Source organism: Peromyscus californicus, unplaced genomic scaffold, assembly GCF_007827085.1.
Source record: "Peromyscus californicus insignis strain IS unplaced genomic scaffold, ASM782708v3 Scaffold_2__1_contigs__length_46816999, whole genome shotgun sequence".
NCBI classification, from domain to species: domain Eukaryota; kingdom Metazoa; phylum Chordata; class Mammalia; order Rodentia; family Cricetidae; genus Peromyscus; species Peromyscus californicus.
In genome coordinates this window covers 42386914-42520056 of record NW_026294540.1, presented here as the reverse complement: position 1 = coordinate 42520056, position 133143 = coordinate 42386914, and the positions used below count along the sequence as shown (strand labels likewise).

General features: G+C 48.1%; 2 protein-coding genes across 4 annotated transcripts; one reads left to right on the top strand and one right to left on the bottom strand.

Moving 5' to 3' along the window:
- Positions 1–27216: 27216 nt before the first annotated feature.
- On the top strand, positions 27217–46856 carry Hsph1 (heat shock protein family H (Hsp110) member 1). Of its 3 annotated transcripts, XM_052754580.1 has the most exons (18): positions 27218–27476; positions 29670–29727; positions 31334–31474; positions 32003–32125; positions 32788–32887; positions 33195–33328; positions 33686–33930; positions 34485–34713; positions 35978–36084; positions 36243–36376; positions 38624–38832; positions 40207–40338; positions 42877–43014; positions 43550–43675; positions 44603–44710; positions 44806–44925; positions 45096–45257; positions 46005–46856. In XM_052754580.1, the coding sequence occupies exons 1-18, from the start codon at positions 27370–27372 to the stop codon at positions 46206–46208; spliced, it is 2577 nt and encodes an 858-aa protein (XP_052610540.1). In that variant the 5' UTR covers positions 27218–27369; the 3' UTR covers positions 46209–46856. The 3 variants fall into 3 exon arrangements, with proteins under 3 accessions (XP_052610542.1, XP_052610540.1, XP_052610543.1); XM_052754582.1 differs by lacking the exon at positions 40207–40338 and having other exon boundaries at positions 27217–27476; XM_052754583.1 differs by lacking the exons at positions 27218–27476; positions 29670–29727 and adding an exon at positions 31101–31222.
- Positions 46291–103966, bottom strand: LOC128120497 (WD repeat-containing protein 49-like). Its single transcript, XM_052754584.1, has 19 exons — positions 96174–103966; positions 93576–93681; positions 87551–87736; positions 86225–86376; positions 80451–80553; positions 78388–78494; positions 78226–78305; positions 77480–77534; positions 76286–76331; positions 74856–74915; positions 71325–71475; positions 66635–66730; positions 65098–65156; positions 64775–64916; positions 63810–63849; positions 63104–63192; positions 61338–61531; positions 57583–57680; positions 46291–52602 (listed from the first exon to the last, which is right to left on the bottom strand). Exons 1-19 carry the CDS (start codon positions 96344–96346, stop codon positions 52365–52367), a joined length of 2175 nt encoding a protein of 724 aa, XP_052610544.1. The 5' UTR covers positions 96347–103966; the 3' UTR covers positions 46291–52364.
- Between the last annotated feature and the right edge of the window lie 29177 nt (positions 103967–133143).

The window sequence follows — 133143 nt, the reverse complement described above, 5'->3', positions numbered from 1 at the left end:
TTCAGATCCTGGCATCCAGTCAGGTGGCTCACGACTACCTGTAACTCCTGCTCCAGGGGATCTGCTGCCCCCTTCTGGCCTCTGCTGGTACCTGCATGCAAGCGGTGCACATGAACTAATACATACACATAAAAAAAATAAACAATTATTTTAAGGGGGGAGGTAGAGGAAGAGGAGTTAGGGAAAGACAGGATGCCAGATTAAAAAAAGAGTTGGAAGCATGTAGGGGGTGATGGGTTTTGTTTTGTTTTGTTTTGCTTTTCTCTTCACTACAAACATCATTTCTCCAAGTCTCTGGCATTAACTGGGTATTTAACTATTCAAAGTGATCCCGACATCAACTACCTGGAGTTTACAACAGAGCCCACAGATCCAATAGCTCAGCCCTACATGAATGTCATTCCTAAACCCAGGTCACCTGCAATTCTAACCATGGTTATAATTTGAGGGTTCCCATGGCCCTCTCCTCTGGTTTGATAATTTGCTAGAATGACTCAGGGGACCCAGGCAGGCACTTTGATTTATGCTTATTGTTTTACCATCAACCACCAGGGGAAGCAGTGCACGGAATGGGGTCCAGCAGAATCCCAAGCAGAGAAAACAATGTCCCCATGGAGGCAGCACGTGATGTCCTCCCAGCTGCCAATCAAGAAAACTACAAAGAAATTAGAACTGGAGCAAAATAAATCTAGATTTATTTATTAACAGTGGGAAGAACAGGGCCTTGCGACAAGAATATAGATGCTGTGGTGTATTCAAAGACGTGGAGACAAGGGGAGTCTTTAGAGAGAAAAATCAGGATGATACACGGCCTTGGAAGGTGGCTGGACCTGCCACCACACCACCAGCATCGCACCTATACGATGTGTTTTGAAGCAAGCTCCCGTCACAGTAGTTCGCACAGGACTGATGTCAGCCCCGGGTTGAACAGCACTCTCAGAGGTCTTTTGTGTACAAGGCTGCTGTGGCTTTTATGCACGGCGGTCCGTGTTGCTGGCGGGCTGTTGTGACAGTAACTATCAGGCATAAAAGGCCTCCTTTAAAAATTTATTGGCTTTATTTATTTAATAAATGTTGACACAGCAACTCCATCTCGAGCCAAGCAACTTCCACACAGCACGTGGATGTGTTTGCCAACTCGAGCACTCTCCAAATCCCGTCCTTCAATCACTCCTTAGGCAGAGCTGATTAAATAATTGGCCACTGATGGTTAACCGAATCTTTCCTCCTCTTCCCCTCATCAGAGAATGTAGGGACCAGGCTGCAAGGCCTGAGCTTTTCACCGAGCCTTGGTCTTTGTGGTTTATCGGCCCTCATCCTGAAGCTACTCAGGGGCCCACCAGGAGCGGCCTCGTCAGAACCAAACGGGCTCTCAAAACCAGTATCACTCCAGAATTACCGAGGATTTGGGGAGCGCTGTGCTAGGAAGGAGGAACACAGCCTGAACACCACTCTGTGGTGTCACAAAGTCCTGTTCTAGCAAGAAAAAGAAACCCGTGGCAAAGCAATCGGAGTGGCGGGGGGAGCCACGCCCCGCAGTATCGTGGAAACAGAGCGGGGTTGGCTCGGAGGGGTGATTTAGCTTTCTCCTTGGACATTGCAGTATCCGAGCCCCCTTCCTGGTTTAGAAAATTCCTCATGTTGTTAGCGGGGAGCCGAAGGCTTTCCTAGCCCCACATGCAGCCGAGAAGCAGGGGCAGAGCCTTGGCCAATCAGCACGGGTGCCCTGGTTCTGAGTCAGAAGCAAAGGACGGTGCAGGGTATACCCCACCCCCACCCCCACCCCCTTCACCCCCATCCTTCACCCCCACCCCGAGCGATGACAGGAGCAACAGGTGCTTCCAACCACGTATGCTCCAACCTGAAGGGCTGGCAGAAGATCCCCCGGATCCATCCCTACAGTAATTTGTAGTTTATTCTTAGCTTTCTGCGCTCCAGTCTTGATTGCTGGCCAAACCCCGGGTCTACTGCCCCAGATTTTCTGAACTGGGTAATAGCTTTCGTTTTCTTTTCTCCATAAAGCGGCTAGTGATTTCTATTGTTCACCACCTCTGTCCAGGACCGATCCAGAAAGGTCGTCAATCACGGGAAGTGCAATATTGTTCAATGGAGCATTTGATTTGACAGTTTGCTGAGTTGTTAGGCAGGTGTCTGGTAACTGGAGTAAAATCACCTGGAGTGGGAAGGGAAGCAAATGCTAAGCCTATCTAATAATATGTCTGAAATTAATGCTGTGCCAAGCAACAATAAAGATTTGATAGCAGATACGGGAAGACTATTTACAAACCATTTATTTCAAATTGTGAGGACTTGGGGCTGGAGAGATGGCTCAGTCAACAGTTAAGAGCACTGGCTGCTCCTGCAGAGGATCTGGGTTCAGTTCCCAGCACCCATGTGATGACTCAAAGCCATCTGTAACTACAGTTCCAGGGGATCTGATGCCCTCTTCTGGCCTCCTCAGGCACTGCATGTCCATGGTGCACAGGCAAAATACCCCATATGCATAAAATTTTAAAGTAGCCGGGCAGTGGTGGTGCACACCTTTAATCCCATCACTCTGGAGGCATAGGCAGATGGATCTCTGTGAGTTTGAGGCCACCCTGGCCTATAGTGCTAGTTCTATGATAGCCAAGGTGTAGCCAGAAGGTTTCTCTGGTCCTGCCCGGTCCCAAGGTCCCGCAGCCACTTACAAAATAATCATTCAGAGACTTGTATTCATTATCAATTATATGGCCTATGGCAGGCTTCTTGCTAGCTAGCTCTTATAACTTAACCCATTTCTATTCATCTATAAGTTGCCACATGGCCGTGGCATTACCAGTCACCTGGCATCTTGTTGTTCCTTTAGCGGCAACTGGCGTCTCTCCCTCCTCTCCTTTCTTCTCTCTGTATATCTGCTTGGACTTCTCACATGCCTCTAAGCTGCCTTGCCATAGGCCAATGCAGCTTTATTTATCAACCAATCAGAGCAACACATATTCACAGCACACAGAAAGACATCTCACAGCACCAAGGCTACACAGGGAAACACTGTCTCAAAAAAACAAAAACAACAACAAAAAAAAAACAAAAATCTTTTAAAAACATGAGGGCTGTCTTACTGTTAATTCTTTTCTTCTTGCTGTAACAGACAGAAGAATTCCTCTCACAAAGGGCAGTGGAGAGGTACAATAAGCCACAAACCCATCATGTTCTCCTGTGGTTCCCTTCTTCAGGGACATCCTGTGGGATAAAATGTGAGTGGCAATTCTTCACCCTGTTCCGCTCGGCCTCTTCCATCCCTCACATACCCCACCAGGGATTCAGGACTCTCTGGCCACACATGTGTCATTCTCTTTTACCCATGGGAGAAAACAGTGTTAGGGTTTTCATTTTTATTATTTCTATTTCCCTATTCTTGGTCTTGGCAAAATTCTGGGCTTCCCATGAGATCCAGATCCAACGTTGCTTATTCATAAAGTTGTTTAAGTTCTTTGCTGTGTCATCCTTTATCCATGGGGGACACAGTCCAAAGTCCCCTGCAAGAGGTACCTAAAACCCTGAGTAACACCAACCCCCATGAAGTATGTTTTTCATCTATTTTATTATATATGGGGACAATGTAATAAAGAGATTAACATAACTAACAACACAATAGAATGAGTATAGTGATATAATGTTAAAAATCACTAGTGTGCTGGGTATGGTTGCATATGCCTATGATCCCAGGACTTAAGGCTGAGGTAGGGAAAGCATAAGTCTGAGCATACGCCAAGTTCATGGCCAGTCTGGTCTATGTGGTAAGACACCATCTCAAGGAAAAGAGGCAGGGGGAAGAATAGGAAAAGAGAAAGAAAACTGTGAGCATCACTACCGTGGTGTGAGACTTTGGAGACATTTTACAGTGAAACATGTTTTACTTGGACATAAGCCCTGCAATGTCACTGAGATGGCTACTAACTGATTATCAGGTCAGTAGCCTGTATGGTGTGCACGTGTTGGACAAAGGGATGCTTCATGTCCAGGTGGGACAGAACACAATGGGACTTCATCATATACTCAGAATGATATGCAATGTAGCATTAATTGTTTTTTCTGGAATTTTCCCCTTAATATGTTGAACTGTTGAGCTCAGGTAATTGATATTCTCACCAGTAGGGGGAGCCACTATGTTGCTGTTTCTCATACCCTTCAGCAATACTCTCTAGATCAGTGGTTCTCAAAATGTGGGTTGCGATCCCTTTGGGGGTCAAATAACCCTTTCCCAGGGGTCGCCTAAAACCACTGGAAAACACGGATATTTACATTATGATTCATAACAGTAGCAAAATTACAGTTATGAAGTAGCAACAAAAATAATTTTTCAACACCACAACATAAGAAACTATATTTAAGGGTCACAGCATTAGGATGGCTGAGAACCACTGCTCTAGACTGTGGGATATGGACAATATCACTTACATCTAGCTATTCATCATGAGTATGTTGTATTAATTGTCTACATATGAAAGCACGCAGATAGGAAAAGAATGTGAGGCAAACAGTATAAAGAGTTCTGATATTTTTTTCTACCTGGTGCTGGGTGCACTCACTCTGCCTATATCTCTGCCATGTCTATGGCATATCTCTGCTGTGGGATAATCCTTCTGTACACTGTGAATATGTATTGCTCTCATTGGTTGATAATAAAGCTGTTTTGGCCTATGGCAAGGCAGGATCAGGTTAGGCAGAGCAATCCAACTGAAGACTCAGAGGAAGAGGAGCAGAATTGAGAGAGATGCAGTGAGCTATCCAAGAAACAAGATGCCAGAGAAACGGTAAAGCCGCGGACCGTGTGACAATACATAGATTAATAGAAATGGGTTCATTTATATGTTAGCTAGTTAATAATAAACCTGAGCCATCGGCCAAGCGTTCTGTAATTAATATAAGCTTCTGTGTATTTATTTGGGACCGGGCGCAGGACAAAAGGCTCTGCCTCTGTTTACATCTCTCACACACTGTTTTCAATACCCTAATTTGCCTTTGTATCTGACTGTATCTAACACACAATGCTTTTAAAGATATTTTTTATGTGTACTGGTATTTTGCCTGCATGCATGTATGTGCACCATGTGACTGCAGTGTTCAAGGAGGCCAGAAGAGGGCATCAGATCCCCTGAAACTGGACTTATAGATGGTTGTGAGCTGCCATGTGGGTGCTTGAAATCAAACCCAGGCCCTCTGGAAGAGCAGCCAGTGTGCTTAGCTACAGAACCATCTCTGCTGCTCCAGAACATGCTTTCACATACCTGTGAAACTGGCTTATACAACCTTAGAAATAGGGATTTCAAGCATATATATAGCTTCAAGGCCTATGATTTTCTTATTGGTGGAAAGTTTCTGTCCTGACTGCCAGTTCCCAAACAACTGACACGGATGCTTAATATTAATTACAAATGCTCAGCTGGTAGCTCAGGCTTATTACTAAATAGCTCTTATATTTTAAATTAACCCATATTTCTTATTTATGCTCTGCCACATGGCAGTACCTTTATTAGCATGGCATATTCATTTCCTGCTCCTTCTGCATCCGGCTGGCAACTCCTCTGACTCCGCCCTTCCTCTTCCCAGCATTCTCTCTGTGTCGGGCTGTCTTGCCCAATCTCTTCCTGCCCAGCTATCAGCCAGTCAGCTTTTTATTAACAATGAGAGCAACACATTTCACAGTGTTCAGGATTATTCCACAGCATTTTCTCAGTGGGGGACTCAGGAATTGGTTCTCTGGGCTGCCTCATTTGAGGAAATAAAGTTTCAAAGTCAAGTGAATGATATTAATCTCTCCTTTCTCACCAGTTAAGTGTTCTGTCTTTTAGTCTCAGTTTGACTCACAAGGGCACAAATGAATTACAACTCTGTCCACAAACTAAGGTTATAATAGAGGTTTAAATAGAGGTTCTAATAGAGAATCTAAGGTTCTAAGGTTAAAATAGAGAGATATAGTTTTTTAAATAACATATTTGAACATTACCATATCAGTTAGGACTGGGCCATTCATTTGTACACTTGAAAGTATTTCCCCAAACAAGCCAAGTTATATGTGTAGGTCAGGGCAGGGAGAACAATAGAAATATACTTTAAATGCTCACAATTTCCACTTCTGAAAATTCTATTCAGTTTGGGCATTCAAGGCTCAGTGGTTTTGCTTATGAGAATTATCCAGCTGTGAAATTCTACAGAAAATAGGATCTCTAAAAGTACTGTATGTTGTGGTCGTCTACACTGTTCCCCGTCCTTGCTGAAAGTTGCTTGGCTGGTGGCAGAACTGCGGGGGTGCAATGCATCATGTTAATAATTAGCTGGGCGCATGCTCCACTGTGGCCGTGTCTGCCCGCTCACAGTGTGTCGTGGCTGCTGATGGCGACGGGGGGCGGGGGGGGGGCACGGGACACGGGACGACAACTATGTGTTGACTCTGTGTGAGGCTTTGTAATTTCATTGTTTTTCATCTGTCTCATAGATTTCTCAAACGAAGCCTTTTTTTTAATTTAAAAAGAAAACCAGTTTGGATGAGATCTGCAAAGGGTCTTGACCTAGTGTTTAGTTCTTTGTGTTGTTTTCTGATTACTTCTTCCTGAGGACAACATTGAGTTTCTGCCAAGGCCGCGCTGCTGGAGAGGACATGGGTAGGGATAGGGGCTGCAGTCAGGACGCTGCTTTGCTTTGGGACACACTGAGGTGAAAGCTGATGGACAGATTAAATGCTGTTAGAATGCAGTGTCTCAGGAAGCAACACTCCGAAGAAGGAACGACGCGGACATCAAAGGCAGGGGCCTGGGAGGAGCAGACGCCGAGGAAGACTTCCCCTGGGTTCTCTTATCTGTCTAAAGACCAGAGACACTCAAGAGAGCCCGATTGCTGTTTCAATCTTCCAGCTGAAATTTCATTAATGGGGGAAGATTAAATTCATCTCACTGAAGAAGAGACTGAAAATCCAACATGACACCGGAGCCCGAGGGACTTTTCCCTCAGGCCATTGTATGGTCTCCAGGCTCATTCACCCTCAAATCATTTCCCATCTCTCTAGAGCAGTGCTTCTCCACCTTCCTAATGCTGTGACCCTTCAATACAGTCCCTCATGTTGTGGTGATCCCAACCATAACATTATTTTCCTTGCTACTTCAGAACTGTAATTCTGTTACTGCTATGAATTGTAATGTAATATATGATATGCAGGATATCTGTTATGTGACCCCAAAGGGGTTGCAACCCACAGATTGAGAACTGCTGCTCAAAGTCACCAGAAGGACCCACACTACTATGTCTCCAAGAAAGAGGGTATTTAGGCTTCCTCCATCTGGTCCCCCTTTTGAGTTTTGTGTTTTAAATGGTTCCTGTGTGTCCTGGGCAGGGTTTCTTTAGCTCTGATGAAACACCATGACTAAAAGCAAGTTGGGAAGGAAAGGGTTTATTCAGCTTGTTTATTTTTCAGTTTATTTATTATTACACTTCCACATCATAGTCCATCACTGTAAGAAGTCAGGCAACCAGAGGCAGGAGCTGATGCAGAGGTCACGGAGGGGTGCTGCTCACTGGCTTGCTCCTCATGGCTTGCTCAGCCTGCTTTTTTTATAGAACCCAGGACCACCAGCCCAGGGGTGGCACCACCACAATGGGCTGGGCCCTCCGCCATCAGTCACTAATTGAGAAAATGCCTTACAGCCCGGTCTTATGGAGTAATATTCTCAGTTGAGGCTCCCTCCTCTCTGATGACCCTAGCTCTTGTGAAGGTGGCAGAAAACCAGCCAGCACACTGTGCATGTACTAGTTTTCATTTCTCCTGTGAATCTGTCTAGTTAATTAATGGGAAAAAATAGAAACTTCAGAGGGGAAGTTTGAACTCTCCTATAGAGACAAGGCTTTGGGGGCTTTCGGAAAATGAAACCACTCGTCCCTCCTTCCCTACAGGGTTTATTCCTAACTGCCATGCGTCTATGGACTGTAGCCAATGTATCACTGACAGTTCACCCGCAATGCTGCCTCTAGGAAGCTGCAGGAGTACCGCTGGCACTTAAAGGCGTTCTCTTGCTTCCTGCTCCTTCCTTCCAGGCTTCCTGCTCCTTCCTTCCAGGCTTCCTGCTCCTTCCTTCCAGGCTTCCTGCTCCTTCCTTCCAGGCTTCCTGCTCCTCCCTCCCAGGTCTAAGCGTGCTGACTACAGGAAGCAGAGTCCAGGCACCTGCCTAGGAAATCAAACACTGAAGAGCGGCACACATCCTTAGCAGAGGATTGTGGGAAGCAAAAAGAGGACACGGCTCCTGTTAGTTCCAACCTCTAAGACAGGCAGCGAGGCGTGGATCCGCAGAGTTCTTGAGGCTAATCAGTCTTGATAAAAATGAATGAGCAAGAGACAGATGGGCTAACATATTCCATCCACTATAGGGAGAGGAGTCTAGATGATGCAAAGGTCTAAAGATGCGTTTTCTCCTTCAATAGTGGTATTTGCTTCTGGGGTTTATTTGGGCCTTTGAAATAATGTGGGCCTGGAGTTGTGTTATGTATCTGCCGGGGTGGGTTACACTATACCACAATGATAAACGATCCCTAAACGCTCGGGGACTTACATAACAAGAGCTTGTTTCTGTCTTCCACTGCGTAAGAATGTAGTTCTTGACTCTCGGACCCGCTAGGATTCCAGAGAAGCCTCTTCCTGGGACATCAAAACTTGCAGTGGAAAGGGAAGAAACCCAGCAAACTGCACACCCTTTTTGTAATATCTCACTGTTCAAATAACCTGCAATGAGATACTACTCTGCAGTTCGGCAGAAAGAGTGTTTCCGCCCATTGATGCAGTAGACAGCGGCCTCATGTGGAACCTATTTTTTTTTTTTTTAATCTAGATTCATTTCTTCTCGTTTCTGGAAGCTGGCGATCCAAGAGTGTCTTCCTGTTGCTTCATGATAACATGGCCGAGGGCATCGCATGGCAAGACAGAGTGATCTTGCTGCCTCAAGCCTCTCTTAAACTCACATTGTTACAGATTAAGAAGGTATCAGCAGCTTGGTTGGGAATCCCAGAAGACAGCCCCTTCAGGGCCTGCTCCCAGTGACCGGCTTCTGCTGCCACAATGCCACCCATAACCTCTCAAAATGCACCACTAGCTGGAGACTGAGTGTTCTCCGGAGGCCGCTTACATTCCAACTACAACAGGGACTTCGCTTCTCAGACGCGAACTTTTAGGGGGCACGTTCAAACCACCGCTGAGGGGGTGGGTGCTGCGTCTTTTCCTAGGTTGTAATAAACAGGACCCCTGCCATGAACGAACAATGTTACCATCTGATTCACGCAGTTCCGCCTTTATGTTTCAGTTTGACCTCCAAGAACTTAGAAAAACGAAACATGAGAGCTACCTGAAGAAATGTAGTACATGTTCCAGTAGGTAATGACCCTTTATAAGACAACCCTTAAAATGTTTAAAGAAAGGAGGGAGGGAGGGAGGGAGGGAGGGAAGGAGGGAGGGAGGGAAGGATGGGAGGGAGGGAGAGAGAGAAGAGAAAGAAAGGAAGGAAGGAAGGAAGGAGAAAGAAGAAAGAAAGAGAAAGAAGAAAGAAAGAAAGAAAGAAAGAAAGAAAGAAAGAAAGAAAGAAAGAAAGAAAGAAAGAAAGAAAGAAAGAAAGAAAGAAAGAAAGAAAGAAAGAAAGAAAGAAAGAAAGAAAGAAAGAAAGAAAGAAAGAAAGAAAGAAAGAAGAAGGAAGGAAGGATGGAAGAGAGGGAGGGAGGCAGGCAGGCAGGCAAGCCCATTTTGCTCCCTGTAATTGCCTTTTCAGGCCAGCAGGAGGCTCTGTTCCAGCGTCCTGCAGGCTCCTGCCTCTCCCATCAGTGGGGCCCACAGGGGATAGAGCACACAAGGCTGCGTTCACACTGTCTTCAAGACTTTTGCCATGGGGTGACACAGAACACTTCCACTCACGTTCAAGCGGATCACGGGGTAACAGACAAATCAAAAAGCAAATGCTCTATCCACCAATTTACGGGAGAGTTAACCAGGGTCCGCAGGTTTTCAGAGTTGCGTGAAGGGAAGGGGCGCCCTAAGGAATAAAGGATACAGAGTCCGCCCGGCACCCGACACCGCTCTGTCGGGTGCACACGAGAAGAAAAGGGAGCAAACCCGTGAAAGGACCACAGACTCTTACATATTAATGCACAGTAGTTACTTTCCTATCGCTGGGATAAAACGCCACGGCCAGGGAAGCACACGGAAGGAAGCGTTCTTTGGGTTTATGGTTTCCGAGGGAGAATCCGTAACGACTAGGGGCCACACAGCATCAGGCAGCTGGGAAAGGAACCTGAAAGATCACCTTCAGCTGCAGGCTCAAAGCCGAGAGCGAACCAGAAGTGGAGCGAGGCTATAAATACTCCCAGCCCACTGCCAGTGACACACTTCCTCTCCAGCATCACCAGCCGGGGACCTGAATCGTCATCCGAATACCTGAGTGTCTGGGGGACATTTCCCATTCCAACTACCACAGTTGCTAACCTCCAGAGAAACTTGCCAGACCCACTTAGTGGGGTTTTGAAGGACATTAGTGGCGACACAAAGCCTACTGTAGAGTATGACATTTAGTATTATAATGAATGTCCTTTCTTGGAGGCCTGTGGAGACACATCTAACATTCGTAAAGGCTTTGGGAGGCTCAGACAAGCATCTTACTGATTATTAAAGAGGGAGACCCAGAAAGGGTAGATAGAATAATCCCGTGATGGGGCAAGGACCTAATTCCCCATTAAACCCAACAGTGTTTAGGGCTCACAGTACTTTGTGGGGGCTTATGGCATTGTTTTGTAGTTCCTTAAAATCAGGGGGAAAACTTCATTGAAGAAAAAAAATTAAATATGCCATTACTGTATTCATCTTTTGGCCAACACAGTACATATGTGTGGGAGTATGTGTGTACATATTTATTTTTATTGCTGTTATTTGTGTAGTGGAAGGAAGGTTCTATGGGGGCAGAAGTATCTAAGGCCCGAACGTCCCACTGCATCCCTTTAAAGGGCACTCAGGATTCGTCTTTAGTTTTCTCTCTGGGAGGCAAAGGAAAGCTGATTGGCTCTTCCTACTCACCAGATACGTTGCACTACCAAACCCAGAACAGACAGAGAAAGCTCTGGCTCCCAGGAACAGACAGCGCTCCCTCAGGCCCCCACCCCAGGATGCCATGTGCAAGAGTGCTGATAAGGGTAGCCAAGTTTTGTGTAAGAATCTGGGGCAGAGAGGTGGAGGAGGCTTCTGGGTGCTCAGGTGGCCTCCTAATGCCTCAGGAACCTCCAGGGTTCTGGTCTAGTGTCCCAAATGTTGGGAGGCTTCTGGATGCTGGGGAAACCTTGAGGATGCTAGGGAAGGCTCCTGGATGCTGGAGAAACCTTGAGGATGCTAGAAAAGGCTCCTGGATGCTGGGGGAGCTTTCTGGGCACTGGGTGGGGATGTGATAAGGACCGTTTTAAGCACTATCAAAGCCAGCAAGAGATGTCCACCAGGATTATTTTCTTCCAAGTGGCTGTCCTGTGGAGCATGGAGTTGCTCTCTATTGAGGTTTCCATTCCTTCAGGAAGCTGAAGTGAGTGAGTCAGCAATTCAGTTCCACCCTGGCCATCAGCAGGCGCCATGCTTCCGGGTCAGCCCTCCCTACAATGCTTCTGCTCACAGACCAGCCTTGCCTTGTCATTCCAAATACCCCGAGATCATTCTCCCTGATGACCTCACTTCCACCCTTGCCCCCAGCGTGGGGACCTGTGCTGTGCATAAGCCACACGGAACACTGATGCTGTTCTGCAAGACAGAAACACCCAGGTTTCAAGAATGTCATGTCTTAAAAATGATACACAAACTCTTACTAGAATAACTTACATTGCTTTGAGCTGTTAACAACTTAGATGTATTAAGTTAGCTCAAATATACTTATCCTCATATTTCTTTTTCCTTTTAAAGTAACCAATAGAAAATGGAGTTTGCAGGGGGGTTGGTGTGGGGTTTTTGGTTTCTGTTTTTGTATGTTTGCTTTGTTTTTTGAGATAGGCTCTCACTACATACCCTTGGCTGGCCTGGAACTCACTCTGTAGACCAGGCTAGCCTGGCATTCAAAGATCTACTTGCCTCTGCCTCCCAAGTGCTGGGATTAAAAGCATGTGCCATCACACCCAGTTTTAGAAAAAAAATTAAATGACATATATGATTTACCTGTGTGGCTCATTTTCTCTCTCTCTCTCTCTCTCTCTCTCTCTCTCTCTCTGTGTGTGTGTGTGTGTGTGTGTTTAAGATGTATGTAGTGGTTTGAATGAGAATGGCCCCCACAGGCTCATATATTTGAATACTTGATCATCAGTTGGTGGAACCATTTGGGAAGGATTAGGAGGTGTGCCCTTGTTGGAGGAGGTGTGTAACTAAGGACAGGCTTAGGTTTCAAAAGCCCATTCTCATTCTCTCTCCCTCCCCATCTCTCAACCCACCCTGCTTCCTGCTGATGGATCAAGACGTAGGCTCTGAGCTACTGCACCAGCACCATGTCTGCCTGCCCGCCGCCATGCTCCCCCCCCCCCCCCCGCCATGACGGTCATGGTACCCTCTGAAACTGTAAGCCCCCAATAAACTCTTCTACAAGTTGCCTTGATCATGGTGTCTTAGCACAGCAAGAGAAAAGTATGGAGGCCAGAGGTAAACAGCAAATGTCTTCCTCCATTGCTCTCCACATTATCTTTTGAGACAAGGTCTCTCGCTGAACCTAAGCTCACTGATTTGGGTGGTCTTGGTCCTAGAAAGCCCCAGGGATCCTCCTGCCTCTACCTGCCTGGTGCTGGGATTGCAGACATATGCCACTACACCTGCCTGTCTTTTCAAATGGGTGCTGGGGATTTGAACTCAAGTCCTCATGCTTTGCAGCAAGCTCCTTACTGACTGAGCCCTCTCCCCAGCCCTCAAATGATGTTTCTGTCAGCTAGTACTCAAGACTTGGTGCAAGCCAGGCACACAGGTAGCACACACCTTTAACCCTAGTGCTGAGAGCCAGAGGCAGGTGACGCTCTTCAGGCCAGCCTGGTCTACAGAGTGAGTTCCAGGCCAGCCAGCTCCTCATAGAGAAACCCTGTCTCCAAAAACAAAACCAACCAAACCAACCAAAGACTTCATGCAGGACTAGGGCCTTAGAGAATCATGTCATGTCAAGCTTCTGCTCAAGGCCTTCCAATGGTGTTTTATTCACAGGCAAATAAACTACCTTACTGTGGGGTCCTTCAGGCCTCCAGTGGCCTTAGATGATCCTAAGGGCCTTTCTAACCCATCGTGTATCACTGTTGCAGCTGCCTGTCTATGCAGAGCAGACTGACCTTGCTGGTGGGGAAGCGTGTCATGGGGGCCTTTGCTTCCCTAATGCTAAGACTCTTCCTTTCTCTAGATATCAGAACATCATCCCCTCACTTCCTCGGTCTCTGCTCATTTGAAACCTCCTTATTTAAAGCAGGAGTGCACACAAGTGAACACACACACACACACACACACACACACACACACACACACACACAAAATCTCCCCCATTATTCCACTTCAGTCTCTTCACAGCACTTACCATAAGCTGTTCCTCCGTTTTTCTGTAATATTCACAAGGGCAAACATTTTGTCTGCACTGTTTACCACCAGAGAGCCAGTTCATAGAACAATGCCTGGCACTTAGCAGGCACTTGCTAGACACTCAATGGCTGTGGAAGGGCGACAGGAGAGTGATAAATGCTTGCGGATGCAAGGGCAAGGAGCCCCTGGGTCCGCTGCTCACCGAGGCAAGACCCCCTCGATGGCCATACAAGACATCTGCCCTGCAATCTGAAGTCACAGTCTCGCAGAATGGAGAACTATTGCGTGACTTTGCTCTCCATGGAAACTAACAGAGGTAGCAGTACCAGCCCAGACTAGGGGGTGCTCGGTGCCCGTGAAAAGCCATCGGCTCTACACAATTTGTAAAAGTCATTCAACTACCTTTTCTTTGTATTCTTTTTATGAAGGCTGGAGCCGTGTTTGATATTTCAAAAACTCTTAGGTAAAATCAAAAGACAGCCAAGGCATACAAATGGCATAAAAGCGATTACCATGGAGCCAGGCTATGGTCCTGCAAGAACGGGAGTCGAGCCGGAGATTGATTAAATTTTTACGAGTGAGGCCAGGGTTCCTCTGGCTGTAGCTTGCGTCTGTCCCCAGGTCGCCCAGGCTCACCGTTACCTCGTGTCCCACTGCACAGGTGCCCTGGAACATTCTCCCCGGTTCATGGAGAAACTGGGACAGCAGTTTTCTTGTTACGGTCTCTCGTGTCCCAGAGCCCTTCAGCTACAGCCTCTAATCAAACACTCAGAACAGTGAACACCTTCCTCCCAGCTAATCCGGCTCCTCCATCCCAGCTGCCTTCGAAGCCATCTGTGCTGGGTCCCTGTCCCCAGGGGACTCTGTGCAATCCCCGGCCAGGGTTAGTTAGTAGCTTGGTCTCACTGGCAGGGAGAGTGAGTAACCAGACTGAAGTCCCCAGTGGGTAACGAGCGACTGGGGTTGGACTTACCTTGTAATAGCTGCATCCAGCTCCTCTAGGGCTGTCTCTAGGATGAGTGTGTTCTGTGCGACACCCTACCCAGACTCAAAGCTTTGTCCCGTCTCAGCCCCACAGCTGCCCAGTGCCGGCCACTAGTCTCTGATGCTAATTCAAATCTAAATGCCACATCCTCTTGAATTGACCTGTCCAGAACCTGTGGCTTTAGTGTGCCCCAAGACAGGGTAACCATTCCTTGAAGGCACTTTCTCTCGTTTCCCACACCTGCGTGTCCTCAGTCTTCCTCCACTCTCTCTCCCGCCCCTTTGATCAAGCAAGGGCTTCAGAGCTCAAACTCGACTCTACTGCTGACCTGCATTTCTGAAGCTCTTGAATCCTGTAAAACAGGGTTGAGCATGGCAGGCATCTATCTATGAGGGCTCCTGGAAGGATATGTGAAAACACAGGCTTGGAACCCAGCAGTGGGCTGGGATGCTATCATTTCTCCCACCTCAGCCACCCTGGGCGTTATTCTTCATGTCTGTAGCAACACTCCTAACCATTCTGCAGGAGTCCTGGGGTCCTCTGGGGTTAACACTCCTGCACCTGCATAGGCCAGGTGCCCCTGCCTCTTGTGGGATATTTGTACATTGTGTGAAGATGCATTTGCTGCAGTTGGTGTAATAAAAAGCTGAGTGGCCAATAGCTAGGCAGGAAGAGGTTAGGCAGGACTTCCGGAGACAGAGAGGACTTTGGGAAGAAGAAAGGCAGAGACGCCAGGAGACATGGAGAGGAAACAGGAGGCGCAAGATGGAAGAGAACGCCACGTGATAGAACGTAGATTAATATAAATGCATTAATTTAAGATATAAGAGCTAGTTAAAAACAAGCCTAAGCTATAGGCCGAGCTTTTGTAATTAATAAGAAGTCTCCGGGTCATTATTTGGGAGTTGGTGGGACAGAGAAAGACTCGTTACACCTGCCCAGTGACGTGAAGGAAGCAGATGACACCTGCTTGGTCCTCTCTCCCAGGCCCAGAGTGTTACCCTGGAGCTCCTGGGAATGAAACCGGCAAAGCAGATCTCAGCCAAGAGATGGACACAGAGAGAGAGGAGCAAGCCCTGAGCCCCTGGATAGGCAAAGCTGAGGCTAAACCACAGACCCCTGCAACCTCCTGGCATGAATCGACGCCTTGCCTTTCCTTGTCGCTGATTTTGCGGTTGTTGTTATTGCTGTTGTTGCCTTTTGCTTTGTTCTGTTTCTCTGATTGCTTGGGTTTTTATGGCCTGTGACTGAGTCCAACGTGAAACGCTGCTTCTCCCCACCCGCCTCTTTGGCAGCTTGTGTATGATGTTCATGAGTCTCTGGCTCCCCTGAGTGGCAAAGAAAATAAATTCACATCTCCTGGATTCCTGCTCTCTGCATAAGGATACTCATTTCCACAATTTATTTCCTCCCCTGCTCTCCAGTCTCCAGCGGAACCGAGCCTACTCTGGGCCCGTAAGTGCTTTGACAGAAACTGGTCTGTCATGTCAGTGTGTTCTCAGCTGTGGCTTGGGGCCTTCAGCAGGCCAGCCACGGCTCATCCCTGTTCTTGCTTTGGGGTGGTCACTGGGTGTGGGCCAGAGGTGTGGTAAGTGGCTTGCAGTAGGGGACAGTGGGTCACCCTTCTCCAGAAACAGTTGGACAAAAAAAAAAAAAAAGCACCACGTTGGCATGACAACAAGGTTGGACCCGCCAGCTACAGACACCAACACAGACTCCAACATGTGAACTGGTTTCTTCCGGATTACTCTGTGGTGATATATTGTGTATCAAATAAAGCTTGCCTGAAGATCAGAGGACAGAGCCAGCCACAGAGTTAGCCATAGAGGTCAGGCAGTGGTGGCACACACCTTTAATCCTAGCACTCAGGGAGGCAGAGGCAGAGATCCATCTGGATTTCAGAGTTCAAGGCCACACAGGACTACATGAGATTAATCCAGTCTAAAAGAGAAACAGAGCTAGGCAGTGGTGGCACACACCTTTAATCCCAGCACTTGGAATCACACACCTTTAATCCCAGCACTTGGAATCACACACCTTTAATCCCAGCACTAGGAAGGTTGAGGCTGGGCAGAGAAAGGAATATAAGGCAGGAGGAGACAGGAACTGGCTCTTTCAGGCTGAGGAGCTGGTGAGGTCAGAGGTGGTGGCTGTGGCTGCTCTGCTTCTCTGATCTTTCAGCTTTCACCCTGATATCTGAACCCGGGTTTTTAAGACCAATTAGGATTCATGCAACATCACTGTGAGGAGGAACTGACTAATTTGAAGGAAAAAAAGAAACAGAAAGAAAGAGAGAAGGAAGGAAGGAAGGAAGGGAGGGAGGGAGGGAGGAAGGAAGGAAGGAAAGAAGGAAGGAAGGAAGGAAGGAAAGAAGGAAGGAAAGAAAGAGAGAGAGAGAGAGAAAGAAAGAAAGAAAGAAAGAAAGAAAGACTCACAAGCTGACAGAATTCTTCATTGTATAATTTTTCAAGGCTTGTCCACATTCATTGTGTCTTATTGGCTTTATGTCATCATGGTTATTTCCTGGGGATTTCCTGTCCATGCAAAAGAGGTCCTTGGAACCCCTTCACACCCTCAAATACTCAGGGACAATCTCCTGCCTAGAGGCCTTAGAGCGCTAGGGTAAGAATTTTTTTAAAACGAGCCTAAGTAAATGACAGTGATGTGTGCCCAGCACAAAGTGGGCATGTTTGCTGAGTGGACGAGGGAAGGCCACACTTCAGAGATGAAAATGATGGAGATGAGTCAGGACTCCGTCAGTGCTGACTGACCTCTCGGTCCCTAGGCCACCGGCTGCCCTGGCTTCTCCTTGTTATCTCCCTCATCTTACTATGCTGCCTTTTGTTGGTGCAGGGGAATCAAGCCGACAGCCTCAGGACATGCCGCACAAGTCCGCCAGCACCAAGTCACACCCCAGCCCTACACGATGTCTTTCTATCTCTCACCCCTGCAGACAGGCTATTTTTGTTGTTAGTGATGATGATTGCCTTTGAAACGGCTGTAACACTTTTTCATAATGGCTGTTCATGGGAGGAATTTCCCAGGCATTTGTTTCATGGATGCATGAATGAATAAGCTAAGGAAACGTCCAGGGCTGGGTGATCAGATGGGCAGTTGACTCATTCACGTATGATACCACAACATTCTTTTGGAAAAGTTTATGATGTCGGTGTAGCTATCCATCCACAGGGCACGTACATAAAGATGTTTTGTTTTGTTTTTATTTCCTCAAGACAGGGTTTCTCTGTATAGCTCTGGCTGTCCTGGAACTCGCTCTGTAGACCAGACTGGCCTCGAACTCAGATCTGCCTGCCTCTGCCTCCTGAGTGCTGGGATTAAAGGTGTGTACCACCATGCCCAGCTACATAATGCCTTTTAAGGTAACATTGAAAACAGGGCCATAAGGGCAATATCTTTGAAACAAAGGCAGACAGTGAAGTTAACCCTTTCCATGTCACAGTTAAAACCCGAGGTGTGCACAAGATTCTTGGTAATCTTGTGCAAAGAAAAGTATTTGCAATTATCTGCAAAGATGGTAAAACAGATACGCCTTTCAAAAAGATTTGTTTTATGTGTGTGTGTGTAGGCCTGAGTGCCCAGCGTGGACAGTGCCATTACTGGCCGGGTGACTGTGGGTATATAAGAAGTTAGCTGAGTGAGCCATGAGGAGCAAGTCGGTAGCAGTATTCCTGCATGGCCTCTGCTTCAGTTCCCACCTCCAGTCTCCCACCTCCAGTCTCCCACCTTGAGTTCCCGCCTCGACTTCCCTTTATGAGGGACTAGAAGCTGTAAGGTGAAATAAACCCTCTCATCCCCAAGCTGCATTTGGTCATGGTGTTCAACACACCAATAGAAAGTAAACCAGGGCAGCCCTTCATCATGTATTCCAGGCACAAGGTCTTGCCAGGGGTGGTGGCAGGCAGGAGGCTGAGGCAGGTGAGTAAGAGCAAGCTCAAGGCCAGCCTGGGCTACGGAGAGAGAGACTCTAACTCAAAAGAGTAAAATAAAACCAAAAAGGCAAAACAAAGCCAAGGTCAGCAAGTGCTTTTACCCACCCAGCCATCTCACAAGCCCACCTCTTTCCTTCTTTCTTCTTTCTTTCTTTCATACACACACACACACACACACACACACACACACACACACACACACACACACACACACACATATACATATGTATATATGTAGTCAGACTTTTCTTTGTGGGACCACCAGCCGGCAAACCATGACATGGGGACTTGTTGTTAATTATGAAAGCTCGGCCTTTAGCTTAGGCTTGTTTCCAACTAGCTCTTATAACTTAATTAACCAAGTTTTTTAATCTACATTCTGCCAAGTGGCTCTTTACCTTTCCTCAGCACGCACGTCCAAGTTGCTCCAAGTTTGCAGACGAAATCCACACGCCTAGATTCCTCTCCCTGAGTTCCTCTCTTTCCCCGGAAGTCCCACCTATTCTTTCCTGCCTCGCTATTGGCCACTCAACTCTTCATTAAACCAATCAGAAGGCACCTTAGGCAGAGACACATCTTCACAGTGTACAAAAAGATTATCCCATAACATATATATATATATGTGTGTGTGTGTGTGTGTGTGTGTGTGTGTGTGTGTGTGTGTGTGTGTCAGGTATTTTGATTACTAACAAAAAACAGACTAATACAGTTTGTTAGGGAAAAACACATTTAAAATTGAAGGTTAATAGGCAGTTTCATTATACAAGCTATAAAGAGGACCTGGAAGTCATAAATGTTTGGCTATATTGATTTTGTTATGATTAATTTCATGGAGACCTGCAGTGCTGTGGATTGAATATGAATGCTCTCCACAGGTGCTGATTGGGAAGGCTGTGGATCTTTAGGAGGTGGAGGCTCACTGGAGGAACTCAACCGCGGTGGGGCCTTGAGCCCTGCCCCTCTTCCAGACACTGTGCTTGCTTCCTGATTGCAGGTCGGTAACCATGGTGACCGTGTACTTGGGCTGAGGCTCCTGCTTGCCATTCCCTCCCCACCAAATGGACATCTCCAGTCCATCATAGTCCCGTCCTCACCATCCCTGATGCACCCCTCAGCCCCCTTCCCACAACAACATACTACTCTGCCCCTGGGAAGTTTTGAGTCTCTTTAAGAATAAATGTGGGTTCAGGAATGTAGCTCAGCTGGTACTCTGTTTGCCCAGCATGCAAGCAGTCCTGGGTGCTGGGAACCGAACCCAGGTCCTCTGAAAGAGCAGCAAGTGCTCAGTGGTTTACTGAGCCATCTCAGGGCCCCTCAAGTCTTCCTTTTTTTTTGTTTGTTTGTTTGTTTTTTTGAGACAGGGTTTCTCTGTGTAGCCCTGGCTGTCCTGGAACTCACTCTGTAGACCAGGTTGGCCTCGAACTCACAGAGATCTGCCTGGCTCTGCCTCCTGAGTGCTGAGATTAAAGGATGTGCCACCCCTGCCCCTGTCAATTCTTCATTCTTAAAAGCCACCTCATTATCATCACCACCATCACTCTGTGCATCGTATTCTTACATGTATCAAAACTCAAACTGAGCACTGTGCTCTGGGTTGCACGAAGAGGATGTCTTTTTGCACATAGCTTTATGTGTGTTTGAGACAGGACCTGACATAGCCTAGATTGGCTTAAAACATCTCTACGTCATTGTCACTGAGGATGACCTTGAACTTTTGGTTCTCCTGCTTCTACCATCCAAGTGTGGGGATTACAGGTGTGTGCCCCATGCCTGGCCTAAGGACTTTTTCCAGGTTGGAGATGTGCGTGTCCTGCAAGGCTTTATTCCTCTCAGCTGACTTCCTTCTATTTTCCTGATGCACAATGCAGCTGAAAAACACTCATACCTATCTTAGAGTGCCTCACCATTCTAGATTGGCAGGAAATTCCCTGTGTGCTGTTTCTCCTTTGGGTCACAGAATTAAATACAGAACTTTGATTTGTGTGGCTTGATGTAACTTCTCTTTCCCACCTTATTCTAGCCATGTTCCACTTGACAAGTAACGGTGATTGCATCCATCCTTGCCTGCCAAAACGTGACTCTCCCCTCAGGTAGTTAGGTCTCTGGTCTGGAAGGAAGAATTTCATTTCTCTTGGCACGAATAAGGTAAAAACAGCCTGACGTGCTTGATAAAAACAGATCTTGGATGTGAGGTAGCACCTGTCTGTCACCACTATCAGGGTGGACCTGGCTGGCTAGGAGGTGGCCCCTTCCTCCCTCAGCACTCACAAAGCTGCACACTGGCTCCAAGAGAATAGACAGAGCACTCCTCTTTGGTCCAGGATGTGTGAGTAGCTGCACTCCTGTGCCAGAAGCTCAAACAAGCCCCACTTGTAGGAGGCTGGAGACCCAAGCTTCAAGACCCCGGACACAACGGTGCCGGTGCTGCATGCATGGGACAGTCTGCTCTTCTCAGGAGGGTGGAGACCCAAGCTTCAAGACCCCGGACACACCGGTGCTGCATGCATGGGACAGTCTGCTCTTCTCAGGAGGCTGGAGACCCAAGCTTCAAGACCCCGGACACACCGGTGCTGGTGCTGCATGCATGGGACAGTCTGCTCTTCTCAGGAGGCTGGAGACCCAAGCTTCAAGACCCCGGACACACCGGTGCTGGTGCTGCATGCATGGGACAGTCTGCTCTTCTCAGGAGGGTGGAGACCCAAGCTTCAAGACCCCGGACACACCGGTGCCGGTGCTGCATGCATGAGACAGTCTGCTCTTCTCAGGAGGCTGGAGACCCAAGCTTCAAGACCCCGGACACACCGGTGCTGTATGCATGGGACAGTCTGCTCTTCTCAGGAGGGTGGAGACCCAAGCTTCAAGACCCCGGACACACCGGTGCTGGTGCTGTATGCATGGGACAGTCTGCTTTTCTCAGGAGGGTAGAGACCCAAGCTTCAAGACCCCGGACACACCTGTGCTGCATGCATGGGACAGTCTGCTTTTCTCAGGAGGGTGGAGACCCAAGCTTCAAGACCCCGGACACACCGGTGCTGCATGCATGGGACAGTCTGCTCTTCTCAGGAGGGTGGAGACCCAAGCTTCAAGACCCCGGACACACCGGTGCTGGTGCTGCATGCATGGGACAGTCTGCTCTTCTCAGGAGGCTGGAGACCCAAGCTTCAAGACCCCGGACACACCGGTGCTGCATGCATGGGACAGTCTGCTCTTCTCAGGAGGGTGGAGACCCAAGCTTCAAGACCCCGGACACACCGGTGCTGCATGCATGGGACAGTCTGCTCTTCTCAGGAGGCTGGAGACCCAAGCTTCAAGACCCCGGACACACCGGTGCTGTATGCATGGGACAGTCTGCTCTTCTCAGGAGGGTGGAGACCCAAGCTTCAAGACCCTGGACACACCGGTGCTGGTGCTGCATGCATGGGACAGTCTGCTCTTCTCAGGAGGCTGGAGACCCAAGCTTCAAGACCCCGGACACACCGGTGCTGCATGCATGGGACAGTCTGCTCTTCTCAGGAGGGTGGAGACCCAAGCTTCAAGACCCCAGACACACCGGTGCTGCATGCATGGGACAGTCTGCTCTTCTCAGGAGGCTGGAGACCCAAGCTTCAAGACCCCGGACACACCGGTGCTGGTGCTGCATGCATGGGACAGTCTGCTCTTCTCAGGAGGATGGAGACCCAAGCTTCAAGACCCCGGACACACCGGTGCTGGTGCTGTATGCATGGGACAGTCTGCTTTTCTCAGGAGGGTAGAGACCCAAGCTTCAAGACCCCGGACACACCTGTGCTGTATGCATGGGACAGTCTGCTTTTCTTTTGAAAAATAAAACCCCAAGGTGGGTTTTTTTTTTATTCTGACACTCCCACTTTCCTGTGTGAATCATTAATTCAGTCGGGAAGTGAACACACACTTGCTTCAGAGAACTCAACGTACCACCCCGACAAAGGTGTCTTGTACACGGCTGCTAACATCTGTAGTCCGCAGACAGATCCCATCCCAGACCCCAATCTATCATAACAAGTATGCCAAGACTCCAGAGTCTGTCTGTGTACAAGGATTTTGAATTTGCCCGTCTAGCTCAGAATAGAAAAGACCCGGGCCACCCGCTCTCCTTCCTGCTCCTTTTTTTCCCCACAGGCACTGACGGAAACAAGGCGAAGAAGAAAAGAGCCTCTATTTCTGGTACGTGAATTTAGTTCTCAGGGCGGAAGCCCAGAATGTTACATAAGGCCGACGTGATCCTGCCTCCCCCCGTAAGTTCTCTCTCTTCAAGTGAACGGCCAGTAGGACACTGGCGTTAAATTCTGCCCTTCGCTTCCTTCCTTATGAAACCACCATGCAGGCATTCAAATACTATTTCATAAGGACGGGAGTGGAGGGCACAATTCAACACCATTGCCTTGGAATGGGCTGCGGGCATCTTCACAACCGTGGGCATGTCCTGGGACCAAACGAGACACGGTGGGAGGTCCCTCGGGTGGTGTCTGTTCAGGCTGCCGCTGTCGGGCTTGGCACGTCCTCTCTCAGCCTCTGTGGTTCAGGAAGCAGGCCAGCCTCCTTTCTCTACACACGCATCCTAATGCCACGCCATTTTGTTAATCAGACAATCCAGCCTGAGGGAAGGAGCCTCAGCCAAAGCAAATGTGCCTTCAGGACATTTGACAACATCCGAGGACAGTTTGGTTTGTTGTGGTTCACGGTTCGGGGAGAAGACTGACTTCCTATGGGTCATGGCCTGGGATGAACTAAAACTTGTAACACACACACAAGGCATCGTCCAGCCAAAGATGTCCACAGGGCCAAGGCTGATAAACTTGGTTTAGAGCAGTGGTTCTCAGCCTTCCTAATGCTGTGACCCTTTAATACAGTTCCTCATGTTGTGGTGACCCTCCCAACCATAAAATTATTTTCTTTGTTACTTCATAACTGTAATTTTGCTATTGTTATGAATTGTAATGCAAATATCTGTGTTTGCCGATGGTCTTAGGTGACCCCTGAGAAAGGGTCTTTCAACCCTCAAAAGGGGTCATGATCCATAGGTTGAGAACCACTAGATTAGAGGACTGCTGATAAATACTCCTTCTCATAGGAAGTTTACGGTGGAGTTTCATCATCAATTATCCTGTTGATACTTACTGAGCTGCCCCACAGCACTGGAGAGAAGGGAAACATGCCGCTGACCTCCTGAGTCAGATCATCGGAGAGAAGTAAAGCATGCGTGCCCATGCACATACCCCAGGATGACTGCAGACTGTGGCACATATGTGCAGGGCAAGTAACACAGACTGTAACCAGGAAGTGCTGTGGATAAGACGTTCAAGGAAGGCTTTCCCAAGGAAACTTCCATTCAAGGCGGCTTGCAACTGACTTAAGCTCCTGGAACCAGCTCTGATTCCTTAGAGGGCAACTGTCGTTTTCCTTTCCAAAATGACAGTAAGGTCAAAGTAACGGTTGTCTATCACAAAACTTCCTAAACAGAAGGAGAGGGACTCAAAACTTCCTAAACAGAGACCAAGGGGGAGGGGGGGCACAAAGGAAAGGGAGAGGGAAGAGATAACTCAAATCCTAGCATGCTACAGCCACTCTGATTGGGCTGCCTGGATCACATGCCATCCATGAACCAATGGCCATGGCCAAGGAGGACGGGCTGGGTTGGTTGGCTCAGGCCAAAGTGACCACCCTTGGCACTGGGGCTGGCACCAGTCTCTCTCAAAGAGAAACAACAAAAGCTGAGGCACTCTGGGAAGTGTGATATACTTCCTGGGTGGGGCACAGGGGCCTCCTCCAAGGGAGATGAGATTCAAACCCAGTCTTGAAGGATGTGAGGGAGCAGGCCTACCCAAGAGACTAAGGAACAAAGCTTTCCACACAGGGAAAAGCACATGAATACAAGCAGCTTGATGCAGGAAGAAGCCAATGCACAGTGACACCATGTGCCGGTGTCAAAGTGGTAAAGAGAGACTGTAGGGCCAGGCGTGAGCAGTTGCCATATGACGAATTTTCTTTAGACATATTTGTTAAGAAAGATAGCAATCCTTTCATAAATTAGAAGGAAAAAAAAACACCTCTAAAAAACTTTTCCTATGTCCTCATTGCTAGAGTATGAGATAACATGTCTTAATTAAAAAAAAATTATAAGATTTTATGTATTTTTATGTGTTGAGTGTTTGCCTGCATGATTTATGTGCACCATATGTGTGCAGTACCTGTGGAGGCCAGAAGAGGGCATCAGATCCCCTGGAACTGCAGCTACAAATGGTTGTGGGCTGCCATGTGGGTGCTGGGAACTGAAACCAGAGTCCTCTATGAGAGTAACAAGTGCTCTTAACCACTGAAGCATCTCTCCAGCAGGGTTTGTCTTTATCTGATTTAAGTTTCAACCTAAAATTTCTAATGCCATGACAAGAATAGCACAGGAAATTACATAATAAAAATGAATGAACACTTAAGTAAAACAGAACAAGGCTAAGAGAAAGTGACAAGTGTTTAAATAAGAGGATTTCTGATGGCCTCTTGTGACTTGATCGTTCTGTACACACGCAGATAAGGGAGAGGACTAAACAAAGGGAAGACAGGATGATAGCACATCTCGGCCTCCACAAGCAATAGGAGTTGAGACTTCAGTTCTGGCATTGAAACTTGCTTGAACAATTTTTCTTACAATAACCTACTGAATGCTCATTAGCACACTAGATGTTTTATTTACATCCAATCCTTCCAAAATCCCAGCAAGAATGGGTGGTATTGGCATTTTACGGGTTTGCCAAGGATTACAGACATTAAGCACGATTACATGATAATTATATGGTTAGTGCTTTGTGTAAGTTTTGATCATGACAAAATCCTGCGAGAGAGTACACAGAAGGGCTGGTAATTACAAGTTCACACAGCTCACAAATTAATAAGGACAGCCAGAACACAAGCCCATGAAGTCCAAATCTGGGTGCTGTATTTTACATAATATGTATCAGCAGTGAGTGCTAAAAGTTGAACATGACCCGAATCTGTCCAGGCCCACATCTCTCTGCAGTTCCTCATATAAATTGTGGGAGGTAGATCAAATCATTTATAGGTCCTCTTTGTTAAAAATAGCTAAGATTCTATTGATTTTAATAAAAGTTTTCCTATTCTAAAAAAAAAAAATGTTGAGGTCGTGGAAGTTTCGGACACAGATGCATAACAAAAATAAATACATTAAACAGACTTCAAATTTAAAAATGCAGCCTCCCTGAGATAACTACTACTCTTTTCCCATTTTAAATACGATAGTTAAGCGGCAAGCTAACCAACCACCACGACCACATACAACTTACTCTGTAATGTGTACATAAGCCTCTGATTTAACCAACCGCACTTGTCTTGCTGGAGGAAGTTTTTTAACCTTGGGTCCCAACTCTGTTCAATTTCACACTTACTTAGCAGCACGCGTTTGTATTGTGCTTATTTCCATATCTTGGAGGTTCAAGTACACTTGGGGTTCTCAGCCAAACTTTTAAGTGTTTGAGTAAACGATACATAAGAATTGAAGGCCAGAGCAAGCAGCGCCTGCCTGGCCCTCCTCTGTCTCTGTATGGAACCAAAGTTCACTTTCCAAGGAAAGAAAACGAAAGCTTAGATTACACAAGTAATAAACCACACTGATTTAATGTATTAGTATATATATGATATATCATATATATTATATATGATATATGATATATAATGATATAATGGTTAGGAGTGGCAGGGTTAAACAAAGTCGGCGTAAACTAGTACCCCAAATAAGCTAAAAGCGACACCACCAGCAGCCTCCCAAACTGCAGAGCAACCAAAAGCTGCTTTCATTAAAAAAAAAAAAAAAAAAGAAGAAACCTCTGGTGTTTCATTCTGCAAGAATCTTGCCAGCAGATGAATGTCTGCAAATTACAAACCGTGCTGCTTATACGCGGCATAAAACTGACGTTCCTAAATCAGAATTCATCAGTTGTCGAAAGAACAGACAAGAACAGAACAGAGCACAAAGCCAACGCCAGAGAGAGCGCGCAAAGAGGAAGCAACCAGCTGGGCCTTCTTCTGAGCCCTCAAGACAAAGCCGGGTCCCAGCACGCACCGCGGCCCAGACTACATATCCCAGCGTGCAAAGCGCCCAGGCCTCCCCACTGGACTTCACTCCCCGGCATGCAAGGCGCTCCTGTCTCCCGGCCAAACTACGCTTCCCGGCATGCTCTCTTCCGACCGCAAGTCGGCGACCCGGAGAGGCCTGGGGTCTCGGAGCAGTGGCTTCTGTCTCCACCCGTTCAGTAGTCCTTCGGCGTCTGGGAGCCGGACACTGCCGCCCGGTGTCATTTCATGAGCGACAGGAGTTTCCGGCTCGCTATTCCTCGCGGGGTCAACTGGAGCACAAACTGCCCGGGGTGGGGAGGGCGGGATGGAGGCTGGGCAGGCTCGGTCGGCTCTAGCCAATGGCACCCGAGCGGCTGCCCCGTCACCATGGCAACGCAGGCCGCCGGCCGGGCGGCCAGCCGCCCATTGGGTAGAACCTTTCTCGAAGGCTCGAGAAGGAGGAAGCGGAAGTGGCACGTGGAGGGGCCGGTGGAGGCGCCGGTGAGTAAATGCCGCAGATTCTGGAAAGTTCTCCTCAGTAGGCTACATAAGGCTGAGCGATTGGGACCTCCCCTTTTGGATTGGTAGCTGAGCGGCGGCGGCGGCAGCAGCGGCGGCGGCGGCAGCTGCGTGCGAGCGGGCGGGCGGGCGAGCGAGCGGCGAGCAGCGAGCGGGGACCGAGCGCCGACTCGCGGGGGCGAGCCCGAGGCACCTTCCCGGACGGTCGGGAGCAGGAGGCGCACGCCGCGGACCCGAGGCGGAGGCTGACCGGGCCGGCCATGTCGGTGGTGGGACTGGACGTGGGCTCGCAGAGCTGCTACATCGCGGTGGCGCGGGCCGGGGGCATCGAGACCATCGCCAACGAGTTCAGCGACCGCTGCACCCCGTAAGTGGGGGTCGGGGGGGGCGGCCGGCCGCGGGGGTCGGGGCGGGGGGTGGGGGGCTCGAGCTCGCCGCCCCCCCCGGGGGAGGAGCGTCAGTGACGCCCGGCGGCTGCAGGCTGGCACCGGTGCCCGCCCCGGCGGAGCCCGGGCGGCGGAGCCCGTTCCTCCGCATGGTGAATCTCCCGGCGACCTGGAAGGTTCCAGAGCCCGTGCGCGGCCGCTCGCCCGGGCGGCGGGCGGACTGTTGTTGGCGACCGCAGACACACACACGCTCGGTGGTGGCGAGTCCACCGCCCCCGCCTCCCCCCCCTCTCCCTCTCGGTGTGCTAAGGTGGCCCCGGTGCCCCGCATCGCTTTTTTGGAAGAGTTCCCCCCCCCCTTTTTTTTTTTTTTTTTTTTTTTAAAGCTTACCGTGAAAGCCGTTCGTGAGAGACCGAGTGTTTGTTTGTTTTGGCACGGTTTTGGAATAAGCAGTACAAACGTTCCTAACACGTTGCTGTGCAAAAAAAAAAAACCTCGGTGGGAAAGATTTTTTTTTTTTTTTCTTTTCGGTCTCTGAATTAAATATTCTGCAGCACCGTGGGTGGGCAAACGGAAGCACGGTAAAAAGCAACTTTTTGAGGGGGTTAGTTTCCGAAGGTAACATAGGCGAGTAGACCTGCATGTGCAGTCCATGACAACGGCTGCTTGCTTTTATAGGCAATCGCTGTAGGCCTTTTTTTTTTTCCGTCATGTACAGAGTCCAAGATTGTTAACCGTCGAAACTGAAGGTAAAATCATTCCGACCTTGGGTTATTTGTGTGCAGAGGAACATTTATGTGTGTGAATAGGAAATGAGCCTTGCTGGTAACTTAGCTCTCTGAGCAACACAGTGGTGCTCAATCTACCTCTTTACACAGCCATGGTGGTTGGTTCTTTGGCGATTAGGAGGAAAGATGCCAGTCTTTCGTGCCTCTCCCCTATGGGCCGAGTGCGTCTGTGCTTCTTTATTCTCTGGTTTAAAAAGAAGGCGGCTCAGAGAAGCAGGGGAGATGCTTGACCAGTGTGTTGACCAGAATTTTCAACTGATGTATTATGTTACTATTAAACTACAGGGCTAACAATGGAATTGGCTACTGATCCCTATTACAGTTGGTTAATTGACTTGGAAAATGAGAAGATCAAGTCTCTAGTCTCTCAGAGCTCAGAATCACAGGATTTGTAGACTGCACCTTAAAAGATCCAGCCATTGCTTGCTTGAGAATCCCTGGCTTTCAGGGTGACATTTAGTACCTGCTTAGGCTGCTGGGTCCAAGATGTCTCTGTTACAGCAAACTTAAATGTTCTCAGGATAGTCCCATTTTACTCATTTTCCCACGTAGGAGTAGCTGAACCAAAATTAGATTAGGCTTGGATTAGTAATGCACAGTGGATTACTTGGCTAATCCAAAACCTTAATCACTCACTGCCTCCTCCACACAAGACCTCTCCATCTTGTCTCTGTTCTGTTACTACATTCCCTTCTGTTGCTGAGGAAGCTGTCCCAGTTACAGGTCACTCTTCATCTGGTCAGAGCAGACTTACCATGACTGATGGCCACTCCATCCCCTCAGCATTTATACTTCAGGCTGTAGGAACTTTGGTTCTTTTTCTTACTTGACTTTCTTAGGTAGAATCTTCCAGATGGGAGTCTCATCTGTATGCTTTAAACTCTACAGGCAATACCATAGACTTCTTAAAGTTACATAAACCCTTTTCAGTTCTAAAGCAGGTGGTAGATGGGGACAGAAATAAGTGACAGTGACATTTAGGATTGTATGAAGCTGGCGACAGAGGTAGTTACACTGTACTTCCTGTCGGTTGTGCATAATGCCAGGTTTAGTAATACCCTAAATTGAGAGCTTTCAGAATTAGTGTTCAGTTCCCTGTCCTTGTGACCTGGTGACACTGTAGTAGCACTCTCAAGGTATTGAGCTTCTAGAAGGCCCAAGCTGCAGGTAGACCAGCAGGCTTCTTTCTGGGGTGCGCAGGGCTAACCCTTGGGCTGCATTGTCAGAGCTGTGGTTTGCAGTTCTTCCTATCCCCAGACAGTCTGGAGGACCTGGTGAAAGTTGTGAGCTGCAGAATTGTGCTTTGTGTTGGAATCCCCTCGTGGTAGTTTAGAAATGGCCACGTGTGCTTTTCGACAAATGGGAAACATTTACTTTCTGTTCTAGGTCAGTCATATCGTTTGGACCAAAAAACAGAACAATCGGAGTTGCAGCCAAAAATCAGGTATGTTCTGGAAGAGAATGCCCATCTGGTTAAGGAAAATCCCGGCAGCACCCCAGAATGGTGTGCTGAAGTTTCAGAGTTTAGGTTTGGAGACTAAAACGCAGGGCTGGGGAGATGGCTCTGCCGTTAAGAAGAGCACTTGTTGCTCTTACAGGTTTGGTTCCCTGCGCCCACTTGGTGGCTCCTAACTGCCTGTAACTCTACTTTCTGCACTCTCTCTGGCCACCATGGGAACCAGGCACATGCTGCACACGTGTGCAGACACTCACACGTGCATGTTAACGATGAAAATGGTAACGCTAAGATGGGTGTCAGGTGTTCTTTTTGAGCCTTGGTGATTGCCTCGTCATCCCCACCCTTGCTCCTTCTCCCTTGTTCCCGTCCTTCATTGGGGAACTTCAGTGCTCACACACACACATACATACACACATATGGTGTCACTGTGTCACTCTGGCTGGCCTCTTAACTCACAGAGCTCTGCCACCTAAGTACTGGGGTTAAAGGGGCGTGGGCATGACAGCATGCTTGACTTTACAATTTTTTAAATTACAAACACTTGACTGTGTGTGTGTGTGTGTGTGTAGTTTCTCAAAGGCTAGTGAGGTTCCTCAGTGGGTGGAGCGCCTGCTGCCAAGCCTGACAACACGAGTTCTATCCCTGGGACCAACTCCTGCAGAGTATCTTCACAGTGGGGTCTGTGTGTGTGTGTCTGTGTGTCTGGTTTATGTCAGATTGACAAACTCAGTGTGTGAGCATACCTGGTGTGAGCCTCGGTGCTGCCCAGCTGTACGGGATGAAAGAAATAGTAGTCCCTTGGTACTGCCAAGGCTACACGACTTCAGAAGTTTAATGTGTTCATCTTCATTTTTAGTAGGAGCCTACCTTTGAATGAAGTGTCCTGAAGTGGGTTGACCCAAACACTAGATTACGAAAACACCGTCTCAGATCAAGTGGGCATATGTCTGTCCATCCAGTTTTTCTGAATTTCATGCCCCTTATTCCCATGTGTACCTAAGAACAAGACCACGTTCCAGGGTGGGAACAGGTTGCTGAAGTACACCCTTTTTTAACACGCACATCCAGCAGTGTGAGATGGGTGTAAGTTTGGCAATAAGATCTGTGCCACCCCCACCACTCCCCCTACCAAATAGTCATTTAGAAACTTGAAGTTACCCTCACCTCCTCTGCCTCTGGCATAGGCCAGTTTCTAGACAGAAATGCATAAGGCCCTTCCCCTGAGAGTGCTCCAAGTCCAACTGTCGTGGGACAGTGAGCGCGGGTTACTGGGGGAGAAGATGGGGTACAGCAATACAGTTGCCGAGGAGTTCTAGAGCCTTGGAGACAGTTGCGCCGTCTTTTCCTTTATCTTGCAGATTTTGAGATCTGCCCCAAAGTCTGATGACACCATTGCCTTTCCTTCTGGCATTTTCCATAGAAGAAAGTACAGTAGGAGCTATCCATTCATGGAAAATCGAGGACTCTGAGGGAAAGTTAGGTATACTCCCCCAGAGTTGGTCTGAGTTGCACAAATGACTGTCTGAAATTGCTGCAGGTTCTGCAGGTGATGAAATTAGAAAAAAGTTGAAATCTTCAATTTCTTTTGCAGCAAATCACTCATGCAAACAATACAGTGTCTAGCTTTAAGAGATTCCATGGCAGAGCATTCAGTGACCCCTTCATTCAGAAGGAGAAGGCCAGCCTGAGCTATGATTTGGTCCCGATGAAGAACGGTGGCGTTGGGATAAAGGTAATACAGCTGGTCCACCAGGCTCTAATCTGAGCATCTCTGGAGGGGGTGCTTGGCTTAATCCTTTAACCCAAGGTGACTGTACGCAGTGGGTCTTTCCCTCCTGTCTGGCTCCTTTGAAAGTGTAGGTAATAGAAACTGTCCCAAGAATTCCTTAACTGATGATGCATACCTACATAGATTATTTGCTGTTTCTTCTAACTTTCTAGTGATTTTTTTGATTGCTTTGGTATTTGAAAAAAAATCTCAAGTGACGATGGCTCAGATGTGGTGCGAGAGCCCTTTGGAGCACGTGGAGAGCGGGAGAGCGACCAGAAGTGCTGTCTGGGGTCAGCCCAGCCTTGCCCTCCTCCTCTCTAGGGAAGAGTTCTTCCTTCTTTTCCTCCCTTTGTTTTTTTGGTTCCTTTTTTTCTTCCCAAACCAATAAACTCTAATTTTGTAGAGCAGGACATGTGCTAACAGCTGGAAGTTCATGTTAGCATTTAGCCGAAGTGTTAGGGTATTTAAGCATTTCCCCCTGTATTGTAGGTCATGTACATGGATGAAGAGCATCTCTTTAGCGTGGAGCAGATAACAGCCATGCTGCTGACTAAGTTAAAGGAGACTGCAGAAAACAACCTCAAGAAGCCAGTAACAGATTGTGTCATCTCAGTAAGTAGACCCAGCCAGGCACCGTGTTTGCCTTCAGCTGCCGTTCTTTGGCTCCAGTATCTCATTCATATACATACATACATACATACATACACATATATGTATATGAATGAATGCTCTTTCTTACCAAGGTGTTTTTTTTTTTTTTCCCCCGGAGCTGAGGACCGAACCCAGGGCCTTGCACTTGCTAGGCAAGCACTCTGCCACTGAGCTAAATCTTCAACCCCCCAAAGTGTTCTTAATGGAATGAGTTGGAGCATTTCAAAGTTAACGTTAGCTAGCCGGACGCTGCAGGGTTCTTGACTACAGAGGCTCGCAGTGCAGTAGGGTCCCCCGTGGAGCTTTCTAAAAATACAGGTGGACCAGCTACGTCTGCACCTGGTTCTCTCCGGGGCATTTGGCTGCTGTAATACAGGGGTTGGGATTCTGAAGAGTTTTTCACAGAAAGAGTCTTCCCTTGGCTGAAAACCAGTGCTTTGGGAATTATTGTTATTATTATTTTTCTCTTTTTAAGGCAACTCTGAAAGTGAAGGAAATCACTAGAAATGAAGTTTAAATTTATGCTTGTGTTTTGGGGACTGGCCAGGCACTCCCTGTGACTATTGGGATGGCTTGTGGGGCAGTTAGAGTGCTGTGTCTGGAGCTACAGTTCTTCTTTGCAGGTCCCCTCCTTCTTCACAGACGCTGAGAGGAGGTCTGTCCTGGATGCTGCACAGATCGTGGGCTTGAACTGCTTACGACTCATGAATGATATGACAGCTGGTAAGAGAAGCACCTACTGGTGTCCCTAGAAATGCCTTTCTAAAGAGGGTTAGGATTCAGATCCGAATTTGTTGACTCCGAGTGCTTTTACCGGTAAAGAGAACCAAGTTTGTGGATGAGCCGTCTCCTGGCAAGTGTGGTGGTGGTGTATGGAGTCTGGCACTGTGACTTGGGGTGAAGAGCGATGGGCATTATCTAACAGTCCCAGTGACTGATCCCTTATAAGATGTGAAGGGTTTCCTGTGACAACAGATCCCTAAGAAAAGGGACTGGACGACTGGTGATCTGGCTTTTGTTTTCCTTGTAGTGGCTTTGAATTACGGAATTTATAAGCAGGACCTCCCAAACGCAGATGAGAAGCCTCGGGTAGTGGTGTTTGTGGACATGGGGCACTCCTCTTTCCAAGTGTCTGCCTGTGCTTTTAACAAAGGGAAACTCAAGGTAAAGTTGGAACTGCCATTCTGGGGAAGAGTTTTGTGAACCGTGAAGCTGGGAGCTTTAGACGGTTGGTGAAGATTGAGCTAGAAAAAATGGTGCATGAAGACTCTGGAGGGGTTGGGGGCCTTTATGTTGAAGTAAAAGAATGTTAAGGTTCTCTTCGGCATGGATAGTAAACATAGGAAATACCATAGGAGATTGAAAGAGATTGGCATTCACTGAGTTACATCCCTCCTGACTTGGGCTTAGTAGAGGTTGTGAGCCTGTCAGCCTGCTGTTGGAATGGGAATTTCGAAGATTCTAAGTAAAGTGAGATGGAAAGTAACCTGTTTGTCTCTCTCGTTTTTTAACCAACCTTAGGTTCTAGGCACAGCCTTTGACCCCTTCCTAGGAGGAAAGAACTTTGATGAGAAGCTGGTGGAGCATTTTTGTGCTGAGTTTAAAACCAAGTACAAGTTAGATGCAAAATCCAAAATCCGAGCACTCCTTCGTCTCCATCAGGAGTGTGAAAAGTTGAAAAAGCTCATGAGCTCCAACAGCACAGACCTGCCACTGAACATCGAGTGCTTCATGAACGACAAAGATGTCTCGGGAAAGATGAACAGGTGTGTGTACTGAGTTGGACGCGTGAAGTGGATCTTCTTTGTTACCCTTCCTGACTTAGGTTTCGGAGTGATGGCTGTTGGCTGCAGACACCATCTTTATCACTCAGAACCTAGGGACACGTCTGTGAAGAATGCTTTTTTTTTTAAGTATGTGTGTGTGTGTGTCCGTCCGTCTGTCCGTCCGTCCGTCCGTCCGTGACCCTGCCATGGTGCACATGTTGAACTCAGGACAACTCCGGACTCGGTTTTCTCCACCCAGGCTGTCGGGCTTGGCAGCCAGTGCTTTGCCTGCTGAGTCATCTCCCCAGCCTGCGAGGGTTTTTAGAAGGACCTTTCCTAAATGTGATTGGTTTCTTCCCTCGATTAGCCACAGAATTTTCTCCCCGTGCTCTTTATGCTGTGATGTGTATGTATATACACAGAATGTATGCGTTTTATATCAAGTTAATAACTTGACCCGTGTGGGATTTGGGGTACTGAGAGGGAAAGGCAAAGTGACCTGGGTTGGTAAGAACTCAATAATGGTTGACAGTGTGCTCCTTTCATTTACTAAGGTCACAGTTTGAAGAACTGTGTGCTGAACTCCTGCAAAAAATAGAAGGGCCCCTTCATTCCTTGATGGAGCAGACTCACCTCAAGGCCGAGGATGTGAGTGCCATTGAGATAGTTGGAGGGGCCACAAGAATCCCAGCTGTGAAGGAAAGAATTGCCAGATTCTTTGGAAAAGACGTCAGCACCACACTCAATGCCGACGAAGCGGTGGCCAGAGGCTGTGCCCTGCAGGTATGTGAGTCCCCAGTGCCCCTCAGCTGGTGCCCGGGCACGTGGAGCCTGGCCTGCTTCCATTCCCAAGGAGAGACTGTCTGGCTGCTGTTCCAAGAGGGGACTAGAGACGGGCCTGGTTCTGAGAGGACAGGAAACGGCTGTAGGGCGCTGGTGAGCTGTGTGGTGGCTTGACAACTGTTTCCCAGCACAGGAGGCATTAGAGCATTAGCCAATTGTAGTAAAGAATTCACTTGAGGAACATGTGTAGGGTTAGGAGTATTAGTTACCAAATGCTTCTAGAAAGTAGATTCTTTTCCCACTTGCAAATGGAGCTGAATCGTTACGTTAGATTGGAGAGGCAGATGCACCCAATCCAGATGTTGGGAGTGAACAGAAGATGCTTGAGTTATTTACGAGTAGATGAGATTCTGTGAACCAGGTCTTCCGAGAGCTTGCCTTGGGTGTGACAGCAGAAGAGTAGGGGCAGTCCTGCCATTGTCTTGTCACAGCCTAGCCCGGCTTCGGGGTGTTCTAATGTTTGTTGATTGTACAAAACAGCGTGTCTATAGGTACACTGAAAGTGTTTAAACTAACACCTCCCATGGTGGAGTGGGTGTCTGTTGGAAATTCCTAGTTTCTGAAAAGTGGAGCTAAGTTTTGGCCTCTGCTTTGAAGGATACCACTGATGAGATGAATTCTCCTTCATGGGTCTGGGTACTTTCTTCGTGTTTAGCTAGTTCTGTGTGTCCTGTGTAGACAGGAGCTTGTCTGTCCTGTCCCAATTTTGAATTTGCCACTGGTTTTCATTTACAAAGTTGACTGAAAATGTGAGCATTTGGAGTTCCATCCTTTTGGTTTCTTGGACATGTGAAAGCAGTAAGGCAGAGCTTCTCGTGGGAGTACATACACTTGAGAGAGTCAGCTTGTAATTGAAAATGCCACCAGCAAGGCGTTTCCGGGAAAACCTGTCTTTTCAGTCTGTGAAACTTGAAAGTAAGAATTGCTGGCCCAACCTGGGCGGTGGTGGCGCACACCTTTCATCCCAGCACTCGGGAGGCAGAGGCAGGTTGATCTCTATGAGTTCGAGGCCAGCCTGGTCTACAAAGCGAGATCCAGGACAGGCACCAAAACTACACAGAGAAACTCTGTCTCAAAAACACCAAAAACAAAAAAATTGCTGGCCCAAGATTGATGATTTATCTTGGTGGCCTAATGGTCAGCATAATGTTAAGATGGTACATGATGCGCTGCTATTCTAACGTTAAATCGTTTGTCTTTTCAGTGTGCCATTCTCTCTCCGGCATTTAAAGTCAGAGAGTTCTCTGTCACAGACGCCGTTCCTTTTCCCATTTCTCTGGTCTGGAACCACGACTCGGAAGAAACTGAAGGGTATGTAGCCGCAGACAGATAGCTCTCCTAGTTGAAGGACTAGGGGCCCAGACCTGTTCCCCTTCACGTGGTGGTCGGGAGTGACGGGCAGAATTGGGAAGGTTGGAGAGCAGCTCTGTCTGTCTTTCTGAGCCGTTGGTGTCTTTGCTTCCTCCTAGTGTTCACGAGGTGTTCAGTCGGAACCATGCTGCTCCTTTCTCCAAAGTTCTCACCTTCTTGAGAAGGGGGCCTTTTGAGCTGGAAGCATTCTATTCGGACCCTCAAGGAGTTCCATATCCAGAAGCAAAAATAGGTAAGTCAGCCAGTCATGGTGTGCACCTGCCCTTTGGTTGGAGGTGCAGCTCTTCATTGAGTGCAGAAACTTAGTTGTGAGGAGGATGCGCTGACCTGGAGGCTTGCTGGCCTGGCTGCTCACACTGACCTCCCTCCAAGATGGAGTGTTGTTGGCAGGGTGTTAACTTCAGATTGGAAGCTTGGCTCCCACAGCAGGGAGCCAAGGTCTGCGTGTGTACTCCACTCTCTGAAGGGGCGTCTCTTCAGATGCCCTTTTCACCGGGAGGGAGACTTGCCGATGTCCCTCTGCTTTTCGCTTTCGGAACTTCCTATTTTATATAGGAAAACCTGCTGATACTGCCAGGCCTCTCCGTTGCCCTCACCTCACTTACAGAGAAGGCATTTGAAGGACTCGAGTCTGGCCCATCACACACTGCTTTGAAAACATGGTTCACAGTGTCGCGGGAGGACAGCTGGACAAATCTTTGCTGGGGAGCTGAGGGTTTCTGGGTTGGGTGCTGCATTATCAACTACTGCACAGAGACGAGCTGTTGCCTAAGTGCTAGTGTTTCGCTCACTGGAGCTGTCCGTCATGAGCTGTCCATCCTGAGCAGTTTCACATTCCGTACTCATGAGTGTTGTACCCAGAAGTGTGTCTGTAAAGGACCATTGGCAGTTAGCTTGAGTTAGTGGTCTGTGCCAGCCAGCATCCTTGACTGGCCCAGTAATGAAATCTAGCTGCGTGCTGTGCAGACAGTACCTTAGTTAAACGGCTGTTCCGTTCCTTGGAACTCTTGACTATAACTGGTTCAGACACTTATTTTAGAGACCAGATCTGTCTATGCAGTCCTGGCTGTTCTCAAGCTTGCTGTGTATTCCTGCGTGCTGGTATTAAAGGCATGTGCCATCATGCCCGGAAAATGGGTATTTTTAGATTATTATTTGTGTGTGAGTGCACGTATGGAGGTCAGGAATTTAGGGGGTTGGCTCTCTTGTGCTGTGGGTTCTGGGTTTGAACTTGGGTCACCACACTTGCCCAGCAGGCACTTCCTCTGCTGTGCCACTTGAGCAGCCTTGAGGCTTGTGATTTAGTGGAGTAACTTTTGGCACTTGGTTCTATAGTAAGTGTTCATTAAAATAGTGACTCTAGAGAGGTAGTTCTCAACCTTCCTGACACTGTGACCTTTTAATACAGTTCTTCATCAAATTAGTACTTCATTTTACTATTGCTGTGAACCATAATGTAAGTGTGCGTGTTTCCCAGTAGTCTTAGGCAACCCCTGTGTGTAGTTGGAGTTTTCCTGCCTGGCCCACAGTCAGGACAAATCTCTGTCACCCGCCAGTCCCACAGCCACTCAGTCCCGACCAAGTAAACACAGAGACTTATACTGGTTACAAACTGTATGGCCGTGGCAGGCTTCTTGCTAACTGTTCTTACAGCTTAAATTAATCCATTTCCATTAATCTATACCTTGCCACATGGCTCGTGGCTTACCGGTATCTTCACATTCTGTTTCTCATCGTGGCGGCTGGCAGCGTCTCTCTGACTCAGCCTTCCACTTCCCAGCTTTATTCTCCTCCTTGTCCCGCCTACACTTCCTGCCTAGCCATTGGCCAATCAGTGTTTTATTTAATGACTAATCAGCAACACATTTGCCATACAGAACATTCCACAGCACCTGTGGAAGGGTTATTTGACCCCAGAAGTAGTTGAGCAGCCCCCAGGTTGAGAACCACCACTCTAGAAGACCAGGTCACAGCATCATTCAGACTGTGTTCTTCGTTGTTACTCTTCAGGGCTGAAGCACTACCCTAGCGATGGATGTAGGCTTTGATGGGTGGTTCAGCTCGTGTCCCCAAGATCAAACTTGACTCAAACAGTTTTGATCATTCAGTCAGAAGATTAGTATTCCCTAAAAGACTGAGAATTTAGCATGTGCTTGGTCTCCTGCCTTAGATTTGCTCGTAGATTCTCATGTCTGTGCTCATGCACGCGGAGATGAGGAGGAGCAGGAGCCCCTGCCCCTGGTGTCTGCCCAGTGGTGTTACTGCAAGAGAGTGCTTCCTTACAGAGGTTTAATGGCAGACTAGGAACAGCGGGCGGGGGGTTGTGAATGGACTCCTCAGTGCCTGCCGTGGGACTTGGAGTGGTTGGGGACAGGGAACAAACAGTTTTGGGGTGGCTGTAGTTTCTTAGCCTTGTGTTTTCTTGGCTGTCTTTATAGAATAAGTCCGTCTCTAAACTGGCAGTTCCTTTCTGCTCTAGGCCGTTTTGTTGTTCAGAATGTCTCTGCACAGAAAGATGGAGAGAAGTCTAGGGTGAAAGTCAAGGTGCGTGTGAACACACATGGCATTTTCACCATCTCCACGGCGTCCATGGTGGAGAAGGTCCCAACGGAGGAGGATGACGGGTCTTCGGTAGAGGCCGACATGGAATGTCCAAACCAGAAAGCAGCAGAAGGCTCGGATGTGGATGTAAGTGGCCGGAGTAGTTGTCACGTTGTAGAATTGACTTCTTCTAAGGTTTAGGAGGAGGGTAAAGGTTAAATATTTTTCAATTGCATAACATTGATCAGAAGTTTGTGTAATGATAATTGGTCTTGCCAATTAATGGCAGGATATGAGAATATTATGTATTGTGGCTGAGATGACTTCTTTTGAAGAAACTGGTATATGACAAGGAAAAGTTGCTTTTTCTTTTCTTGCTTTCTTAAGGGTATATATGTTAAGTCAGATGTTGACTGGTGAAAAACAACTATAAAACTGTAATGGAAAGGCAAGTTTTGTTTCATTTTCATTGTGTGGCAAAATTGGCCTTGGTATTCCAGGACTCGTTTTTATTAACCTGGCTTTCTGGGTTGAGGGAGTCAAGAAGAAAGAGCAATGTCACGATAATGGTGGCCTTGTGACTGCTTTTCTTAGCTTAGACTTGCAGTTGATTTCCAGGAGCAGTCAGAATGATTTACAAGGAGAGGCAGTCAGGCAGTGTGGCAGTGTTGGTGGAAGGCTTTGGTATCCCGTGGCCTCGAACACTGGAGGATCATCAGCATCATATGAACCTTAGCTTAGTTGTCATCTGGACACCATTCACAGAGGGAGTGGCTAGTGCTGTGTCCTCTCGGGGTCCTAGTGCCTGGCCTCAGTGCCTGCCTCAGGTTCTAGAAGCTGTGGGTGGATAACTTGGAAGACTTGAGGGGGTGGGCAGGGAATAGTTGAAGTAGTTCAGCCTTCCTTCTCTAGCAATGGCAAGAGGTCGTAATAGCACAGACTTGCCGGGCACTGGGGCTAATAAAGAGCTTTTGGGGTAATTTCTTTCCCTTTGGTCTTTAAGATCTTTTTAGCAGGGTTGTTGGCATGTCCTATTTGTTTGTTCTCGGTCCTGAGATCTTTGGAGGTAAGATAGCTCAGTCCTGAAGCTGGGGATGGTGAGCCCTGGAATAACCAATAGTTGGTCCTTTTCTGTAACTCTGGGGTGACTGAGGGCATGCTGCCACTCGAGTTTGGACACTTGGTTTTGGAAAGAGCCTGGCCTGGTAGCCCGTTTCCTGTGCTTATGAGAGCCCTAGCTGTGAAAGGTTAGGTGAAAGGCTTTGCAAAGGGAGCTCTGGATTGTCACCCAGCAGTCAGAGCCCTCCTGGATGATGTAACTGTAACACTGTCATTCATAAAATTTCTTACAGGTTTGAAATGTCTAAAGTTTCATAGACTTCCTTTGTTTGTATCTAGTGCCTTTTTGGCCCACCTACTAAGATTTCAGAAATTGAGAGTACTGTCTTTGGTGCCCTATAACTTTAAATTCATAAAGTACACCTGCTTTCTACATCCTTTGTGCCTGGGCTTTCATTTCAGAAAAATATCCAGCCAGACAACAGTGAAGCTGGAACACAGCCCCAGGTACAAACTGATGGTCAACAAACCTCACAGTCTCCCCCTTCACCTGAACTTCCCTCAGAAGAAAACAAAATCCCCGATGCTGACAAAGTGAGTGACTCTTCCAGTTCGTTCCTTAGACGATGTGGCAGCATGTGATGGTTAATGCTCTAAGCCTGTGCTTTCCAGAGGAACCCAGGTGACTGGATGGGCTGTAGGGCTTTTCTGTTCATTCTCTACATGTTACTTGGCTAAACACCAGCTAGAAGGCATACTCAGACTTAAGCAGATTGCAAACTTCTGGTAACGCCCCTTCAAGACAGCCTAAAGCAAGGTCTGCTGTTTGCTGGAGGGCAGAAGCAGAAAGATGCATTTCAGTGCTGCGAGGTCACTTCAAGAGTTGATTGATTAATTAGTTCATACATGGGTTTCAGAAAGATGCATCCCAGGGCTGCGAGGTCAGTTCAAGAGTTGATTGATTAATTAGTTCATACACCGGTTTCAGAAAGATGCATCCCAGGACTGCGAGGTCAGTTCAAGAGTTGATTGATTAATTAGTTCATACACGGGTTTCAGGAGTCTAGTTCAACTCTTCCTCCTTTCAAGTTACTGTCAATTTTGAATTAATTATGATGGTCTGGTAATAGCCGGCTATATTTCCAATTGATTACGCCTTTACCTTGTTTCCACTATTGGAAGCCAAAATAAAAAAAAAAAAAAAAACCAAAACCTATTGTGTTGTGTCCCTTGAAAAATGGCCAATTGTAACCAGATCTTTGAAACTAGCAGTCATGTTAATAGTGAGAAGCCCCCATTGTTTCAGCTCAGGCTGTACTTCTGAGTTCCCATTTCTGCAGGCTTTGTGTAAATGATGAACTGTCTGGCTTCCTAGAATTCTGGGGCTCCCTTCCCCTCACTCAGGCAAGTTACAGAAGAGGAAGGATTGGTGGAGGTCCGAATAGATTTTGTGCCAGTTTCTTATTGGCTTCTGTCCTGATTAGTCTTGGGGCCCTTAACGTGAACTCTGGATCCTGACTGATTTTGAAAGCTGTTTTTATTGTTTCCCTGTTAGAAAAGAGTTAAGGTGGTGACATTTATTTAGGAAAATGGGTCCTCACATTTCAGTATCATTCTCCCTTCCGTGATTTAGAGTTAAATTTCAGCAGACTTACTGCAGAGTCTCAGTACCTTTCTAGACAATGATATGGGCTTGGCTCTCGGCCCTTGAACACTTCTCGTGGGTTTCTCGAAGTCTGTGTCGGAGTGCCATTTTGTGGCTGTGTCAGGTGGTCAGGGGTTGATTGAAGTTTGTGCTCCTTTTGTTTCTATTAGCTGCCGTATATATGACAGTTTCATTTTGTTCCTGGAGTATCAGTTGTACTCCTGTGTCTTCCTAGCTGTAGGCAGTGGGTTTATTTTTCTCTGTTGGGGTTCAGGGCGTGATGCCTTGGCACTGCAGGCTGACTGCGTGGTCCACCACACTTAGAGGTGCAGACTCTAGGGAGCATGCGCTCTGTGTTCTTAGTGCAGCCATTGAACAAGCCCTGAAGCTTATAGTTCAGTGCCCAGGGACAGTGATGCAGTGGGATTGGTCTTCCATCTTGACATATCAGCCTGGGCAATCCTGCTAGGTTATGCTGCACACCTTGCTTCTCAAATCCACCGTGCACCTGAGTCTCCTCAGCAATGCGTCAGGTGGGGCAGGAAGCGGGGTAAGAATCTGAAGAAAGGGAAATGGACAATGTTTGGAAAATAAAAAGCCACCTCTAGCATTGCATTTCTATCATCTGAATAATCTATATAGTAAAATACACTGAGTAGCCTTTGCTGATAATGTCTTGAGTGTCTCGATTTTTCTTTTTTGATAGTTACATACAAATGGTGTTGTAGCTTAGGGTTAGGGTGTGAAACACTGTTTCCTGTAGTCCTTGTGGAGTCTGAAGCCGCTTTCTACAGTGTTTGTTGTGTTGTAGTGTGGCTCTGACCTGTCACATGCAGTCAGCAGTGGAGTTGTCTACATGGGGCAGGTGCCTCCTGCCTTCACATTCAGATTTAGGAGCTTCTTGGATTGGGATACCCAGTCATTTGCCACATCGTCCCGTCGCTACTGTAAGACCCTTTCATCTTGTTAAGTGGCCCAAGCTGGCCTCAGACACATAGCTACAGCTCCTGAGTGCTGAGGTGATAGGTATGACCACAGTGCCTGGCTGTCTTCAGAGTTCCAGATGAGAAGTGATACGGCTGAAAGGCAGGTGGTACCTCTGCACATGATCCACCCGTGATCCACAGACTTGGAGGCACTCTCAGGGCGCTAGTTCTGATTGGAACAGGTACTGTGCTGGGCTAGAGGACTAAGATAGTCCGTTCAGCCACTGACTAAAGACCCACGCCTCTGCCGTTATGGGTCTACGCTTATGTGACCTGACAGATGGAAAAGACTTAGTAAAGATGAGTGTGAATGGAGAAGGTAGTGTGAGTTGCTGCAGTTGATGCACGTAGTTACTGCCATAGTCCCAGGTGGGTGGTGGGCGGACATGCCCTCAGATAGTTTCAGCCTGAGAATTGGAGATCTGTGCATAAAGCATCAGTAAATATGGTAGGCTTTTGTTTCCCAGGGATTAAGAATTGTTCTTTTTCTTAACCCTCAAGGCAAATGAAAAGAAAGTTGATCAGCCTCCAGAAGCCAAAAAACCTAAAATCAAAGTGGTGAATGTTGAGCTGCCTGTAGAAGCCAACTTGGTCTGGCAGTTAGGGAGAGACCTTCTTAACATGTACATTGAGACAGAGGTGAGTGCTGCTTTCCATAGGTGTCTCTGGCTGCTGGGTTCTGCATACGTACTGCAGGGGCTAAGGGACCCATTCTTTACCAGAGATGGCATGGAGGCACAAGGAATAGGCCTTCCCATTTGTTCCTAGGGAGTTTGGGTGTGAGTACTGGAGGTCTGTGCTTCCTTCCAGGAGTTGTGCTTGCTTGAGAATTGCTTTGTTCCTTTGAAGTAATTGCTTGAGAATCTGAGCACAGGCACGGGAGGAAGCAGGCCGTCGAATGACCGACTCTCTTAAAACACCTGTGGCCTCAACTGAGCCTTCCTAGTTTCAGAGTCAAGAAACTGACAGTGACTGCGGTCCACTGCACTGGATTTAGAAACTTAGTAGAAATTGCCTATTTCTAATGTATGAGTAATGAAAAGTGGGGTGGCTAACGTCACATCAGAAAACAGCTTCTCCATGTGTACTTATAAATTGGAGGGCCGGGACATTTTGTAGAAAAGGCTTTGTGGTCATCGTCCTGACGTGTTGCCTAACCTCTGCCTCCTGACAGGGGAAGATGATAATGCAGGACAAACTGGAGAAGGAGAGGAACGATGCTAAAAACGCAGTGGAGGAGTGTGTATATGAGTTCAGAGACAAGCTGTGCGGACCTTATGAGAGATTCATATGCGAGCAGGTACGCTTCAGGGCCCTGGTCTAGATAGTCCAGAGTGGTTGAGAGTCGGGTTTAACACTGACTCCTCTGTGTTGTGGTCACTCGAGTGTTCCGAGAACTAACAGTTGGAGAGCAGAAGCTGAGCCGGGCCTGGAGAGAGGCCCACCTGCCGTGAGTGTTGCAGGTCACACTAGTAGTCTGCACTGTCCAGACATCTGCTCCTGAGTCTGGCATGTGACCTGGGCCTGGAAAGAGAGATAAGAGCCCTTCCCTTCTGTGATGGTGTTCTTGGGGCAGCCGTCTGTTGCTGTCCCCCTGTGAGGCATGGCCCATCACCACACTGTTAGTGAGCATCTCGGTCCTCTTCGCCCCTTCTTTGCCTAAGTGAAGCTCTGGGTCAGTCCAGGAGCACAGCTGTGTGACAGATGGGACTTGGAAAAAGACTGACCAGACAACCACTTAGTATGGTTTGGGGATGAACACCTGGTATGGTGTGGGGATGCTTTATACTGGGGTTAGGACCACCCCCACCACCAACACCATCACCACCACCCCCGTCCCCGACCCTGGAGCTGCTTTATACTGGGGTTAGGACCCCACCACCCCCGACCCTGGAGCTGCTTTATACTGGGGTCCCCTGACCCTGGAGCTGCCCTGCGGTGTACTTTAGTTTGTACCTGTGCCGGACATAATCGCTCCTCCATGACCCAAGCCTGACCTGGAGCTGAGTTTCTCGAGTATAGCATTATGAGTTAAAAGCAGTGCTAAAATTATGTAAGGCAAAAGCCCAGTGCCTGCCGCACGTGACGCCATAGGACTCTAGTTAATGTGAAGGACTCAGTGTCCGGTTCCTCCCCAGGTGAGCTGCCTGGGGGCACTGCTAAGATGCCTGCTTGGGTGAAGAACCTCTGGGGTGAGGTGCCACTAATGTTTGACTTTCCTATAAAGGAACATGAGAAGTTCCTAAGGCTTCTCACAGAGACGGAAGACTGGCTGTATGAGGAAGGAGAGGACCAAGCTAAGCAAGCGTACATTGACAAGTTGGAAGAGTTGATGGTAAGCTCTTTCCTCCCTGAAAGGCTCAACAATAAGCCGTAGACGGTTATTGAAGGTAGGTTTGGCAACTGTTAACGCCGTGTGTTACATTTTAGAAAATGGGCACTCCTGTTAAAGTCCGATTTCAAGAAGCCGAGGAGCGCCCGAAAGTGCTGGAGGAGCTGGGGCAGCGGCTGCAGCACTATGCCAAGATTGCAGCGGACTTCAGAAGCAAGGTGGGTGCTGGTCTCTCGCCCCAGGACTGACTGCCACTGAGCCAGCACCTGGCCTCAGAGTCTCTCTCCTAATAGATGGGAGGGGTGTTGGTGTTTTGGATCAGCGTGGATTTGAACTTGGGGAAAGTGTCTGCTCAGTCCTCTATAGTATCTGTGTATTTTCTGTCCAGGATGAGAAATACAACCACATTGATGAATCTGAAATGAAGAAGGTTGAGAAGTCTGTTAATGAGGTGATGGAGTGGATGAACAATGTTATGAACGCTCAGGCTAAAAGGAGTCTGGACCAGGACCCTGTTGTGCGCACTCAGGAAATAAGGGCGAAGGTCAAGGTGAGTGTGTCAGCTTTGGACTGGACTCTGTCATTCAGCTTGACGCGTGGCATTTTCCCTCTAAATCTTTGACCTCCTCTGTACCAGTACTGGCTTCCCTGATTCATTATTGCCATTGCAAACATTGATCCTGGTCGGCTGCAGGGTGCCAGCAGTTGCTGTCTGTCTGTCTGTCTCGAGGAAACAGACACTGAGTGCTGCACAGCCAGTCCTGCCCCTGTGGGAAGGCGACCAGCAACAGAGTCAGGTGCTGGTGCTGGTCCTGTGGGGAAAGTAAAGGGGGGGAGTTTGTCAGGATGCTGAGGGGAGCAGCTGGCTTGGGCATTTGACCAGGGACAGTCTCTCACTGTGCTAGAGTCCTGAGAAGAAAATGAAGTGCTTGTCTGGTAACACACGAGAGGAAGACCAGGGGAGAGTGGGCCTTTTTGGCCACTTTTAAGTTCAACCTATAAACCTCATCTTGAAGTGACTTTTTTACCTCGAGTCATTGTCCTGTCCGTATTGTGGCGTTCATTCATAATTCCTACATTTTATGTTGCAGCGATAAGGTAGCATCCATAGCCATCTAGCAAGTCCCCAAGAAACCCTAGGAGGTAGTCACTTTGATTGGGGTTGTCACTATGGTTTGTACAGATATGCTGAGAAAATGGAATTGGGTCAGAACATACTCGATCAGAAGTTATGAGGAAGTAGATGAATGAACTGGGTGGATCAGCGTTTACATAATGACTAATTTTGTCGTCTTAGGAACTGAACAATGTTTGTGAGCCTGTTGTAACGCAACCCAAACCAAAAATTGAATCCCCTAAACTGGAGAGAACTCCAAATGGCCCAAATCTTGACAAGAAAGAAGATGTAGAAGGCAAAGATAATTTTGGTGCTGAAGCTCCGCATCAGAACGGTGAATGCCATCCTAACGAAAAGGACTCTGTCAGCATGGACCTAGACTAGGCGCTGCGCCAGCCTCCTCCCCACTTCATGAAATATGTCTGTCTGCCATAGTATGTGATTCTGTACAACAGACTGAGTCTATTTATATTTTCTTTGTTTTAAGACTGTCTAGAAATATTGTGTATTATATGGGGAAAAGGAAAAGCTGGAGTCTGTAGTCTTTGCCCCTAAGGGAGAATGGCCTTGGTGACAGTCGTGTGGGGGTGTGACCCACGCGGAGCGCTGTGCAGCATTGCCGCTGGGACCGCCGAGGAGTGGAGTGTTTGCCGAGGAGACGGACTCCACTTGCTTGTCCAGCGCTCCGTGATGAGCATCTGGGAGCGGTTCTCACCAAGGTTGGGTTCTTTTGCATTTTGCTGTCCATTTCCGCATGTGTGTGGCCGTGGTGTTTATAAATGAGATGAAGTCTGATTGGCACAAGGGCTTTCCAGAACTAAGTCTGTCCCGTAGAGTGATTTTGCTTTCATTATTACAAACCCAACGAGCACAGCGCAGCTAGTGAGCTGTAGCAGCATGCGAAGCAAGGCTGTAACTCCCCACACAGTGCACTGTCCCGTGGAGTGTGACACGGGAGCTGTCCGATCATGTGATCATTGTGAACGCCTCATGAGCTTTCAATAAAGTTCACCCTGTGGTGTCATTTCTAAACCGCTGGCTTCGTCGCTGACTCAGAACGGCACAGTGTCTGCAGAGAGTAGCTTCAGATCCCCCCTGGCAGACCCTGCTGGCACCCTTGACCAGCCTGGCCCTTGTCCTCTCGTGGCTGACCAACTGTGTGGGCAGGTGTGCTGATGAGGACCCGCCCAAGGTTTTTCTACAACTGTAAGCCCAGAAGTTCTCAAGTGTTGCCCAGTATTACGAGTTCACAACGTGGGTGAATTCTGTCTGAAGCCGAATCCCACCATGGTTGGGCTCGATTGTTCTTCAGTAGTTCAGTTGGCCTTAAAGGTTTTGCTATATAGAGTAGCATTTGGCTCCCTAGCATAGGGAACCATGGTTGTCAGCAAGTGGCAGAGGAAATTTCTTCACCTCATGTCAGCCAGGAAGCCCAGAAAAAGCAGATTTGGTCAGTATCGTCTTCAAAGGCATGCCTGCTAGCAAGGTTCTATCCAGATTCTCCTTAGCCAGTGTGCCACAGCTAGAGACCTCTCAAACGTAAGGCTGTGTGTTTGTTTTTGTGTCTGAAAACTTCAGTTTGGGCATTGGGAAGCTTATACCTAATGTGCACAGACACCACCCTGGAGATTTCCTGCTGTATTGGTTGATATTTTGGTAGTCTCGGGTGGGCACATTATAAAAAGATAGATCCATTTTGGAAGCTGAAATGCAATTGGCACAGCACTAGCTCTGGAAAATTCCCTGACTGCATCACAGAACGGTGGATGCCCTCAAGGATGGAGTGCTTGAGAGATGATTGCTGTGTGAGGGAGCCAAAGAGACTGGGAGCTGCCAGTCCTGCTCTGCTCTAAGCAGAGATAAGCATGGTCCCCTAAGTTACCTACCAACTCCTGAGGGCAGCATCTCCAACATACAAACTCCAGCAAGTCTTATCCAAGCAAACCAATTCCAATTCCAATGTGCTTGGAGTTGCATTTATGATGAACAAAATATAGAAAAGTACAGAGATGGGCCCGGCTGAGGGGAGGGAAGAAGGTCTGGACAAGATTACCAAGTGCTTGATAACTCATTTAGATCCTGGTGGTTTTCCAAGGTCCACATGACCTTGGCGTCGCCCTCAGCTACTTAATTCCCTCTGTAGAAGGAGCTCGTGCCTCCACGATGGTGGTTAAAGGTTATTGAAGCAACTAGAGCAGTGTCTTAGGATCTTGCACAGTGAGCATCCACTGTGGGTTTGATGACAGTAGGTGAGCTGTCTGCTGACCCGTCCCTGAGTCTGCAGTACCCCAGCACACGGCACGCACAAGCATGGTCCCCCTTTGGTGCTGTCTGAAAGTGTTCTATATCCATGCTGCCATGCATCGGGAGCATGCCTTGCTTCCTGATTGGTGAACCACACACCGCTGCTGTGTGTTTAGTGGAACCCCAGTCTGTTTGTTACTGGTGGGTGCCCAGGGCTCCCTCTAGGTTCCGGGGCATCTGTGAGCCAGAAGGTGCCAATGATGTCTAGAGAACTATAATTTGCAGCCCAGAAGCATCAGACGGTTCTTTGTGGTCCCAAAAGCGTGCTGACCGATGAGGGACTTCTGAGTTGCCATTTGCCCAAGTCAGTTGAGCACATTCTCAAAGAGTAGTGGTGGGAAGTGTGGGCGCACTCGAAGGGAGGGAGGTTTCAAAGGCAAAATGAGAAATACACAGCATACTTGAACCCAGACTCCTTGGGCTCATGACTGACGGTTGTGGGCATCTAGAGACAAGAGTAAGGCAGGCAAGGATTGACAGAGTCAGGATGGATGACCTGAGTGAGGCTGGGCACGGGGTTGGCTTTTACGGGAGGATGCTCTGGATGGGCACAGTTGCCTTCACTGAAGGCTGGGGTGTGGGTGGTCCTTGTGGTTTTAGCAAAGTTTGAAGGTCCCTCCGGGTTTTACTATTTTTTGCTTGCGGCTTGACACAATTCCTTCTGGATTCTGACTGTTTTCACACATCAACAAACCCTTAACCACCAAGTCAACACTTATTGTTAGTACTGTAATGCTCTCATTTCTCATCTTTATGGGCAGAAAACGGTGCGAACACAGGGCCAGTCTCTCTCAGGCTCAGCACACATCTTCCCATGCACTTCTCACAGGGGCCTTCTGTCCTGACACTGGCTCCCGCTGTGCCCAAGAAAACACTCCTGATACAGCTGTAGCATCAGGTCCCATCACTCTCTCACAAAACGTCATTTACAACTCTTGGATCTGAGATACAATCAAAGATCACTGACTGGAATTACCCCGATCCACACAACAGTTCAGGATCTTAAGTTTTGCTTGAGAATTTTGGATGCTTCCCACCTACCAGACCAAAGCTTTTAACCTGGGCGGGGCCTTTGGCCACCTGACAGGTAAAGCTGCCGGGGCAACCTGATTAAAGTCCTGTTTATCCTTATTGGATGGTATATAGCTAAGATCAAATGAATCCTGGGCTTAGCAGCCATGAGGATAAAACCTATGGTGTTACCTCTCAGGGCACATGTATAGACGGCAAAATGTCCATTCTGCACTCTTGGGCTGATGCATTTCCCACACCAGCTGTGTGTTCTGGCTGTTTGGATTGTTGTGTGTTCTGTGTAGGTTTGAGCCCTTGTCCTCAGGGAGGAGGCAGCCTACTCTGTGCTAGACAGGCCACTGGCTGGTCAATGAAAGAACCCAGCTGAAAGCACATGGTCCAAAGAGTGGGCCACAGGAAGAATGGTGGCTGTTCAGTTCAATACAGCAGGGCTCTGGGTGTGAAACTCAGAAGGCCAAGCTGAAACAGACCGAGCAGGCAGTGGTCCAGGCAGCAAGTGTGGATGCTCAGATGTGTTCCACCAAGAGGAACTTGAGTTCCACGAACTCACTGTCTCGAGCGGAGGTGTGTGACCCAGCCACTATTGTTGAGTGACTAATAGGCTCCACATGAAAAACCTTCAGAAGGCTAGTATTGAGGGTGTCAGAAGAAACCAAAGGATTGGCCAGAAAACTAGACGGGAGACCAGGCCTATGAGGATGCACAGGACAGGAGAGCCACAAAATGTGCTCTGGTGATTTCTACAAATGGTTGCCGTAGAAGGGACCACTCACTGCTGCGTTCCAAAAGCATACTGGACAGGCAGAATTAGGAAATCGAATGGTCACCTGGAGGCAGTAAATGACTTCGAGAGTCCATATGTATCCCGGGGAACCAGGGCTGGGGGTGGAAGGTCCACACTAGGTCTGAAGAACACAGACTTCTTAGCTCAATTTATCAAGGGATTACTGTACTTGCCTTTTGCCCATTGAATCAAGACCTGGAAATCAGAGACTAACCCTGCAAACTCAAGGGACCCTTGAGTGTCCTGTGTCTATCTGTCCATCTGGCTTCCCCAGGTCTTGCCCTCAGCCTCATACCTGTTTCCTGCCTGGGACCTTCTGGAAGGATCTGTGTCAGCCAATAGCTAACTTCATCCTTGATGCACTTACAATACAGTTGTCTCGTCACAAAGCATTTCTAACTCCATTCCTCAGAGAAATAATAAAATTGTGTGATTAAGACCTAATGGCTTGGCCTGGGGAGATGGCTCAGTGGTTAAGGGCACTGGCTGCTCTTCCAGAGGTCTTGAGTTCAATTCCCAGCAACCACATGGTGGCTCACAACCATCTGTAAGGGGATCTGATGCCCTCTTCTGTCTGATACCCACTTCCATCATGCAGGCATTCAAGCAAATAGAGCACTCATAGACAGGAAATAAATATTTTAAAAAAGATTGCATCAGCCCAGTCACCAGTGTGGTAGATGGCATTTTGGTCGCTTCCAGGACACAGGGAGGGCACAGTCAGGACTGGGGCCACCTCTGGTGCAGGAGAGCAGACCTGTGGGCCTAGGCCTGTGGGGTAACAGAAGCGCAACTCTGGCCAGCGTCTTGTGGAATCACATTCTTCCTATGGCACCATTTTCTCCCTGAGTTAGTATGCCCCCTCTCCCGCCCCGTCCCCCCTACTCCCCCTCCACTCCTCCCACTGCCCTGGTTTAAGAGCAGTGGCTGGGTGCTATTGTCCTACAATTGGTATGGAAACCTGGGCTGGCTGAAGAGGGTCCTGAAAATGAGAAGAGGAAGAGAGGTGTTAAGGCAGGCCTGGGGCTTTGGTGAGAAGGACCATAGTTCACCCCAAATTCTATTTCCTTGGCATGGTAGCCCTGCCTGTCCACACACACACACTAGTTCATAGATACAGAGCTCCACACAGGATTGGCCCAGGAGTGATCTGCATTATGGGAGGACATCCTTTACCTGTTCCTCAAACCCCTGCTCAGGAACCCCTTCCCCAGGGACCGTCCCCAATCTCCTGAGCCCCGCCCCCTCTCCTTCACAGTGCTACTTCATAGTGATATACATCTCTGTGCCACCAGGCTGCATGCTCTTTGGAAAAAAAGCAGATTCCTAGTTCCGTTTGTGTCCCCAGAGTGTACCAGGAGCCTGACACGCATGAAATGTGAACTGCATGAGGAAGTGAAACTGCAGTTCAGCTCTGGCGGGGCTCCACGTGCCTCAGGGGACTCTGCCGCCTGCTAGAAAGCATGGGGTCTGTGTTAGCTTTCTGGGCCTGCCACTGGCACACAGTAACCATAGGCTGCCTTCAAACACACGTTTATTGTGAACCAAGGTGTGGGCAGAACGTGCTCTGGGGGTGTCTCAGTGCGTCCTGTCTGCCTCTTCCAGGCTCTGGGGGCCACCCTGCCTTCCCCCCTCTCCTCCTCCTTCTCTTCCCCCGCTTTCCCATGTGTCTCTTATAAGGAAACCAGAAAAATCCAGTGATCTATCTCAATACCCAGAACATCATTCAGTCTGCAGATCTTTCACTGGCAGCCCCGGTGTGGTCAGGGTTAAAAGGGGACAGAACGGCCACCAGCTCCTTTGATCTGGCACCTATACTGGCCACAGAGGGACTGATCCCCATCCCTGCCACCCCCCAGCTCCTAGGAGCCACATCTAGCCTCTCCTGAGTATTGGGGTGGAGGAAAAGCCAAGTCCCTCTTGATAAATCTCTATCTCTTAGAGCAGTTGCCTTCTGGAAGTCTCCATTTCCTCACTGGTAAGATAGCTGCTAACAGTGTCTATACCCAGGGTATTGTTAGGAATTGATGGGAGACCACATCTGTCTGAAAGCAGGCCTCCCTGGCAAAAAAGCACACTAGCAAAATGTCATCTGTGTTTCCCAGCAGCCTCCCTGCTCGGCCCTGCCCTCAGCCTCCCCAGAGGCAGATGCCCTAAGTGGTAGGTGGAATGTGGAGGAGCTGGCTGTGGCCACCTGCTCTGGATTTCCCACACACAGTCAAACATTGACTCTCCAGAATGAACACTGTGAATCCAACTTGTTCTCTGAAATTTCAGCTCTAATTGCTGCGGGATGAGCCCACCTGGGCTGAGACCATTTTTCTTTTTGTTCTCCTTTGCTCCCACAGGGCAAAGCTCAATCTCAGTTAGACCTTTCCATTACACAGGAAAGAACTAGCCAAGCACGGAAGCGGAGGCCCTTAGCACTCGGGCAAGAAACTGCTCCAGGGTGAGAGTTCCTTCCTTCCCAGCAGCTCTGCCTCTCTTTCCTGGCTGTGGAAACTGATGGTGAACGCGTCCGCACCAATGATGGACAGATCTGGCTTCTCCCCAGGAGCAGACACACAGGCGACCTCATGGCACCGGAGGCCCTGGTAAATGCTGGGCCATTTGAGCTCGGGCATCTTCCAGTGAGGCCTTCTTCTTGCTGGCAGCAGTCTGGGGGAAGAGAGTAAGTGTGAGGATTTTGGGGGGGTGTCTGGAGACAGGCAGCTACAAGAGCCCCCAACTGAGCATCCCAGCATGCCTTCCAAATGCACGTGTCTGTGTGGTCCCTTCCCCTTGGCTGTACGTCACCAACTCTTTCTGGCCATTTCTAGGGACTTCAGAAAGCCAACTGCTCCTACCTGTTACAATTCTTTTCTTGTTCCAATTGCTTTCCCACCCCAACACCATTTCAATTACATTGAACAACTCAGGTCCAGAACTTGTCCCTCTTCTCTCTTCCTTTAGGGCGTTGTCCTTTCATATTCTTACATCTTCTCTTTTTATTTTTTTTTTGAAAAATATTTTTGTTTTATGTGTATGAGTGTTTTGCCTGCATGTGTGTCTGTGTGCTGTGTATGTGCAGTGCCTGTGGAGGCCAGAAGAGGGCATCATATCCCCGGAACTGGAGTTACAGATGGTTTGTGAACTGCTGTGTGGGTGCTGGGAACTGAACCCGGGGCCTCTGGAAGAGCAACAAGTGCTTTTAACAAGGGTCATCTTTCCAGTCCCCTCACTTCTTTATTTTTAATTGTGGTATAAAATACGTCGTATAAGTTGACCACCTGAACCAAATACGTATTTAGTACCTTCACACTGCTGTACGACCACCATCACCATCCGTTTCCAGAACTTACTTTCTTTTGTAGTTTCCTTAGACAGGGTCCCATACAGCCTAGGGCTGGTCTCTGGCCTTTTAAACTCCCTTTACAGCTGAGGGTGACCTGGAACTCCTGATTTTCCTGCCTTCCCAAGTGCCAGGACTGTATCCACATTCCACCATGTTCAGCTCCCAAACCTTACAACACTGAACACATGGGCATTAAACAACATCTCTCCATTCTCATCTCCCCTAACAGCAGCCATTCTGCTTTGACTCTGATGAGTCTGATTGTTCTGGGTACCTTGTGCCTTGGAATCAGGCAGTTTTTGTCATTTTGTGACTGGTTTGTTTCCTTTAGCACAATATCCTTAGGTTCATCCATGTGGTAACACCTCTGTCTCCTTTTAAACCCCTTTTAAAGTGGCCACATCCTAGTGTTTACACTAATATCTTTCAGGTATCAACATGAATTCCCTCTCTCCAAACACCTTCTCCCCCAACATCCCCTGGACCAGTGTTCCCATAGTGCTCCATGCTCCTCCTGTTGGGGAATATTATTTTAAGATGTGTTACTTTTGTTTATGTTGCATTTGTTTAACTCTGTGAAGCTGTGTTACTTTACCTGTCTAAAACACCTTGTTGGGCCCCATAAGGCCTGGGTGCGAGGCCCAGTGTAACTTCCCGAGCCTAGCTCGAGTTTGGCGACCTGTCCTCAGACATGACTTCCACAGACGAGAGACTCAGCACTACCGACCTAGAATCGCCTCTGCCTAGTAACTGCTGAGATGGCATCATTTCATTGGCCCACTATCCTCACCCCATCTCCCCATCACCCCAACCTATATAAGTCCACTCGTGATGCAATAAAGCGAATTCCTGCTTTGACAAGACTCCCAGCCCAGTGTGTTTCTCTCTGGTGGAATGGGGGGGTCTGGGCCATTGACACTCATTATTCCACTAGCCCAGGGAAAGATTGACTGGACCGGTCCTGCCTCTGCCTGTCTGTCAGTCAGACTGACACACCTGATGGTATAGTAAAGAACTGAATGGCCAATAGTGAGGCAGGAGAAAGGATAGGTGGGGCTGGCAGGCAAAAAGAATTAAAAGAAGGAGAAATGTGGGAGGAGAAGCAGCCAGAGAAAGAGGAGGACATCAGAGGCCAGCCACCCAGCTACACAGCAAGCCACAGAGTAAGAGTAAGATTTACAGAAGTAAGAGAATGGGAAAAGCCCAGAGGCAAAAGAGACAGGTTAAGTTAAGGAAAGCTGACTAGCAACAAGCCAAGCTAAGGCCAAGCATTTATAATTAAGAATAAGCCTCCATGTGTGATTTATTTGGCAGCTGGGTGACTGGCCCCCCAAAAGAGCAAAAACAAACAACTATACCTCCCATCATGCAAGAGCCAAGCGATGAAGTGATGGAGGCTGGAGACCTGTCTTTCCCTCTTCAGGACAGACTCCTCTCTGTTTGTGGATGTGTCCCCATGTTGGATTACAGTACAGTGTAGGCACAGAGCAATGCCCAACAAATACTGTGAAGTAATGTCTAATAGGCTTCCCCCAAAGGCACTCAGAATGATTTTCAAAACAAACAAACAAACCAACAAACAAATCTGAATGTTCAGGGGAATGAGGGGTACTAACCAGCTTCCTGCAACATGGTTTGTCTCTGAGTTCTGCTGCCATCTTGGTCCCTTGTTCTCCGGCCTGTCCTGTAGTCCCTGCCAAAAGCTAGTCTATTCCCTGCTTTACTCCATGCACGTCCTCCAGGCCATCTATTCCTGGTACCATTTCTTTGGAAAGGATTCCCAGTCATCTTCCCATGCCTTGACTCCCACTGCTGAGCCCGGAAGGCACCTTCTCCCAGATGTCTTCCCACCATTCTGTTTCAACTTTAAAAGGACCCCAGGCAACAGGCGTATCAGTGAGTTGCCTGAGTGCCAACCTTGGGGCTGTGTTCTGCAGGCTATGGAAGCTTGGTTCACAGTCATCCGCCACTTGCCCAAGGCATCCCCATGTTTAGAGCAGGTGCGTCTCTGTCTTTTCTTTGTATGTTCACATAAAGGCCCAAGGCTTGTTCTCAGAGGAGAGCTGTGGGAGAGCTAAAGAGCAGTGAGGCCATACCTGTGCCTGGCCACCTCCTAGTGATTTAACTTCAGGTGAGCAGTGCAGTCTCCCAAAGCCTCACTTTCCTCCTCTGTGGAGATCACCAATGGGGTGTTCTCCAGGGATATAATGAGGAATGAGCAAAGTCCTTGTTGTGGAATATTCCTACACACTGTGTGAATATATGTCACTGTGATTGGTTTAATAAAAAGCTAACTGGGGGCTGGAGAGATGGCTCAGCGGTTAAGAGCACTGGCTGCTCTTCCAGAGGTCCTGAATTCAATTCCCAGCACCCACATGGTGGCTCACAGCCATCTGTAATGAGATCTGGCGCCCTCTTCTGGCCGGCAGGGATTCATGCAAGCAGAACACTGTATACATAATAAATAAATCTTTAAAAAAAAAAAAAAGCTAAATGGCCAATAGCTAGGTAGGATTTTCAGGGCAGAGAGAATGCTGGGAAGAAAGGCAGAGATGCCAGGAGTCTAGAGCCAGACTCAGAGGAAGCATGGTATGTAGGAGACGCCAGGGATGCAGAGCAAGCAGCATGGGCCTTACAAAGTAAAGGTAACCAAGCCACATAAAAGAATGTCGATCAAAAGACATGGCTTAAGTTATAACAGCTAGTTAAAAACAAGCCTAAGCAATTGGCTGAGCTCTCATAATTAATAAGTCTCTGTGTTGTTGTTGTTTTTTGTGAACTAGTGGCCTAAAGAAAAATCCATCTACAAGTCCTATTGAATTTAATGTCTCGGATGGCCTTGGGTGGGAGACCTTCCACACGTGGGCCTCATTAAGACAGTGGAAAGAAGAGCACCTTGTCCAAGAGCTGTCAATGAAGTCCTCCCTCCCCCGACCTGTGACCTTTCTGGCTTTCTATGTATAGCCAAGCTACCCAGGGAAAACTTGACTTGACTTCCAGGGAATCCGTTGCATGGAGGATCCCTGCAGTAGATGCTTTCTGAAAGGAACTGGTGGTCTGAGCGACTCCACCTCTACCCACCCTGCAAATAAATGCTCACAGCCCTGTGAGTGCTCTCATGTCATAGACAGCAACTGTAACCTTCTGCCCGAATGGGGAGAGCTGCGTGCTTACCCAGAATCAGCTGTCTGTCTTCAAACCTGCCTACGCCTCTTGTATACTTGGTCAGGATTATGAATTTATTCGAACAAAGTGAAAATTATATGAATGGGAAATAATGAGAAAAACAAGACTTTGTGAAGGCTGAAGACAGGGCTTTGAAATGAGGAGCTGACGGATGATAGAGAATCGAGGGTAAACAACTGTTAGAGTTTGAGGGAATTCTAGAAACTGGGAAGGGCATTGCACTTCCATGCTTTGCAAACGTGCTCATCTTCCAGTTTTGCTGTGGCCGTGTGACTGAGGGCTGCCCCTTAAGATGCGAACAGAAGTAAGTAGAAACTCCTATAATGTTTCATAAAGGATGCTGATCCAGCTGGAAAGTGGATGCCCTGGGCCCCCACTCCCTATGCCTCTGTTTGCACTTTTGGGGTGTGGGTGGAAGGCGAGGGTCCCTGAAGCTGTCTTTACTGTTAGAGAATTGTGGAGATGGAAACAGTCTCCACAGGGAAGGAGCTTGAGCTCGTGATGAGCATGACACATGGTGAGGATGTGGCTGTCCCTCACCCAGGCTCTAAACCTAGAGTCTACGGTGAGAGAGGCCTCAGAGGACACTGGAGGGGCTGTTTCCTTGGGTCTGTAGGTGACCAGGACTTAGAGAAGAACATCTCGGGGATCTGGAGAGGAATATTCATTCTGCTTCTCTAGAACCTGCACCATGTTTCAGTGCACGGGGACCTGGACTACATACAGGGCTTTGAGGTAGCCTGGGATTTGCAACTTCGGGAGCCCTGGGGCCTTCCTCCTCACTCCCTGTCCTCAGGAAGCCAGAAGGGCTACACAGGGCACCTGTGTGAGGGACGGTGAGGCCACACTGCCTCTTGTGCTGCTGAGGCCAGGAACACCAGCTACAGAGCTGACGGCAAAGACGGTTGTACCGGCCTTGGTCATGTGCGGTAGCCAGATAAAACATTGGGGGGGGGGGTTAAATCACATAGATAAGACACAATGGGTGACACTTGGGTAGTGACCTCAGTTATACTCTCAGGCTGGGGGCGCTGAGGGACAAGTAACGCATGTAGGAATCAGAGAGGGCTGCAGGCCTCAGCCAGGAACGGCTGCGGCTGCATTCTTTCCAGACTGACCTGCTGCGGCAAAACGCAGACCATGGGCTTTTGTCTTCTTTCACCTCCGCTTCAACAAGGGGACCTTCTAGGGAGGGGAGGGGAGGGGTCTTTTCAGTCTGGAGGAAGAAGACAGAGATGTAAGAGCAGGAACCGTGACCCCTCTGGTACCTGGGGCCAAGTGCCACCTGTGGGGCGCATGGCTTTTCTGTGTGAGAACCAGACTCAGGCTGGCTGACCTGGCCAGAGGGCAAGAGCACGTCCCCTGGGGCTTTAGTGCTGTTCGGTCTCAGCACCAGCTAGCCTGCAGCATTGTCCCGTGAGCGCTCCTCAACCTCTAGTCAGTTTACTTTGACTATGGCTGTCTGCTACCTCTTGGCGGCTTGGAAGAGGCAACACCAACATTCAGAGTCCAAGGAATCCATTAGGCTTTTCTTGAACAGGGATTTAGACAAGCACACACTTTTTAAGGCTGGGAAGAAACGTCTAGATCATCTCAACCCACCCTCCATTCTATAACTCAGCAGAAGGGACTGCTGGAGATCACATGACTAGTGCATTGACTTGAGCGTGGAAGCCAGGGATCCCTCTCTCAGGAACAACCATGAAACACCTTATTCTGCAATTTTGCCCTTTGGATTCCTGGTCCAAATGCACTGTATAAGGGCTCAGGGGGTTGTTTTCTGTCCTTTTTAATCTAAGAAGTAACTTTGTGGTGTTTTGAACGAGAAGTCCCCTAGTCTTGGGCGTTTGAATACTTGGTCCCTGTCTTATTTATAGTTTCTGTTGCTGCAATGAAACACCATGACCAAAGCCAGTCAGGGAGGAGAGGGCTTATTGGACTTACACTTCAGCATTGCTGCTCATCACCGAAGGAGTCAGGACAGGAACTCAAACAGGGCAGGAACCTGGAGGCAGGAGCTGATGCAGAGGCCACGGAGGGGTGCTGCTTACTGGCTTGCTCCTCATGGCTTGCTCAGCCTGCTTTCTTGTAGAACCCAGGACTACCAGGTGGGGGATGGAACCACTCACAATGAGCTGAGCCCTCCCCCATTGATCACTAATTAAGAAAATGCCCAACAGGATTGCCTACGGCCAGATCTTATGAAGGCATTTTCTCCCTCCTTTCAGATGACTGACTCTAGCTTGTGTCAAGTTGACATAAAACTAGCCAGGACAATTGACCTGGTGGTAGTTTGAATGTAATCGGCCCCCAAAAGCTCATAGGGAGTAACATTATTAGGAGGCGTGGCCTTGTTGAAGGAAGTGTGTCACTGTGGAGGCAGGCTTTGAGGTTTCCTATGCTCAACGCACACTCAGTGTCTCAGACCACGCCCTGTTGCCTACAATGGTAGGACTCTCAGATACTTCTCCAGCACTGTGTCTGCCTGCAGGCCGCCATGCTGTCAGCCACCATGATGACAATGGACTAAACCTCTGCAAATGTAAGCCACCCCAGTTAAATGTTTTCCCTTCGTAGGAGTCATGGTGTCTCTTTACAGCAATCCATACCCTAACTAAGGCAGACCCCTTGTCACCTTGACACACCAACATACCACTGTTAAAAGCCATCATCTTCCCTTTCTTGTTCATCCCCAACGTCACACATTAACATCAAAGTCACAGGATAAACCATTTTAACATCTTTAAAAGTTCCATAGTCTTTACAGAGTCAAACACTTTAAAATACAGTCTCCTTAAAAAAAAAAAAATCCCAAGTCTCTTTTAAAACCTAAAATCGCTTTTAAAATTCTGTCTCCCAACTGTGGGCTCCTGTAAAATTAAAAATAAATTATTTTCTTACTTCAAGATGGAAGAACCCGTCACAATCAAACACAAGCAAAACCAAACTCTGACAGTACAAATAACTCAATGGCCAATGTCTGGGCTTCACTCAGCTCTTCCAGCCTCCTCCAGGGAACTTTGGTCACTTCTTTGGCTCAGCTCTCTACAGTACACACAACTTCTTGTCTAGGCTCAGGCCAGCTCCACTCCACACCTGCTGCTGTTCTTGGAGGCCATCCCATCATACCAGCATCTCCAAAATTGCTGGGCCCCTGGCTGCAACTGGGTTGCACTTTCACCAATAGCTTCTCCTGGGCTCTCTTCAGGGACTTCAGCCCTGCCACACAGTGCCAAGCGTAGGGTGCTCTCCATGACCCCTTCGTGCCTTTAAAACCAGAACCACCTGGGTGACTCTCACACTACCAAGTTCAACGGCCAGCACGAGGTACAAACTTGGCTTCTTCGGAAACACAGTTTGTGTGTGCTGACTGTGAGGACATGCTTCTCAGATGATTTCACCTCAATGATGCTGGCCTCTTCTTAATCACTGCTGGTTCCTCAGCCCCAGCTGACCAGCATCCATTGTCCCAGCAAAGGAAAGGTTTTGCTTTAGTGGTTCTTGTTAAAAATGATAAGTGGTGCTGGTTACTGGGTTGGAAAGGTCATGAGTCATGAGCCACGACAAAACCCAGTATCGGAGCTTTATTAGGAGAAGGGGGTAGACACAAGACCCAGGCCTGGGGAAAAAGCATGTGCAGAGAGAGAGAACAGAGAAGAGATAGTGGGAGGAAGAGGGAACAGAGAGGAAGGGAGGAGTCTGTGTCCGGCTTTTTAAAGGATTCCTGTGAACATGGGCAGGTGGGCTTATGAAGCTACGCCATGCATGCGCTGATTTCATGACCACACTGTGTGCATGTCATCACTAGCGCGTGAGTCACGGCACCAATGTTAAAAATGATTTCTGTCTAGGTCTGCCTCCGAACACAGGAACTGGCTGGGGCTTTGTCTTTTGTGTAGTTTTTTTTTTTTTTTTCTGTTTCTCCTTTCTCTCTTCCCACCTCCGCCTGAGCTTTTGTTTTCTAAATTGCCGGCCTATCAGAATTAATGAACACATTAGCATTCTCCATATTGAATGCTAGCTGAAATGACTGTTTCTAAATAAGTCAACAGTGCCAGCCACATTCTGAGTCTCCCCAGACCTCTGCCGCTGCGAGGTATCCCTTGGTAGCCTTGAGAACAAGATCCAGAAAGGTGCTTCAGGTGAGGCAGAGGCTGTTCCTTGTGTGTGCTGGCCTGGGTCCTTTGTTTCTATTTTGAATACCTCTGGGGCTCTAAGCGGGAGTCCGTGGCTGGGTTATACTGGGGAATCTGTATTCTGTGAGGCTGCCGAGGACAAACGGAAGATGCGATTCTGCTGGCAGAGCAGGTGTCCGGCTTTGAGTTGTGACGTAGCTGGCAAGCCGTAGCTCATGAAATGACCTTCTTTTCAATTTATGAAAGGGCAAGCATTTCTTGGAAAGCCACATATTTCATGGGAGCTCTAAATCAAGGCTGCATCGACCAGGGCCCTCTCCAAATCTCTCGCTCCGAAGTTAACGCTCATAGAGTTGAGCGTTAAGCTGAGCACAGCTTCCTCTCGGTGATTAGGAGTCCCTGCTTTGAAATGCATGCAGAATAAAGCATGGGCTGGCTGTGCAGGGTCCACCCTTCTCAGATGTGACACTAGGTTGAGCATGCTGCTCCAGGGACAGCTGCCTTTCTATAGGCAAAAGGAGGAAAGGGCTGGGAGATCCTCTCCTTCATCCCACAGATGGATCGCCTGTCCCCTGGTCCCTAGCAGTGCCATTGCCCAGGATGGGGGAGACGTGCTCTCCTTCCCTGCTGCCTTGGGTCACCAGATCTATGCTTTGATTCTCTTAGCCTGTGTGTGCACCCTGCTGTTCGGCAGAGAACCCACGAAGGAAACACAAATGGTTGGTTCAGGCACCAACCTCAAACAGGACCTTCTCCTCCATCACACCGCCCTGCTCCTGCCGTCCTCCTGAGCACCCAGCAGCAACATCTGTTTCCAGTACTAGGTGGGTGGGCATGCTCTGAGGGTCTGTCAGAACCTCAAAGGGGACTCTTGGGTGACTCCAGGAGGCAGGGGTGAAAACATCCCAGGGGTGATTCTGCCCAAAGGTCCCTGGAGGAATAAAGATAAATGAATAAATAGCATGCAAATGACAATGGGTAGCCTGTCTTCTAACCAGAGCGGAGCTTACTACTAATGTGGGTAGATCTCCTCAAGACTGGCAAGGCCACGTCAGTCCAGCTAAGCTATACCCTGGTAGTTCCACAGGAAACAAATATAGGACAACTAACCCTTGAAAGAGAATCCTAGAAAGACTCCTACAATATAGGTGTGCAGGCTGCTCAACAATGTACTAAGAACTTGGAAGATAAATTCAGTCAATCACAAACCTATTTCAAGAAACACAAGATATGGGTCAAGACAGAGTACTCAGATAGGCTACAGTTTCTCTAAGCAGTGGATTGGGCTATTCTTGGTACCATGGTCAATATATACCAGGCCCTTGTCTACCCTATAGCTGAATGTCCCTGCCTAGATATGATCCTTTATGATAAAGACAGTTCCTTCCCAAAGTGACTACCTTTAGCCCACTGATTTCAATGAGCTCAAAGGTCTTTGATTTTTATTTTTCTAATTTTGGAGACAGGAAGCTGATGTTATGGTATAGACCAAATCACATCACCCAAAAATGTAGACGTTGAAGCCCTAACCCTCAAGGTGACTGCATTTGGAGACAGGGACCCTGGTGAGGTAATTAACTTTAAATGAGGTCATAAGACCTAATAACATTAGTATTCTTGTCGGAGACAATAGAGAGCTGTCTCCATCATGAGTGGATCAAGAGGCCAGTGCTCTGAAACCCAAGAAGATTCCTCACCAGAACCTGGCCATGTGGAGACCACCATCCTGGACTTCTAAGGTCCAGAACTGAGAAGAAATAATGAGCTATGATACTCTGTTTACAGCAGCCTGAACATACTAACATACTTTAACACAGAGGACCTGTGATTCTGTGGAGCCACGGCACCTTTAGCCCTGAACCGAGGGCACTTATCTATGTAGGGATATGTCTTACAGAGGCAGACCCTTACCTATGTAGGGGTATGTCTTACAGAGGTGGGCCCTTATCTATGTAGGGGTATGTCTTACAGAGGAGAACCCTTACCTATGTAGGGGTATGTCTTACAGAGGCGGGCCCTTACCTGTGTAGGGGTATGTCTTACAGAGGAGAACCCTTACCTATGTAGGGGTATGTCTTACAGAGGCGGGCCCTTACCTGTGTAGGGGTATGTCTTACAGAGGAGAACCCTTACCTATGTAGGGGTATGTCTTACAGAGGCGGGCCCTTACCTGTGTAGGGGTATGTCTTACAGAGGAGAACCCTTACCTATGTAGGGGTATGTCTTACAGAGGCGGGCCCTTACCTGTGTAGGGGTATGTCTTACAGAGGCGGACCCTTACCTGTGTAGGGGTATGTCTTACAGAGGCGGACCCTTATCTATGTAGGGGTATGTCTTACAGAGGAGAACCCTTACCTATGTAGGGGTATGTCTTACAGAGGCGGACCCTTACCTGTGTAGGGGTATGTCTTACAGAGGAGAACCCTTACCTATGTAGGGGTATGTCTTACAGAGGCGGACCCTCACCTATGTAGGGGTATGTCTTACAGAGGCGGACCCTTACCTATGTAGGCGCCATCTTTGCTCCAGAGGCGCACAGTGCTGTCCAGGGAGGATGACAATAAGATGTTATCTCCTTCAATCAGCTCCAGACTAGCAAAATCAAAGTGGGGAAGAGCTTTGTCAAGGCTGCTCCACAAGAAAGGGAGGGACACTGGATCCAATGGAACGGACTAGAGAAGCCAGATTCATTTTTAAAAGCCATTCTCCCCCCCCCCCCACCTCCTCTCACACCTCACAGCCTCCAAAATCCCAAGTCCACTCCCAAGACATCAAGTGGGATGTACGTATGGGAAACCACCTTGCAGGTGATAGGGTGAGTGGAAGAGCAAGTGGTCAAAAAGATCTAGCAAGTTCGATCTCTCTCTCTCTCTCTCTCTCTCTCTCTCTCTCTCTCTCTCTCTCTCTCTCTCTCAGCACTGACTCCTTTTAAGCCTCGTATAAATCCAAAGCTCATAAACTTGCAGTAGAGTACCAGGTCAATACAGGGAGAGCTACCCATGAACAAGAAAAACAATGACTTGGAATCTCTCCCTTTGACCGACCCCACATGAACCACATTCATCTTGCTTCATCGGGGGCAGAATGGAAATGCAATTTTCCTCCTTGACAATCTCGAGGGGGTTTTGAGGGGACTGATTTGATCAAAACTTGAACAATTATTTCCCTTCCTTTATGTATCCTGAGCCCTTCAAAGGGATGGTACTCACGATGTCACCATGCTGACATGAGCCCTCCAGGATGTCACTGCTAAGAAAAAATAAAGAAGACATCTGAGTAGGATCCTGCAGGAAGGAGTCCAGTGAGGATGTGTGCCCAGTTGGAAGAGGCACTGATGTGTTGTTGTTGGGTCTTTCTATTTCAATTCCCTAAGTGAGCACCAAGCACCTACTGTGTGCAAGACCTCCCCCCATACCATCTCTGAAAGTGTATGAAATAGGACCAGTGTAACATACTTGCACAATGATTTTCCTCAGTGATTTTTATTTTGTGTGTGTAAGTACATGGTGTGCTTGAATGTTTGCAAGTGTGTGGGTACAGATGTGTGTGTGCACACCTGTATACAGATGTAAAGACCCTAGGTGGATGTTGGCTGTCTAGCTCCGTTGCTCTTTACTTTATTTACCAAGGTGGGGTTCACTGATGAGTCTAATCTAGCTAGCCAGCTTGCCCTGGGGTCCTCAGTCTCTGACTCCTGAGTGCTGGGATTACAGGTGGGCTGTGATGCCCACCATCCTCTCTTAGGAGAGAGGGGATGTGTGGGTGTGTGCACCTGGCTTTTGAGAGAGTGTTGGAAATACAGACCCGGTCCTTGTATAAGCATTCTCTCTCTCTCTCATAAATAATGTGTTGTTGTACAATCTTGCAAGTAAACCTCTGTGCACATTTGTCCTTTCCTCACCAAATCCTTAGAAGTAGAACTGCCATTGGCAGCACCAGACACAGGTTGTCCAAGTGCCCCTCGACGGGCACTCACCCTCTGTCCCATGTTAGCTGATGCCCCCTGTCCTGCACCCTTGCTGACATCAAATGTTTGTGGGAAACTGTTGGCTGCTTTCCAAGAACTTTAACAGTAATCCTCCGCACTGGGACAATTTAACTTTCCCACGAGACCATCACACTAAACCCAAAGCGATCTTATCTATGGCTTGACATGAAGAACTTCACTGCGTACTCTTGGGAGCCTGCAGCTCTGGTCCCTGGAGGCCGTACTCCTGGATGTCACAGACATGCACAAAGCCTTGCTGGTCAGCCAGGTAGGCAAGGGTGTCTCCTGCTGTCACCGTAATGCTGCTCACTGGGGCTTTCCCTCTGGACTGAGACACGTGGAGGGCAAGGGTAACAAGAAGGGAGAAATGTCAGGAAGATATCAAAGTGAAGAATTGGAACCCGGCTGACAATCCCAATGTGGAGGCTAGTGTCAGGGAACAAACAAGCAATGATAACAACAACACAAACCCACAGCCAGAAAGTGACCCAGTTCTTCCCCCGACTTACCGGAGTGAAGTTCGCAAGGAGGCCAGCCCCACTGAAGAGCTTCCAGAAAGCGATGGACCCTAAGTAGGAGGGAAGCAGTCAGAGGTGGGCTGCCCAGCCAACCAAGGGTTCTAAGAGTGGACTGGGCGGACCCCGTTGGTGTGGAATACTTGTTTAACCAGGCAAAGACGTGTTGCATTTGTTCATGCTGCAGTAGTTAGCTATGTAAAGATGTGTTGCCTTTGCGCTGACAAATTAACCTGGACTCACAGAGGCAGGGTTAGCAAACTGGTTGACAGGAAGTAGCGGGGGAGCTTAGCGTGGTTTTTGTTGTTGTTGTTGTTGGGGCAGTGTGGAAGGTTCCTGGACGCCAGCAAAGAGAGAAAGCTAGCCAGTTCCTAGTCTAAGTCTCGGGGCTTGCAGGGTTTCACCCTGGCCTTGGAATCTCAAGTTTTATTAGAACGGTAACGGAGGTAAAAACGGCACCCCGTGGTCTCACACTGGCGGCACATCTCTCTTCCTTACTTGCTTCATTTTCTTCCGTTAGAACTGTAAGAGCACATTGGTGGCGGTGGGGGGGGGGGTTGACACTGATGACTCAGTGGGCTCCCCTCCACTAATCAGGGTGGCCTTCTCGGCAGAAGAGGGTTCCATCTTTGGCTGTTAAGGACAGTATGTGCCGTGCTGGGAATCAACGTCTTCCAGCTGGGTGAGCGTGTGGGCGTGTGCACTGTTTTAATGAAGTGCTTGTCAGAATGTACCTGGCCTAGTGACCTCAGTTCTCGCCTGTGGTTTACCTGCGGGTTCAGGTTAGACAGGCTTTGTGAAGGCGGTGAGCATGCAGATCATCTCCTCTTGGGGTAGCTGTAGAACCCCTGCTCTCCTCTTAGGAGAGAGGGGGCTGCACTCCCACCAGGCGAAGCAAAACAGGATCAGGATGATTCAAGAAGGAAGCAAAGACAGCTGACCCCCCCCCCCCCGCCCCCCGCAACAGCACCTGATGCCGAAGAGAACCGCAGTGTGGGGCTGAGACAAGGAGGCAGAGGTGGCCTCTCGCTGGTGACAGCCAAACGCCCCGGGGACCTCATATGTACAGCCTAGCCCTCTCCATCTCCCAGCCACAGCCTTTACCTTGTAATTTTACTAAAAATCCTAGCGCGTTTGGGGGCTGGTTTGGGCACACTTGTTACAGATGAAGCCTGAAGGGCCGGTCCCTGGGTTAATGTCACCAGCTAGCTGACGGCCCCTGCTGAGTCCTCACTTGCTTCTCCAGAGACTGTGCCAGCTCCACCGCGGACCCCAACATCCTGCCAGCTCTTCCCTCCGTGACCTTTGGCCTTTCTCTTAGTTTCCTCTGGGGGGGGGAGGTTGGACGGGACTACCTGTGGCTGCCTACACCAGCCAGCTTCCTTTGCATTGTGCTGGGGTGTTAGCCTGGGATCTGTTAGTAAAACCAGTGACAAAGTAGCAGAGGAAGCCTGAGGAGGATGGTGCCACTCGGGCCTGGCTCACCCGACCTGGACCAGGGATGGCCTTGTCTTGGAAGTGAGAGGCTCACCTCCGGGTCCATTGCTGATGAGGGAGGCGGCTGCTGAGTCCAGCTTTGTCGCCCGAGTCTTTAGGAAGGCGAGTCGGGAAACACTTCTGTCTGGGCCTGGAAATGAAAGCAGCTCGCTCTTTGGCTTGTTTTCACAATCTCCCTGCCTTAACCCTCCCACCCCCCACCCCCCCCACCCCCCACCCCCCACCCCCCGCCGCTGCCAACTCCATCACAGGACCCCTCACCAAGTGCGTGAGTGTATATGTGTCTGTCTGTCTGTCTGTGTCTCCCCCTCCCCTCATCTCTCTCTCTCTCTCTCTCTCTCTCTCTCTCTCTCTCTCTCTCTCTGTCTTTCGCTCACTTGCTTGCTCTTGCTTTCTCTCTCTGATACATATATTCGACTCTCTTGCACATGGTTGCCCCAGCAGCATTTGGAAAGCAAACAGAGAAAGGGGCCCTCCTTGGCTAAAAACCCAGACAGGGGCAGAAGGATAATGGCTCCAGCAGCCTGCGGGCACTCCAACCCTCCCTCCCCCAACCCTAGGACTTCTAGAGAAAGAGAAAGGGAATGTGGCCTGAGTTACAAGGCCAGCCTGAGAGATCTGAGAAGCCTAGGCAGCATAAACAGCCAAGCACCCTGGGGTGACGGTGGGCATTGACCCAGGGTGCTCAGACACTTCCCCAAAGCATCCCTGACGGGAACAACTTTGAGGACACCAAGCACAGACCTTCACCGCACAGTGGCCGGCTGCTGTCAGAAGGGAGATTCACAGGTAAGCAAATGGGAAGAAGATCTGTCCCTGACCTTAGGATCCCTATCCCTTCCTGCTTATTTTTCACCTACTTCTGAGCATGTCTTATAGATACAGCCTTATACTGAGTGTGGGACGGGACAAGCAGCAGAGACCCAGACGAAACTAACCCCCCCCCCCCCGAAATGGACACTGTTGGACAGGAGCGGACAGAATTCGGGAAGGTGTCTCCAGCGGGCTGTGTTGGCTCTGACTGTTGGAAGATGGCCTAGGCAGACAAGACACCTTGGAGGAGACAAGTGCCACACCAGAACTCAAAGGACACCACCAATTCCCAAATACCTCAGCCCAGGTCTACATCCCCAGAGCTCCCTCATCTGCCGAGGTCTGGAGCTTTTGATTGCAAGTCCTCTGGTGACCCTTAGTATGTGAAACTCAGATATTTGCCATCGAATACCAATCTTATGAACCTACCCGAGCCCCTGCCTCCAAGAGACACAAAGAATATTGTGGAAAGGAAGCCTGGGCAAAGCACAATCCTCCCATGACCTTCCCTGAGGCAGGAGGGGATAGGGGGCTCCAGAGAAGAAATGGGAAGCTACATATAAATAAGGGGCAATATAAGGGTATTAGGAAGTGAGTGTTCTGGTGGGTGCTCCACCTCAATCCCCCTCCCCCATTCTCTCCCCAAACTGCCTCATCTCAGAAAGCCCGCCAAACAGGGCTCCTCCTCAAGAGATGCTCAAGACCCCTCCCACAGGGTATTTAAACTGCTCCCCGGAAAACAGACGTGGTTTTTCAGTCTTTCTTCCCTATCTCCTCTCTTGGGGGAGGGGGGATGTGGAAAATCATCCAGGAGCTTTTTATCCATTAAATCTGAGCTCTTTCTAATTCGGTTTGATTTGGATTGCTGCGTCAGTGGAGAGGCTTATTGGGGTGCAGAAGCCTTTCAGGGTGTCCTTGGGAAGTCATGAAGGTGAAGTCCATCCTGCCCACATCCATCCCAGGGATGGTGGCAGAAGTACAGAGCATGGTTTGGAACACCCACCTCTTTCTTACCCATGTGAAGTCTGGGAAAGTGTCCCCCCACCCCCACCCCCCCGACACTCCCCCCCAGTCCTCCCGCACCTCAGCTATCCATCTGTCACATGGAGATGACCGTCTCCTTCATAGGGTAGACCACACAAGTCCCTTATATGACCTTGCTTGAAGGCTGCAGGGTTAATGACCCCCAAAGTGCCGCTCTCAAAGCTACTCAACCCATGGTAACTGTTAACCAGAATTACCATCGGTTTAACTCTCAAGTGTCAGGCTCCCCGTTAAGGAAAGCAGGTAGACAGCGCCTGTCTCTCAGGGTCAGTGCGAGCAGCAGATAAAATAAGCTTGTGGGAAATTGGCTGATGACAGAGCTAACCGATAAGTATTGATCGCTTCCCTACATAAAACTCCTTCATCTCAGATGGTAACAACTTTCCTAAACTTCGGCCTGGTTGGAATCCCCTGGTCTCTCTCACAATCAAATGCTTTTTGATGTGGAAGAGGAATTAACAATCCCCATTATGCAGCTAAAACATTAGTGTGTTAGCCGAATAACAACTTTATCTAGTCTAGCTTTGCCTTGATAACATAGCAAGCCTCTTCCCTGAGAACTGTAGCTTTCCATACAAGATGGCATCCTCTTCACCAATCCCAGGTGAGAAAGCACTTTGGTGTGACTGTGAAGAAGCCACCAGGCTACTCCTGAACGGAAGGGTATGCCACTGTGTGTGTGTGTGTGTGTGTGTGTGTGTGTGTGTGTGTGTGTGTGTGAGAGAGAGAGAGAGAGAGAGAGAGAGAGAGAGAGAGAGAGAGAGAGAGAATGAGTGTGTGTGAGAGAGAATGAGTATGTGTGTGTGTGTGTGTGTATGTGTGTGTGTGTGTGTCAGAGTGTGAGTGTGTGAAAGAGTATGTGTATGTGTGAAAATTTTGCCTTGTGGAAGGAAGTGTGGCTATGGCTGGCTTTGTATTTCTGTAACAGAAGGAGTTCTCAGAAAGAGACTGCTCACAGCTGACAGTCTTCACGGTAACTTGGAGCAGTAATGGTTACTGCGGACAGGCTGTTGCAGCAGAATTGCTTCCTGAATCACCAGCGTCACATCCTTGGCCAGTGACTTTAACTTCATTTTAATGGCAAAGAAAATTAACTTCTGGAATGCAATGAATGCCATCTCTTTCCTCCCAAATGATTTAAAAAAAAAAAAAAAAACCCTCAGAAAGAACTGGTTAGATGGTCTCATGCATCACCACCACCCAGCTGAGAATAATCTTTTTTTTTTTTTTTTGGTTTTTCAAGACAGGGTTTCTCTGTGTAGCTTTGCGCCTTTCCTGGAACTCACTTGGTAGCCCAGGCTAGCCTCGAACTCACAGAGATCCGCCTGGCTCTGCCTCCCGAGTGCTGGGATTAAAGGCGTGCGCCACCACCGCCCGGCGAGAATAATCTTTTTAAACATGTGGAGAAATGGGAATTAGGAGCTGACTTGGTGATGGGGTTGCAGGTAAGAATTCCCTTATGATGTCTAGGTTGCAGGAGGCTTCAGCATCTCTAGGTGGCGCTCAAGCCGACTATGTGACTTTATTTATTTATTTGTTTGTTTGTTTGTTATTTTTAAACTCACTGTGTACCCACAGTTTGTCTCTGCATTTGGAGCAGGAGCTCCCTGTAGATCCTATACCTCTGACTTCACTTCACTTCTCAGAGCGTTATGCCTCTGGGAGCAGCTCATAAGTATTTTCTGACTGATGACTCAAAGATTTTTTTTTTAATTGCTACTGAGTTATCAGATGCTTAAAGCAGGGATCTAATATTTGCTCGTGGTTCTCTAAGGATTTGTGGGTTGGATGTCAGGAAATGAAAGCCTTTCCTAATTCTATGCCCAAACAACTAACTTCCCGCATCTCCTCCTTTCCCGTGGCTCCGTAGCAGACACCCGCTGCTTGGGAAGGACCAGCTGGGCTGTTAGGTGGAGAGGGTCAGGGAGGAAGCCTGTTTGGCTCTGTACTATAGCCAGTCTCCCAGCCCTGCACACACCCAGCAGGAAAGCCGGTAGACACCCCAACGTGTGCCTTGTTCAGCATGCATGGTTGTTAAGAGGTTCAGGACTCAGGAGAGGGCTGTAACTGGGCTCAATCCCCCATACTGAGTGCTGGACCAGGCACATGGCAGGCGCTCCTCATCATTGCTTTGATGACTACAGAAATGAGTGAAGCCATGATCATTAGCAGACAGAGAGGACCCTGAAGAAATGGAACCAGGCTAAAAATGGTGGTGGCACATATGTTTAATCTGAGGCCAGCCTGGTCTACAGAGGGAGTTCCAGCCAGGGCTACACAGAGAAACGCTGAAGAGAGAGAGAGAGAGAGAGAGAGAGAGAGAGAGAGAGAGAGAGAGAGAAGGGGGAGGGGAGGGGGGGGGAGGGGGGAGGGGAGGGGAGGGGAGGGGAGAGGAGAGGAGAAATGGAGAAATGAAGAAATGGCAGACAAATCCAGTGAGCGGGGGGGGGTGAAGTTTTGCAATCGAATACTCAAGCCATAAGGTCAGATTGAGGACTGAGGTAGACCTGTTGTGGGCGGAGTGTGAGGACAGCATGTGTCAGGTAGATGGTAATAGAGGAAGAGGAGGAAGTATGGTCACAGCAAAGCTGGAGGGCTCAGGGGAACATCCTTCCTGTTGGGAGCAGATAAACGAAGACCTCCAAGAGACTATGAGATAGACTTTGATGGACAGGCGTCCAGAGATGCGGGCTGGACTTCTGAACCCTTACGCTTTCTCCCTGCCTTGGGAGGGAAACAGGACACAAGACCAATCCCTCCCAAGCAGGAAGTGGCCCAGAATGGAGACTCCTTCAGTTTGCCAAGTTCAAGCTGATGGGAAGTGGTCTGTGTGCAGAGGCTCCTGAGCCTGCCTGCCCCTTACCTACCTTCATCCACGGGGCTGGGAGGGTTCAGCTTGCAGTACATGTGGCCCGAGATGACATTCCAAACTATTATCTCTCCATCATAACTGGAGGTCGCCAGAAGAAAAGGCGGGCACTGAGCCACGCAGAGGATGTCCTCTTTGTGCCCATGGTTCTAAGAAAGAAAGACAGAGCTGAGAAATCAGATCCCCAGTCACATATGGCAACTTTAGGAGTAATTTGATCCCTAAAATCAGAGGCACAGGAGTTCTCTGGGACCTCTACCTCATCGTGTGAGACTCTCTTGTAGCATGAATCTTAAAAGGTCTTATTAATAAAAACAAGCCTGTAGCTGGGTATTGGGGTGAATGCTGAAAGATCAGAGAAGCAGAACAAGCCACAGCTACCTCACCTTGCCAATTCCTCAGCTGATCCTGTTTCCTCAGACTGGAAACTTCTGAGTCCTCATCCAAATGGATCTCAGCTGAACTGCTGCTCAAAAGCCTAAAAGCTTAACCAGCTCTAGTTCCTGGTCCTCACGCCGTATACACCTTTCTGCTTCCTGCCATCACTTCCTGGGATTAAAGGCATGTGTCACCATGCCTGGCTGTTTCCAGTGTGAACTCACAGAGATCCAGATGGATCTCTGCCTTCGGAATGTTAGGATTAAAGTTGTGTGTGCCATCATTTTCTGGCCTCTGTGTCTATCTAGTGGCTGTTCTGTTCTCTGACTCCAGGTAAGTTTATTAGGGTGCACAATATTTTGGGGAACACAATAGCACCACACTCTCTCTGTATGCCAGTCACTGTGTTTCCCTGTTTGGCCCTCACCTCTAGGGCCCCAACTTTCTTATATTTTTGGTTGTGAGCCTAGCCTTTAACGGCTGAGCCATCTCTCCAGCCCGGGCCCCAACTTTCTAAGGGAAGCAGTATGTCCTTACTTCATCCTCTACCAGCAGGTTGACAAGGTATCCTCAGTGGGCCAAGAGAACCAAGCCGCAGGCTAGGGAGGTCTGCTTTCCCACCAGCCAGAAACTCACACGCCAGAGTAGAGTGGCCCCCAGGGCTCCCACCTGCGCTCCGCTGAGGTGTAACTGTCAACGGGAATTGAAGCTGTGTGCTTCTCTCGAAAGAAGGCGGTTGGCACAGGTGCCTCTGCCGAAGGTGAGAACCCCAAACTGGTGTGTGGAGACCAGTGCCGCAGAGCTCAAGGGCCCCTGGCCACGAGCGGTTCGCATTCTCACTGTGAGCTCTTACTGTGTGATGGCAATTGGTGTCACTCAGCTGTATTAAAATATCCTTCTACCCTTGTCCTCACGAACTTGCCACAGGGTGTCCCTTGAGGACTTGGCTTGATTGCCGAGGAGGCTCTGTCTGCTTGAACATGGATTATAATGTGAGGGTCTTGGGAAAGAGAAGCCTGATGGCTCTCCCATGATCCTCTACTGCCAGATTCCCACCCCAACCCCACTATTCCACAATGTGTGTTGAGCACTTGGGTCTGGGCTTTTCTCTGTCCTATCTTAACTGTAGAACAAAGTTTTCTCTTCTATTCTTAGGCTGAGTGTTTGTGTCAAAACCCTAACCCGAGGTGACGGTATTTAGAGAGGTTATTGGCATCAAATGAGCTCATGAGGATGTGGTCCCCGTGTTGGGATGAGTGTCCACATAAGAAGTGGAAGGGGCACACAGCTCTCTCTGTTGGGTGAGGGCATAGCGAAGAGGTGCCGACAGCTGTCTATCCATAAGCCAGAAAGGGAGCCCTCACCAGAACCTGACCATGCTGGCGCCCCGCCCGACCTCAGGACCGGACCCAGGGAAATCGCTTTCTGCTCTTTAATCTTTGTATTGTGCACACTCTGTTCAGGCAGCTCATTGGCACAGTCCGATGCTCCACAGTCCTTCCCGACAACACGCTTCTATGCTTCCACGCCATGCTCAAGCGTCTCCTCTTGGTCCTCATGAAGATGATCTTTCCGTTCTGAAAAAACCCTCATAATATTCCAGCCTCCCAGATACAGCTACAGCAAAGCCAGGGGCTCTCGAATCGTGCTCATTTATTACGTATCATCGTTTCATTTCTGAGGTCCCATGCTTCCTAGCTCCTCCGTGGCTCGCCTGTCTGGGAGCGACTCAAGAATCCTATTTGTCTTTTCTCTGCCTACTAAGTGCATGAGTAGGCCAGTGCTCGATAAATGTGTGTGTGCATGATGGAGGGCTAAATGCATACGCACTTCACTGAGCCAGGTGTGATATCCAAAGGCCGTGGCTCCCCCGGGACCCTTGCATGTCACTTTATGACTTCCTTTGATGCTCACTGAACTGCAGGCTCTGAAGACAAGGCTGTGACAGGGCTTGTTCACCATTGCGACTCCCACAAACAACACGGGTCCCCAAGAGGCACTCAGTGGATGCTGAGTGAATGAAAACATGGTCACCGGGCAGTTATTATAAACTGGACACTGGATAAGGTCTGAACAGATGAGGACTGGCTTAGTTACGTGGATGTGCTGGTTAGTTTTATGTCAGTTTGACACAAGCTAGAGCCACGAGAGGAGGAAGCTTCAGCTGAAAAAATAAATGCCTCTACAAGTTCGGGCTGTTGACAAGCTTGTGGGACATTTTCTTCATTAGTGATATATGGAGGAGGGCCCCGCCCATTGTGGGTGGTGCCATCCCTGGGCTGATGGTCCTGGTTCTATAAGAAAGCAGGCTGAGCAAGCCATGGGGAGCAAACCAGTAAGCAGCCCCCTTCCATGGCCTCTGCATCAGCTCCTGCCTCCAGGTTCCTGCCCTGTGTGAGTTCCTGTCCTGACTTTGTTCAGTGATAAACAGTGATGTGGAAGCATAAGACAAATAAACCCTTTCCCCCACCCCTCCAAGTTTCTTTGGTCATAGTATTTCATCACAGCAGTAGTAACCCTAACTGAGACAATGGAGTCTGTATTCTAGTGATATATGCCCTCTGGAATATTTGTAGGTCACATAAGGTAGGTGGGGCAGTGGCAGACAGTTGGGCAGGGTGGCCTTGTTTTCTGTATGTCTGTCTTATTGCTTTGGCACCCAGACAGTTTTGAAGGAAGTCATTCATCCCTGGGAAGCTGGAGAGAGCTGGGAACATTCTGATCCCTAGCAAGCATTGCAAGCTGTTCCCAGCTCTGGGCCTCTAACCAGCCAGAGAGTCAGGAATGCCATGACACCATGAGTACCGTTTGGCTTACCAAGAAGCAGCAGGAAATGAACGCCCACACCTCCCCACCTGAGCTTCCCGCACATGGGGACTCCCAGCCTCTTGGGGAGCAGCTTGGAACCTTGTCTTCTGGCCTTGCCCCACAACTTGAAAACTGGGGCCATCACCTTTCCCAGAGCGGAAGCCGTGCACCTTCGTGCACCTTGTCCTACACGGGCGGGAATCTTGCCGTACATAGCAGAGGCTTCTGGGAAACTGAGCATTTGTGGCAGGCTCAGAAAATGCAGGCTAGCCCCTTGAGTGAAGGAGATCTTCACGGTGTGCTACTGTGTGCCCTGAGGACCAGGTAGTGGACTGGGGCTCACCAGGTCATCCTGCCAGCGGGGTTGAGGCTTCCAGAAATGATGAAAATCACCAGGTATGTCCTGTATCCAAAGCCAAACAGGACACATTGTGTGAGCCCTACAATGAGCTGCCAACATACTCACAACTTCAGAGAGAAGGTGTTGGCACATTTTATAACCCTACCCCTCACCCTGCCACAGATGCAAATTTTTGAAATGTCAAAGCAAATTCCCCAAGTGCCAGTGGGAAGAAAAAGCAATCCACTCCTGACGTCTGGGTGATTGCATTTCAGCAAATCATATGTCAACTGACGAGCTCTTCTTGGATCCACTGCATAGCTTTGCCTTCATAATAAGACCCAGAGCCGTTTCATGGGCTAAACCCAAAGCCATCAGCCTCGAAAGCTGTAATACCAAAGGACAAATTCAGTGCTGAAACTTCCCAGGTATTCATTTCTCAAATCACTCTCAGGATGCAAGACTTAGGCTGTGAAATATAGTGAACTTTCAAATAAATAAGGAGACCGGACAGAGTTTAAATGCATTCGGAAATCCAGGACCGCCTAGCATAGCAAGCAGGCTAATAAAATGTCACAGGTAGATTTAAAACTTAGTTTTGGGCAGTACTTTAAACTTCGGTCTCTTAAGCCTCTCCATAAAAAGGGATTTTGTGTTTGTAGAGATGCCTATGGGGGAACTTTCATTTCCTCTTCTTGGTTGGAGAGGCTCTAGGATGCATTAAAAACAGGCCCGGAGGAAGGAAGAAGTAAAAACCAGCCTTCCCCTAAGACCCCTGTCTTTGCAAGCAGGCTGGGAAACCCCTCGGGCTGGGGAGGAGGAGCTGAGGAGGAGATGTGGGTGGGGAAGCAGGAGAAAGTGTGAGTCATCGGTGGAACTCAAGACCTATGCAGGTACCCAGGACAGCTTTCTAGCTAGCACATCCCCTCAGGGAGAACACTGGGAAGATACTGGGGGTGGGGGAGGGGGAGGGGTGGGGGAGGGGGAGGGGTGGGGGAGGGATTTAGGAGGGGTGGGGGAGGGGATCTTTCAAAAGAAATGAAGGGAGGAAAGGATAAGGAGAAATAAAGAGGGAATCCTGTGTGTGTCACAGAAGCGTGCTCAAATCGAGTCTTAAAGGAGAGGCAGGGCGCTGGAGAGATGGCTCAGAGGTTATGAGTGTTAAGAGCACTCACTGGCTGCTCTTCCAGAGGGCCTGAGGTCGGTTCTCAGCACCCAAGCCAGGCAACTCCCAACTGTTTCTAACTCCAGCTCTCGGGAGCCAGTGCCTCTGGCCTCTGTGGACACCTGCACTCACATGCATATATCCACATACGGACACACCCACACATAATTAAAAATAATAAAAACACACTAAGAAATGAGAGGGAGGGAGGAGGGTCAACCCGAGAGGAGGGCTTTTGAAATGTCTTCATTTGTTGCATTTTACTTACAAAATATACATTTATTCTTCTGTCCCATCCAACAGCTATGATACACCTAAGACAAGAGCAAAATGTTACATTTTTACACTTCAACTTCCTTTTGTTTACTTTTATATATAGAATTAACTTTGTGGTTTAACTCTGCCCTATCCACACGATCAATGAAAAGATAGGAGCTTTTTCCAATGCTTATGGAGAACAATGGGAAATGTAATTTGGTAAATCAGGGTCGGTTGCTCAGCATCAGGACCCAGAAGCAGGCCATCCTGTCATTTCTGAGTCTACAGACTCCCTGTGAGCAGCTGAGTTTCTGGGAATGACTTGATCTTTAGAGCATGTCTGACATGACCCCTGACCCCAGGCAAGGCTAGTCACAGAAATGGCCCAAGGATTGTTTCACTGTCTTAGTGTTCAGGAAGGAATTACTGTGTTTTTATCCTTTGATTTATGGTGGTTGAAGTTATTTGTTCCACTCTCTGATTTGTTACTTTGAATTTTAAAAAATTTCATTACTTCTATTATTACTTATCTTAGGACTATGGGGTGTTATGCCTGCATCTATGTATGTACACCACATGTATCTCTGGTACCCATGGAGCCCAGAACTGGGTCCTCTGCAAGAACAGTCTGTGCTCTTGACTGCTGAGCCTCTGGGCTCACACAGTGGCCATCACACAGTGAAGAGCACTGACCGTCCTTGCAGAGGACCCAGTTTTGGTTCCCAGCACCCCTATCAGGTGGGTCCCAACTGTCTACAACTCCAGTTCCAGGGCATCTATCTTATGCCCTCTGACTTCCACGGACACCTGCACACACGAGGTACATATAAACTCATGCAGGCATGCATACTTCTGCATAATAAATAAGTCTTTAAAAAGAAAAAAGAGGTGGGTCTTCGGTGGAGGAAGTGGGCCGCTGGGGTTTGCCTTGTGTCTGTCTCCCTTCTCTTCCGAGTTGTCTTGATGTGAGCATCTCTCCTCTCTCGTTGCCTGTCTTCCGTGATGTTTCCCCCTTGCCACAGACCTCAGCCGATGATGGACTGAGACTCCAGAAACTATGGGACAAAACCCCCTCCTCTTATCACAGGTATTTTTTTCACAGTGATGAAAAGCTAACTAATACAACTAATATTTTCTTCCCAACTAGGATAGGGAAAAAAAAATTTCCAATTAAATATAACTCAATGTTATATATGAAACTCACCTGTTTTGATTCACCTCCATGTAGGTACAATCACAGACCTCACTTCGGTTTTCATCTAGAAATACATTATCATCTCGTGTCAAACATTTTTCTGGATTAACTCTTGCTTGATTCAGCTCTCGTACACTGTCCTCCTCTGCCCGATGATCAGAAGAGACTCTTTGTCATCTACTTTCTGGTTTTCAGCACAGGGTCAAGTGTCTCCTGGTCATTAGAGCGCCATTCACTTGTGGCCACCCTCCCTGTCTGATTCGGCCCCTGATCGCCTACAGAACAGGTTCTCCTGATCCGACCCAATTGCATCCGCCACTAGGTGAGTGAGTAGGCAGATGGTCATGTGGAGGTCAAAGCAGATTCAGGAATGAGGCTTGTGAATTCAGCTTCATGTGTCTTTCACCTTGACTTCATTTATTCCTCTCTAATACTTGAAGAACGTGCATCTTATTTGCTCTGTTAGCATTTTACAGGCCAGAATCAGAGATTTTTTTTTTTTTTAAAACCAAGGATAACATATGAATGAATGAGTAGCCTTGGGGTGGTTTAGGAGATATATAAGAGACTGGCGTTTGGTTTCTGTGATTGTGTCCCCATGAAATGCAAGCTCAGAAACAGTAAAGAACGTGGAATAGAGAGAAGGGGATGTGGAGATGTCCCCCACGTCGTAGGCTCTGTCTCCCTGGGTCAACGCCCAGTCATGCATCAGTGTGTTATAGGGAGCATTGCTGGAGTAGCCCAGCCTCACTTGCCGTGCCGAAGCGTGTGGAGACAGTGTCCGCTGTTGTAGCTCCACATCTTCAGACAGCCGTCTCTGCCCCCAGTCACGAGCCTAGGAAACAGATTGTCCCGCTAGGGTGACATGACCCAGGTCACCCTGCTGAAAGGTTCATGACACTAGAGGAAGGGTGTACCTTCTTCCGCTGGAGTCAAAGGTCAGACAGGTGACACCGGCATTGCCATGAGTCCCAATAAATTCAGACACCTGTCTTCCTGTCTCAAAGTCCCACACTTTCACTACCTGTATACAAAGTTGAAAGAAAGATGACTTAGAGATAATGGCTATCAAATCAAAGGAAATTTGCATTTAGAGGTCTGGGGACATAAATATTAAAGAGGAGCTGGAGAGATGGCTCAGAGGGTGAGGGATTCAGCTCCCAGCACCCACATGGTAGCTCACGACCATCTCTAACTCCAGTTCCAGGGGATCCAGCGCCCTCTTCTGGCCTCTGCAGACAGTACACACATGGTACACAGACACACATGCAGGCAAAACACCCAAACAAAACAAATAAAAATAAATAAATGTTTACCTAGAACGTGTCTGTACTTCCACACAAGTTGGCTTACTTGAGTGTATTCATTTGCTAGCACAGCCATAGTAAACTGCCATGACTATATCACTTCAACAATGGCAATGCTTGGTTTCACAGTCTGGAGAGTCAATGTCCAGAGTCAAGGTGTTGGTGGGTGTTATAGAGTTAACTGTCAACTTGACACAATCTGGACTCACCAGGGAAGGGAGTCTCAGTGAGGGACTGTCTAGATTAGGCTGGCCCTTAAGCTTGGGTTAACTGAGGTAGGAATGCCTGTCCTGAATGTGAGAGGCACAGTTTTTTGCATTGGTCCTGAACTGAGTGAAGAGCTAGACTCATGCTTCTGAACTGTGGATGTGATGTAACCTAGGCTCACACTTCTGGACTGTGGATATAATGTGACCTAGGCTCACACTTCTGGACTGTGGGGTGATGTGACCTAGGCTCACACTTCTGGATTGTGGGTGTGATATGACCTAGGCTCACACTTCTGGACTGTGGATGTGATATGACCTAGGCTCACACTTCTGGACTGTGGATGTGATGTGACCTAGGCTCACACTTCTGGACTGTGGATGTGATGTGACCTAGGCTCATACTTCTGGACTGTGAATGCAGTGTGACCTAAGCTCATACTTCTGGATTGTGGATGCAGTGTGATCTGAGTTCACACTTCTGGACTGTGGATGTGATGTGACCTAGGCTCACACTTCTGGACAGTGGATGTGATGTGACCTAAGCTCACACTTCTGGACAGTGGTTGTGATGTGACCTAGGCTCACACTTCTGGGCAGTGGATGTGATGTGACCTAAGCTCACACTTCTGGACTGTGAATACAGTGTGAACTAAGCTTACACTTCTGGATTGTGGATGCAGTGTGATCTGAGTTCACACTTCCGGACTGTGGATGCAGTGTGATCTGAGTTCACACTTCCGGACTGTGGATGCAGTGTGACCGGCTGTCTGCAGCTTCTGCTGCAATGACTTCCTGGCAGCAACGGGCTGTAACTTGAAATGTTAACTTAAAATAAACCCCCTGTCCCTGAAGTTGCATTTGTCAGGGTATTTTATTTAAGCCGCTGGAAAAGAAACTGTGACTGTGGGATTCATTTCCTGGACCTTCTAAACTTCCAGTCTTAAGACCTTCAGCACAATTGTTCTTGCAATTAGTCTCTCTCAGGCCCGTCCCTTGAGCAGGCTTTGAATGAGAGCCCTCCTCCCGGGAGTCCAATGTCCTCTCTCCTGATGGCTGAAGTCAGTCCCCACCACAGGGGGGGTTCATTTGAGGTAGGCTTAGAGCCAGCTCTCCAAGTCCTCTGAGCAGACAGTGGATTAGAGTTTCAACCAATTCTTGAGAAGTATTTGCTTTACAACATACAAGATAATCACAAGGATATAGTACTCTCAGGACGGATGTTCCTTCCTAATAACTCACGCTGGGAGCCACTGGGGAGACAGCAGGCTCTTCCACTTGATTCTAAGCAAAGACTGTCCAAACAATACCGGATCATTAACAGAGCAGAACTGAATGTTCATCCCTCTGTTGACTTCTAGGAACAGAATGTCAGCAGAACACACAGCTCAGCTTTAATGGGAAGATGGAGGGGCCAGGCTACCTCACAAACATGTCGTTGCTAAGATATCAGGAATGGGTACTTACGGATGCTTCGCAGCAGCTGACCACATGCCTGAAGGCTGGGTTGTACCTGCAGCAGACCACAGGCTCTTGGTGGGAACGTACTAGGTGGGGTTCTGGGTCAGATCTTGTTCATGAAAAACAGAGACAATGAACAGCTGAGGTGATGACAGGCCAGGGATACCTGGAGGGGACTTATCTGTTGCTTCATTACACAGTGGCCAGCAGGAGAGGCTCGGGGCTCAAATGATGGATCTAGAAACCTGGGGAAACTGCCTAACTGCTCAAAATTCCACTCTCTAACCTGCAATATAGGGGTAGTAACACCTGCTCTAAAGCACGTTGCAGGGTGTGCTGGCTGATTTTTTATGTCAAGGAGACACAGGCTAGAGTCATCTGAGAGGAGGGAGCCTCCACTGAGAAGTTTCCCCCATAAGATCTGGCTGTCGGCAAGCCTGTTGGGCATTTTCTTAATTAGTGATTGATGGCGGAGGGTCCAGCCCATTGTGGGTGGTGCCGTCTCTGGGCAAGTGGTCCTGGGTTCTACAAGAAAGCAGGTTGAGCAAGTTGTGAGGCGCAAGCCAGTAAGCAGCACCCCTCCATGGCCTCTGCATCAGCTCCTGCCTGCACGTTCCTACCCTGCTTGAGTTCTGGTCCTGACTTTTTTCAATGATGAGCAACGATGTGGAAGCATAAGACAAATAAACCCTTTGCTCCCCAGACTGCTTTGGTCATGGTATTTCATCACAGCAACAATGACCCTGACTAGGACACAGGGACTAAATAGGAAGAGATACGGGCATCTTCTTAGAACAGCACACGTATGATAAGGCGCACTCAGAACACATGTGATTGACACATGATGAGTTATAATGACTGCGAAAGAAGAAAACGGAGAACATGCACTTCCGACTGATTGATTGATTGATTGATTGATTGATTGATCGAGACTGGTTCTCCTGTAGCGCAGGCTGTCCTCAAACTCAAGATCCCTCTGATTCTGTCTATTGAGCCATAACAGGATCATAGGTGTGTGCCACCACAAGGGGCTATGCAGGAGGAGTGGGATTTGATGACTTTCAGAATCATCTAGAGTGCTGAGAATTTAGATTTTCTCCCAAACAAAAAACAAATTAGCACACTATGAATCCTTGTGCCCGGAAAGTGACACTTCTCAACTGCCACAGGGACGAGGCCAAGCAGGTCCGGCACGCCCAGTGCCACTGTGACTCCATGGGTACCCAGGTGTGAAGGGCACAGCAGAGCAAACAGAGCCTGGTTCCATCCGCTGCCTCTGGGAGGCCAGCACTCCCCAGCAGCTCAAGCCCCGTGGCCGGATGTCCTCGTCTGCAAAACACAATCTCTTGTGGAAGTGTGAGGAATAATTATGAGGAAATGGAGATACATGTTGGCATGCAGTGGCTGTAACACCGAACGCTAATCCCATGTGCAGTCTCCCAGCCACGTCCCTCTTCATGGCTCTTCCCTAGCGTTGCTGCAGGAGAAAGGCAGAGCCTCCCACTGATCTGAAACCTCAGGTGTGATGTTCAGACTCCTCTCCAAGAGACAGCAGCCTGTCCTGGGGCTTTAGGATGTGTGTGTGTGTGAGGGGGGAGGTGGGGGAGACTGGCCCAGGCAGAAGGAGCCAGGAAGTCTACAGAAACTCTGGGTCTGGTGGCTGGTCTGACCCCTTTCGCAGGTGCGGGGGCGGGGGGGGGGGGGGGGGGCGGAACTTATGCAAATGAGGATTAGGTAACTCTGGGTTGCACAGCTCCTGAGTGACAAAAGGGATGGGGTGGGCTGGGAAAGGGGACACCACCTGGCAGCTCAGTGTTAGCACCGGAGACTGAGATTGTGTTGGCCGTGAAGCACAATCCCCACCATTGCATTGCATTCCAAAAGAAATCAGTCAAGTGGGCTGTTTGTTCTCCACGATTCTGCCACGCAGAACGAACAGCAGTTTGATTGGCAGAGGCTTCCTCTTTGAGCAGGCTGTTTTGGCTGTGCCAATCATTTAGCAGGGGCTCTATTTGAGTTTTCTGAGCCATTCTCCCAGGCCGCACGGCTTCACCGAGGTTAGAAAGGGAGCGGATGGCCAAGACCAAGATGGCCGCATGAGATGCCTTAAAATGTGCTTGCTTTTCCATGAAGTTAACTTAAAAACTATTTGTAATTATGTGTACGTGTGTATCTGTGTGTGGACTTATGCACATGAGTACAGATGCCTGTCGGGGCCAGAGGTGTCAAGTCCTCTAGGACTAGAGTGACAAGCAGTTGTGAACCACCGGATGTGGGTACTAGAAACTGAGCTTGAGTCCTTTGCATCAAAGCAATGCATCTTCTTGGCCACTGGGCCGTCTCCAACCCCTTGAAATTTACTCTTTTGTTGTTGTTGTTTTTGTTTGTTTGTTTTGTTTTTGTTTGAGACAGGGTTTCTCTGTGTAGTTTTGGTGCCTGTCCTGGATCTCACATTATAGACCAGGCTGGCCACGAGCTCACAGAGATCTGCCTGGCTCTGCCTCCCGAGTGCTGGGACTAAAGGCGTGTGCCACCACTGCCTGGCCTTTGAAATTAGCTCTTAACATGCAGTTTGATCTTTGAGTACAACAAATGGATTAAGAGCCCCAACTCCCAACTCCCCCAACTCCCATGCCTATGTTCACAAATCAAGAGGAAACATGGGGAGGGTAAAGGTCTTGATTTGGGGCACAGGAAGCCAGTCACCATTGTGAGACAGTTTCTGAAACACACAGGCTATGGCAGTCACTGTACGGATTTTCTGCATCCTTGTCTGGTGCTTTGGATTCTCAGAACTGCTGAACGCTGGTCAAAACAAAACAGAACTGTGGTGGGGAGGAGGGATGCATGTTGTGAAGCCAGGAGGAGTAACAGGGGATTAAGTGGGCCATGTGGGGCTGGAGAGATGGCTGGGAGGTTCAAAGCACTGGCTGTCCTTCCAGAGGACCTGGGTTTGATTCCCAGTATCCACATAAAAAATAACAAATAGACGAAGAGCGGGCCACACTTACACTAGGCTGGCTGTCATGAGGTCCATGCTTTTGGGTTACCGAGAGCCTTGCAGCTCTCAAAGCATATGCCAAGCACCCCACTACTCATGGTGGCACCCCACCACTCTTGCTGGCAGGGCAGGGGGCAACTCTTTTCCCACAGAAGGGCATGGCCTGTGGGCCTCTTAGGGCATGGAGGATGCTTCCTTGCAGGCTGTGGGAATGGGTATCAGGAAGTACATTTCCTTTTGTCTGAGGCTTTGTTTTAAATCAATTAACTATTAATTAATTAAGTGTGTATGAGTGTTTGTATGTATACCACACAGGTGCCTCATGTCTGCAGAAGTCAGAAGAGGATCCTCTGGAACTGGAGTTACAGATGGTTGTGAGTCACCATGTGGGTGCTGGAAACTTAACCCCGGTCCTCTGCAAGAGCAGCCAGTGCTCCTAACTCTTGAACCATCTCTCCAGGCCCTTGTCCTTTTTGTTTGTTTGATTTTTTTTTTATACAACATATTTTGGTTCCCCCTGCCCCAGCGCACCCCCCCAGCTCTTCCCCACGATCTCCCACCTCCTCCTCCCCATCTCCTCTCCACCTCTTCCCGCCTCCTCCCAGCTCCTCCCTCCCTCCCCACCCACCCAAATCCACCTCCTTTCCAGCTCTCTCATTAGAAAACAGACAGGCACCTAAAAGAATAGGCAAACAAATCTGAATGGGACAAAACTCAAAACAAACTTGAGCAGGACAAAGCAAGCAAAAACAAACAAACAGACAGAAGAGCAGAAAAACAGAGAGCCAAAGACAAAGCACAAGAAACACAGGCAGACGTAGAGACACACAGAGATCCCCTAAAGACACAAAACATTCCGTGAGATGGAACCCATCTCCGACACTGCTCGGTGGCCAAGAAACTGAGACTAGGGACCTGGGGGGAAATTACCACTGTCCTGCTAAAGGACCATAGCAACAGAATGTCTCCTAAATAATCCTGCACTGCTCGTAGATCGGAAGCTTGTTCCTGCAGCAGATGGGAATCAATGCAGGGGCCACAGCTGGACCGTGCGCAGAGAGTGAGAGGCCTCGGAGCACCCCTAAATGGGATGTCTCCATCAAATCCCTCCCCTCACAGCTCAAGGAACCCCGTGGAAGAGGAGGCAGAAAGAGCCAGAGAGGATGGAGGACACCCAGGAAACACGGCCTTCTAAGCACATCAGGACTGACGCACACGTGAATTCACAGAGACTGTGGCAGCATGCACAGGACCTGCATGGGTCTGGGCCTGACGGGATCCCAGTGCTGAGGGCGGAGGGCAAGCCCACATCCCTAACCCAGAAGCTCTCTCCTACTGACAACCAAATGAAAACTTAGTTTTCTCTAAGGGAGTTTCACTTGGTATATGAACCACTCTTAAGGCCGGGGGGGGGGGGGGGGGGGCACCCACGGCCAGCAGAAGATGGCCAACACAAAACACACTCATCCACGGCCAGCAGAAGATGGCCAACACAAAACACACTCACCCACGGCCAGCAGAAGATGGCCAACACAAAACACACTCATCCACGGCCAGCAGAAGATGTCCAACACAAAACACACTCACCCACGGCCAGCAGAAGATGGCCAACACAAAACACACTCAATGGCGTCTTCGGAGGGTCTTTGTCTCATAATGCTTTGTCTAGACATTTTTCTTTTCTTTCTTCTTTCCCTACAGGCCTTTTGCTTATATTTTATAGTTTCCATTTTTTTTTGTTTGTTTGTTTCTAGGGGATTTCTGTGTGAGTCAATTTGTGTGTCTCTATGTCTATATGTGTTTCCCGTGCTTTTTTCTTGTTTTATTTTTTAACGTACAGCTCCCTCTCCCCTTCGATTCATTTCAGCAGGGGGTGGGTGCCAAGAGAAGCCAGAAGACTGCCCTCTCCCAGAGGCAGGATGTCTCTTTTTTGCTCCTGGCTCCCATGCACCCTGGCAATCCCTTCCCAGCTCCTGGCTCCCTAATTATTCATCTACAAAGGTTTGGACTAGATGACCCCTGTACACCGGATGCTACTGTGAGAGCAGAAAGGCTTAGTTCGGGTAGGGCAGAGGCAGACAAGGACCTGGAGCCAACTGATGTCAGTGTGCGGTGTCCTCTCCGAGTGTGTAAGACCAGACAGGGACAACCCAGGCAGGGCAGAGGTGGAAGAGAAGGCAAAGGGCCACAGATTCTTTGTCAAGGAGGCAATGGTGCCGTAGCTGGGGGCTGGAGTAGGGTGTGAGGGTCTCAAGGAATCTAGAACACATGTGGGATTGAGGAGACTCCACTCTCAAGGCATTACAGGCCCAGGCACTGGGGAAGAGAATCCTCGGAGGTCCCCATTCCAGCTCTGTCTTGTCATTGGGCATGTGCTCCATGTACGGCTAGCTTGTTTTATGGATAGGGGTTCTAAGACATGGGGCAGGGCAGAAGCGATGGCCCTGTGGGAATGCCAGACCCCCAGATCTCTGCTCAGCTTCTGTCTTTGGATCTGGCTTCTGCTCCCATATAATGAATCTATGTACCACAGGCTTACGGCCAGTGGATGGGACAGGCCCAAGGTGAAGTCAATTCTGGACAGTGCAGGTTACTCCAGTGTTGCTAGAGGGAATGTTAAAAGGTCCTCATCAAATAAAAGCGGAAGGCCCAGGGCTGCAGTTTCAGAGAGTGGGACATGAATGGTAGAGCACTGGGTAGAACATTGACCATGCCACTGGAATTCTCTAGCACCCTCTAGAACATTCTGCACACAAAACTCAGACAGATGGTCCCGTACCCTACTTTCAGGTGAAGAAAAGCCAGGGCATCTGTGGCCACACACAGGGCTCTAGGTCCAGAGAGGTAGAGGCAGGCTGCCAGTTCACCCTTGATGCCACTGGCTTTGGAAGAGGCTGTGAAGCAGCAGCCATGGGTCTCCAGATCCCAGATCTGTGGAGGAAATGGGGGGAAGTAATAGGTTTTGTTTTTTCTTCTTCTTTTCCCTTTAGATAGACTCCCTACGTAGCCCAGGCTGGTCTCCGACTCTAAAGCCTGTGTGGGCCACACACGCAGCTAGTTACACGTTTTGTCCATTTGTTCTTCCACAGCGGTTGCCTGTTGTGGGGTCCGGCTTGACTTGACCAAGTCTAAACTCTATGTCCGCCCCTGTCAGAAGTCGAAATGCTGAAAGCAGTCCTCCTCTGTCGTTTTTGTGAAGAAGACAGCAAGGCCTGGTCCCCTCAATCATGGGAGTGTGAAAGGTGACCAGAGAGAAGGGACAATTATGATCACGAGTCACTAGGCTCTATTCTTCCCACAAGGAAATGACCAGTCGCCCCCTCCTCCCTGGACACAGCTCTCATGGGGAGCTGATTTGCGGTACCTTTTTTTTTTTTTTAATGTGCATTGGTGTTTTGCCTGCACGAAGATGTCAGGCACCCTGGACTTGGAGTTACAGGCAGCTGTGAGCTGCTATGTAGGTGCTGGGAACTGAACCCAGGTCCGCTGGAAAAGCAGCCAGTGCTCTTAACCACTGAGCCATCTCTCCAGCGCCCTGTTCTCAGTTCTTAATACAAGAATACACCACCAACCAAGTCATTGGGCAGATATTTGGAGGACACGGGGAACGGACTCCTGTGTGGCTGTTGTTGGAGGACATAACAACCCAGTGTCCATCTCCCTGTGGTTTCCACCTAACACCTGGGCAGCCTCACACAATGTCCTCCCAGCTCTTCCCCTCAGTGCTGTCCGCAAAACAGAGAGACAATACTGCCTACTTTATAGTGTTGCTTAGAGAAATTAGAAAACTGATTAAAGAGCAGAGTGCTTAGAGAAGTGGGTAAAACACAGTAACGGTACAACATGATTAGAATAACCCGGCTGTCAATCACTGTTAGGCTTGTAAGTCATGCCGTGGCTCTGGCGTTCTATGAGCAGACTGTGAGCTGGTGAGGGCTGCAGTGGCCAAGCCCCAGACTGGGGAGACCATGACCGTCACGGGCACTGGCTGCCCCGTGAGCTGACATGCACCCACTGTGTGTCAACTGCTTTGAGTCCTGGTCTCTTTCACTTTGTGTTATGGTGAACTGCTACCCTCCCTTCAAACGGCGAATAACCCCAGTACCTCAGGACGGGGAATCCATTTGGAAATGGGGTTGTTGAGATAGAAGTAGTGAGTGAAGATGAGGCCATCCTGGAGCAGGCTAGACTCCGGCACGATGGGTGAGTTTGCAGGAAGAGGAGAGTTAGGGAGAGATGCACAGCGGGAAGACAGTACATGAAGATGATGGCAGAGATCAGGGCAGTGTATCTGCAACCAAAGAATACCATGATTGCCAGAAGACTATGAGGAGGTAGGCAGGGGCCTGGGTCCAGCCCGCCTTCACAGCCCTCCAAAGGACCCAACCCACCCAACACCTTGGTCTTGGGCTCTCAGCCTCTGAACTGTAAGCCAGAACATTTCTGTTATTTATCCCACTCTGTCTCTGGTACATTGTTATGGCTACCCATGTGAGTCGGCTTTCTATCACCATTGTGAATGCCTTCAAAACTAAATTTAGAGAGAGGAAGGTCTCTTTTGACTCATAGCTCCAGAGGATACAATCCACAGTCTTGGTGGCCTTGCTGCTTTTAGGCCTGTGGCAAAGCAGCGCCTCATTGGCAGGGGCACAGGAGAGGGGGGATGGCACACAGAACTGCTCACCCTATGGCCAGGTAGCAAGAGAACAAGTAGGGGACAGGGTCTCCCCATCCCCTTCCAGACCTTGCTCCCAACAACCTGAAGAGCTCCCACTAGGCCCCTTAGAGGTTCCACTACCTCCCAATAGTTCTGTGCTGGCGACTAAACCTCTAATACTCAGGTCATTGAACCAAACTATTGTACAGCCTCTCAAACTAGTGCTCTTGATCTCTCTTTATTGATTATTTACATGGACAAGTGTTAAGTCTGTGTATGTGCATGTAACTGAAGTTAGAGGCATCCAAGCTGCCTAATGTGGGTGCTGGGAATTGAACTCAGGTCCTCTGTGTGAAGACCACATGTTCTTAACCACTGTGCCATCTCTCCAGCCCCGAACTAGTGCTCTCTTACATACTTTGGGAGGCAGAGGTTATCTGTTGACTCCAAGAGATACAGGCTAAGAAGTAGCCAAGACAGGAAACTCTAGCAAGAGTGAGCTCATGAGCCTGGGCAGAGCAATGTCTTCTCCTTGGCTCAGCTGCCAGACACCAGCCATCTGAAGTCCTTGTCTCTTAAGCTGCACTCCAACCCTTCGAATTTACACTCTGCTTACTTTCCATTCGTTCTCTGAGCTGTGAGCAAACTGGCCATCCCTGGATCCAGCCCATCCCTGATCCAGCCTGTCCCTGGATGCCTGTGCCTGCCGCTGTGCCTCCTGTGAAGCCAGCGTGGGGCCCCAGTATTGACTCCCTGTGGAAAGGGCAGCCCCAAGAGTGGCTTGCTTGAGGGACAGCCCCTCCCCTCTCTCTGCTGTCAATCCGTTGGAGCACACTCATTTGGCTGGGTGGAAGGTTGACGCGCAGCAGTCATTATCAGCTCCCCTGCTGTGGGAAGACTTTACTCCCGGATTTCTTCTTGCTCCCTGCAATGAGGTGCCATGATTTGAACATGCTTCCGAAAGTCTCTATTGCAAGCTCAGCCCCTAAGTTTATATGTTAGTGATATCTAAAGGTAGGCAATTGGGGTTTGGTGAGGTCACGAGGATAGGGCTCCCATGATGGAGTTAGTGGCTCCATAAGGAGAGAAAGAGAGAGGTAGGGGTAGCTTGGTGGTGCCTGCCTGGAATGTGTGAGACCATGGGCTCCCTGCCGGGCACCTAAAATGTATTGAAAATCCAAGAAGAGAGACCTAAGCTAGCACATTTGCCTTGCCTGACCATGCGATGCCTCTCGCTATACTGACCCAGCAAGAAGACCCCAATTAGATGCCAGTGTCATGCTCTTGGATTTCCTAGCCTTAGAACTGTGAACCAAATGAACCGGGGCTCCTTTGTAAATTGATTCGTCTCAGGTATTTTGTTACAGCACCAGGAAATGGACTAATAAGACATAAGGTTCCCGAGAGGAACACAGGAAATTCTGGAATCTGGGAAGTCATCTCAGGTAGGATGAGTTGGTGCCTGAGACCCATGAAGGAAAGGAGGGGAGACACTTGTTACACAGATGTTCAGACTGAGTCATCAAATTGGCATCGAATCCCTGTCACACACACAGGCGACATGAAGGAGAACAGCTTTCTACAGTAGGGTCTCAGGCGGAGGTCAACATCTATTGAGAAGCAGAAGTGAGAGGCTTGGGCAGAGGCCCATTTTTGAAGCCAGATGCTCACCAGTTCACCCAGTGACTTCCTTTCTGTGGCCAAGAAGCCCTCCATGGCACTCACCCTACTGGATTTCACCCATGTCTCTTGGGCTGAAATCAGCCTCACTTAGTAAAAATCACCATGCAATTAGCCCAGTAGATCCACTGCCTCTAACAAGGTCACTTACTCTGCAAGGTGGGTCTTTCTCCCATCTTGGGAAGGAATAAAACACTACAGAACTAAGTCGATTTAGAAGGATTGGGTGATCACCAAAGTCATCTGGCTTGTGTGGTTTCTGGGTTTAAACTCAGGATTGTGTGTCTCCAAAGCTTTCTGTCACCCTCTCCTGAATCCACATCTTCTCATCCATTTGCAGAATTGTTGCTGGGAAGAGGGCCACCAATTAAGGTATGTGCCACTTCCCATTCACCTATCATGGCCGTGAACTTGGCACGGACTGTAAGAAGAGGTGGCCAGAGTTGGAAGGGGCAGCAATGTCCTCTTTACCTGCCTCTTGGCCTTGGATGAAGAGGGTGGGGCCTCTGGCTGGAGAGACACCAGCCCTTGGATGGGAGCACTCACTCACAGAGGTGCTGGGTTAACATGGACAGAAATAAAACTACTGTCTTAACCTAGAGAAAACCCGGCATGTGCTTAAGAGAGGTTCCCATGTTATGCTAGCTAACACGCCACACTGCCTTCCTTAGAAAAAATAACTTTCCCCAAATTCTAATGCCGGTTGATAAAAGACAGCCCTGTTTGTGGCTTGTGGCGTCACATTTATAGACTACCAAGTGAAAAAGGCAATCCAAATCTGTCACCGTATTCCCCGTTAGAGAATGCCAGAAGCCAGCAGCCTCCTGAAATGTTTGTATGTCCCCATGATTTGGAGGAGTAAAATATTTGGGCTGAAAAATAATTCAAAGACTGAAGACTCTCTGCTCAGGCACGCTAGGCATCGAGCGGTTTGTCTCCTAGTTGATTAGCTGTTATTCGATAGGAATAGTGCCGTCTGAAATAACTTACACACCATATTTCCAAGATGGGATTTCAATATATTTTAAACACACATTGGGAAGCTATTCAATATGCCTGACTCATCGCGGGCAAGATGCTAATCTTGTAATCACGAGTTGAGATTGGAAGAAAATGGAGAGGCTATGGGAGAAGAAAATAGGATGGAAGACATGTCCCCACATACAAAATTATGATTATCCGAGAGGCGCAAGATTCAAGGGGGGGGAAGCTCATTAAAAACTTGGAGTCCTCCACACGGTGACTTTGGATAAAGCCTTTAGATGAATTCGATTTTCAAAATAAATCAAACAGTGGAGTTCATAAATCTCATCATTTTATTCAAGTTTGCTCAGAGGATGGAATGGCTTGCGGTTGGGCCCCAGCTACAGCGCTGGCTGCACTCTGCACACCTGGTTGTATAGAACTGCTTTCAACCTCACCGCAGGGTGGACCACGCTCACTGCCTGGGAGCCATGTTGGACCCACACGGAGAAGTCTTAGCACATCACAGGCGCGGCACACAGTCTTTGGCGGACTTTTTCCCTCCCCTGCTCACTCTTACTCTTTCTGTCATCTTTCCCAGCCCGGAGTTGAAGATTCTATCTCAACGCTAATCATGCCTGATTTTGTACCACCAGCCCCACCACACCCGTTAAGCTCAGGTTGGCCCTGCCCAACGCATCCAAAGCCTCGCTCCTGGTCTTAACGTTCCTCATTTGCCATGTTCCCTGCCTCAGATTTCAGCTTAGATTCCAAATCTTGGTGGCCCTCTTGAGTCTTCTCTGGCCTCACTCCCTTAAATACTTTTTTATTGAAATATAACTCACATATCACAAAACTCACATTTCTAATGTTCAGTTGGTGTGGGGGCGGGGCTTCAGCATGGCCACAGAGCTACATAGCCGTGACCACGACCTAACACCGGGGCATCCCATCAGCCCGTTCAGGAGCTGCATCCCCATTGTCAGCCCATCCATACTCTGTCCACACTTCAGTCCCTGGTTTCTTCTGGATGCTTCATACAAACGGAGGAAGCAAGACAATACGTGGCTTTCTGTGACTTTTATCCAACACCAGGCCGCTAAGGTTCACCCATGTTATAATGTAGACGGGGGATTCATTCTTTTGCTCACACACACTGCTTTTATTTTATTTTTACCACTTACTAGTTGCTGGGCACTTGAGTCGCGTCCGCCCTTTAACCATGATAAATCATGCTGTTCTGTGCATCGATAAGTACCTTTTTGAGGACTGCATGCTTTGAGGTTCTCTTGGGCATATCCCTGGGGGTGCAAGCTGAGTCACATGTTAACTATTTACCACTCAAGAACTGATAAGATGATTTTTTTTTAAATGGCACTTTTTGAAACCAATATGTAGAGGTCTCAATGTCTTCTCATCCCATCAGCATATTATATCAGCCTCTGGTATTTTTTGTTGTTGTTGTTTTACTTTTAGCCATCCTTGTGGGTGTGAAGTAGTATCTTATTGTGGTTTTGGTTTTCATTTCCCTGTGACTAGGATGTTGAGCACGATATGCCGTGATTGGCCACTTTTGAAGACGTGTCTACTCAAATCTTTTGCTCATATTTCAATTGGCTATCAGAATTTTTTATTACTAAGCACTGAAAGTTCTTTATATTCTCGGTGCAAGTTCCTTATCAGACATATGGTTTGCAATATCCCTTCTCTTATGTAAGTTATCTATTTCTCGTATTAATGATGCCCTATGAAGCACAGATGATTCTAATTTTGATAAAGCCTGATTTATTTTCTTTTGTTTCTTGAACTTTTGATGGCATTTCTTAGAAACTAATGCCTAACCCAAGGTCATGAAGTTCTCTCTCTCTCTCTCTCTCTCTCTCTCTCTCTCTCTCTCTCTCTCTGGATAGGATCTCCCACCTCCTACTAATTTAGTCCAAATTCCCACCCTGTGGCCATCAATAGCGCAGTAAAGTAGGCTGATGGATTGGGAAGCCTGGCCACACCCTCTTAAGAAGCAAGAGTGAGGATGGAAGGGAGCCAGTCAGACTGTTTTTGCATAAAAACAAACAAACAAACAAAACCCAGCACACTACAGAGGTCACGGGACAATCGTAGACAGGATGTTCAGTATACAAAGGCAAACAAAGCAAAACCATGACACCACTGCCTCCATCTACATCGGAAATGTTTAAGTTCTGAGGTTCATGGGTATCAGTTCAGGAAGGTATGTGCCCAGTGTGTATTGCAAAATAAGAGCCAGTCACTGATGGCAAGGGGCAGAATTCTCAGCTCTGCTTCTCTATCTTCCAGACATATGAGGAAATGATAGGGACAAGGACCATCTGGACTATGTGCAGGCAGGGTTCTACATGCTGGAAGGGCTACACACCACCTCAAGCACCAGCATGGAGAGTTCTATAGCAATCAACTGCTTGTGCACAGACACAGACTCAGACACACACCCACAAACACACAAACACACACACATTTACATGCATATATACATACACATACACATATACACAGAGACAGGCAGACACTTATGTAGACACACACATGCATACACATATACACACCCTTCCTAAAGCAAATGCACACATCTGGACCCTGCATGAGCCTTTGTCAAGGCAGAGACCCTCACATCGCCAAAGATGGAGATGGGCAAATTGCTTGGGAGGCTGAGGCAGGAGGATTGTGTGGGAGTTCCAGGCCATTCTGGGCTGCAGTGGGAGACCATATTTCAGAAATAAATAAATAAATACACAAACAAACTAATGGATAAAATCTGCCTAAAAGGTGCACGCATGAAAACAGGAGAGAGACTGACCTTGACAGAGTTGTCGGCAGACATGGAAAATACTTTGTTTTCTTCAGAAGACACGTGTACATAGACCACAGGAGCCATGTGGCCTCTCAGCACACCCGTGGGTTTTCTAGAAAGAAAAGAACAAATGAACACAAAGCCGTTCTATCTGCTGTTTCTATTTTTTTTTTTTTTTTAATGTAAAACTCAGCTTGGCCTGGATCTGGCAGCTCTATTCAGCCCGGAGGAGGCTTCTGCTTCCCTCTGATATTACACAAGTATATATTTCGTGTAATAAAAGGACTGAGGCAAAATAATAAGCAGTTTCGGCAACAGAACTTGGGGTGAGAGGAAGCCTGGGGCTCTGCTTCTCCAGCTGTTAACAATAGTCGTATAAAAGGAATAAGCAAGGAAGAGCCTGAGGTGGGGCTGCCGTGGACACACGGGCACTCTCTCTAGGCCTGAGTGAACAGAGTTAAAATCCGGGCTTTGCAATACAAAGCTATGTTAAAGTGCCCTTGCAGGACATGGTACTCTGGGAGGGTTGAGAGAGAAAAGAAGCCTGGCTGAGGCCAAGGGGGAGAGCAACATGCCTGCTTTTAACCACAACAGGAACAGGCAGAAAACTGCCTCTCATTTTTATTATGTCTCTTGCATTGCTCTGAGTCTTTTTATTGTTGGTGTTTTTTTTTAATCTTCATTATCACCCTAGAGAGTGAGAATCTTGTCACCATTATACATGGGAAAATTGAGTCTGTTGCAGGTGGTTAGGAGAACCTCCCGGCCGGGAAATCATAGAGACATAATCAGATTCAATACCCACTGTCCCTCACAGTCCTGGCTATTACCTGCGCCATGGACGGACACAGGGTCACCTTGTGGGTCCCCACAAATGCCAAAGAGAGTGACCCAGATGGGTCACCTGGGCATAGCCTATGTGATTTGTGCTCACCCGAACCAAAAGACCCAGTGGCCCCTCCTCCCCACTGTTTTCAGCACTTCCCTGGGAACGACAGGCCTGCCTATGGGGCTTCAGGAGCGTCACTGATCAGTGGACTTGACGCCAGGGCCCAAGACGACAGATGGATTCCAGACATCACTACACAGTGGGTCTCAAAACGCAATCAAGACGGTGGAACTGGAGAGATGGCTCGGTGGAGGAAGCGCTTGCTGGGCAAGGAGCGGGCATGAGGAGTGGAGTTCAGACCCCCAGAAATGTGGGATGGGAGGGGCAGGCTGCTTGTGCTTCCTGCACTCAGAAGGCAGAGACAGAGGATTCCCCTGAACGGTACAAGCTGGTTAGCTAGACCAGTGGTAACAACAAACTCCGGGTTCAACTGAGAGACTCTGCCGCAGTGACTGGGGTAGACGGTGACTGCAAACCCCTGCCTTTGCGTTCTGATGCTGTGATAAACGCGGCAATCAAAAGCAAGGTCGGGGAGAAGAGGCTTTATTTCAGCTTACAACTCCCAGTTCACGCTCCATCGCCGAAGGAGGCATCTTCTCCGCTGAGTTTCTTTTCCCCCAAGTGACTCCGGTTGATGTCAAGTTGACAAAAATCTCAATCAGCACAATCATGCAACCACACACACATGCACAAGCTCTCACATAGACACGCCAACATGCATACACGTGAGCACATACCACACACCTATGAGAAGGATGAAGTGAATAAAACCTCAAGTGTCCCTGAAGGCTTGCTCAGAAGGGCCTACTGTGTGACACGCAGGCCTGGCCCAAAGCATGTGACAAGATCCCACTGAGGGATGATAGCCCCGAAACCTTCCCTGGCTTTTTGTTGGGTTCCCCAGGACCCAATCCCTCACAGAGCAGTCCTGGCTTCCTTGTGTCAATCACACTTGTTCTCTTATGTTAATTCTGTTAAAATGCAGGCATGGTAGAGTCATTAACTCTGATGGGGCCAAACCCCATGCCCTCAGGAGAACACTGGGGCCCCTGCTGTGAGACCACACTACGCATACACTCACTGCACATAATCTCAGTTCACTCCTCTGCTGATCATGGTCCATTGAAGGCAAGATGCCACCAGACAAGAGGGAGTCACACTGAGTTCCGTGGTCCTTGTAGCATTGTAAAGTGTTTACATTCGTTTTGTTTTGCTTGAGATGTGGTCTCTCTATGTAGCCCAGGCTGGCCTTAACCTTCCTAAGTGCTGGCATTACAGGCATGCCCACCATGTCCTGCTGGGATTTACATTTCACATCAGTTACAATGAAAAAGTTTTAAATATTTGTGTGTGTGTGTGTGTGTGTGTGTGTGTGTGTGTGTGTGTATGAATGTTTTGCCTGCATGTGTATCTGTGCACCGTGCCAGAAGAGGGAGTCGGATCCTGTGGGACTAGAGCTATAGATGATTTTGAGCAATTATGTGGGTGCTGGGAATAGAACCTGGGTCCTCTGGACAAGTAGCCAGTGCTCTTAACCACTGAGCCATCTTTCCAGCAGCCCTTATAGTGAACTTTTAGAGGCTGGAAACAGAAATGTTCCAGGCTTTGTGCAGGAGAGATTAATTTTGGACAGACAATTCTCCTAGGGAACCCTAGTCACATTTTCATTGACTTACTACCTCAGTGGTCCTCTCGTTAGGGGAAAGACCACTTACCCTGGCAGGTAAGGATTCCAGACCCTGATGATTCGGTCCACCCCACCTGTCACCAGCAGGTTTTTTCTCCTGCAGAAGGAGAACGTCTTGACTCCCTTATGGATGCGGAACACGGTGCGATCACATGCTGCTCGCCTTCGGGGCAGAGCGAGGGATGCTGGGCTTCTCCCCATCCTGCCAGTCTTCCCAGCATTCCTTGTTTCTTTCAGCTTTTCCTTGACATTTGTTGCTCCCGTCGTGAACCCTAAAAATATTCGCAGGAAAACAAGACACAGTCTCTTACTGAGATCACTCAATTCCCTGACAGTGTGCTGTTTTTATTAAGGTCCCAGGCTTGTTCTCGGTAATGACGTAGGCATTTTCTTTCATTCCCCAGGGTTAAATTCCAGGCAGCCAGAAAAGAAAAGCGACATAAGAAAAGACTCTTCTCACTTTTCTGAAAAGGGACATGAAACACCTGGGAGGGCAGAGGTACCACGAAGGCTATTTGCCTTTACGGCTTTCATCGCCTGTGGCCCGGCCCCGCCATGCCTGCATTTTAACAGAATTAACACGCTTTTGTTTGCATGTTTCAGCAGCTCAGTGGTGCAAGCCCATCCATGCCCATCTTACAGAAAGAAACCTTGTCTAGAAAGCACAGAGCAGTGGCCATCCAGAAAACATCGAGTTGTCCTGGAGAGACGGCTCAGCACCCAAGAGCACTGGCTGCTCTTCCAGAGGATCAGAGTTTGATTCCCAGCATGCACATTGCCTTGGAGACCCCGAGATGTTGGAGATGCCAGAGCCATGGGCTACCTGCCCAGGAGAGCTGCTAACAGGGAGTGGAACCAGCCCAAGAGGAACAAGTGTGTTGCCATCAACAAAGCTGAAAGGAGCTAGAGATCTGAAGAGCACTTTGACAACAGATGAGGAGATGCAGAATTTGAAGTCCACCCACCTGGTTTTCGGTCTTAACTTTGGTCCAGTATTTCCTCACTGTGCTCCCTTCCCTACATTTTGGAACAGTAATGTATATCCTGTGCCATTATATGTTGGAAGTATGCGATCTGCGTTTTGATTTTACAGGGGATTACAGTTAAGAGATTGTATGAATCTTAGAAGAGACTTTGAACTTTAGACTTTTAAATAAGTTTGAGACTGTGATAGACTATGGGGACTTTTGACACTGGACTGAATGCATTTTTGCATTATGATATGGTTACAAGTCTTTGAGGGCCAGGGGTAGAATGTGGGGGTTTGAAATAAAATGCCCCCCTAAAAGGAGTAGCACTATTAGGAGGTGTGGCCTTGTTGAAGTAGGTGTGGCTTTGCTGGAGTAAGTGTGTTACTGTGGCGGTGGGCTTTGAGCTATCTTTTGCTCAAGTTTCCCTCAGTGTGACACTCAGTCTCCTTTCTGTTACCTACAGATCAACATGTAGCATGCTCCTTCTCCAGCACCATGTCTACCTGCACACTGCCATGCCTCCCCGCCATGATGATAATGGACTGATCCTCTGGAACTGTAAGCTACCACCTCAATTAAATGTTTCCTTTATAAGAGTTGCCATGGTCACGGTGTCTCTTCGCAGCAATAGGAACCCTAACTGAGACAGTGGCTCACCATCATCTGTAACTCCACTTCCGGGAATCTGATGCCCTCTCTGGCCTCCACGGGACATGGCATGAACATGGTGCACATACCGTAGGTAGACAAAACACCCATATACATAAAAACCAATTTAAAATTTGCAAAGAAAATCGCAGAAGTAAGTACTGAGCCTGGGACTGTCTGGAACTACACTGAAGTGTGCTGAGAACCCATCGGTTCCATCAAGCAGCCAGGCAATTGTTCCCTACACTGATTTGGACAGATACGTTGGGCAGAATGATTGGTTGATTTATGAATCTCTTCAGTAGGATCCAAATGGCGGCCTCAGTGTTCACCTGTGGGTTTCCAACCTGGGTCTGAACTGAGGATGAATAAAGGGGGTCCTCAATGCACTCAGCAGGGTCTTCCTGATCCCTGTCACCTGGTTTCCCCTGGACACTCACCTCCACCATGTTCTAAGTGGTTTAGAAGAACTTTGGAGAAAGGAGATTGAAGAAGAATGTTCAGCTCGCCACTCCCCAGTCATTGCTTGTGACTCCATTTGGGTTAGTTAGGGTTGTTTCTGTCACTACAAGTTACAAGGTCAACTCCTTCCTAAGAAGCAGGAAGAAGAATGTGCCATTCTGGAACACTCCACGAAGTCTAATTCGGGCTCCATCTTCAAGGGCATGTGCCACACCTCTCCGCAGACCATGTTCAGGTACAACTCTGCCACAGACTTTCTGAGTCCTCTGGAGAAATGGGAAGTCTCTAGAGGAAACCTGTGGTTTTCAGTGTTGCCACTATTCTGTATTCTGCCTCTTGGCACCTCTGGTTTGGGGAAACACCTCTGCAGTGGAGTTCCGAGATGTGTCTAAACCTGCAAAGAGGGCATCCCCATTTCCCCCCTCGTTTCTCCGGAGCTCTTTCATTTTTGCCCGGCCCACGGCCTCGAAGTTGAGAATGCCAGCCGTCCATTCTTCGAGTCCCGCTAGCGAAGTGAGATCAGTCCTGAGCATCACTCGGAATGATCTCCCTTTTCTTCACAGCTGCCAGCCAAGTCTGGGGCCTCCTTTGGTGGCAGAGCACTGAGATGGGAATCCTGTTCGTCTCTCCGCAATGGTGAAAGCCTGCACTGGGTAGAGAAGCTGGCTACCGGGGCCCCGACCCCACCCCAATAGACCCCAGAACTAGCCAGAGGATCTGGGTAACCGCTGTAAGTGTGGAAGAGACAAGGTGCACCTGCCTCAAACGGCAGCTTGGTACGCCGTTCGCCCTCCCTGTTCTGAATGGAGTTCTGAAACTTCTGAGCAGGTGTGTCACTTTATTTTAATTTTATTTTATTTTCCAAGTAAAAAGAGAATAATCCAAGTTCATTTGCATGAACTCTAGCGACTCTCTTCCAATAGAGCCAGACAAGCATACACATTTAAGTGGTTGTCATGGGAACCGGAGAGCATAGCTCTTCTCCAAGGTCTGAAGGAAGGATGATGAAAAGTTTAAGTGGTCGCCATGGAAACCGAGAGCAGCTTCAGTGCTGGTTCATATCCCCAGCGCATTAACTAGCAGGCAAGTCTTCAGGGATGAGGATGCTGGAGGAAGTGAGACTGATTCTCCACCGGGATCTTAGCATCAGGTTGACCCAGATGCGGCCATCGCAGCCCCCAGGCTCACAGTACCCCATGGGGTCAGCAGCCAGGTGGAATGTACTCCAGGTTCAGCCCTGGCCTCCTCTGACTCAAGCTGTATTTTGAGGCTTCTTTTACTTATCCTGCCCACGGCAGGTAGCCTACAGATTTGGGGGTCACAAAACAGAACCTGTTCCTGTTTGTAGGAGAGAAGACACTCTTAAGCATCCAGCCCTGTTTTCCCCGTGGCCTTAACCAAGATACGCTTCTCTTTGCATATTCATTAATGGCAAAAAGAAGGCTAGGCATTCCTGCCTGAAATAAACAGCAATATGGAAGGCGCTTCTAACAGCTTGAGAGTGAACTGAGGTCCTCCGCAGGCAGTTGCCTTCTGCTGTTGCGGTGTTCTCTTTTCATGAGGTATGTCTACTGGGAATACGAGGCTGACCATAAGACAAGCTTTAAAGCCCCCGAGTACATAAAGGAAGGGCCTTCAGGCTCTGCCAAAAGTCTCTTTGCCTAAAGGGGCAACAGGGAGTCTTAGGAATGGAAGAATTTCCTCTCTGATGAGGCTGTGACTGCCTGGCTGCTTCGGAGGAGCAAAGGCTGGTACACACACACACACACACACACACACACACACACACACACTGTAGTGATCAGCGGACACTGGGAACTACATGAATAGGCTGCAGTTTGGGGAGGTAGGGTACTGTAAGGACAATGACATATGAGAAAACATTTGACAGGATTGTTGCCTCCATCCTCAGGCTGTCCTGGCGTGTGACACTTCAGAGCACTGAATGAGAGATAGATATGGTTTGGAATTCTGCCTTCACAGATGCACTCACTTGACAAATCTTTGCAGAGCACCTGTTAGATGCTAGGGACCATCCCGAGCCCTTGGGTGCTAACAATGAACAAAACAGCTGAGACATCATGGCACCAAGGGGAGCTAGACTATAAAGAACGCATACAACATATCAGAAAGGGGCTAGATCTGTGGATTCAAACAAGAGAAGACCAAGGCAAGTGTGGTAGTTTGAATGTAGTTGGTCCCCACAAGCTCATAGGGAGTGGTATTATTAGGAGGTGTGGCTTTGTTGAAGTAGGCGTGGCCTTGTTGGAGGAAGTGTGTCACTGTAGGGGCGGGCTTTCCTATGCTCAGAGTCTGAGTGCACTTCCTGTTGCCTTCTGGTCACGATGTGGCCAGCACCACACTCCCAGCTGCCATGCTTCCTGCCATGTGACAATGGACTCCACCTGAAACCGTAAGCCGCTACCTCAGTTAAGTGTTTCCCTTTATAAGAGTTGCCGTGGCCATGATGTCTCTTCACAGCAAAAGAAACCCCGACTCAGACAGCAAGGAAGGCTGGGAGTAGGAGAGGCAGTTCCCATCTTTGACAAGGTGGCAGAGGAGGTGTCAGTGAGAAGTGACGGATGAGCCGAGGCTTGAGAAACGTGGAGTGAGCTAGGTGAGAGTTTGTGGGGTCTCAGAAGAAGAAGAAAGCACAGCCCCAAACACTGTCCAGAGGATCAGTGTAACTGGAAGAGGGAGTGTGAGAATGGAAACAGATGTCACCAGAGGGGTAAGGGTTGGGGGCCAGTCACACAGAGCCCTGACAGCTTTGGCTTTCATTCTAAGTGGAATGGGGGTTCACCAGTTACACTGGTTAGTTTTGGCCAGCTTGACACAAGCTATAGCCATTTGGAAAGGGGAAAACTCAATTGTGAAAATGCCCCTGGAAGATTGGCCTTTAGTCATTTTCTTATTGAAGACTGATGGGGGAGGGCCCAGCCCATTGTAGGTGGTGCCATCCCTGGGCTGGTGGTTCAAGTCAGCAAGCAGCACCCCTTCATGGTCTCTGCTTCAGCTCCTGCCTCCAGGTTCCTGCCCTGCTTGAGCTCCTGTCCTGACTTCTGCCAGTGATGGACAGTAGTCACGACACATAAGCCAAACAAACCCTTTCCTCCACAAGTTACTTTTGGTCATGGTGTTTCATCAAAGAAATGAAGAGAAAAAGAGTAAATCAAGGGACCTCAGGGAATGTGACCATGTTTTTACCAGCTCTCTCTGGCTGGCATGTGGTGAGTGGAGTTGTGTGGTGCTGGGGTTCAGATGGAAGCAGGGAGACTAGGAGGTTCTTGAAGCGATTCAGAGAAGCAAAGACAGTATTCCCTGTGGAAGCGGAGACGACCCTGGTAGAAGGTGACCACATTCCTGGTGCCTCAGGTGTGCAGAGTCAACAGGTCAGATGTGGTCTGCAGGAGAGAAGACTCAGGGGTGACTATTTGTTTTTTGACACGAGCATCTTGAAAGATGGACTTAGCCCTAACTGAGGTGGGGCAGATGGTGGAACAGGGGTCAGGTAGAAGATCCGACTCAGCTTTGGACTTAATAATGATGCACATCATCTATCTGGATCGCTATGGCCATTGTCAAGCCAGGGGAGTTACAAATACCAGAGGGGATGAGCTGGAGGTGTGAGTTCACATGTAGACAGTGAGCTCCTGGTGCTGAGGGGATCATCAAGGGAAGGTGCAGAAATGGGCAGGAAATGAAAAGAGACTGAACTCTGGAGCCTCCAACATTTCGTCAAGGAGGTGTGAAGGAAGAAACAAGGGAGGCCGAGAAAGAGTAGCAAGGGTGAGATGGACAGGGAGGGAGACAAAATGGTCAGGTCTCCCAGATGCAGACAGGGAAAATGAAATAGTTACTAGTTCATAGAATTAGAAATATGAAGGTCGTTGGCGACCCTTTGATGTGATGGTGAGGATCAAGACGACATTGAAGGGGTTCTTAGAGAAAATAAGAAGAAATGGCAGGTGTCTTAATTAGGGTTCCTATTGCTGTGAGGAGACGCCATGACCACAGTAACTCTTACAAAGGAAAACATTTAACTGGGGGTGGCTTACAGTTCAGAGGTTTAGTCCATTGTCATCATGGTGGGACATGGTGGCATGCAGGCAGACGTGGTGCTGGAGAAGGAGCTGAGAATTCTATACCTCGATCAAAAGGCAACAGGAAGTGAACTGAATTGCTGGTTATGGCTTGAGCGTATGTGAGACCTCAAAGCCCACACCCACAGTGACACATTTCCTCCAACAAGGCCCTACCTACTCAAACAAAGCCACACCCGCTCCAACAAAGCCACGCCTCCTAATAGTGCCACTCCCTGTGGGCCTAAGAGTCAGTACCTTCATCTACTGCCGTGCCCATCACACTATAACCACCAACAAAAGCCCCTAGAATGATGTTGATCTGGGCTAATCCTTCCCTCCTGGAGGCATCTAGCTCTCCAGAGATATTTAGTTGATGAAAGTCACTGCAGTTTAGAGTTGTGAATGATTTCTATGACCTCCCTGTCTGTGATGGAAGAAGGCAGGGGAGGTCAGGATACTTACAGCAGAGCGAGCACTTGGGCTCTGAGCTGGTGAGCTCCTTAGGGAGCTTGTCTAATGTACTGCATTAGTCTGAGTTACGTTCCTATGACAAAAGCCTGAAACCCAATGCTCAGAAAGAAAAGAGGTATGTGTCTATTGGCAGGGTCTTACTCCTTAGGCCCAGCCGATCTTGAACTTGTGATCCTTTTGCCTCTGCATCTTGAATGCTGGGATTACTGGTGCTTTAGCCCCATGCCTAGCTGGACCAAAAGAGGTTATTTTCATCACAGTTTTGGAGGTTTAACGTCTAGGATCAGGTAGCCCATCAATTAAGCCTCTAGTAAGGGCTTCTTTGGGTGCTGTCCTGGTTAGTTTTTTTTTGTTTTTTTGTTTTGTTTTGTTTTCAACTTGACATAAGCTAGAATCATGTGGGAAGAGGAAACCTCAACTGAGAAAAAACACCTCCATCGGATTGGCCTGTAAGCTAAAGGCTTGTGAGACGTTTTCTTGATTAATAATCGATGTGGGAGGGCCCAGCGCACTGTGTCATCCTTGGGCAGGTGATCCTGGGTTCTATAAGAAAGGTAGCCTAACGTCTTAGTTTGGATTTTTTATTGCTGTGAAGAGAAACCATGACTCCAGCAACTCTTATAAACAAAACATTTTGCTGAAGTGGCTGCCTTACAGTTTCAGAGGTTCAGTCCATTATCATCATGATAGGGAGCATGTCAGCGTGTAGGTAGATGTGGTGCTGGAGCTGAGAGTGCTACATCTTGCAGGAAACGGGAAGTGAACGGAAAGTCACACTGAGGGAAGCCTGAGCAAAAGAGACCTCAAAGCCTGCCCCCACAGTGACACACTTCCTCCAACAAAGCCACACCTCCTAATAGTGCCACTCCCTTTTGGGGGCCATTTTCTTTCAAACCCTTCACCGATCATGAGCCTGAAGAGTGAGCCAGTAAGCAAGGCTTCTCCATGGTTCTGTGTCAGTTGTTGCCTAGGTTCCTGTTTGAGTTTTTTTGTGATGGACTGCAAGCTGTGAGGTGAAATAAACCTTTCTGTCCCCAAGTTGCTTTTGTCCATGGTGTTTCATTACGACAATAGAAATCTAGCCAAGGCAGGTAGACTACAATATGAGGGATGCCATGGTGGTAAAAGTGTGTGTGTGTGACAGAAAGAGACAGAGAGAGAGATAGAGATAGGGAGAGAGAGAGAGAAAGAGAGAGAGAGAAAGAGAGAGAGAGAGAGAGAGAGAGAGAGAGAGAGAGAGAGAGAGAGGATAGCAAATACAGAGCTAGAGGAGGAGAAGATAATCTCTCTCTCTCTCTCTCTCAAACACACACACACACACACACACACACACACACACACACACACACACACACACAGCCTATTCTGGAATTATCCAAGGTCTCAGACAAACTACATTAATCCCTTCCAAATATGATGTCTCTAATGACCTCACCACCTTCCATTAGGCCCAACTTCAAAGCATCTACAATCCTTTAATGCTACCACTTTGGTGACCACATCTCCAGCACATGAACCTTTGGGAGACGCATTCAAATGAACTCTAAACCACATCATCTATTTAACTATAGAAAACCGAGGCCCACCATCACAGTTGCATTAGTAGCAGAGTCGTGGCCAGGACTCACTGATCCTCATTCTGGAACAATTGCTTTTGATCTTCCCAAACAAACACTGCATTCTGAGCTGCTGCAGTCTCCAAAGTCTTGGCTTCTTAGAATTCAGACCCACTAGCATTCTAGAAAACAAGCTTTTCTAGTTCTAAGAAAAAAACAAAACAAAACAAAACAATGAAAGTTCCCAAGAAATTCAGCCACTGCACATTTCTTTCTAACACTCTGAGGATTTAAATGTCAGTGGATCAGAATTCTACAAAGGAGAAACTTCCTTGAGAGGATGAGAGCCCTCCGGCTATGAATCAGGGAGCTGGATGCTTTCAATCAAGAAAGCAGCAAGAGAGTGTTCACAGGAGGCTGAGACCCCGCTCCAAGTCATACTGATTTTCCATGATGTGCCTTGGCAAGTGGAAGTAGCTTTTCGAGGATAAAAGTGGGGGAAATGGGCATCAGAACTGCTCAGGTCTAACTGGGCTGACATCATGTGAGTGGCTGATCTGAATTGCTGCTACAGTTTTAAGTATTCCACGCATTACAAATGGGTTGCGTGATGAGTTCACACTAGGCCCTTAAAGTCAGGGGTGAGGTTTCAGGTGGAGTAAGAAGGGAGAGGGGAGAGGAAGAAGGCATTCTGAGAACTTCTTCATCTGACCAACTAAGCCAAAATCTCTGAGAGTAAAACACAGGTAACCTGATTTTACAAAGTCACCCAGAGCACCCCATCAGAAGCTCGGGACCATGGACAAGTGGAAAACTTTTTTAAACCTTGAAAGTAATCATGATCAGTATCAACATGAAAAATCAAACTTGATCCCAGTGTCATCGAATAATGGGAAGGGATTTTCCAATATGGTGTCAAGAGCTTTACAAAATAATTATGAAGCAAAATGAAGTAAATGTGAACTGAGGTTGTCATCAAGGGGTAAGCTATTAAAGAGTCAGTAGACTACCATGGCCAAAAATGAATGCTTCCCATATTTTGACATGCATGCAAGTCATGGCTTGATTTAGTTGCAGATCCATTCCATAGCTCTAGGGTGGGGCCTCCACACTAGTCAGCTTCCCTTTCCTGGGACAAACCACTGCAGGGGAGGAAGATTAATCTTGGCTTAGTTTCAGGGCTTTCAGTTGGCTGCATGGCTTCTGGGCTGTGTGGAAGCCACATGGTGGTGAACGTATGGAGGAGCCAAGAGGTTCTCCTCCTGGTGGTGAGGAAGCAAAGGGAGAAAAGGATGGTGCCAGGGACAAAACAGACGAAGAACAAGGACGCGACCGCGCCAAAGTATGGTTGAGAAGGGTTTATTGTAGGTATGAGGGAGAGAACACAGCCAGAGGCATCTGGAAGGGTCCAGACCGAACTGGGCCATCAGAGGAGAGAGAAGGAAGGAGAGAGAGAAGGAAGAGAAAAGGAGAGAGGGGAGCCCAAGAGAGGAAGCAGGAGCCAAGACACCAAGAGAACCAGGAAAGCACGTGGCCAAAATGGCTGGGTTATACAAGAAAGGCTGAGGGAAGAAAACCAGAGGCCAGCCTTTAGGAGGGAGAGGGTTAGGGTAGGGGCAGGGTGAGAAGTGTTGAGAGGAGCCGCAGGTGCTGAGTGAGACTTGTCCCAGGTTTTTTTTGAGACCTAACGCCTTTTAAGGGAGCACCTTCCACCTCCAGGTTCCTGCCTTGAGCTCCTGCCCTGGCGTCCCTCCATGATGGACAGTAACCTGTAAACTGAAACAAGCGCTTTCCTCCCCAAGTTGCTTTTGGTCAGTCCTTGATCACAGGAACAGAGAAGCAAAGGACAGAGACAGAGAGCGTTTGGCCTTCCGTCCGGTTAGCCGTGCGAGTTTGTACAGTAGTCATGTTCCCCACTTTCTCCCAGTCCCCACTTCTGGGAAGTGCACGCCAGTGTGCGAGCTCCCGCAGTTTATGGGAAGTGCACGCCAGTGTGTGAGCTCCTGCAGTCTGAATAGCTCCCCACTTCTGGGAAGTGCACGCCAGTGTGCAAGCGCCTGCAGTCTGAACAGCTCCCCACTTCCGGGAAGTGCACACCAGTGTGCGAGCTCCTGCAGTTTATGGGAAGTGCACGCCAGTGTGTGAGCTCCTGCAGTTTATGGGAAGTGCACGCACGCTAGTGTGCAAGCGCCTGCAGTCTGAACAGTTCCCCACTTCTGGGAAGCGCACGCCGGTGTGTGAGTGCCTGCAGTCTGAACAGGTTTGGTCGATCCGGTTCTTCTGAACTTCTCCTGTCACTTAGTGTTTTTGTCGCTGTGACACAAGTAACCAAGACAACAACGTAAGGGAGGGAAGAGGCTTATTTTGGGGCACGGCTTGAGTGCACGGCAGTGTGATGGCTAAAGCTATGCTTCAAAGTACTGTGCTTAGGAGATCTACACGAGCCACCCTCCCAACTCTCCTTTTTGCTTAACTCACTTCGAATCTTATTTCCTTCAATGTAGAAAAAAAAAAGTGGAACAGGGACTCACTTACAAATTGATTCAAGCAGTGGATGCCTACCACATGATGGTTATGGATACTAAGGAAGGGGATGCACCTCAGGTATTTGGGGCTTCCTTGACATTTAAGGAAGTGTTCCTGCTAGGGCAAGCTGCAGGGTCAGGAGAGGGCAGGTGTTCAAGACACGGTCCATCAAACAACTGCTAGGAAAAATGATCATGCCTTCTAACCCAAAGCCATAGCCTTTGCTATGACACCGAGGTGTAGATCTGTTCCAGCTGTTTTACAGGCGCCTGCAGGTTCCTGGGGAAAGAGTTCTGCTACTCTATCAAGAAATCTGGCCTGGTGGAAACTAATATCAGTCTCTAGAGCTCCTCTTTTACCCCACCCATCTTCGAGCCCACATTTTAGAGGTCCACTCTTCCTGCCAGATGTGTGCCAAGGCCAACCCACAGGGGCCCTCCAGATATTCCAGCCCCTCCACCGGCTCTGAGGACACCAACCAGGTGAGGACTGGCAGGTTGACTTCACCCACATGCCCATGATCTTGAAAAAGCTCCATGATCTCTTAACTCTTATTGACACCTTTACAGGATGGATGGGGGCACTCCCCACCTCCAGGGAAACAGCCGATATGATGGCTCACAGACTCCTGGAACACATCCCCCCAAGCTCTTGGGACATCAGTGCTGGTACCATCTCTCCGGGCTCAAGAAGGCACCTATCCAGAAAGATGGTCTGTCCAGCAACTGGGACCCTCCACCCTCCGATTTTCAAAATTGTCTCAATGAAGGGCCTGTCTGCTCCTCTGCCTGGCCCATTCATCTTTGTCAGCACAACCAGGGCACCTCTCCATTCAGTTCTTACTGGTAATCTCCACTCTTCCCATGGCTAGTCCCATTCATAGGGCCGGTGCTAACAACCTGCTTTTTCTCCTAGCAACTTGCCTTCTCCTCTTCCTCAAGAAACAGATCCCTGAGGCCTCCAGGATGGCAGTTAGCTGCATGCTTCTTCACCCACACCTCCCACTGAGCATAAGCCCACTGACTCCCGGCTCCCCCCTCCCCACGTCGTCCCATGCCAACAGGAAGTAGCCAGACTTGAACCCGTGCCCATATATCCAAGAAGGTTGAGATGTTCCATTGGAAGCTCTGCCTCAGCACCTCTCCCCCTCCCCCACTTCTTCAAACCCTGCGGCTTTCAGAAAGCCTGCCAAGTGGCGGCTGCTCCCATGAAGCTGCTCAAGACCACGTCTCCAGTCCACAGACCTGCCCTGTGATTTTCCTCCTCCTTCCTTCCCTTGTGACCACCCAGGAAGGCTTTGCTCACATTAAACCTGGCCCTTTACTTTTAATTCAGCTTGATCTGGCTTATGGCGTCAGCAGAGAAACCTAATATGGGGGATTCAAAATACCCGTCACTCCTCTTCTCTCTCTTCCTTTTATTCTCTCTCCTGCCCAGCTATTGGCCGTTCAGCTCTTTATTAGACCAATCAGATGCTTTAGACAGGCACAGTAACACAGCTTCACACAGTTAAACAAATGCAACATAAAAGAATGCAACCCATCTTTGCACCATTAAACAAATGTTCCACAGCGTAAATGGATGTAACACATCTTCAACTAATATTCCACAACAGAACTCACTTGGCCGACATTCATCTTTCAGAAACTATGTGTGTCCAAGTGCTGGCTCTTCATGTATCTTTTAAAAATTAACTTTCCTTTAAAAATATTGATTTACTTCATTTATTTATTTATTTTTGTTATGACCGAAGTGCGTTCTCCAAAATGGCAGTGCTGGTGACAGTATCCTAAATAGAAGATCTCTGACTGGATAAGCAGAGGCTTGATATTGCGTAAACAGAAGCCTAAATTCAGCATTCCTCAGGAACCCCACAAGGCAGGTTTCAGAGTATGACTGCCTTTAAAGGTCAGCCGCCTCAAGCAAGGGCATCTAGCTCAGCCTTCCTCAGCTCAAGGACAGTTGTCATGGAAAGTCTGCTTGCTTGGCCACCATTTGCTTCTCTCTGCCTACCCCCCACCTCCTAAGATAGCCTGGGCAGTGTGATCCTCAGGGGACCTTTCTTCCGACCCACGATCCAAACATTGGCTGCGTTCAATTGTTTCACTGCACCCTACATTACAATTTCATGTGTATGGGTATTTCGCCGGCATGCAAGTGCGCCATGTGTGTGCAATGCATGCAGAGGCCAAGAGTGGACTCAAAGCCCCTGGAATAGGAGTTGCAGACAGCTGTGAGCTGCCATGTAGGTGTTGGAAACCAAACTCCCTCTCAACTGCTGAGCTATCTCTCCAGCCCTGGTTTTTGAATTCTTGAAAGTTCCCGCCGCTCACTTCATGCAAACACTCTGTTACTCAATGTTTCATATCTACATCTCCACACATGTAAAGTCATGTAGGCTATGTGAAGTGCTCAGATGGTAGACAGCCTGGCATTGCTATAAATAGATTTTGCTCCTATTTTAATCCGATGTATATTGATCCAATTCTCCCGTTCCACCTCTCCAGCAGATAGCTTAGGAACCTATCTATGAACTAGACAACAGAGGAGGTTCACATTTGAGCAGCACCCCCAGGAGTTCTGTGAGAGCTAGAGTTACATTTTTAGTTTTAATTACTGTGCCTTAGAGATCCATGAAACAAAAATGCCTCTGATGTGCAAGCCCCTTGCCCAAGAACGGATAGATCCTGAAATGTTGGAGGCTAGTGTTTATATATATATGAGAGATGACAAGCCACATGTTTTTGCTCCCCTAAACAAGTTTGTTTGACCCATTTGCCCTGGATGTACTTGATCACATGTGGGCGGGAGGTATGGAGGCAGGAAATAGTTCAGGATGTATACTTGCCCCTGATTGGATGTAGGCTGGAGGTATGTCAGAATGTATGCTTGCCCCTGATTGGACCTGAGGGGAAATGCAGTGAATTATGGGTTTTCCTCCTTAAACTCTTGCAAAATTTGATTCAGGGCCGTTTTTCTGGGGAACCAGAGATGGACCTGGCCAGAGCCCATCCACCTGGCCAGTTTTTAATTAAAGCTTACTTCAAATTTGGCTTTAAACTGTGGTCTTATTCTTGATCGGCGGGATTAACATTTTCCCTCAGGGTATAGAATGTCTGTCACAGTGCAGAAGTCCTAAAGGTGGGAGACCCCGTCTAAGAGCAGGAATAGACACCATACCTATTACTAAAGCTGTGGGCTCGTGATTGGAGCTGGAAAAGACAGCTTTCATACAGTCGTAGTAGTTCAGCTGGAAAGAAAAAAAAAGTGAGAAAAAAGTAATTATTAGAGAGATCACCCACAAGGTCAAATAACAATGTTTTTACAGCATTTCCCCCCAAAAGATCTCAGGAGGGAGAAAGGATCCACATTTCCAGGAATAGGAAAGGCTTTTAAAATACTCATTTTTGTGGGCAGTACATGTTGGTAGAATATTCAGTTCTGTCCTCCCTTCACAGGGTTGGAAGCTAATGCCAACGCAAATACTCCCCGGGCATCCTCCGGCTGGCAGAGCCGGCAGCAGCTTCTACTGTCGAGTTTAGCTCATTCTGAGAAAAGCTGAAAGCTGTACACAGCCTGCAGAGGAAACGATTACCCTCCCTGGAAACCGTCTCTGGGTCGGAAGAGACCTGGGCGTCACACCGGGGAGCCAGGTTCTTTTCGGCTCGTTTACAGTTCCTATTTTTGAAAACTGAGCTGGACCTTGAACAGGTGTGTGGGGACTGGACATTCAGGGGTTTAGGGCAGATACCCTGATGGAGGGAGAGAGCCAGTCTTAGATGAAAGGAACTGTATTTGACCGAGTCTGAGTTCTTATCTCGGGCCGTTTTCTTCCCCTAAGCTGTACATTGCATCAAGCTGCCGTTCTGTTGGAGGAGGCGTTGTGATCTCCAAGATCAATGGGCTTTCTTAGAATTTGCTCTTTGTAGGCAGGATGCTAACTAAGCTCAGAAGTGGCTGCAAGAAAGATCCCAGAGGCCAGAGACCCAAAGGGACAGAAAGAAGAAAGTAAGTTCTCAATGCAAAGAGAGCATGGAGGTGGGAATCCTGGGTGGCAGGTCAGCGTGGCCACAGGACCACCTACAAAACAGAGTATGGCAAGGGCTGCCTCCACCTGCTCATCGCAGTCAGTCTCCTCAGAAACACGATCTGCAACACCCCTGCCCCCCCAGGAGAACAGCAGGACAGCAGGACCCAGAGAACTCTTACTGTCTAGATCCTCCTGGTCCAGGTCCTCGGCAGCAAGCATCAACTCCAGGGCTTGGCTTTAATGCCTCATTTCGGTGTGGACTCTGCCTCCCCGACCCAGCCCTCTGCAGGTCACCTGTCTACTGCCCTGAATCCCTATCTGAGGATTGTTCTGTTGACCTTCAGGACCTCCAAGGGCTGAAGAGGGACAATCAGCATGGGTTGTTGAAGAACCAGCCTTCCTCCTCCATCTTAGGCTTAAAAGTCATCTTATAGTAAAGACAAACTAGGCTCAGTGTGTGGTTAAATCTCTGTTTCTGATTAAACCTCTGTTTCCCAAGGATTGGGCTGTGCCCCACCTGTGACCTTAACTACACATGGTTCTGTACTGGCTGTCCCAGGAAATGCAAACATGCCTTTGTTTCAAAAAGCTGTTCTAACCACCTTGAAACCCTACCTCTGTTTCAGAAGGTTGTTATGACAACCTGTTGCTATGGCAACCTTGCTATGACTACCTTGCAGACATGTCTTTGTTTCAGGAGGTCGTTATGACCAACTTGTTACGTTTATGTTCTGCTCCTGTAACCCCGCCCATTTTGCCCACCAAATCCCCCATGTGGAACCCCCTACCCTGGAGCTATAAAACCTTGTCTTTCTCACATCCAATGCTGATCTCTTGAACCCTTAGGGAGAGACAGGCCGTGTACGAGAATAAAAATGCCTGCTTTAATTAATTTGGCCATGACGATTTGAGTCAGCGGTCTTTCTCCTCGAATCTTTGGGATTAATGTTGCCACACAGTAGATCTCTGGTAGCAAGGAAGCCAAATTGTCACACTTTACGAGAAGTCTGGTTCCATTTATACTAACCGAAGAAACCAGGCAAGATTGTTGCTTTTTCTTTTTAACATAAAATGGGCTAGCAGTGACAACTTAAATGGTAAAAATATAGTAGCAACGGCCTGGAGTGGGGGCCATCTGAAGGGATCTTGTGGGGTGACAGAAAGGTTCCATCTGTTGCAAGACTGGTATTTTGTTTCTTAATTTATGCCAGAGGTCATGTCAGAGGAGCAACAGGTAGCAATTGAGGGTCAGGGTGCTGGCCCACCAGGAGGAAACCCCCTGATGGATATGTCTCAGTTAGGCAAGCCCCCGCTCCCCTGGAGACCACAGACCCTGCAATGTCTTTGCAGGATTTCTCTCTCTCTCTCTCTCTCTCTCTCTCTCTCTCTCTCTCTCTCTCTCTCTCTCTCTCTCTCTCTTTCTCTCTCTCTCTCTCTGGCATGGTTGAATTGGGTGTGGGGAAATTCCTCACAGCCTGTATAAGGTAATGTGTTTACCTCATGGAAACTTCCGTTCCTGCTGGGTAGTTTTACCTACAAATCATTATGAAGATGACTTCCTCCCAAAGCTGTACCATCTAATTGATAATAATGTTAGCTTATACAAAGATTTGATGAATAAAAAGTATATACAAGGATTGTTTCACAGCTAAGGGCTCCAGTTCCACCCAAGGAGCTGCTTTCATTCACAGCTCAGGTCAATGATTAGCAGAACAACTGAATTCTCTGGAAGCCAGGCTGGCCCTAACTCTCTTAATGCTAAAAAGATACAGTTACAGATTTCAGTGTGTATCGATTGGCTGAAACAAGCCTTGTAATAGCTTCAGGTTAGATCAGACGTTTTGACAATAACTTTAAGATAAAAAAAAACAAACCCACAGAGAACAACCTAATGTCCATAAGGACACACAACTGAGGTTAAAAACACAAAGCAGTCCAACTTTTAAGGATGGTTGTTGATCAAACGTGATGATTAACTTCTTGTACCCATTCCTGTCCTCAACCCCTTGATATAAGTAGGTAGAGATAGATGGGTATACACCCTAAAGATCTAAAGTACAGCCGACTGATTGTCTTTTATGTACAAAAGTTTAGGTTTGTGATTCCTCTAGGATTCCTTGTAAGATTAACTTTCTAGATAGACAGTAGAATGGTTGAGTCTTTCTTTGTGGCTTGATATACACCCTGTCAGCAAGGGAGCTGTCTATGAAAAGACGCTTTCTGTCTGCTTATCCTCTGCTGATCTATAATAAATTACTTAGACATAAATGTCTATGTATTGGGATGACTTTATTTTTAATCATGTGAGGGAGATGAAAAGCACATTGCCTGTACTCTGCTGGAATTTAGTAAAATCACTGTGTGGGATAGAAACTAATAAATGGACACTTCTTAGAAGTACTTTGACTCTGAAGAATCCCCGTGGAGAACAATGATTGTTTCACTGAGGGGGCCTTGTGGCCATCCCGTCACCTTAGTTACAAGTCACCTCTGGCACACCTGGAGCTCTTGTATTATTGTGTACCGCACACAATACATAATGAAGGACTGGAGGCGTGGGATGCTCCCCTTCAGTAAGATATGCAAATTAAGGTTAGAGACGGGTATGAGGAAATGCCCTATGTAACAATTGATAAATACGCTTCTGTACAGCTGTAAGGAGACTGCGGGATCCAGTCCAGTCAGTCCATCAGAAGAGGCAGATGAGGGAAATGATCAAGAGAATGTGTGAGGGTCTTTTTCCTAACCCTCTCAGATAGAAAAGTCCAGTAAGCGCCAATGCTGTGGATTTTCCCTTCGAGCTCTGAGTGCTGCCTTAGAAGCTGGTCCCTGAGGCAGCGATAAAGTCGTGTTTGAATTCTGTTGGTCTTTATGTTGTAGAAAAACGATCTTGATCCAACATTCCTTTCCCTTTAATTTTCCCTTTTATTTACAAAGTAAGTTTGTTGTTTTCCTGATTTTTTCCCTTATACTCAATACTATTGCTTCAAAACTTTTATTGCATTTATTTATTGATTTTGAGTGTATATATACACACGTGTATGTGTACGCGCGCGCGCACAGCATGGCACACGCGTGACGGTCAGAGGACAGCTTATGAGAGTCAGTTCCCTCCTCCTACTTTGCCTGTCCCAGGCATTGAACCCAGGTCCCCAAGTTTGGCAGCAGGGCCCTTTTACCGGCTGGGCCATCTTCCCAGCTCTCAGTAAAGTTTCTTAGCGTTTGTTTCCTGCAGGAGCTTCTCAGTTAGACTCTGTCTGGCTTAAGCCTGATGTGTTCAGAGAGAAGAGCCGCGGTGTAAGGTTGCACACCTTGTGTCTAGGTCCCTGATGTCCCCACCCACCCCTGGACTTTCTTAGTATAAGAGGCAGCGCTTGCTTTCCTATGTGCCTGAATACCTGAGACGTGAGGGCTTAGGTCCTTGGGGCCAGAGAAAAGCTGGGGGACTCAATCCCACACGCATAGCCCCACTGTTATCCTAAGCCGTTCTGGTGGTGTGAATTGAGTTGCTTTTATTCAGCCCTAAAGAGCAAGGGGAAGATGTCTAAAATCTTCAGACCTGAGGACACTGGGCAAGGACCAGTCCCACCAGGAGGCTCATTTCCCCAAGCCAGCTGGTTATCATTCTCCCGGCAGACGGTGAATTTTATGTGACATTTGTTGGTTTTCATTTGGAGCAGCGGTGGCTGACCGAGCAGCGTACAGCCAGCTCACCTGACGGCTCAGGTGGTATGCCTGAACACCGAGAGGACAGCCGGCAAGCTCTAGTCCGCTTCCTCTGCTCATTTTTACCTGAGTGACACAATCTCCGTGCACCTTCCAGCGGGCGTACTCTGTGTTTGGAGAGGCCGCCGCACTGTGAATGGCGATGCTCGGCATGTCCCCAACTTTCGGCATCTTCTTCCAGGTTCTAAGGAGAAGAATAGAAGAATCTCAAAGATAGGAGCAGCCTGCCCTCTCGCACCCTGTCCTCGGCCGGGAGCCTTGCCTCCCGAGATCTTTCAGTCAGAGGCTCCTCGTGCCCTCCTCTCATCCTTATCCGTTCTCTCAGGCCCCAGTACTGCCAGTGGGGCTCTCTCTGAATGCACCACACTCTTGAGCTCTCCCTTTTCTGGAGTTCGGCGAGAAAAAAAAAAAAAAAGCCAAGCATGTAACTGCCACAAATAATATGACTGCTTATTCTTTTTTTTTTTTAAAAAATTAGATTTATTTATTTCATATACCGTGTTCTGCCTGCATGTATCCCTGTGGGCCAGATGTCATTATGGATGGTTGTGAGCCACCATGTGGTTGCTGGGAATTGAACTCAGGACCTCTGGAAGAGCAGCCAGTGCTCTTAACCCCTGAGCCATCTCTCCAGCCCCCCTTTTTTAAAATGAGATGTTTGTACAACTTGAGGGCAAAGGTGTTCCTTTTAGAACCTTCTGAGTTTCTATAGGGAATAAGGAATTTAAAAAAAATCCCGCCTTTAATCCCAGCACTCGGGAGGCAGAGCCAGGCGGATCTCTGTGAGTTCGAGGCCAGCCTGGGCTACCAAGTGAGTCCCAGGAAAGGCGCAAAGCTACACAGAGAAACCCTGTCTCGAAAAACAAAAAAACAAAAAAAAAAAAAAAAAAAAATCCCTACTAGAGAATTGTTATTACCCTCTCTGAAAGAGGGGGAAACAGAGGCACAAAAGGTAAGGGACTTACAAAGTGAGTACATAGCAACATCAGAACTCCAGCTTGGGCAACCTGGATTCTGGTGGTTGTGGATGGATTGACTACTTGTTCACAATTGCACATTGATGATAGTCTCCATGGTTCAGTAAAACTCAGAACTGTGGTTCAAATATAATATTCCAATAATCATACTCAGAATGGAGATGCCAGGTCCCTGAGACCCTGCAGTTCCTATACTCCCAAGTGATGCCCTGGCCGCAGGTCCAAGATGAAAAGCACAGGTTTGGAGGAGCAGTCCTGATTCCAGGGCTTGGTCTCCTATTCTGAAGTACATTTGATTAAACGTCTTGGGAATTATCAAAAGATAACTTTTCAGTGTGCTGAAACATGGAAACTCAATTCTTGAAAAGTAGTCAAACTAAGAAGTTAGTTAAAGGACTATACACCCATGTATATTAAAATGTCCAAGGGAAACATTTTTTATGGTATTCCTAATAAGATAAAAAAATTACCACAGATTGAACAGCTTTAGTCTAAACTTAAAGAAGGAGAAAAGTCCCCCAAATCCAAAAGGCTGCAAGTGGCAAATCTCATACTTGACCTCACAAGACAAATTGTAATTAAACACAGGTGAAATGATAGCGTTGCATAAAACCTCCGTCAGACATATGGAGAGTACCATCAAACAACATTCTCAAAGAATTAATAAAGTATTTTCAAATAATCTGTTCTGATTGCAACACGCAGAGCCAGCATATTACAACTTCTCTCAAGATAAGGAAAAAGATGCTCCAAAACTCAAACTCACCATGACAGCATTAGAAAAAAAAATTAATTAGAGGCATTCATGCAAGGCAAAAGTATTTATATCCAGAGAGAATCTCCCCAGTATGGTGCCAGGTATAAGTCAGCCACCTTTAGCTGCATGATGCATGTGACAGAGGTTAAAAGGGACAGGAGAGTTCAACAAAATTGAAGTCAAGAGTGCAAATGGCTAATTTAAAAGTGTGTCAAAAATGAAAGTGTTTCTGAAGTTATATTTGGTCAATGGGCAAGTAAGACTCTGCTTACCCAAATCCTTTCCTTTTAACTTGATAAAACCAAACAGCTACTGTGGGCAACTGATGAGTCCACATGCTTACAGCTTCCCATACAGACTCCAGCCAGTTCCCAGTGGCAGAGAAGTGCTGTGGAATAATCCTCTTGTACTGTAAAGAGTTGTCACTTGAATTGGTATAACAAAACGCTGACTGGCCAGTAGCCAGGCAGGAAGTATAGGCGGGGTAACCAAACTAAGGATGATGGGGAGGAGAAGGGTGGAGTCAGGAGTCTCCAGCCAGACACAGAGGGAGCAGAAGATGAACATACCATGCTAATAAAGCTACCACCATGTGGCAGAGCATAAATAGAAATATGGATTAATTTAAATGTATGAGTTAGCTAGTAACAAGCCTGAGCTATTGGCTGAGCATTTATAATTAATTTAAGTCTCTAAGAGATTATTTGGGAGCAGGTGGTCAGGACAGGAAATGCCCAAGTACATATGGTGCCCAAACATTCAGCAAGAATTTCCTCATAAAGCCTGAAAAGGCTTTAAAAATGTTTCTAAACACACAAAAATGGAGTAAAACGCAGCTTCTTGGTGACCACTTTTTCTTGGGTAGGCTCTGTTCACTAGCTGCAAGCAGAGGCATGGCTCCTTTAGGAGGCAGCTTCCTGACAAAAACCAAGTAGCTCTTTTAAGGGGCCAAATACTTAAATGGGTTTATGAACAGCAGGTGACATGCTAATCGGTGGCAGTGTGGACTCAGAAACTTCCCAGAGTTGGGGTGGTAAACAAGGCTTCAGCCAGTTATCTCCAGCAGGAACCTAGGCACTCAGGGAACAAAGGAGTGGGGGTGGAGCCAGCCACCAAAGCTTTGGTCCTAGCCATGACGCTTAGCAGTTTAAAGGCTCATGTGGTCCGAAAAAGGTAGAGATATGCAGTAAAGACAGATTCATATGGGGAAAAAAACCCTCTAAACAGTTTACAGTGTGCTAAAACACATATGTAGGTTTGGGAGAGAAAAGAAAAGGGGTAGAAAAGGTCCTTTAAAAAGGAATAGAGTAATAAAAATTATAATAAGCCACATAAAGATGGGAAATACACAAAGAGTCTAGATTCTATATTTTATTGTGTTGTCTTTGGATTTTTTTTTTATTGTTAATAGGCAAATGATAACTGCTAAGAGACATTTGATTGTAAAAGCTACTAAGTTAAACCAATCAATATAATTTAAAAATATCTTGACTCCAAAATTTAAGTCGAAAGTTGCTTTGGGGAAGAGGTTTTGCTTTTATTTCCATAGGAAAGTTAAAGGTGATCAGGTTTGGTAGAGGAAGACCCCCTGACTACAGACATGGGAAAATAAACCTAAGTAACTATAAGACACATGATGCATATTTTATCTACTCAAACATAAAACAAAAAACTATCTTTGGCTGAAATGTATACTATACAAAGTTTATATTAATACAGATATATATGTTACCTTTAAAAGTTTATGTATTTTTCAGATCAAGGGGACCAGACACTAGTAAAAACAGCCCGGATGATCCAAGATCTAAAGCAGCTTCCAGGCTACTAACTGAGATGATCTAGCCTCACAGAATACTCCAGCCAAGATTTAAAAATTATCCTGATTTTCTCAGGGTCCCTCAAAGATTACCAGTGCCCACCAATCAACAGGAAGTAGTCTAGAAAACTACACCCACATTCCCAAAATATTGGTTATAAATGTTTGTTTTAATTTAAGGGGGGTTGGTTACAAATTGTTATTCATCATAGCCAATCTCTTTCTAAAAGAAGAAAGAGGGATATGATATAGGAATAATGGGGGAAAATGGTAGATTATTGAATCTACTTTAATTAAAAAAACAACTATTAATCTTAAATATTTTATGTTAATAGATATTTTGGTATTTTGATACAAATTTAAAGTTAATTTTGTTATACCATATATATATTTCTACTCTTGTTTAGGGTATTGTGTTTATGAAGCTAATTTAAAAATGTAATATATAATTAAAATACAGATTAATAGTTATCTATAATAGTCAAACTTATAGTCATGCTAGGTATGTTTTCAAAGTCATACACAGATATATTTGGATAGATAGAAGGTCTTCAAACACTTCAAAGACCTACAGAATATGGCATTTAATATATTTAATAACTTAGTTATTAATGAGACATATCTACTCCTGGCAGCACCAATTTACTTCGGAGAAAATGATGGAATTGAAGAAACTCCTTATGGAGTAAGCTTTCTTTTTTTTTTTTTTTTTTTGGTTTTTCAAGACAGGGTTTCTCTGTGTAGCTTTGCGCCTTTCCTGGAACTCGCTTTGGAGACCAGGCTGGCCTCGAACTCACAGAGATCCGCCTGGCTCTGCCTCCCGAGTGCTGGGATTAAAGGCGTGCGCCACCACCGCCCGGCTTGGAGTAAGCTTTCTTTATGGCAAAAGCTAGCCATCAATTGCTGAGGATATATTGTCCAAACTGTACCAACAGGACACAAGAAAGGTGACTGCTAAACTTTGCCAAGACAGTAAGAGAGTCCTTCAGAATTCCCTGCTTCACAGGAAAGTCTGTCAGATATGATAGGCCTGTAGGACAGGGTTGGATGCCCCAATATTACAGAGAAACTTTGGGTGACTGTCCAGGCAGCCTGATGTCCCTGTCATTAGGTAACATTTCATCCTTCTGGGGTCTTTGATGGAGTTGAAGACTGGATAGTTATAATTTTCTTAGGTTTGATAAAAGATAAATTAGGTATAAAACTTTGGATTCACAAAGATAAGAAAGGTAATAGAATATTTTCTCTAATTTTGCCAAATACAAATGGACTGGATATTGCAACTGTAATTCTTCCTTGATAACTGTATTTGTTGTATACAATCTTACTATGTTAAAGTTAAAACTTTCCTTTTTAATTAGACAAAAAGTGGGGAATGCTGTGGAATAATCCTCTTGTATACTGTAAAGATTTGTCACTGGAATTGGTTAATGAAATGCTGATTGGCCAGTAGCCAGGCAGGAACTATAGTTGGAGTGACCAAACTAAGGATGATGGGAAGGAGAAGGGCAGAGGAGGACGCAGAGCCAGATGCAGAGGGAGCAGGAGATGAATGTGCCATGCTAATAAAGGTACTGCCACGTGGCAAAGCATGAATAGAAATATGGATTAATTTAAATATATGAGTTAGCTAGTAACAATCCTGAGCTATTGGCTGAGCATTTATAATTAATATAAGCCTCTGAGTGATTATTTGAGAGCAGGTGGCCAAGACAGGAAACATCCATTTACAGAGAATAAGTGTTATGCTGTTAGATCTGAACACTTAAAAGTGCTTAACTAATTATAAACTAAAAATAGAATGCCTTGAATTCAAGATCAGATGAGAGAGCTAACATCAATCCACCCACCACCATCTTCCCTGCCTCCCTCCATCTACCTCTATCCACCTCTATCCATTCTTCATCTGTCTGTCCATCCACCCATCCATCCATTCATCCATCCATCCAAAGCCTACCAGGATTCATAAATAAAACTTCTATGCTGTAGGAGTTCTAGTCTAGTGACAGAGAGATTATGAACAAGACAGTCTGGTGTAGGGCTGTAACGCCAGTCAGTGAAGTAGATCCAAACTACGTTGAGGATGTATGATGTGGAGAGGAGAGGAAGGCCTCCCTAAGAAAAGATGCTTCATGGAGGCCCTGAGAGGGACTACAACCAAGCAGAGGAAGCCACCAGGGCAGACACAAAGGGACATGACAGAAGAGGATGCTTGTTAGAAGTCCAGCTGCTTCAGATCATGGGGGTCACTGGGGTATGCAGGCATCATCAAGAAATGCACAGGGGAAATTAAACAGGATGTCCATCCATCCTGTCATGTATTGTGGGTTATATGAAACACTCATGAAAGATTTTAACCAGAACATCACCATGACAGAGATCTGTCAACACAGGTCACAACACGTTGTACAGGATGACGGACCTATGACAAGGCCTCCATCCACCTTGGCCTCCCTTAGTGCCCTGATCTCACATTCCCCGCACTTGCAGGTCACCACCTATCCTGATATAGTCACTGTAGCCTGGCTGCCCTTCCTCAGTCTTTCCAGATACGTCCCACCCGAGGGCCCATCTCTGGCACTTCTCTCAGCCACTACACTCTCCCCAGGCACCCATGTGGCACCCTCTCTTCACCCCTCTCTCCCTTCCCTTTCCTCCCTCCCATCCCTCCCCTCCTTTGAGTCTATGAATCTCTCAATGGAGCCTATCCCAGCTGCCTCACCAAGCGCTCTGCACACTTAGGCGTGTGCACCCATGCACATACATATGGGTGCTGGACATTTTGACTCTTAATTTTTCACATTTATCAGCTTCAAAAATATCATATAACTTGTTATAGTCGTTTTATTTTGCTCCTGCTAGATTGTAACTCCACAAGGGGCAAGATCTTGTTTTGTCCACTGTAAACACTAAAGGCAAAGACTGGCCCGTAGTAGAGGCTCAGTCAGTGTTTGATGAGTCAACATAAGATTGGATGTATTTCCCCCCAAAACCACCCAAATGAAATAAGGAATCAGAAATGAGGGCACGAGAGGCCGAGGCCAGGTAGAAGTTTGCGTCAGTGATAATGGGGACAGGTGAATGAGGACGGTGGTCACTGGGAGAAGGCAGCCTTAGGTTAGAGCTATTACCAGAGTTGAAATAGAACTTGGTGGCTGGTATCTGGACATGAGTGATTAGCAAACAAGGATGACTCTTCTCATATAAAGCATTAAAAAACAACAACAACAAAAAACCCTGTCATGATTGAAATAAGAAATGCCTCCCACAGGCTTGTGTTCTGAACGTTTTGATCATGGCTGGCGCCGCTCCTGTGAAGACTGTGGAAATTTTGGATGTGGGACATGCCTGGAGGAAGTATATCACCTCGGGGAAGATTCCTGGGGACATATTACCCCTGGCTCCTTCCTGTCACACCGATCACTGTCTGCCAGGAAATGAGGATATCTCTCACCACATGTTGCCACCATGGTGCTCTGCCCAGGAGATGATCCACCATGGGCTGAACCCTCTGAAACAGGAGTGGTCAAAAGACAAGCTTCCCTATGTCATTTCTGTCAGGTATGCTGGCCGAGGTGACGTATAACTCATAGAAGACTCCACCGAAGGCAAATGCCAAGTATTTTTATTCATGTTCTATTTTCTCACTGACGTCTGGAGAGCGTGTGTTCTATCCTGGTACATCCGCAGAAGCCTTCTGATGTCCCCTAAAACCAGGCTGTCCTTGGTTGGCTCACCACAGATGGGAACAGATACATGGCAAACTAAACCTGGGGGAAACCCTAGGTTTGTAAGCAGCCCTGTGAATCTGGCTTCTCTCCAGCTCCTGAAGGCTGTAAACTCCTTTTTCACGATAAGCCGTGCCCACCAGCCAGAACCCTCCCCATTCTCATGGCTCCCAGATGGTTCCCAGCTGTCCAGGGCTATTTGTTGTGTTCCAACCCTTTTATTGGTCCATTTGCTTTTCTTTTTGATCTCTTACGTCTGTCCCCTCCTCCCTATGCCACCCACCATCCTAAGCTCTGTTTGAGAGGACCTATTTTCGAAGAACATCTTGAAGATTTCTTTTTGAGGCATTGCCTCTGATTTTTTTTTTCCCTGCAATTTTTGGATCATAGGGCTAGCGGGCTGCAAAGATATACAGAGACCCCAGCCCCACTAGTCAGCAGATGGCCAGCTGTCTCAGAGGGCAGGCTGGGCACCCCCTACCTCATAGGGTCCAGAATGGACTATTTCCTGAAACAGCTTTCTCGAAGTTTCTCCGCTCCTTTTTCTCCAAAATCCTGACAAAAGAGATGCCTATCTGCCTGCTTCTACACGAGTCAGCCAGAGTAGTGGGACATTGTCTCCTAAGGTCACCTGGGTGCTTTTCTGTGCCATTCCTCTACGTGCTGGAGTATTGTACCATAACCTCTATTGTTCATGATAAAAAGGATTGCGTTGGTTTTCTAGATCCCAGCTGGATGGCTGTCTGAGATGTCCACTGTAGAAGGGAGTCTGTTGTCTGTGTCTGCATTTGAGCGTGTCAAGCCGGGGAGTGTCCATCTGTGTTCGCCTGGGTTTGAAGGGAGTGTTTCTACGAAGTCCCCAGTGGTTTCTGCAAGTTCTGCTTGGGGTGGGGCCACTGCCACGAATAAGAGACTACTGTGATAACTGCATCCTGGCTGCGCCCGAGTGTGTGTGGGAGACTATACTACAGGAAATTCTCCACCTCCCTCTCCTCTCATATGGAGAATCCGTGCAAGTGACTGTGTGTGTGTGCACGGGTGTACGCTTGTGTTTCAGGCACTTTGAGGTTTTTTTTTTAAGGGGTGCAGTGTAGTTATGGCGTGTGTTGTGTGAGGGCCAGGAGTCCTTATGGGATGTTTTTGAGAGAGAGTGTCTGCTCTGTGGTCCATGCTTGTGGAGTTGCGGGGGAGGGTGGTTAGAAGCTGCATCTGAGCCTGTGAAAAAGGGGACCTGTGGAGAATGTGTGTTAGAGATGTCCCCCATGGCACTGGAGATGTAGTCTCAGATTTTTTTTTGAGGGGGTGGGGATTGGGGTATATGTTAAAGTCTCTGGTGTGAATGTCCATTGCTGTGGGATGTTTTGTATGTCAAATGTGTTGCTGATTAGTCAATAATTAAAACACTGATTGGCCATTGGCTAGGCAGGAAGTGTAGGCGGGACAAGGAGGAGAATAAAGCTGGGAAGTGGAAGGCTGAGTCAGAGAGACACTGCCAGCCGCCAAGATGAGAAACAGCATGTGAAGATGCCGGTAAGCCACGAGCCATGTGGCAAGGTATAGATTTATAAAAATGGATTAATTTAAGCTGAAAGAACAGTTAGCAAGAAGCCTGCCATGGCCATACAGTTTGAAACCAATACAAGTCTCTGTGTTTACTTGGTCGGGTCTGACGGCTGTGGGACTGGCAGGTGAGAGAGATTTGCCCTGACTGTGGGCCAGGCAGGAAAACTCTAGCTACAGTCCATGGGGAATCTTGAGGGTTTCTGTGGGATACATGGGATCTTTGGGGATGACTGTGGGCATTTGTACTGTGTGAGCTCACGGTATTGGGTCCCTGGAGGCTCTGTAGTTCTCTCCATGACTCTGTGTGTGTGTGGGGGGAATCTGCACCATAGCTCTCTTGGCCCAAGCTGTTCTCTCTCTCTCTCTCTCTCTCTCTCTCTCTCTCTCTCTCTCTCTCTCGCTCTCTCTCGCTCTCTCTCGCTCTCTCGCTCTCTCGCTCTCTCTCTCTCTCTGGAGCTCCAAGCTACCAGCAAGTATCACCAGACATCTCTGGTGAAATGAAACAGCCTTCGGCTGAGAGCTTGATAGTATTGATCTTGTGTGTGTGTGTGTGTGTGTGTGTGTGTGTGTGTGTGTGTAACCTTGTGCACTAGTGGTCGTGCAGTGGTCACACACATCCCTAGGTCACCTGCTAACACACCTCTGATGCCTCAGCCCACAAGGGTACATATTCCTCACCTCCAGAGTTATTCTGGGAGAGACTGAAGAGGTAGTGTGTCAAGGGCCCTCCCTGCCTGCCCATCTGCAGAAGCTGAGCTGAGGAAGCTCACCCTCTTACCCAGGCTCCCACATGGGATGGGCTCACAGAGCTGCCCATCACTGTGGGCCATCCCTGCTCCCCCTCCCAACAATCGAGCATGCCAGGTCTTCTGCGCTGGTTCCCAGGCAGCATGAGCAACATTCCAGAAGTCAGCCAGAGGCCCCAGCTTTAAAAGCATTAGAATGAAGTTATTAAGGTCTGAGCTGGCCAGCTGCGCACTCAGCTTGCCTTTCTGCATGGTCCACGCCCTCTAGTTAAGCCAGCCAAGCATCAAACATGCTCAGAACAAACCAAACTGCATCCATACTGAATATATACAGACTCCTTTCTTGTCACTGCTCCCTAAAAACCACAGTATAACAGTCAACGATCTACACATCACTTACACTGTCAGGTATCGCACGTCACCGGACAGTTCAAAGCACAGAGGAGGGCATATGTAGGCTCTATCAAACACTACGTGCCATTTTAACTGGAGGACTTGAGTGCTCACACACGTTGGTATAGATTGCCCTGGAGCCCAGAATACTGGGGAAGGGTGTTCTCCTTAGATCAGCTACCATATGGCTAAAAGAGAGTTTGAATTGTGGCCACGTAGTGATTTTTAGCGATCTTTTCTTTTTGTTTGAAAAGGACATTTAGCTGACTTTGGAGCCAAGTTGATTCCTGACCGAATCACTTCAGTGACTGACTTCATCTCCAGTTTCCAAGAAGCACCCTTGGTGGCCACACAGTCCTCACAGTCAATTTGTCCCTCTCTGAGACAGGCTTTGCTACCCAAGTCCTGACCTCAGAACGCCATATCACCCCAGTAGTTGAGCTGATCTTTCCTCCTGGATGCACCCAAATCACCCTCGTCCAACCTCAACTGGCTCTGTGTGGGCGGTAATGTTTTCTACGTCATCACCCAGGACTTGGAGGCAGGGGAGTCCCTGCCAGGGACCATACCTTTGGGCTGGTGTGCCATATCTTCTCACTAAAATAGGTTGAATGTAGAGTGTCCACCAAAGGCTTAATATGTTGACAACTATGTCCAACTAGTAGGGGGTGATGGAACCTTGAAGAGGTAAGGCCTAGGGGGACGAAGTTAGGTCATTGGGGGTGCTTTCAAAGGGATGTTGGGATCCTGGCCCCTCCTCTTCCTGTCTCCTTTGCTTGTAGGCCACCATAAGATGGCCTCTTCCATCATGTGCTTCAACCGTGAGGTACAGTGTCCTTAAGGGCTAAAAACAACAGGGCAGAGTGATCAAGGGCTGACATCTCCCAAACTGAGCAAAAAGAAGCCTTTTTCTCTTTAAAGGTGTCTATCTTGGGTATGTTGTCATGGTGATAGAAAGCTGACTCATGCTATCCCTCCTTTTGCCACTGGGAATTGAGAGCCCGGCTAAGGACAGGTGCTCTCCTTCCCACAGTACATCTGACTGTGAGAAAGGTGCTGGGTGTGACTCGTGCCACGGGTACCGAGATCCGGGGCTCTGCGCTGTGGTCGGGACACTTTCTGGCAGAGACGGGATTGGATCCCAGGATCGTCGGAGAGAAGAATTCAGAATGGTGGGGTGGCAGGAAGTTGCAGGAGAGGTGGCCCTGTGACTGGCCTCTGGAATACAGCCTGTGGTAGTTTCAACAAGAAATGCGCCCCCCTCCCGCCCATGGGCTTGGGTAGCTGAACTCTTGGTCTCCAGTTGGTGGCGCTGTCCCAGGAGGTGGTGCAGCCTTGCTGGAGGAAGCTCGTTGCTGGAAGTGGGCTTTGAGAGTTCATAGCTCCACCCTACTTCAAGATTGCTCTCTCTGTCTCCTGTTTGCAGTTTAAGGTGTGATCTCTCAGCCGGCTGTAATGTCCACCTCCCCCCCCCCCACACCATTACAGACCTCACCCCACCCCCAGAACTGTAAGCTGAAATGAATTCTTTCTTGTGAAAGTTGCTAGAGGTCATGGTGTTTTTTCACAGCGGCTGAAAAGTAACCGATACGTTAGGCAGGTGTGGCATGCGGCATGTTCAGGGGACTTAGAACACTCTTCTGTATGATCCCCTCCTTATGTTTACCTCACTTTGTTGTTTGGGTGTAGGAGAAGGTGGGTGCCTGAATCACCACACGGAGGCTGCCCACCAAATACATCTATTACTTGAATAATTGCACGAACTATTACTTGAATAGCAGTAAATAAATGCCTGTTGTGAAAACCCACTGAACTTGGTGGATGTCTGTTACATAGTGTCTTAGTCACGTTTTGTTGTTGGGAAGACACCGTGACCACGGCAACTCTTATAAAGGAAAATATTTAATTGGGACTAGCTTACAGTTTCAGAGATTTAGTCCATGATCATCACGGCAGGAAGCATGGTGGCACACAGGCAGTTGTGGTGCTGAAGAAGGAGCGGGGAGTCCCACATCCGGATTCTCAGGCAGCAGGAAGAGAAAGAGAGAGACTGGACCCGGCTTGAGCATTTGAATCCTCAAAGGCCACCCCAGTGACACACCTCCTTCAAAAAGGCCACACCTCCTCCAACAAGGCCACATCTCCTCCAACAAGGCCACACCTCCTCCAACAAGGCCACACCTCCTCCAACAAGGCCACACCTCCTAATCCCTATCAAGCAGCACCATTCTCTGATGACCAGGCGTTCAAATATGTGAGCCTATGGGAGCCATCCTTATTCAAACCACCACGAGTCATACAGCTAATGATCTGATCCTCTGGATACTTTATGCTTACCTGAAATACCCATCTTGATCTTTTATATTACTGATTTTACTATCATTTGCTTTGTTATGTAGAGACCTGTCTCTTGAATGAATGAATAGATTCGGCTTTGGAGGTACATACTGGTATTGCAGTCATGACAGGGGTAGGAGGTCAAAGCTGAGAAATGAATGCATCATGGAGTAGGAATGTGGAGTGGGACCTGAGTGTAAGAAAATTAGAAAGGAGAAGAAAAAGCAAATCCCCAAGCTCTCTCTCTCTCTCTCTCTCTCTCTCTCTCTCTCTCTCTCTCTCTCTCTCTCTGTGTGTGTGTGTGTGTGTGTGTGTGTGTGTGTGTGTGTGTGTGTATGTATGAGTGTGTATGCATGCACACATGCAGGTCCATATATACAATGCATGTGGAGTCAGAGGTTGACATTAGGTATCTCCATCTGCTCCCCACTTTGTTTAGAAACAGGCTTTCTCACTGAACCCGGGGCTCGCTGATTTAGAATGGCCACCCAGCCTACTCAGGGATTCGCCTATCTCCACTCCAACCCCACCGCTGGGGTTACTGGTGTGCTGCACCCAGCTTATATGTGGGTGCTGGGCATCTGCACTCAGGTCCTCACGTTTGGACAATAAGTACTCTACAGACTGCGCCATATCCCCAAGCCCCTCGGCCATCGTGAGAACATTTGGTTGAATCTTTTACCCTATTGCAATACATACATGAAATATTATGAAAAACATTTTTTTTGCTTTAAAAACATATGGCTCCACTTCTTCTGTAAATGCATTTAAACTTCAATATTTACCTTAATAGTTCACCTACAGATGCCAAAACCAGAATGTTCACACATCCCTGCAATCAATTGAAAAAGAAGAGAAAAGGAAAATGAGTGGAAACTCAACACGTCCCACTTGTTCCCCGGGTGCTAAAAGCGTTCATTCCCTCAGCAGAAACAGCAGACGGCTTTCTCCATGTGAACTGGGTGGGGGACTTTCAGACGGCCCTCCCTCTCCCCAGGCAGGTGGAATGTCTCATGCAGAGACACGGGGGCTTCCATAACCTTGAGTGGGATGTGAGCTCAGCCAGACGGCACTTGTCCAAGTGTCAGGCTGCAGAGTCACCAGGGACTGCCCTGTGGCACACAGAGGACCTTGATGATGCCAGCACAAGGATCACAGTGAGCTGTGTTTGGGGTTGCATTTGATGCCGTGGAACACACTGGCATAGTAGGATGGTGCATAGAATGATGGTGCAACTTTATTTTAATTTAAAAGAAGAAAACAACAACAACAAAACCCCTTGCCACCGCCATGAGGCGGCTAATAGATTCTGTATACTGCCAGTGCGGACCCCCTAGCATTTTCCACCACCCACGGGACAGGAAGACTCATCCAGAGATGGCATTGCGTACTTTAGTGCATTAAATTCTCACAATAATCCTATAGGTTTTACAAATACGGTGGTAATACACAGGTGTGATCTCAGAACTCAGGCAGCTGAGGCAGGAGGATGACGAGTTCAAGTTTAAACTGGACTGCGTAGTGAGACATTGTCTCAAAGAACCGATGATGATGATAATGATGTTATATTGGCTAACAATTTTATGATTCTTGGTTTTTTGTTTTTTTAAGACAGGCAAAGTGAGGTTGAATGATGTTCACGGGGCAATGAAAGTTGTAATTTGTAGAGCGGGCCATTTTTGGGGTCTTTGAGTTCAAACAAATGAACCCAACAAGCCAGAAACTGGGTGGGGTTCAGAGCATGTTGTCTTCACAGTGGCTAGTTTCATTTTCTTGATAAGGCATCTACCCTTGGTGCGTGGAATCCTGGTGTGCCTGGCTTTTTAAACCCTAAGTATGAGGTACACTACAAGTCCATCCATGCCAATGATGTCTTAGGTAAGATTACTCCAGTGAGCAATCTATTACTGGGAATTTCATCAGTGTTAGTGCGGGTCTGTCACCTCCTTTTCATGCCGTTACACTGACATGGAGGAACTCACTCCCTTTTAAGAAATCTTCACTTCCTCCCCTCCCTTCCCCAGACCTCTCCTAATCACCACCAAAGCTGTGTTGTGTTCTGACTGTGCCGGCTTCCCTCCCTGCCCTTCCCCACCATTCTTCTCAAGACAGCTCTGCCTCTCATACATTTGAATGCCAGTTCTCACCTCAGCACCTCCTGGCCCTTGGCTTCTGCCTCCCTTCTCTTAGCTCCTGTCTTATGATACAGCCGGGGCCGCGGGTTTTTGCAGCTTTCTCCGAGTGCTTTCAGGACTTGATTTATAACACTGGGGCCTATGCTTGGAGCAAGCTAAGCTAGAATGGCTGGGGAAGCAACCAGCTTTGTTGTCTCAGAAGGCTGGATTCTCTCTCCTTTCCCTTCTCCTGCCTGCCTGGTGTGCATGTGGAAGTCAGGTCTGTGTGCTTTGGGAGGGAATTCCAGCTTTATTTCCTCCCGTTCCCTCCCATTCATCCCCTGGCTCTCTCCACTGAACCCCTCATCCATCTGACCTGGGACAATGTCTGGCCTTGGACCCCATCTTCCAGCCTCGATATTCTCCAGTGACCTACCCCGTCCACCCACACCAACCCACAGACAGCTCCCACTCTGCTGCTCTCCTGCAAGAAACCAAGATGGCAGCCTGTTGCCTGCTAGATTAACTTGAGAGCCTTTAAAGACCTCGGCCTTCAAGCCTCCATCACTGGGGCCCCTCATTCATTCATCACTTCCTCTTCTGTGCTCGGAGTTAGAGCTTCCCTCCAGTCCACCTGGGTGCCCACTTCTTTCCCTGCCCACCGTCTCTCCATGTCTTGTTTACGGAGCGCTGCTCATTGGCTATCCTCTCCCTGCCCGGAGTTGGTACTTCTTGTAGTATGGAGTTGGGTCATGAAGGTCTCCTCCCTTGCCCCAGTCCAAAGACTATTTTCTCTAATTAACACTGAAAATCACTACCCCCTACCTGCCATTGGTAGGATGGCTGAGCTCTTATTATATATAAGCACTAACTCAGTGCTTCTAAAACTAATTCAAAGAGGTCAGTAAATGTCCGTTTCCTTTCGAGATGAGGAGACTAAATCTCAGACAGAGATCTCAATCCCAACCGCAGCAGCACTTGACACCAAAGTCTGTGTCCGTACTAGTCACTAAATACACACATTTGTATTTGTTTGTCTTCTGAAAGGCTTTGATTGCAAGGCATATTTATTGCGCTACTTTTTACCCGCCCCCCCCCCCCCCCCCGCCCCCATGAGCCTAGTTAAGTGCTGAGCCTGTAATATGTCTTCGACACACTCACGGATTTGTGCTCCTGGCTTCCAGACTTACTAATACCATGACCTCAGATGAGCAATTTACGGAAGCAAAGTCACTGAGGTCATTTGTCCTGGTAAATGACAGATGATAATCCATATCAGGACAAAATGACGGGCAACGTTCTGATAAGAAGCTGGCTCAGCCTCCATCGCTTCCTTTCTCCTCTTTCCTCTTTTGGAAAAAGGAAATCTGGATCAGACTCTTGAGAACTCATTGCTATTCTGAAGTCAGATTGCTTCCAACCCTTCTTCAAGCCACCCCAGGGGCCTTGTGACATTACCTGCTAATGATTCTAACCCATCTTCCCAAACAAAGAGGCACCAGCCTGTCAACCAACAGCCTTCCCCGTTCCCTGTGAGCTGAGTGCTCACCATGGAGCCAGCCCCCCTCGGCAGGTCCCTGGGTGCATTTCTATGGGGTAATATTTACAGTGCTGGATGGCTGGGCCCTGTGGAGCTTAATGGGATTCTTAATAAAGGCAGGCTTCATTAAGGCGGAGAGCGCGGGCGACGTGCCCTTGCTTTGGAGGAGAGGACAACCCAGCACAAGACGAATGTTCTCCCTTGGCTTGGAAATCATGCGGGTCAAGTGCCTTGTCACGCATTAACGGCCCTTTAAGTTGCTAGGCAGACCGAGAGCAGCAACGCAGATAAACCAAGGCGGAGGAATTATGCGATCCATCCTGGTAGCATAAATGCTGCGACACAGAAGCCGCCTTTAAACAAAGTGATTTGCTAAATGAGCGGCTGGCGATTTTCCAGATGGCCGATGTGACACAGGCTTGGATGAATCCTTTCTCCAGTCATGTGTTTGTCTGGATTGAAACATGAAAGGCCAGGTTCCAGCCACTGCAGTGGCTGCCGCAGCTTTGAAGCCTTTCGGTCAAACCCTCCTGGTGTGGCCAATGAGGCGGCCGGAGTGGGTACCCTGGCATGGCGCTTGGGCTGCCACAAGGACGGCTGCTTAGCCGGATGGCAGCCAGCCAGCTCGGAAGAGGGTTTCTCTGTGTGCCTGCATGTCACTGCACATACCAGTCTCTGGGATCCTAAGATGCAGCTGTGGCAGAGGCTAAAAAAGCAGAAACACCACTGGGTCCCTAGGCCATCATTTTAGATATGAAGAAATAAAAACGATTTAAAAATCATTTACACGGGCTTCATCCCCTTCCCCCCCGCCCAAGTTCTGGGGACTGAACCCAGGACCTTGTACATGTTAGGTAAGCATTCTCACCCTGAGGTACTTCCCCAGACCCTCTAGGTCAGTTTGGAAATACCCAAGATAGATGGAAAAATCCATCTTAATTTTAATGTAGGTTCAATACAAGATTTAAAGAAAATCTTAATTTTCAAGCACGGTCTCTCTCTGCTGAGCCTTCCTCCCACTAAATTTTATCTGGGCCCTGAGGACTTCGCTGGAGACGATGAGGATCATCCAGTCCTGGGACCTTAGGGTCTCACACTGACTGATTGAAACCGGCTTACCTGGAGATTGCGAAGGGTCATTGGCCCCGCTGTAATATAATGGGCAGCCATGGGGATTAAAAAAATAAAAAAGCAACTTTACCAACTGGTTTCACTGTGCCAGACTGTACCCCCCAGGCAAGTTTGATTTGGATTGATGGAGTTCTTCAGCAGCCCCTGGGTTTTCTGTTTAGTTGTTAAACAGTCCAGCCCCACCCCATGACAGAACCCACTGTCCAGACAGCAGCTTTCCCCTCCCCACTGAGCCTCAGCGTTAGTTCATTTCTGACTCAAGAGGGAAAGTTTAACACGATGAGTCATCGGGGGAGGCTTCCTTCTGTGGCGTGCTGGGGAAAACTACGGTTTGCTGAGGAAGAACCCCAGAGCACCTTGTGGACTGTGGTTTCGGATCTACACCAGGTGGAAAATTTTGTTGATTGAGTTCTATTTTCTGTGTATACATGAGTGCTTTCTCACTGAGGGTAACTCCTCTTAGAAGTTTCCTATTGTGAGGGCTAACTGACCCACAGTCAGCCTGGTGTCAACAAACACACTGGACAGAGCTGTTGGGGATGGGGCTAGCACGCTGCTCTGACTGTCTCCCCCAGATACCATGGTCTGTGGCCATATCACCCAGACCATGCACAGTCTCTACAGATACCATGTGGCCAGGTTCCTCAACAAGGTCACAAATCCCCTAACATTGTCTGAGGGACAGTGTTCTCACAGCATCCTCCCTGAAGCACAGGTGGAAACTGACTTGTGCATAGCACTGCCTTAGGGTGTGGCTGGCCCAGCCTTCCTCCACGGAGGTCCGGATGCAACAGTCCAGGCTACCAGAAAGGAGGTAGTGCAGTCTACAGGGTCACGGTGAAGAAAGAACAATAAAAACATTGAACTCTGACACGGTTCCATTTTTTTTTTTAAGTCCTAGCAAGAAGAAAATGATGTAGAAACTCTAAAAATTGTGTATTGATGAGCTAGAGCACTGGCTACTCTTCCAGAGGACCCAGATTCAGGTCTCAGGACCCACGTGGCAGTATTCAGCTGTCTGCAACTCCAGTCTCAGGGGATCTGACGCCCTCTTCTGGTCTCCATGGGCACTGCATGCATGTGTGCACAGATACACATCAAGCAAAACACCACACAAATAAAATACATATAAAAAAATTAAGTTATGTATTGGTTTGGGGCTGGCGAACTGGCTTGTCATGCAAAGGAACTCGCCATGGGCCTGATAGCCTGAATTTTCATCCCTGGGCCTCATATGGTGGAGAGAGAGAACTGACTTCCTCAAATTGTCCTCTGACCTTCTCATATCTGTACGCACGTGCACGTACACACACACACACACACACACACACACACACACACACACACACTCAAGATTAATAAAAACAAACAGATTTCAGATGGCTTAGTAATTAAGAGTTCATATTGCCTCTTCCAGAGGA

Coding starts and splice junctions, on each gene's coding strand:
- Hsph1 (XM_052754580.1), top strand. CDS start 27,370: ATGTCGGTGGTGGGACTGGACGTGGGCTCGCAGAGCTGCTACATCGCG. Junction 43,676..44,602: donor AGAGATTCATATGCGAGCAG/GTACGCTTCAGG, acceptor TTTCCTATAAAG/GAACATGAGAAGTTCCTAAG. Junction 44,711..44,805: donor ACAAGTTGGAAGAGTTGATG/GTAAGCTCTTTC, acceptor GTTACATTTTAG/AAAATGGGCACTCCTGTTAA.
- LOC128120497 (XM_052754584.1), bottom strand. CDS start 96,346: ATGGGGAGAAGCCCAGCATCCCTCGCTCTGCCCCGAAGGCGAGCAGCA. Junction 93,682..96,173: donor TGGAATCCTTACCTGCCAGG/GTAAGTGGTCTT, acceptor TTTTCTTTCTAG/AAAACCCACGGGTGTGCTGA. Junction 52,603..57,582: donor TCTGCGTTTTGCCGCAGCAG/GTCAGTCTGGAA, acceptor CTCTTCCCCCAG/ACTGCTGCCAGCAAGAAGAA.